The sequence below is a fragment of the Apteryx mantelli genome, chromosome 7, assembly GCF_036417845.1.
Source record: "Apteryx mantelli isolate bAptMan1 chromosome 7, bAptMan1.hap1, whole genome shotgun sequence".
Classification (NCBI taxonomy): Eukaryota; Metazoa; Chordata; class Aves; order Apterygiformes; family Apterygidae; genus Apteryx; species Apteryx mantelli.
Window position 1 is genome coordinate 27331570 of NC_089984.1, and position 144179 is coordinate 27475748.

Genomic DNA, 144179 nt, shown 5'->3' on the forward strand with positions numbered 1-144179 from the left:
TATGGTGGTGATTGGTTTCACCTTCTCTTTGAATCTAGCGACAGATACATAAACTGTCCTAGAGACGTGTCCTCACACTAACCATGCATTAAAAATGTATTTATTCTCATAGGTATTTGTTTAGAAACTAAATTTGGTACCTAGCTTTCTTTATCTTTTCGGATATTCTTTTTTCTAACTAGTACAATAAATATAACACCAGAACCCAACCTGCTACGAAAGTGACATAATTTATTAGAAATTCCCCCCCCCCCCCCCCCCCCCCGCCCCGAAGGCTGCAATTGATGCTGAATTGCTTGGGTGTGATATCTTTCACATATACTCTGTGTTCTTTGCAGTGTAACTGAGCCACTTCTTGAATTGTGTTTATCTGAACACCTTGGCAGAACCTGCTGCCTGTTCCTCTGGAATCATACGCTGGCTTTTATAGTCTGCACTTACACATTTTATGTAATTTCTTTATAGAACTCTTCCTACTTTGAAATCCATCTGAATCAAATATCCTGATAAAATACAGGAAAATGTATGAACAGATTTCCATCTGGCAACATTTATATATGTTAAAATATAGTGAGTAATTTTAACAACAGAAGAACAATACTGTTTCATTGTGCCTTGCCATATCATTTAAATAACATTCCTAGGCAGTTTAAATTTGAAAAGCTGCAGCTGATGCTAATTTTAAATTATTTTGTTTGTTATTTTGATGGATTTTGCTGGTAGAATGAATCCTGGGTTAAACACCATTGATTTCTTTGTGCATTGATATGTGTAGAAGGTCTCTCACCATTTGCATGACACTTTGAGTTGAATAGAAAAATATCAAATTAATACCTAAGCTCCCAATAGGCATACTAATGTATCATTGAATGGCACTTTTCAGTGGAAGATCTCAGCGAAAGGTTGACCCTGTAGGTGTTGAAGACCATCATGAAGTTAGTATAAGAACCAGAATGGTTTTACTTTGTGCTGCATCTGCTTCCCAGGTCCCAAGTTCTCAGTCATTGCAGTTAACTTGGCCAAGTTCAGCAGATTGCAGTCAGAAAATTCCAACTCATCCTTCTAAGAAATCTGCCTCTATCCGACTTCCAAAAGAGTTTTCATTGAAATCTTAATTGAAAGTGTTAAGGATAACCCACATTCCTTTGGGGGTACAGGCACTGATGTACCTCTTGCTTCACCACTTGTCTCTCACTTTCACTTTACTTTTTATAGCCCTTGTAACCTTTACAACAGCCTTCAATATTTCAGTACATCCAGCTACCAAACCCCAGTTACGTTGATTGGCACAGAGAACTAGCATTACTTGGGTACACTGTCTTGTTAGTGACTTAGACCAGAAAAACTTCAGTCACAACAGACTGATTCATAACTGAAGTATTTATTGCTGTGATTCCCTGTTAACTAGAAATTTAACACATTTCATGGAAAGCAGAGTTGCTTCTGTTTTGAAGATGTATTTCTTCCTTTTTAATGTACATGATCAGAGAGAAAGAAGAGAATGGCATTTCTCCCCTGCCCTTCACAAGCTCAGGATCATACAGAATGAAGCAGCAAAGTAACTGTACAAAAGTATTTCTCTGCTACCAGTATGCAAGGTTCACTCAAAAACATGTACCAGGTGTCCGATTCACTGAATTCACAATGATCATAGCTTTAAATTTTTGATATATGTACATAGAACAACTGAGTTAGAACTGGTAAGGGGAAAATAACTGGGCAGGGGAAGAGGACATTGCAAATCCTTGACCTTTCTGCAGGACAGCAGAAGGTCTGGGGTAAACTGGGGTCAATTTTTGTATGAAGGAGGAAAGAACTGGGGGCAGAAACTGAGGTACAGAGTTCTTTGGTCAAGGAACGAAGCAAAAAGCGATGGTTTCCAGGAGCCCAGGAAACTCTGGGAAGCAGGCTTTTTGCTTTTGTGGGTGAGAGGAACTGGACGTGTGTGTTAGCTGGTCAGCACCTAGATGTTATTTGGACTGAAAATCAGCAGTTCTCTTGCCTCCTTTCAGTCAAAGGAAGAGAACAGGGATACAGGTGTAGATGGGATTGGAACTTGACAGAACCCTGAAAAGAAAATTGGAAAAATGAAGTTTTCAGACTGCTAAGAAAAGATGGAATAAATTTGAAAAGGGAAAGGGAGTTCAGAAATAGAGAAATTGGAGAGATTGACAAAGGCAAGGGATGGAGAAGTGGAAGAGCACAAAAGGCAAAAAAAAAAAAAAAGATGAAGGAAGTGATATGGAGACAAGCTGTATGAACAGAGAATATCTCTCAAGGTTTTGGAACTCAAACAGAGATATTACAAGTCTTGTGTCTTTAACCTGCTGTCATGAATAAAAATTTTTATGAGTAGGGATTATTTGGCAGTCAACCCAGGAAATGATAAAATCTCTATAAATAAGAAGTATCTTAAGAGCTGAGATAGATCTACAGTTTTCCTGGATTCTGACTGCAATGTCTGGGCAGATCTGGACAAAGCTGTTTCAAGAGATGTTATGTTTCTGGTGATGCTAATAAGTTTAAAAGGGAAGAACCATCAAGGAAAAATGACAATGACTTATTGTTTCTCATCTGAGTCATCCACCATAAACTCAATTATTTTATAACCTTTTAGTCACTTCTTTTTATTAGTTTGTTTTCTGTTTATCAATTATGTAGTGGTAATATCAGCAAACCTCTCTATCAGCATGGTCCTAAGTGAAATTAAGCCTCAGGTAAAATGATCTTATCAACAAGAAAGAAGGCACAAACATTTGATGACATATAAATCTGGTCCCTATACCAGATTTGGTGGAGAATTTTCTATTTTTACATGCTGAATACAGTCAGAATTTGGTGTGGTTATGTTCATTCTTTCCATTTTTAGTATGAACTAACTTTTTTCTACCACCCTTTTTTCATAGCTTTAACACTTCCAAATCGGTTGCCATAGAGATATTCCAGGAAAGCCTCAATGTGAATATTCTCACAGCCGTTGCCTGTTCGTGGTGCCAGCGTCTCTTGCTGCAGCGTGAATGGATGACAACGTTGAGTTGTTTCAATTTGTTCTCCTCTCTACCAGGCAAAGGCCGAAGCCAGGCTAGCCCTGCTAGTTTATTTCCAAGGAAATATGCGGTGCCTAGTGCACAAACACTGGGACTTCTAAATATAATTAGGTAGAAAGTAAGTAATGAAATGGGATGTGCCAAAAGGCAGGTTTGTAGTACCAGCTGGAATTAGTGGGAATGAGGGTTGTAACTGACTGCTGCTTGTGCTTGTGTTGCATGACAAACAGTGCCATTACAGTATATCTCAAAATTTTTGCTGTTTCTAGGGAATATACTAGGCAATGCTGGGCTCGATATCCATTTATATTCCTACCCAATGGAGAAAACTGCAGTGATAGCTTCTCTTGTGTGTTGCAAGTGTTTCACCCCTAGGCTTTTTTAAAGATCTGCATACAAAGCGTTCAGATGCGTCCATCCATCTGAACAGTATTGAACACAGTATCTGAACCCTGACAGTATTATATTGTATTTCTGACCTTCACATTCTCTCACTTGATCTATAGTTAAATGACATGTTTGCCAGTTTGACGTTGCTGACACCATCTGCCTGCCCGGTGTGATGCTGTTGCACCATGATTCTTTGTGGTCCCGTTGTCTGCCGTGCAAAGCTCTGCTGAATGATGAACATGCTTTGACTGAAGCAACATGGGAAATAAACACACTCTCCAAACTTCATTTACAACAAGGCTTCTCTCTGCAAAAGGCCGCCTTCACTGTCCAGTATAGGTAATTAGATAATCTTGATATACTTAAGAACACTGCTGCTTTATCAGGCAGTATAAAGAATGGCGAGCTACTATTCAGGTGCATACCAAGTATCTCAAGTATAATTTTAGCCAAATTTTTCCCTTGTTTTTGTTTTCCCATGCATATGATACTGCATTACTGGGCTTTGCAAGACACTAAACTGAACAGTAGTGGAAGCAGAAGTCTTCTGTTTTGGTTAACTGGTGAATGTTTCACTTCTCTAGTATCTAGACCATATGAAATTGGAAGGAAATAAGTGTATAAAAATTTTACACTCTGGTATCTTTTTCATATATTTGTTCCATGTTTTTGAACAGGTCTCAAAAGCAGCCCTACCTTAGAAGTCCATGCCTGTTTTCAAAAGTTGAGTGGATGTGTGATGCGAATGAGACTGATAATGTCACCTGCAGGCCTGATAAATTGAAATATAACTGTTTTGATTCAAGTATTTTATGAAAAGCGAGCGGGAATTGTTTATGCAAAACCTTTTTGTCCTCATTTCCTTATCATTTAAAAAAATTAAACAAGAACTTTAACATCAAGAAAAATTTTCCACAATAAATGTCAGGCTGATAAAACCTCAGTGCTGACCTTCAGAACAGTGAGATTTGGCTGCGATTATCCTCGGAGGTCAGAAGTTACAAATCAGATGAAGCAGTAATGGCTTTAGTCCTCTGCAACCTATATGTTCTACACAACATCCCATGCCTCATTTGCCATATCTTTTCTACTATCCTGAGCATCACCTGCTATTCTCTCTGCAATTTCATCCCTCTCCATTACTGCTGGACTGCAGCAGGTAATGAATTTGCTAGTGATGCTCACCCTTTGGTCCACTGTGTCCCGGTTCATAACCAAAGCACTTAATGTCCTGTACATTTGACTAGCAGACATGAGAGCTAAAGCTGCTGGAGCGTATGCCAGCCCTGATGTACCTGTATCAGCAAAATGAAATGGAATGGGCCATAGATTATAACTAATTACAGATTTTTTTTTTTATTGTCACTATAAAATAATTGCAACTTAACTGTGGTCCTGTGGGATCTCATCTTTCCTCTTGCCTGTTGACCTAGGTGGCTGACCTTAGTTTAGTTTTACAGGCACAGAAATGATTTTGTCAGATAGAGTTAACGCTGAATCACAGTGTGTGCTGGAGGTGTTGCGAGCCAGTGTTCCCCCATCATCATACCGGGATGGTGCCATCAGTGTTACTTACCTGGCCAGCCCTGCTTTTGGATTTCTTCTGACAGTTTGCAAAGTGCTTGCATCAGCTTGTAGAGTCATGTTTTTTCCTAGTTTTAAAGAAAGCTCTATAATATGTAAGGGACACAAACCTGCCATATAGTTCTTGAGATTACAACCAGAAAGCAACACAATCACTTGCTCATTAGATTATTTCCTTCCTTCCTGGGGATCTTATTCATATTTTCCACAGAAATCTAGCAAAACTCGATGTATAAATGCAGACCCAAGCAATAGTTAAACGGAGGTGTTGGAAGACTGAGGTGCTGAAAGCTACTTTGGGAAAGGGAGTCAATAGCGCTCCTAGTCTGGAGGGACTAAACTCGGGAAGTCTTGACGCTTCAAATAATTTCTTTCGTTTTCCTTCCAGTTCTCACAGCGGTTGTCCTGCCCTTGGCGCTCTCACCTCTCGCTGCCTCCCTTGCAATGTGTAAAAGCTGCACGTCGCCCCCTCGGCGAGAGCGGGGCAGCGGGGCCAGAAGGGACACGACGCCTTTTGGTGGGCGGGTTCCTCTCTGATCCGTCTCCTTCAGATTTGTTACCCGTATCCCAGGAACGGGGAGAGCATTGATGGGTGCTGGTCAACAGCCTCCCTGCCGTAAAGGTAGCCTGAGGCAGGACACTCGCGTGGCCCGTGGCTATGGATCCTGGAGGGGGGGCAGCCAACCCCGCCGCGCGCTCTGCAAGGCCAGCTTCTGCCCTGCTGCTCACAGAAAGCTGGTGGTGGGGGGAACCCCCTCTGCTTCGTGCCTTTTTGCTTCCCTCTTTCCGAGCTTCTGTCAATTTGCCAGCCCTCACGTTGCAAACTGCCTGTGGGAGGGAGCAGGGGTTGTCCCTCTCCTGAAAGCGGAGAAGCGGCATAAAGATGTTGAGGCTTTATCACAGACAAATGCTAAAGAGAGGAGATGGGGAGAAGCTGCTTTCTTTATTTGCTCACTCCATCAAAAACACTGAGCCTTCATATATATGGCATTTAATCCTCTAACACAGACACCCTGCCTGCAAAACTTAAGTGCTAACAGTAACTAATAAGAATATACTTTAACAATTAGTTTATACTGTTAATTCCGGTTATAGAAATTCTTAAAAGTAATTCTGTGCAACTGCACGTAGAAGAATTCCAAGAGCGTGCATCCTGCAAAAGTAGACACTGTGCTTAAATATAAGCAAGCTCACAAAGAACAAAGTTGAAATGTAGCATTACATACACAATTTCTCAGTGATATTTGATAGTTTTGTACCAGTAGAAGAATTTAAAGGTAAAGAGTGTATTTCATGGATGTTCAGAAAGATAAAGCAGGAGAAAAGCTGACAGGAATAAGGCGCTCTGCTACAGAAGACAGCCGCCTTTAAGGAGACCTATTTGTAAATTTGTTCTTAATAAAAGAACTTGCATTGCAAGCATGACCTTGTTCAGAAACTTAGAAAGCAAAATCAAGCGAGCTTCTTGAATGGAGTTGACCCTTTAAATGTCAGAGCGTGCTCCAAAGCACTTTCAGATTCTTGTGCATCCTTTAATCCACATGTACAGAGTGTCTTCAGATTCTCTCTTGCTCCCAGAAGAGATTAAAATAATATTAGGAACTATTTGTCAAATTACATACAGGAATAATCAGTACCGAGACTCAATTTTTGGTGAGGGGATTTTAGTAGTTTTTGCAGAGTTCCCCAATGTAACGTTAACCATAGGGCTGTTTGCATTTTTTGGATGTTTTAATAAATGTTCTAAATCATTTTTTACTCGTAAAATATACTGCAGATAATTAAGCTGATTATTTTGTTTAGACATCTAAACTGCAAATCCATCATGGATAAAACCACTCATTTTTATAAACCGAGTAAGCAAAGATAAAAGCACTATCAGAAAGGATGCCTTTAGTAAACTGTTTTATTGAAATGACCCCAGAACTATCCAGTTAAAGTTCAGCGAGAAGAACTTGAATCAAATGAATTGGTATTAATTTCCAGGGAGGATGTCTAATCCTTCATGTGCTTTGTTTAACATTGTAGGATCTTCTGGGAGACTTTACTGCTTGCCTTTCTTTGAGGGTACCGACTGAATTTTGAAGACTTCTCAGGAGGCCTGAGCACTTTGCTGGACTGACATGATATGAAGGTGGCAAAATCACATCACTGTTAATGTACGTTTTTTTAAATAAATCTTGAGGAAAACGAATTGGAGGTAACAAGCAGAGAAATGGACTGATGGTAACTGCCTGTTTCATTGTTTCAACAGCATTTCAGGTAAAGATCTCCCTGCGCTTTCTTCCCTCCTTCTGAAACTTGATGGTGACATAGTCAGTGCTGTTGCGTTCCTGGCTCTACTATAATGAGGAAAAAGGCGTTACAGTTGGTTAGAGCCGGTGAGCTACCCTGTGCCTTTTCGGTCAGTGCTGTGATGAAATAGGAACAGCAGAGGACTTACTGAACATAGAAAGGCCTTTTATGTTGAACAGCTTTTAATCTAGTCCAGCTGGTTTTATACAGTGTCTAAACAGTAAGCCTTTCTTCTAAAAAGGTGTAGTACAATGAAGTTGAAATTCTGTTCTGCATGTTACGAAACTAACATTTTAAAATAGACCTCTTGATTTGAGGAAAGAGCAGTGAACTGAGAGACGGGCTCATATATTCAGCGCTTGTATAATAATTACAAGTTATTCTCATCAGTGAGCTCATTCTTTTCTGGAACAGAGTAAAGATGGTGCTGACCCAGTGTACATACTGGATGTTTCTTTTCTGCTTCTACAGGAACATTTATTGAATACTATTTTAATGATATTTCATTTCACTATGCTGTGTTTGTTTCTTACAGAAATTAGCAAATGCAGTTTCAAATAATTCACTTCAGCAGCCAATCTCCTATTAACGATGCCTACCTGTAGTTACAGTCCAGAGCAAAATCCAGCTAGAACAAGAGAGTAGTCAGCCAACCCTGCTTTAATTTATTTTTTTCTAGATATTTGTTCTATGTATTTGTTACTGAAATTTGATAAGTAATCAAAAACAAATTTCAAAGCAAGACAATCTGCAGCTGCAAGTATCTGTTGTCACAGATTTACTTCATGAACTAGTTTCTAACATGGGTTGCAATGGGATGGGCCCCGTTTAATGCTGATGATGCATGTAAAATGTGTATACGGGATGCTAGGACTTAGTCAAAAGGAGCCAAAGCAGGATAATGCCATGTTGTAGCAGACCATGGGGGGGAGTACGTAACAACAACATCAAACTGTTACAACTCAGGAATAGAGAAACTGAAAGCAGGAGTTTGACACAAGACACCTGAACATGGATAATCTCTTTAACTCTTGTTGACAATGAAAATTGATTTCCTAAAAGAAGACTTTCAGATTTGTAGACTCGCAACAATCAAGCCACCCACAGATATAAGATAAAAAAGCAAAAGCTTTACCTAACCAGAACTATTAAAATTAGTTTTCAAAAATGGAATGGTGGATTTTGGTCACTTGGAAAGGAGTTTGGTAATTTCTTTGTTTATTTGACTGGATGCTCAATTCATTAACTTTATAAATGGGAATATTTACACATACAGAATTACTGTTTTCTTTCTTTTGCCCTAGATAGCTGTGATGTATTTGTTTCTAAAATGATGTTGTTTACTAAGAGAGCTTTTGTTGTTAGCAGCGTAGCTGAGATAGGCATCTAGCCCGCAGTACGCTTTTGTGCGGGAGACATTCACAGCTGCCAGAGAGCTGTCAGTTCATTGCCTTGGCTGGAGATCTGTGGATAAAAACCACTACAGATTGAAGCCAAGATATAGTATAGGGGCTTTTCTTGTTTGTTTTCTAACTGGCACTTGGTATCAAGAGGGCTTAAATGCTAGTTTAGTGTTACTTTATCTTGGCAAACTTTGTGTGGAAGACAACAGTAGAGTAATGGTTGCATAATGCTTTATTTGGTATTAACATCTCTGTACAACATGCTTTCTAAAGAGAATTTTGTTTCGTCTTTTATTTGAGAAATTTCATGTTCTTCCTAAATGCTATTCAGAAAACTTACTCAAGTAGAAATTACTGAAGTTAGACAGAATTGTGGCTTTTTAAACATTCCCCAGTTAATCAGTGTTAGAAATAGGAACAGCATGTAGAAGAGCCTCACTCTGTTGCAGTCTGCAACAGTCTCTCACTGTACCTTGGTAAGTAAAAGATCATGGTAACTCTGAAAAATGTTTTCAATATCTGCTCTTTATTAAGACCAGCATATGAAAAGAAGAGAGAGAGTGAAAATACTCATTTTCACCTTTTTGATTCATCTTCTGGGGCTGATATTCCCTGTATGCTTGTATCTTTTTATAAATAGAAATTATATTATGATATGCTAAATTCTGGCCTGAATACACTTTATGGTGAATCAGATGCATTGTTTTTGTTGAAGGTACCAATTCAGGAGTTAATATTGGTTCAATTTAAAACAAAGTCTTAAATTAAGGCTTTACTTGAAGACAATATACAGCCATTGATTGTAAACCTGATGCAATCTCTCTCTGCATCTGGATTGATTAGACAGTGATTTCTGAGTCAGAGAACTGGGAATAAGTGATATCTGAACACAGACTTTCCATGTACGAACACAGACTTTCCATGTACATTTTCATGTTTCAGCAACTTAAGTTTAAAGAAGTGTGTCAACAGTATGTTGGAACCAATACCTTAATCTCTATCAAACCATCTCTGAAAATAGCCAAGAGCTTAAAAGAAATTTCTGTAGTGACCAATGAGCCAAAGACAATTGTTGCATTTCATGATCCATTCATGGGAAGCTAAATCATATTAAGTGGTGAAGTCACTAGAAGATATTTAACTGGATTTGTGCCTATGACACTCAAAGATCCTAAATGTCCTGAGAATTAATCTCCTAAAGAATCCAAATAACTCACTATCTTGTTAGGGAAAATTGTGATGGAGCTATTTTTCATTAAAAGTGCTATTCATTAAAATGCCTAAGCTTTGCAAAATTGGATCAGTTTTGCTGATGTGTTTTTTTAAGAATGAAAGGAACAAAAAAAATTCAACTTTACATAAGATCACACTTCTGTATGTTTTCTATTTTCCTTTAAAAATTACTTTGCTTTGAGTTATTTATGTTATCTAATATACCACAAAATTAGAATTACGAAGTCAAAAAGGAAGAACTCACCAAAGCACAGTTCTTCCTGAGTTTACTTCCTGAGGAAGCTTTCAGAATGTGGGGATTTCACAAAATTGGTTTTCTCTCACTGCCCATTTGAAAATAGAACTTAGGTTCCTGAAACACTGAGGATTTTTTGAAAGGATTACTTTTTCTTGCCAGTGAGTTTACCTTTTGTAGAAACATAGTGTTCTCAGTCAAGGGCATTAATTTACACTACTTTTTCAAATGAACCTTTCATGAAGTTGCTGTTCCCTCCCTTTCCCATCAAAAATAGAAATAGAAATTTAGGAATTCACAGATTTTTAAGTTTGCCAGTAATTTATAGTGATTATAGAGTGTGACCTTCTGCATAACAGAAGGTATGATTTCTGAGAAGAAAATCCTGCTTTGTGTCCTTTAACTGCGATTGGACTAAAGCATACAGTTTGTTAAAATATCCACTTTTGATAAAAAGAAGTGTCAGTGTTTGAAAACTTGCTGCAATCCACCTGCACAGAAACCACCGTCTGTTCTGGTGAGACCTTGTTTTTTTTTCATGACGGCTACAAGTAACATCAGATCAGTCTAAACCTTCATGGCTCAAATCCAAATGTGATATTCTGCCACCTGATCCCATCGGCAGCGTGGTTAGCCCAGCAGTTTGGTTAGTGATTGGGTCAGTCTTCTCCTTAACCCAAAACAGATTAGTGCGTATAACCAAGACATAGTTAAGAGCTTGAAAAATGAATACAGGCTGTGTGCTGGTGTGACCACAAAACCAATCCAGGTGGCTCCTGCAGAGTCAGGTCTGACTCCAGTCTGCCAGACACTGTTAACCCAAAGACAGCTGTTACCTCCTCATACCCAACACATCTATTTAAATAAATAAATCTGTATTTGCAAAAATGTAAGCACAAGAATTATTTAGCCCTAAACCCCTTGGCAATGCGGATCAATGACTGCAGCAGCCCTGACACCTTCTCCCTCCTCTCTGTAAGCCCGCAGTTGCTCGCCCAGTGCTGTTTTGGTTAGACAAATGTGCCTGTTTTGAAATTTGTGGAAGAGGGAGAACATTAACTACTTCTCAGGCACATTCAGCATGAATTAGTATGAAAAGTGATATATCAGCATTCGGGTTTATTCACTTTAATTATAGTTCACAGACACCAAGACTGTTTTAGCAAGGCCCAAAAGTTTTTAATGTATCTATTCAACTGGATACCTGCGCAATGTGGCTGCCTGGGTAAGGGATGTAGAAGAAATTTGCCATGAGTCGTTACTGGTACAATCATTACTGAAAAATAAACAGCAAAATAATGGTGTCAGTTTTAAACTTAGCACAACCCAGTAGCTCTCATGTATTAATGAGACCATACCCATAAAAGACGTGCTGAGAGCTGGGATGGCAGGAGCGCTGTGACAGCCTGCGGCCAGCGTGCAGGAGCCGGACACTTTGGATCCAGGGGCTGCGTTGCAGTAGCTGCAATGCCGAGAGGACGGATTCTCGGGAAAGAAAGGAGAAGGACAGGTCTTCAGTCACTGCTGTAACGAGAAAATAGTCTCAAATATTAACAAGATAAGAAATCGTGGGCAATTACTCTTTTAATGTATTGTGGAATTCTTTCTTGCCTGCACCAGAGAGGAACGAGGAGGCTGTTTAGCCTTTTTAATGAACAAGTCATAAAGCAACTGGCTCTACCATCGTAGTAATTTAAGTGTTTTTCAGGTGATTCTTCTAACCTTAGATAGTTCAGAGCAAAGTTTTTCAAGTTTTCCTCAGTGGTTTAGAGGCAGGTGTGGTGGTTTGTTGCCTTTGGCTCAGGCATTTAACAGTGAGGCTCAGCTGTAAGTTTTCAGAGCAGTACAAACGTACAGTAGTGGGCTGCTCTGTGGATGACAAGGCCATAAACTGGCTGTAACTGTCTCTGATATACTTACACACATACTATATATTTAGAGTGGTTTAATTTTAGGAGTTTAATTTTAATAATGCTATATTATCCTAATCATTTCTACACAATGAATCTGCTAAATAGCTGTGCCAAGCCATGTAAAATAACCTTGCTACCTGAAGAAGTACTGCCAAATCACTTTTTCTTTCCTTGCTAGTCCTTTAAAACGAACACCCATCCTCATTTTCTGGCCCTCCTATTCACCCTGTTGCCTTGCGCTGCCTTCTGCTCCCGCGGGTGTTTGTGCCATAGTGCCCTCGAGCTTTGCGTCTCCCCACAAAGGTGGTGGTGGTGGGGGGGGGGTTGTGTTGTGCTTTGGTTTTGACCAGGGACTATTCAAGACAATATAAGATAAATGGTTGTTAAAGAGTAAGTACTACATCTCACCGTTTGAACTGTAGCTTTAATACTTCAAAATAATTCTGAAGTTTATATGGAAGTAATAGATAAGAAATTATATAGATATACACATATAGGCATACATAATTTGCAATTAAATGCAAATATTCTAAAGATATTTTTGCTACCATTCAACTTTTATTTGACAATGCCTACTGGAGAACAACTATTTAGTATGTTTTGTTAATGGTCTGTTTTAGACATTTGCCCTTGATATGTGCCTACAGCCTCATCACCATCAAATCCTTCCTACTCAGAAACCTTTCTCCTAGCTAGAACAATCTTTTTCTACTCACTTTAGCAAAGCGAAGAATATTCCTTCCCATAACATTCTCTCCCTCATATGTGAACTATTTTATTCCCTCTCAGAAACAACCTCTTACTCGCTGATTAAGGCACCTCCTTTAATTTCTTTTATCAGTATTCCTCAAGGAATATTTATGTGCAGTTGCCTTTCAGGATACTGTGTGCAACCAGCACTGTAAAGGCTACTGCAGAGTTGAGGGTCTGAACATTTTCTTGCAATTCTCTGAGCTGATACCTATGACCCCCCGCCCCGCTTCCCCCGCCTGAGTGTTCAACACCTGCACAGTGAGGTGGAGAGGACTGAGAAGACATTTCAACTCTCATAAGCCACATGGCAATGAAAAAAATAACCAGGAAGCCATCAAGCCTGCCCAAAGGGAAGATATAAACAAAATGTAATTATTTGTGGCAGAGAATTTCTGCCTTTACCGATATGTGCAAGTATGCAGAGATCCTCCCTTGGAAGGTTATGCAATATGACACATTTTGTACCTTATTAGACTCCTGCATAATGGACTGATTGACCAAATGTTCTGTAGACACAAAATCATATTGTTTTAGTAAATTATAATTTTATCGATGCTAAGTGAATGGTTCAGTGATGACATTTATATACACAACTTATAAGCACCTTGACTAAGGAATTATGCTTTCTCTAGTTCCCTACTATTCAAGTCTCTTTCTCCTCAGACCTGTTCTTAACACAATTTTAATATGCATTCACTCACAGCTGTCAAAGCTGCTGTCTTTGAATGTTGTTAGGCCCGTGACTTCCTCCCTCTCTGAACCTCGTTGTGCCACGGCTTTGCAGGTTACTTTGAGACATTCAAGTAATCTGTGCAAAGACAGCATGGACTGATGGGTAGTAAGAGATTATAAGAGGGAAAAAGTATTATTTTCCTCAATGCATCATGCAAATAATTCAGTAGCCCGGCCTAACTACCAATATTACAGGAGGTTTTCCCGAAATCCTCCTACTTGATTTGGTTGCATTGGACAGTGAAAGCTGGGTGAGAGTTTGATATCACTTCTATTGTGCTTGTATCAAGCCTGTAGAAGAGCAACCTGGAATAGCCAGAAATGAGCCTATTTGGTTTAGAAAATATGTATGTAGTAATATTGTAAATAATTGTTCTTGGGCCTATATGATAGGTGTTGAGTCTAATGGCACTTACTCTCCATAACCATTAATAGTCACAGGATTTAGGCCTTTAACTACCTTGGCATGGTTTTTACATCTTTGTAATTCCACATTTTTTAACACAGTTAAACAACAGAGGCTAAATTTGTCTGTATATTGTGCTTATATTCATGACAGTTTGAGTTCCCATGTATTGTAAGCTTTGTAATAATTTGCCAGCAGCATAGGAAAATTATGGTATTGAGTTAGGTGTCTATAAAAACATCCTGAAAACCACATTGTACAAGGTGACTAAATCAAAATACCTTTAAATTATGTGTCAAGTATTTTTAGTAAAATTTCGAGTCAACTATTGTAACAGAACAGCATTCACAAAGAGTTTTACCAGTTTTTTATCCTTCCTGCTATCATGCTTCATGATATATAGTAATAATTAGTTTAACCATAGGAATAGGAAACCATAAGACTATAGGGGGCCATAACGGGAGAAAGAAGTTGAAGCCTGCTGCTAAGTTCTTCAGTAGAGTGATCTTCTGATTTGTCTCTTAACCATTGAATCAAAAGCTCCTTTTGTAGTTATGTGATAGTACATTGAGCCTGACTTTTTGCATGGCACAAAATTAGCTTTCATTTCTTAAAAATGAATCCTCTCCCCAACAATAAACACAGGAAACAGGAACTCATAATGCAAAATAGTAATAATAAAGTACTTCCTCTCTTAGATGGAATTATACTGTTTCTTTGAATAGTAAAAAAATTTGTCAAAACCGTCAAAACTTGTGATGGGATTTCCTAATAACTAGGTGTGCATCATCGAATAATGGCAAGAGATTCACATCCTTTATTTAAGGAGTCAGAAAGATGAATCACAAGGTTATGATCTCAAAAACATCTAGGGAGAGTGTGGTTTTCTAATAAAGATCAGTTGACATATGTTCACAGCTAAATAAGTATGCCAGCCCGCATCAGGCCAGGGCTTATAGGGGCTATTTGCAACTTTGAATTGACATAGTGATACTCACTTTTCTGTAAGATGAAGCCATGGAGCAAGTTTGAGATAGTCTGGAAAAGGAATTTCCGATGGCTTCAAAAGGTAAATTTTTAAGCAGTTGAAAAAAGTTAGTTTTCACTGTAGTGAGAAGCAGAGCTATCAGATGCACATTGCAAAACAAAAAATGTAAAAAACATCAAAAGAAAACTTTTGTAACGTTATAAGCGGTTGCCAAATTGTAGGTGAGGTTAGCATGAAACAGAAAGAATGCTTTTGTGAAAACTGTGACAGAAGTGGCTTTGGATTAAAAAAATCCAGCTGGATAAAGCAAACTCTTTCCTGCTATGAGTTAATCACTCAGCTAGGTTACTTCTGCTGTAATTAGTTCTGTATTAATGAAACTCAGCACCTCAATAAATCAAAGAGGTGAGACTTCTGTACTATTCCACTGGGCTTTCTGCCTTCCTTCAGCTCATATTCACAGAATTAAAAAGGCATCTAATTGATTTTTTTCCTTCACCTGCAAAATTCACAACATGTCACTCAGATGAACATCTGTTTTGTTTTCTCCCTAGAGATAGCAGAAAGATGTGTAATCCTCATCAGCAATTCTTGTGGCTTCTCTGACGCTGCCTCTGACTTTCTTCTGCAGCCTATTTCAGTGGGGTGCGCAGGACGAGCTTGTCAGAGCTCGCTGTAGTGTTAACCATTACCCGCCGCTTTTGCTTGCTAGCTAGAAAGAGAGATAAACTTTATTATCCTTATGTGACGTGAATAAACTTGCAAGGGGAACAAAGGGGAGATACTGCATGGTATTATTCATAAGTTTTTCTTCCCTTTGCAGCAACATTGTCTATCGCACTTACTTATTTACTGATCTCTTTTATATCACCTGGTCTGATTATATCCTTAGTTTAATGATATGGGAGCTGTAGGCCAAATAAGCATTGGTATACCACAGAAAATTCAGTATACAGCTGAAAGCATTTTATGAAACATGAACTAGTCTTTTCCAATTTTTCATTATTTTTGTTAAAGTGCATTTATCTTTATTAAAGGCATCACATTTTACTATCTGTAAGTACAGAAGGCATAAACCTCACAGATACTGCAGTCTGCATATTTTGTAAGGTAAATTGTTCCAGAACTGCATTATTTACAGTGTTACTGCAAGATGCACCTGTTGTACCAACTAGTAACTGTTCTACCAACCAGTTCAAAGGAGATACACAGTCAATATAACTGCTATACTAGAGCGAACAAAGCTGGCAGGGTATGAATTTTTATATAACGGTGTGTTTATTTCTAGCATTACCTTTTTATGTAAGAAGTTTCAGAAATGGCCACAGGAGTGCTGTTTGGTTGTCGTCACTGAGATAAATGATCTTTCCAGCTGGTTAAGTGTAGCCCATGCAACACCGTTTGCGTAGCCTCTCATCTCTGAAGCTTTGTTGCATCTTCGTAGATTAACAGACGCGTCCTTAATTCGAGCAGTGAGATGAGTGCGAGAATCTAAATAAGCAGTGCTCGCTCTCCAGAGACATTTACCTTTGCAAACTCTCTTGGGAAGAGATGCAGAACTGTCAAAGGACCTGCCTGGCGCTGCGCGTTGATGGGATTATGCAGATATGCCTCCATCTGCGGCTCGGGAGGCTGCAGTGTTAAAAAAAAGCAACTGATGCTCCAGTGCAACCATCAAAGACTAGTCCAGTAACGAGCACGGCAAGAAGCGGCGGTGCCGTTAGCAGAGTAACCACACGGTGCAATCGCAAGCCTTGTAGGTAGAGCAGCGGGACTGAAGGTGGAGGGAAAACAACCGCTTCCAGGGAATACAGGCATATTGACACGGGTAGACAGTAGCTCCCACCGGGTTTTGTCACTGGTTGCTTTTCCCCATTTTGTAAGTGGGGACCCTATGATTCAGCACTGCCCTGTTAATCTTTCCTAGTTTCCTTGGAAGGGGCTTAGAAGAACAGACACTTTCTGTAGTAGCCTGTGCATAGCATCAGCTGAAGGAGCTCTTGGTATGATTTCTCCATGGGCAGGTGCAGAGTTTCTGAGAGATGTTGCTAAATTTATTCTTCTCATTCAGGTTTTCATTTCCATTTAAAACAAGAAAAGATAATGAGCAACTACTCCCATCATATACATACAGCAGAAATGTTACGCATTTGATGACAGCAGCTACAAGATTTCATCTTCTTTCTAAGCCTGCTTTATCTTACATGCCAAATACCACGATAAAGCCAAGTAAGTGCATTCAAAGCATGCTATCAATTCATCAGTTTCTCAAAGTTCTTGGTCATCTGGGTATTTTATGGAGTTTATCATTTCTTGGTCATCTGGGTATTTTATGGAGTTTATCTTTTCTAATGTGAGCAACTCAAGCATGTATACTTCAAAGCTGCCTGCTGAAAATATTCTTGTGAGTAATTCAAGGAATATAAACACTGAAGGGTGTGAGGGAGAATCGATTTTTAAATGTATCTGAACATTTCCAGAATATACTTTGCAATGTTTCCTTATTTTTAATATTAATACTTTTATTCTAAAATGTTGGAATCAAATGCAACAGCATGATGTTCTGTTTCTTTATTTTGAAGGCCAGTCAGATTGATTTACCATGCTAATTTTGTAAGAATTTATATTAAAAAATGGGGGGAAAAAAGAGAGGGAGGGGAACTGAAGAAATGGATTCATGCAATATATGTTCAAAAAGGTTTGTTGATGCAGGTAGCAGCATCCAGAAATTCCAGACATTGAACCCTTTTGTTCAGTGGAATTGTGAGATTTTGCTGCAACTTGTTGATTGCTTATTAACGATGATAATAACCTCAACTAATGAACAATCTTCCCACATAATGCTGAATTAGAGACAAACTCAAGGCTCTAATGAGTTTGTATAGCTCCCTGGTGACAAGTGAAGCAGATGAGTGAAGTAAAACAAACAAAAAAATGAAAACAAAGCCTGTACTTGTTTTTAAGAGATAAAGGTTAACAAAAAAAGGCCTCTTAAATGTTTTGTGTTTTGGTGTACGTACATCTTCAAGTTTGTTCATTGGGTAGTACAAGGTGGTGCAAATATAGAGAAGTTCAATGTAATAAATCATTTTAAAATATAATTGGATTCCACAAAGTTTTTAGTTTCATATTATTTTTAAACATTGAGAGATCGGTAGAATAGTTATCAACAGCAAATGGGATGCTTAGCAGCAATGAAGGCCACAATTCAAACAAAAAAGAAGCCACAGCAGTATCTGGAGAAAAATAAATATCAGGAGAATTTTAAAGTGTCCATAACAATGTTCACTGAAAAATGCTGAATTCTTATCAAAGACTTTAAATCAAAAAAAGCTAAGAAAAATAAATCTTTATGTAACAATACTGCATGAGGCACTGTTAAGCCTGTATTAAATCTAAAAAGAAAGAGGAGTACAAACAATCACTTCTCTGCTCTTTATTGACGGTGCTTAAGAGGTGCTTTTTCTGAAGGCTACTGTACCGCAACTATGTATTAAATCATCTGTCATCATTCTTCACAAGAAAGCTATATAAAATGAGCAAGTAACATGTTATAAAATATTTAAAATGTAGCTCATGTGAAAGCAGAGCACTAAAAGAATATCTGAAAATAACCGAGGAGGTGCCCTGACGGCTTTTTGCTAGCGCTGAGATTGAGGAGCCGAACGGTGCTTTCCAGCAGCTGCGCGTTCCTGCGCTTCGCCTCCCGGGAAGCCCCCTCGGAGCCGGATGGGTCCCCGCTCGCTGGCTGCGTGCCTTGCTGCTGTCGGCGCAGGCATCGCAAGCGAGGGAAGACGGGCACCTGCACGCCCACCCGCGTTCACCCACGTCTTCATCCGCGCCCGGGACTGCCCGCAGCGCTGCTGCGCAGCAGTGACGCCAAAACGAGGAGGCTTGCTCGAGGTTCCCCCCGGGGCCTTTGCAAAGGCTGTTGCCCCCCGGCGCGGCGACCCGCTCGGTGCCCCGCAAGCCTGGGCGCCGGCGGTCGGAAGGGCCGCCGTGGTTTCGGGCCGCCAGCCGGGCGCGGTGAGGAGCGCGACGCCGCACGTGGAGCCGTGACTCAGGGAGCGGGACGCTCTTCCTCCGCCACAAGCAACAGAGGCGCTTTCCTCCGCCGTGTTTGCGCGCTCCCGCCTGCACGTGCTGCTTTCAGTGCTACCGCCGAAGACGTGGTGGTGCGGTGTTGCAGGAGAGCAGGCTGTTCGTTCTGTCGGGATAGGGAAATCCAGCTAATTTGAGAAGATACGTTTAATAAAACTGGGTCGTTGGCAGAGACCTTTTCATGACATTATCCTGTTTATTAGGCAAAGCAAATCTCTCTGCGTTAGGTTCAAAGACGGAAACGGATTTCCAAAGGAGCTGGGTGCCTACCTTGCTTAGATGATTTTGAAAATCCCACTAGGCCTGTGTTTGCATCTTTTTGGCACCTAAATGCACTTGAAAATCTGGCTCAAGAGTTATTAGAATAACACAAAGGAATAATAACTTATGTTTTTCATGCCAGAAGGGTTTTATTGGCACCGAGCATCTTGGTGTTACACTGGGGGAAATTATATTTGCATGTTTGAGAGCACTGAATAAATTATAACATAAAATAAGACTTTGTTTAACGTACGTAAAGAATCTGTTCTCAAATACATTATTCCTTGTCAGGCTTGAGATAAGTAAAGTGTCCTACCAAGCCTAGGAAGGCGGTAAGCAGGGAGATGGCCGGTGTTCAATGGTTGATTAGCAGTCTGGAAAACAGATACGGAGCAACCACAGCAGATTGCTCAGTCTTCATGCCAGACCTATCATTATTAATTTTTTTTCTTCCTTGCTGCTATTCTTTTGCTTAAGCCTCTTAAAGTCTGCTTGTCCTTTTTCCAGTTCCTATGAAAATATCTCATATAACTTAATAGCCTTGAAATGATTTATTTTGATAAATTTAATGTTACAAATTGGAGAGAGGAATGGATATTTTGGCTCCTAGGTAAGCCTGAGGGAATGGAGGAAATGAATCGAGTTTAGTGTATGTACTGAACTATGTATATATTTTTTTTCATGGCCTCAGGAAGACCCCAGAGCTGAAAGCTCTATATTAATTTTTGATGGTTAGCTTCTATTCTGATGAGAACTATTTCTTTATACCTCTGAGAATAGAATTGAAGAAACAAGAGCTATAGGGCTTGGAAAAATGTCAGTAATACTTTTATGATTTAATTTTAAACTTCTGGCCATACTGGAGAAAACAGTTCTTGAATCATTTTTCCATAACTCATGTATTATATACATCCATAATGAAATGACTGAAAAGAAAATTGATTAGACAGGATTTTCCAGCTTGTTTCATCTCCCAAACATGAGCACTGAGAAGTGCAAGATATAACATTTTTGAGCCATTCTGAAGAACTGACAAACTCCAAATTTGCTACTATACAAAAAGAATTTAAAAATCCAGATCGTTGGGGAGCGGGGGATATTCACCACCAAACTATAGTTTTTGTGCTAAAATAGACGCATGTGCTATAGGCCTGGTTGTTTGCACTCAGTCTGCGCGGATGGAAATAGAGTGATACGGAATTGGCCCAGCATAATGAAGTCTGTTTGCAATAAGTTTTGGTGAAGTTCTCTGATGAATAATATGCCATTCTCTGGGACAGTATGGTGGCTGTGTAGCATCCATAATCTCCTCTGCAGTTGTTTGGAGGTCACTGGGTGCTTAAAAACAGGAATGTGGTTACCTTTTCTCAGCTGTGTGCGCCATGGATAACTCGGTGCATTCCAGGGCAAGGAGTGCAAAGCATTTCATGTTGGCAAGGCATGCTGAAGGTGTATTTAAGCTAGTCTCTAATGCTTTCTCTGTGTCCTCCATTGTCTTAATATCAAAATAGCAGGGGATTTGTTTTATTGTAAAACTAATTTCAAATGTTTATTCTTTCTTTGCCTTTTTTTTTTAAAAATACCCTCTTTTAATCAACATTTTATTAAATAAGTCAGAACCATGTGAAAAATTGTGAAATACTACATAAAGGAAAACAAGCCTTCAGAATTAATTGCACAGAAGTAACAAGTGCACAGAGTGGTCTAAAACAGAGTTGTATGTGGTTACTTAAATATGTTCTAAGACACGATTCCTAGGTAACAATAGGAAGAATAATTTTCTTCAATTTTTTTTATCTACTGAAAATTAATATGCCCTGCAATATACTGAGATCTGAAAACAGAAGCTGATGGACCTATGCCATCAAACCTGCTGAAGACCTGGCTTGATATGCTGAGCTAATTTTGCTATGTTCAGTGTTATTTGGAAAAGGCTTTATAGGCAATGGCTGTTTTAAGGAAGTAAAACATATTTGCACCTGTCTGGAGTAGTTCTGTGCAAGGGGTGCTATGTGCAAGGAGTGCTAGCTGGTAGAAAGCAAGTGATGTTTCTGCTCATGTAGCATCTGGTTTTGATTTCAGAAGAGAGACAGAGGAAAATGACTTCAATGGGTGGTGACATTAAATACAGCTGTTGCCTGGCAGAAAGCATGTGAGCTCCCTTTTACCCAAGTTAAAGTACTTCTACCTTGCATCATGGATAGGATCAGAGCTCCAGCTGTGTTCTCCCAGAGGAAGAGGCAGAAAGGATTGCATTCCCCAAACCCTCCCTGCAGCTATGAAATCAAGTTCAATAAATTTGTCATTTTTATTATGCAGAGGAAGATGGGGATGACCAGAAGGACATTTCTGATGGAGCTGGCAAGAAGGAAAGGTTTCAGAGTAGAAAGTGAGCTAAGGTAGGAAAACCCTTGTATACGTAGAAATAAAATATAGTCATAATGCTTGAAACATTCTAACTTAACAAATACAATCATACAAGTGATTGCAGTGGAAGTTTTTGTGTCTTTGGTGTTTATGCTTTGCTCTTCCAACTATATTGATGTTTCAGGATTTCAGCATGTGTTCTTAAAGTGCGGCTCATCCCTGTTATCTTCTGGGAAGAAAACGGAGATCAGGCATAACACAGACATTAGCAAAAATGCTAATTTTTTACCTTTGAAATCTATATTTCTAATTTATCTTAGTCTGTCAATTTTAATGTGTTTGCACTTCTCAGTGTGCTACTTCTCACATGGAAAATCAAGCAAATGTAAGGTCTGAACCTGCAAATGTTTCTCACAGAATTTGTTTCTGTGCGTTTGTGTAGTCTCACTGGCATCAATGAATCATGTCGTTAGCCGATGTAAATCAGTCATTGTTTATTTCCCCATTGAAGTCGGGTTGGAATTGATCTAAATTTAATGGCCAATTCCTGAAACGAAAAAATTAAATATACTGGCATGGAAAATGTGATGGGCTGACAGGGATATGTTTCTCTACAACATTTATGGCATTCTAATAGTCTTTCTTTGAATTATACAATTCGGTGAGTTTCAAAGTAGTGACTTTTTAAATAAAGAATTACTGTCATACTTTGCTCATACAGAAAAGCACTGCACAAAAGGCCAAGGAATGAAATACCACAGATGTTGCATTTCAGGATGAAGGTGTACTCCAGCTGCAGATTTATTTGGTGGTGCTTGGGTAACATCAACACGGTTTGAAGCAGGGCTTCCTCCAATTAGTGCTCTTCATGAGTGCAAGTTATATCATTGTATAGTGTTCAATAGGTTTTCTGAAAAGTTGGAAGAAACCCAAATATTGATCACTTCTCTATATCTGTATGCATATATATATCACTGGGTCTTCCTTGTAAATGCTCATTTTCCACAGATTTTTCAATCCCATCAACTTTGAAAGGCTGAGGAAGGAAGAAGAAAGTTCATAGGTAGAAATAATTTGTATATCAAGATTCAAGTAGGTATTGTATAGAAGTAGGCAATTAGAGTCTAATACAAAACTAATTGAATTCTTAGAAAAAAATGGATGGGGCTGTGCTGAATCCTACATTAACAGTCCATTAAGGAGTGAGTGTAGGGTTCATCTGGGCTGCTTTGACAGAGGCATTTATTGCTGCTATTTCAGGCTTTCTATAAGTTGTATGCAAGCCAGACAGGTGTATGTTTAATTTCAGCTCAGCTGCTACTGGATAAAACAGAACTATTTAACTGTTAATTTTTGTTTTTGAGAATGCCAGAGGAAACGCTAAATTTGTTACATTCTGTGCCAAGAAAAAGGCACAGCTGTACAGGTACCAGAGGAAACTGGTGCACAGCAACTAAACTGCTGCTGCGAGCATAGCGATGGCAAAGTTCCCAGATCTGCAGCTTGGTACAAATACATTAAATATGAATAATTTATATAAAGTAAAATAAACCACAGGAAGCAGAAGTTCTATGTGTCTAACTGAATTTTTTTTTTAGTCAAGTGAAGATGTGACAGTTTAATTAAAGTAGAACCTAGCAGGGTTAAATAATAATAAAAATAATAATATTTCATGGAGACTGACCTAACCTAGGTTTGTCATGTTTTAGATTATAACAAAATGGCCATTTTTTTCAATGGTCTCTCTCTACAAGTTGAACACTATAAAAAGACTGTGGTATACTGTGACATTTTTCTTATTTCTAAAATATAGCACATTCAATGCATTTTTTTCAACTTTCCAAGATATAGTAAATTGAATGCTTTGGAGGGCTATGTTACAACAGTTTTCTAGGGGATGACCCTACAGCATTTGCTTTTGTAATTAGGCGATTTAATGAAATCACTGACTGTAGGTGTGAATCAGGGCCACAGGGATAGGTCCAGGGGGTTTGCTGGTCTCCTAGAATGCAGTTTGCTTTGAAAGGTTGTGCATGATCCGTCTCCTCCAACAGTTAGCACAGGTTTTCTTAAAGTCCATATTAGCCAGACATCTTCACCAGTGGTGCCCTGCCTTCTAGCTGGCCGCTTCACGTTGTCTGGTGTTAGGGAAGGGCTGCAAAGCGACCTGTGCTGTCCATCAGGATCAGACAGTGCTGTTGCCACTGCGGGCTGGTGGGAGGATGCGGTGGCTTGGAAATGGGTGCTGTTGCCATCAGGACAATTCATGTTCAAAATCTGGGCTGTATTTCTATTAAAAACAAGGTAAAATAATCACACTGGATGTATGTGTGTTTTCCCCAGTAAGTTTAGGAATATGGTGGCTGATCTCAGTTAATTTTGACATAGATTTCAGGGATATTGAGGTCCTACACGTTGAAAATCAGCATGAAAATCAGCAGTTAGGTAAAGATGGAAATGCAGCAGACACAGGTAAAGGAGAACCGGGTAGGCGTGTGAGAACAACTTTGCACTTTATTATGTTCTAGAGACTCCACATGGGTGAGAGCCGTGCTCCAAATGCTGGAGTACCATCAGCTGGAGGTTGCTTCTGCTTAGATCCCAAAGCCCATCAACCATGAAACACAGTTCCTTAGCAAATCTGTTTGGGGGTCAACTTGTTCTACTGTCTGTTTAAACGGGATCCTTAGTTTCCCCCTTAATTAGTTATCGGTTTTGTGGGTGACTCTACAACACTGACAGGGGAGACACGCTAGGAAGTTCGCACTTAAAATTTCCTACTGTGTTGGTAGTTTTCTGAACTTCCTGAGGAATATCAACAGGACAGGAAATTTACAGACCATGCCAAGCACATACATAGTTTCTTGAAACATAAACCTTGTCCCTGTCTATTCTTTACCTGGAGAAGATGCAAAACAGTAATTCTTTATAAAAATGAAGTATCAGGTGATTCTTTCCCATGTTATTCTAATATATCAAACTGACTTTAGTATAGTAACTGTTGTGCTGCCATATTTTTAAGCAATGTACACGTAACTACCATATAATCTATTGAACAATAACTCAAACTAATCTGTAAATTTTGTGTCAACTAAACTAGGATATCAGTTTTCTAAGACTGGTTCTTAATAGCAAGGAAGAGGTTTTTAGAAGGAGTGCATAATTCATAAGATTTAGATCACGAACATTTGCCAATGCCATATATAAAGAGCTTAATATAAGCACAGAAGATCTAAATTTACAAAAAATATTAGCTGTAGAGCTTTAGAGGATTATTGTTAACAGACTTGCTGACACTGTAAAGCTTTCATTCATTGATCAGGAATTTTGAGGGGGGAGGGAGTCTGTCAGGTACCATGAAACAGCCTCTTCGTTCTGCTACTGCTTGTACAAGCTAAATATTTTCAAGGCTGCAAAAAGATGTGTAATAGCATAGTGTCCTACAGAAGTTAAGTAATGCCGAAAGAAAGAAAATGCTGCACTTACAGATGGTGTCAGGCTAAATTTTTTTCTTAAAGTAGATTCGCTGAATGGAAGAGCTATATTGTGATATGAAAACGCAACCTGCTTCCCACATCCTTACATACGACACGTACTACAATTTTCAGGAAGTGAATGGTATTTAAATATGGTAATAGCAGCTATATAGTTGTCTACAGTTGGGTTCAGACAAAAAGAAAGCTTATTTTTGTGTATTTCCTGACAGTGACTCTGTCACTCACATTGTGGCAGAGAACAATTCCTACCCGGAGGTGCTGGACTGGCTGCGAGGGCAGGCGGTGGGGGACAGCTCCAGGTTTGAACTACTGGATATTTCCTGGTTCACAGCCTGCATGGAAGCTGGGAGACCAGTTGATTCAGAAATGAAATATCGACTGATGGTAAGTCAGATACTTCAATGTGCATGCAATGTCATTCAAAATGAATGACTGTGATTTTTTTTTCTACCCCCCCAAATATATACATATTTATATATAATTATGTTGTGAATCAGTTTTTGATTTAAGCACATTTTTCTGAAGCTTACATTAGTAATTCACACAGTTTTAATAAATTAAGAAGGATACCTTCCAAACCTTTTCTAATAGGCTATGTTGGTGTCTGCCAATATAAGTCATCATGCTGATGCAAGTTACAAACTGCATAATATCTGTCGTTTATGCAAGATTGGTGCCATTAAAGGGAAAAGATCCCTCAATGAAATATTTGCTTTTGTTGTGGTATTTGTGGTATTTCCACAAATGCTTAAATGCCATGGTAAATATACCACTGAGAGGGATGCGTTTTAGTTAAGCTCCTGGCAGAACACTTTGTCTCTTCAAAACAATACAAAAATGTTAAAATCTTCGCTGTTCAGAGCGACCAGCTGACTAGTTGGCCCTTGAAGAACCTGTGAAGCGCAGGCCGCTGCAGTCTGGGGCCAGACACTTACAAACTTGGCACCAGCAAGCAGGACGGCGGAAAGAACTGAAGGTTATTATCGTTTTGCGCTGTCTCACAGCAGGCTGGTTATTCCGTGCACAGGGTTTGACCTCCAAGCCATGGATGCCCTCTGGTCTACATCTGACAAAATTGTGCACTAGTTTCTCAGGTTGGAGTATTGTAGTGAAACGGTGGTATGCAATGCACCCAGTGCAGACAGGTGTATTTACAGGGTGTAAATAACGACTGTGCGGTGGTGATACCTGCACGCGCTGGGCACGGTGTGTCTACAGCGTGTCCCTCTGGGCCAGGAAATAGATCCCAGGCTGCGGTGGGATTAATGTGTTTCCCTGGGCTGTGTGCGCCCGAGTCTCACCATGGTGGATGTAACGTGGCCTGGTGAAGACGTTGATTCGTATGTCAGGAGAATTGCAGGTCTGATCTAAAGCCCTCCGCAGCGACGTGCAGGGCTCCTCCTGGCCTCGGGGGCCTGGACCAGGCTCTGGGTGAACGATGCTGCCGCTGCCAAACGGGATCTGGGAAACCCGTGAACACCGGGACCGCAGCAGGATTTGCGCTGTATATCTCCCTGTTAGGTAGAGCATGCCTGAAAATTAAACAGCAATGTCGCACTGTTTTCTTCCTCTTCTTCATCACCTGGATTTTTAGAATATGAAGACTGATTCAGCAATAAAAGCTATTGCTTCTGATTCATTTTTCAGTCATCTTTCATTGCCAGAAACTGTTTTCCCAGATTTTACACACAAAAATTGCTGTTTAATAACAATTTAAAAAGCAATGAATACACCAGATGGAGCTGTCGCTCCCAGACTCAGCATAATTCTGTGACAGAATGTGTGTTTATATTTGCAGTACTTCCAGGGAAATATTTCTGCAGTATTTTTGCAATATTTCCAGTGAACCTGCTGAAAGAAGAATATGCTAAAGAAATGAAAGCAAAAGAGAAATAAAACTAAAAACCTTGTGACTGCTATATTATATAATCTTATAGACAAACAGGTCATAAAAATATAAATCCTGTGATTGCAAAAAATTTCTCTAAACAAGAAACAAATCCCAAACAGGTGTGGAAATCTATAAACCCCGATAAACTATGCTGCTTTGCACCAGGATTAGAAAGTGAACCAAATCACCCATTATGCAACTTCCACTTAATTTCAGCAGTGCTGAAAAACCTGTGGCTTCAGATGTCTCAGAAAGTATCTTTTCTTAGACCGATTTTTCTTTTCAAAGCAAGAAATACCTTTGTCTCTCTCCAAAATGTCTCCAACTATGCTGAAGCTTACTTTTTCTTTTTTTTTCTTTTTTTTTCCATCAGTGAGAAGGCCCCTGAAAATTGAACTGCCTTAGTTTTCTTTTATATATAAAAAGTAGGTCTTTTTGGAATAATGCTAGAGCAGAAATTTCTGAAAAAAGCTAGCAGCACTGTCATGGGATCATTACTATACTTCAAGGCTGGCTCTGTAAGCAAGAGCTTCTATATTTGTTGAGGCATAGAGACTTCATGCTAACAATTGTAGAGCACAGCACGCAAGCCAGCGATAGCAGTACTGTTAACTTTAAAACTTATAGTTAAGACTAGTCTTAATTACATAGTGGTCTCCAAGTAATAAACATTTTTGTAATGCAAACAAGGAAGGAAGTAAAAGGATTCTAGAAATTCAGCAAATTTAAAATAGTTTTATTATTGCTATGTCGTCAGGATTTTTTTTTGCCTGGAGAAATGAGGAAGGACTGGAATAAAGGGTAACTTTCCTTTTAAGTATTGGGCCAGACTTGTAAATAAGGTGAATTAATTGGCGTTTCACTGAAGACAAATTTGGTCCGTTACGTCAGTTTTGTGAAATGAAAGTGAATTAACAAAACTTGAACTCAGGCTATATCATAAAGGTTTGGGGGTAAAAAGAAAGGATGGCAGTGGGTGAATGTCGTGTGTGAAATCCCATCTACAGTGGGTTAGTGACAAAATTCCCGTTAATTTCAATAGCGACAAGATTTCATCTTTCAGGTCTCACAGTAGTCTGGAAGCTTGTGCTTCCTTCAGGACATTTGTTTTAGTGCGTTGCTGAAAAGAAATGTCCTTCACAGTGCAAAACAAGGGGAATAAGTCAGAGTTACAGACCATTAGGTAATATACTAATTAAAACTGTCGTTAAAGTACAGAACGCTCTGCAAGATGCTCTGATGTTAAAATGATTTATATAGTATAAAAGGTTGGGTGAGCAGGCCTAAGCTGGTCTGAATTCTTAGAGATTCATTCAGCAACAGTTGACTTTTATAGTTAATAGCCATCACTTAACTCCATAGGCTACGCAGGGGTGGTGGCCAAACAGCAGCTTTAAAGGGAAATCCAAATATTTCTCTGCTTTGCAAACGCCTTTGTCCCGCTGACACCTCCGGGCAGAGAAGCACCTGCGCTGCCGCCAGCAGGTGGGTTTTCGGGGGACGCAGGCGTCGCACGAATGTGCACGCGAATGCCGGGGCCCCCCGCGCGTCGGCCGGCCCGGCCGCCTCCTGGCTGGGGGAGAAAGAGGCAGCGGGGAAGCTTGCGGAGGGGTGGGACGAGGGGCGAGGGGCCGGAGGCGGGTTGGCCTCCTCGCCAGCCTTGCGAGCCTTCCTTTCCGCGCTGGGAGAAGGAAATCCCCCTCCTCCTGAGCCCCTGCGGCAGCATGCGACAGGCAGCTCGTATTTAACATTTTCCTGAGTGTCTCACTCTATTGCCTCATGAAAGAGGGAGGCTTTAACTAATGGAAGAAATCTTTCATACAGACAGTTAGAGTTCCCCAGAAAATAAAATGAAACTTATAATCTAGCCATCCTCTGTTCATAAAACGCTGGCTATCAGCAGACTTTATTATTTGATCAATGCTGTCTGGACTTTACAAAGCTGCTGGCTGTTGAATAATGTGGCCTGACACCGTCCCTAGTATCTACCTCGGCGCCTCATTCACTGCTGCTGCGCTCGCCCTTTCTGCCTTGTTTCCCTGTGCCGTTATGCTGCTTTGTTTGTGTAGTCAAAGAAATATTTTGACAAAGAGCAAAGCAGGCGCTTACAGGATTGATTCTGCACCTGAGCACCTCTCCTGTAAAAACTGGTGTTAATGATGCAGGCTGCTTCTCCTGCTTATGCCGTGCTGAAAATGTCATTGCAAGGGAACGCGAGTGACAGTCGCTGCTCGGCACGTTGTTCCTGCAGCACAAAAGCAGGGTAAAAATGCTACCAATAGGGAAAGAAGAAAATGGGCCAATAAGAGAAGTATTAAATTGAACACTTCAGAGACTAGAACTTTGTCACATTCATACAATACCATTCATACAATACCAAATAGAGCCATTTTGCAGGTTTTCTGTAGCAACTCTACAGAATTAAGGCATGGGTTTTATCAGAAGCAAGCAAGCAGCCTGCACTTTTGGATATTTTCATGCCAGTCCCTGTGTAGTTTGCCATAATTTGGTTTTAATGCAATGGAGATGTCTGCAAAAGAGGGATTTAAATGCTTACATTTTGCTCATGTTTGTAGTTGTTTCCTCCCAATACTATAAATTGTTCTGAGGTTGTGCGAGTTTTGCAGGATTGCTTGTATTACACTAATTGCCACTGGACAGAACTTTGTTTTGTCCCATAATCTGTACAAATTATATTCTCCCATCTGCTCTTCCCACCAAAAAGCAATATAAATTCTGCTCTTGTGTTTCACTGATGATAGGAAAAGATCATTTCTGTAGTTCTCATGCAGACACTGTAATATTCCCTACAAATCAGACTGTAGCAATTAGAGTTGCAATACATTTTTGCTATTGATTTCTAGCCCAATTTTGTTCTGTTATTTGTATAACCAAGTCCTGCTAATTAAAAGCATAACCATGTGGATGCTGAATGAGGAAAAATGCTCAAATAATTTTGCTAAGGTGAAATGGGATGTTTATGCGCCAGTCTATCACCCTCCTAAGTATGTTGAGTTTCTGCATTAATTTTGCTCTCATTAGGCTGATGCCAGATAATGCTATGCATGGGGCTTTTGTTCCTGGATAGCGTGTCTATGTTCTAATGAAGATAATAGCTTATTGTGTATTCTGTTCAGTAACACTGTGTTTGTTCACAGTCTTCTCAGCTGGCACTATCATTGCAAGCAGTATATTAGCTATAATCAATCATAGTTTATATGATTTAAAATCAATTTTAAAGTATAATACATGAATGTGTGCAAGAGTGGATGAGTAGTGCTGTTGATCCTGACTGAAACCTATTTTGGTTATTCCCAAGAGTGGATTTAGGCATAAAATAACTTCCTTCCTTTTAGCATATACTATGCAAACTGCCATATAATTCTCTGCTCTTTCAGCTGTGTAAGCAAATGCCTTTATTTTTTTGTGAATACTATCATGTAACTATTCTGAATCAAATACAAAGGCAATTTAGTATGAAATTATATGTGATATGTGTATGCATCTGTCTCTCTCTCACACACACACACTCTTACAGGTTTGCCTAGCATAGTTGCTATCTTTATGCCTGCATTTATTTTGAGAAAGGGGCCATTATTCCGTTGTTGGGATGAAAATTTTCTCAGCATATCTGTGTGATTTTTTTGTTGAACCATTTGCCTGTGGCTTTTGGATAGTGCAATGTAATATGTTTTTGACAGATTTGCCAAATGTTTTCAGGCAAAGTGATAAATGGGAAAAAATACACAGAAATGCTGAGAACACTGTGGGTGTTTCCAAAGTATTTCAGATTTGGGCACTTTCAATGAAAGCAAAGGAATTAAAGGGCTGGATGTATAAGGCAGTAGAAAAGCTGGTGCCAGCTCCTCTGTTCCCAGTTGCTCACTGGTCAGGACACTGACATGTTGAGGACTCGTGGACTCGGGACTCCCTTCTGCTCTGGGGGATACGAATCGACATATCCCACCTTTTAGGAGATTCCCTCCTCACTAGGCTGGAGAGACTCCTGGGCTCGGAGGTTGCCCTCAGACTTTCTTGTCAGACTGGTGCCTTTTGCATGGAACAAAATGAGAAGAAAAGAGAGCGATCACATATGTGGCCTGGTGCTTAGGACGCTCTCATTTAAGATTAGGCACCTAGCTCCTTTTCCTTGCTCCAGTGAACATTTAAAAGTAATGTGTGAAGTGGATCATCATCTACAAAAGGAACTGAGTGAGAGACGACATCGTCAGGTGAGCACAGGTGGCTGGATGAAAGGATTTTATGACTGTTTGTGATGTTCCCTTTGCTTCATAATGACCCCGAAATAGAACATTTGCTTTTGGCTGAATCAATTCAATCAAGGCCAAAAATGTTTTCTTTTGTTTTGCCTAGAAGACAAGAGAGGAAAAGTTTATTTTAGAATCATATAAACATTTTTTCTCCAGCACTAAATTCAGCTACAGATGAAAAAGTCAGTTATGGGAGCACCACTATTTTTTTTTTTCCATCTAACATCCCTGATTTTCTGTTGAATCAGCTAGTGTTTTCTGGTTAAAAAAAAAAACAAAAAAACCCTGTCTGTGTTCTTTCAACTTTATCCACTTTTACGGCTTTATAGTTTTGGAGTCCTACTGTAATAGCAACAAAAGCAATATTTTCCATTTAAAGCCCCCCTGTTTTTAAATAACAATGCCACTGAAATCTTTCTGCAATAACTTTCTGCACAAAATGAATAATCCTGGTAGTCACCAGATAAACCAATTTTGTCAGTGGAGCTAATAGGAAATCAATTGATTTTCCTAGGAAGATAGTAAGGGCATTATTATTCTCTTATTACATTTAAAGGAACATATTTTGGGCTCAAGGAATGTATTTTTGGTATTTTAAACTACTTAATAGATGCAACACCATTTTACCTCCTCCCCCTCCCCCTCCCCCCCCTTTTTTTTTGCTAGGAACAGCAAGATCAGTTTCCTGCTTTGGATACATCTGAATCAGAAGTACCATCATTTACTGCAAGCAAAGTATCTCAATATTCATGTCAAAGGAAGACAACTTTAAATAACTTCAACAAGAAATTCACGGTAATATGTATTCCATCCATGAAATAAAAGCTAGAACAAATAAAATAATACAGTACTTGGGTCAATGCTATCCATGGAACCCTCAGAAAATTAATGGGTTAAACATTCAGCACAATGATAGGAATCAAAAAAAATTAAAATCTGCCATATTTAAAATAAAACTGAGTGTAAACTTAATTGCATCTTTTATGTATTGCTGCTGAAAGCTTAACACTGTATCTTTAAATATGCTAATAGCTTGCAAGCACATGATTTTTTTGCAAACAAATGATTGAATAACATTCTGAAAATGTCTTTTGGCCTTTCATTAGAGTCTTATTTGACAAGATTAAGGTAATAATAAGCAAAAGTTTGGTATTGTTCAGTCGAAGACACTTTACAATTGCTGTGCTCTCCGTTCTTTTCCCCAGGTGTCCAGTTCTTCAAAATGAGGGCTGTAAGCTTTGTATTTTCACATTTGCTTAATTATAAAGACAGATTGTGTGATCAGTGTAATCACTTTAACATGATGAAAACCCCCTTAAACTGTCCAATTAAATAGGTATCTCAGAAACTGTCATATATCCTATTTAAAGCTCTTAACAATACAGACTTCAGTGGACATGAAAAGCCTGAGTCAACTAGTCTAAATTCCACTTAAGTTCTTGTGCCTTACGTCTCCTCTTGGCTGGCTCTGGACAGTCGGCAACAACAGGTCAATAGGAAACATTTGACACAGGCGCTCTAATGTAATTTAGTCTGAATCAGTCTGGCCTAGATACATTCATACATTTTCAACTATAATATGAAACAACTCTGCATCTTCGTGAAGATTTATTATTTATTTGGTTATCACTTATTATTTTATTAACTTTTACTTTTGGGGGGTGTGTGCCTATAAATAATTACAAATCTTACAGATAAATATTATTTGTGAGATCCATATACAAAGAAAATGCTGTTCAGAGTAACAATAGATACCAGTATTTTGGAAATAAAAAATATTTACAAGAATGTAAATATTAAAAACACTGGAAGTTCAGAATTAAAGCTAAACCTGACAGAAATTTCAAAATGCTTTGGTCTGGAAATGCCCAGTTAAAAGTTAAGCACCCTGGGTCGTGCCTTGAAGTAATGCTCTGAAATAATCATCGGTTATGATGAATATATAATAGTGTTTATGGAACTCAAGTAGACAAAACTGGCCATTTAGAAGTTTTCCCTTCGTTACATAATCGCAGCATAGACAATTAAATTTAACCGACAATTTTGTTCTTCACAGCCAAAGCTTGTAGCTGGGTAGGACTTGAGCAATGTATTACTGCTGAAATTGGATGGTGGCTAGAGGGCTGGAGCACGTGACTGATGAGGGGCACCTGAGAAACTGGCCTTGTTTAGTGTAGAGAGGAGATGGCTTCATGGGGACCTAATAGCAGCCTCCTTGTTCCTGCCAGGAGGCTCCTGGGCAGATGGAGCCAGGCTCTTTGCTGAGGTGCAGGACAGGAGAACAAGAGCCAGGGGTCATAAACTGAAACAGGGAAGGCTCCAAAGGGGGAGAAAGAAAAATTTTCACTATGAGAATAATAAAGCTTTGGAGCAGGTTGTCCAGAGAGGCAGTGCAGTCTCCATCCTTACAGGTTTTCAAAACGTGATGGGACAAAACCTTCTTTTGAACCTGCTTTGAGCATGAGGTTGGGCCTCCTGAGCTCCCTTCCCTCCTGAATGTTTCCATCACTCTAAAAACTGCTGCTTTCAAAATAGCTCCCGTGTCCCACTTTCTTCTAGAGGAGCAAAGCTTCATACTATGTTTTCATTTAGCCTCTTGAAAATAGTCATTGTTTTTCATGATTCATAAAATTCAGGTTGCCATAAAGGAAGATGTCAGACCCAATGCAATATGACCCAAAGATTCTGGAAAATACTGGCCTTCGTGAAGAGGTTTGAAATAAGTATCTTAGTTTTACATTTGCTGAAAACAGTGAAATATGGTAGTCATTTTGAAAGTAAAAAGGGAAAAGCAAAGGGAAAAGCAAAAAGTAAGTGTAATGGAAAATGACAAAAATACAATAACTACTCTTAGAAGGCATGATTTTTAATTATTAATAAGATACTGAGCACAGAAAGATCCAAAATAAGGGATAGTCCTTTTTAATGATACATTTTAAATATAATTTTAACTTATTAAATAATTTATCTCTTTACTTGTAAATTTTCACAGTATTTTTCTATTTTCAAAGAGGGAGTACTATAATTTTGGGGAATATATAGCTTGTCTTCAAGTTGTTGAGTTCCTGAATTTAGTCCAAGATTCGATTCAAACTTTATTGTAAAACTATGATAGCAGCAACATATTATTTATTGAGTGGTTTCTCAGTTGTACCTGCTTTTCATAGAGAGGCAGTCCCTAAATTATTTCCAGGTTTTTCATTGCAGCAGCCTTAATGTCAGACTACAACTTGTACTTGATAAATTAGCTGAAAACATTAGAAGGAATATAGTTCAATGACTGAAGTACTGGGGCTGTGTTCAGTTATCCTATATATCAAACATTTCTAAATCTGTGCAGAAGTTAGGTTTAGGAGTGACAAAGGTGGCCGTTTTTCATCCTCCTACTTTGAGAGAAACTGTTCTGAGCTCATGTTGTATTTTACTTCTGGAGGTGGTACTGCACAAATTGATAATGCTTATGAGTCTATCCAGCATCTGTATCTTGAAACTTATAATGTAACTCCTTAGGGCTGTTCTTTTTCCTCACAACCAAAACTTGCAATGACTGATAACAATAAGCTGAAGGCTTAGGTGTTTATGGACTGCAAGTGTTGACCCATTTCCTGGAGGTCTGCCAGTCAGTCTGCCTAATGTCACACGGGCTTGATTTTCAGTTTTGCTGTTGTTTTGTGGGTCTTGTATTAAACCTGTAATTCACGTTCTTGAATAAAAGTGTTCCAACATATTTTTCAGTGCTTAGCACTTAACAAATGCAATGAAGCGTTGGTATAATTTGGTTGTGCATGCTGTGGGCAGCCAACCGTTAAATGATAGATTTTCCCTGGCTCAATGCCATACATCCCGAAAATTAGGTCTAAACCATCTTGAATAATGGGCTGATGATAGTATTTTGTTCTAACAACTTTATTCTATGAGACAGAGTTATTCTCTTTTCTTACAAACGTTTTATTTTCTTTGGTTAGCTTGAAAATACTGAGTTTTGATCTTGCCTTTTACAGGGGCACAGAGCTTTTATTTGCTTTTGTATTCTTGGATGAACTCAGGGGTCCTTGCTTTTGCTAATGGACCTTGATGCCTTGATACCCTAGATCAAATTCTTCCCTTGAATGAGTAGAAGTTGTATTTGAGAAGGAGTAGCAGTTATGTTTGACATCTTTTAGTCTGTCCATAATAGCATGAAAACAGTCACTAATATGGCAGTGATGTGAGTATAATGAGGCTTTGAATCTCCTGCTTTCTAGAAAGAGACACTGTTGGAGACTTGATTATCTGGAGCTCAGATAACTGTAATTAGTCATCAGTTTTCATCTTAAGTCCTGTTCTGTATATATTTTACAACTGAAAGACCATTTATTAAAACCAAAGGGCAGGGAGATTTGATGAGAGATCGTGAGAACAATGTGGAGGAGGTCTAATATATGCTAGATGCAATTTCTATGCTTGGCTGTCCCATGTTCCCTTTATGGGGAAGACTTGGGAAATGACTTACAGATAGGTGCAGCAGATCAGCTTTACATCATGGAAGAAGCTACAGAAAGGTTGGCAAAGACAGTTCAGATGTGAAGTTTTCATGCCTATGTTCAATATGATGCAAATTCTAAAAAAATCATTTTTTGCGGGCCACTGAGTAGTAGCAGGGCCTGTTGTTTGTATAGAGAATAAACTTAGTATGTCCGGTCACATGCCAAGGAAGAAATAATGGCATTGTGTGGCAGCTTACAGAGGAGAAATACAACCCCTTCAGACCTGTGGGGCCTTCTGCAATCTTTGGGACACGCTGCAGGTGACCCTTTTGTGTAATGGCAACTGTTCAAATGACTAAAGATGCAAAGCAAAAGGCCAAATCATTGCACCAGAGGCTGTACTTTAACATGTTTCCTTTATGTTTGTCTTAAACATTAATGTTATGATAGAATATAATATTGCAATATTGTTCTCTGACTCATTTGGAAATAGTTAGCCATCCTCCCCCTCTCCCATCAAAAATAGACACTTGGGGGCTGCATTGGGTTTTCATGTGGTAAAATAAATGGAGTCATTCTGCTTCGCCCAAGAGGGATTGCTGGATCTGAATATTAATACCAGACTGCAATAAAATTCAGAAAGACATTCTTGTTTGAGAAGAATACAATTTAATTCTTACAGAAGAAACTAATTAAGTTGGTGGCAAATGGTTCTTTGATTCTGAGGCTTACTGCTAATGCTACTGACTTACTCTGCCTTGGCTGTTACTCGAGGTAATGAGAATGTGAATGTTTAGCCTGGGAAAGATGACTGGTTTTCTTCCCAATCTCTTAGTGAAAAAAATAGTTTGCTTTTTATTTTCTCTTCTTTTTGTACCTAGAGAAATACTTATCAGTTCTGCGAGTGGCTCTAGCATTTATTATTCTTCCATTTTAAAACCAGACCCTCAGGAGTCCCTCATTTTTAATTTTATAATGAACTTGAAGGCTCTATAGGTAGAAAACCACTCACTGAATACATGTTCTAAATAATGTGTACTGTGTCTTACTGACATGGCTTATTTGAGTAAAATTCTCCAGAGCGTACATCAAAATGGCAATGTGAAGTGTATATCTATCCAGAATGAACTGGCAGCTTGGTCTGAGGAGAAAATATGTCTTCTCATTTTTAAGACAATTAACAGGATGTCCCCGAAACACAGGGAGAGTATAATACATTTGCACCTTTCAGCAACTCAAATTCTCACATACACATCAAATCTATGCTGTTTCCTTTGAGCATATTAATACATGTAATATCTTTTTAACATTTTATATTTCTCATTTCCCTGTCTGTTTTAATCTGCTCAGGGTCAGTGTTACAGAATTGACTCTGTCTGCATTGCTGTCCTCTGCCAGTGAATCTTCTCTCACAGTTGTCGTCTGGCTTATCTTTCATGTTATGTGGAAAAATATGGAAACTCCTTGAGAATACTATTCTTTTCTGTTATAAGAAACTAACCTGTTGCTGTTATTTAATATGAGGAGCAGTTGGAGTTAACAGATATTTATCTCTGGAAAATATGTGTATATAAGAGCCTTGAGATTGCACACATCATACTGTTACTGTTATTCTTGTTCTCTCAGCTCCTCTGTTTCTCTATCTGACTTAAGGTGACATGATAAAGTCTTTGGAGTTGGGCAAGGATTGGGCTTTTCCCTTCAGTTCAGATCTGAAAAATCATAAAAAAATTACTTCAGATTGAATCAAAATGGATCATTTTTTTCACTTGGAAACCTCTTCAGTAAATACTACAAGTTGACTCAACATGTTTAATTATCCTTGAAATAAATACTTGAAAGTATATATATATTTTTCTCTGTGTGTGCATTTGTATGTGTGTGTATATATATATTTATGTAAATATATACTATATATATAAAAAGGTGTATACATGCACGATGTCTCTTCTCATTGACTCGTGAAATTACTTAGGATTTACACTGGGGAAAGTGAGAAGAAAATTAAGCCTGTTCTATTTCAATGGATTGTTCATTCTAAATCTCTTTAAAATCCCTTTGGTCAGTTTTGAATGGACGCTGAACATTGGCAACAGCAATATTATGAGAACTAACCCCCCCCCCCCAGATGTACATCTTACCAAATAAACTTCAAGTGGAAAAAATGAGAGAAAAAGCAATTTAACTCAAATTGCTGTTCTTAGTGTAATAGTCCTTCATAGTCCTTCAACCAAGTATCATGTGGTTTGGTTTCTTTCTCTCTTTCTTTCCTTTTTTTTTTTCTTGTTTAGCACACTTCAATATTTAGCTTTTTGGCTGATTAAGTCCACCTTTACAATGACATGATATTGTTGTTTTTTTATTTGTGTTGCAGTAGCATTTGAAGGCCCGAGTAAGACAGAGGCCTTTTTTATAAGAGATGCTGTACAAACACATCGTAAAAGACAATTCATGCCCTGGAGAGCTCAAAGCCCTAAATGGCGGCAGAGGAAAAATAGCAGGGGAGATGACGACAGGGAGAGCTGAAGCAACTCCCCAAGGTCACACAGCAGAAAAACAGCAGACATGGGCATGGAGCTGAGACAAGTGTCCTGTCCATGCAGACATAATTCTTCTTATTGTGACACCTTCCTTTGCAAAATAGTACAAGTTTAAAATATTTTCTTAATAACACAGTATTAGCAATGTCTGTCCTTGCAGAGTTTTAAACTGAGGTTATTAAAGACTATTTTGCAAGTAGCAATGCAATTTTCTTGATAATCTTATTCAAATCATATTCTTCTTGAATCAGATTCTTATCGAATCACAGGCTGGAAGCGTTAGCTCCTTTTGCTCTTCTGACTGTGAGCAGTCTCGTGCTCTCGGATATTCATGTTGCAAGTCATGGGGTCAGTTCTTCAGCAGGCATAAACTGGCATAGCACTTTCGATTGTTTTTTTTTCAAGAATCATTCTCATTATGTATTAGTTGAGGATCTTGCCCTCTGTGTTGATTTCAGTATTGTGATTTTCAGCAGTTAAAATCTTCTAATATTTTAATGTGCATTTTTACACATGGAAAATGCTTACTAGTGGTTTTGCTTTGTTGATGATATTTAACTTCGTAAGCCTTCACTACAAATATTAAATGAGCTTTGAAATTTCTGACAGTAATTCCATCCTATTCCCTATTTTTAACATAGTTCAGTAAAATCTTTGTTTACCTTTGTGTCTAAGAAGCTGGGATCTGGAAGCCCATTTCACCCCAGAATTTTTCCATAGCCCAGGTCTCACCAAAGCGCGTTCCACAGTTTTGGGCACAGTTAGAAAATTTGCAATCAAAACATTTCAAAAAGTGAAGAGCTGAAATGTAGCCCAGCTATCTTTTACATTTAATTAGAGCATCCTCTGGAGAATACTCTGGAGATTATGAAAATCCCACATGTGCTGGAGAACTCTAGAAATTTAGTTTCCTGTTAAATTATTATCTTTTAAACAGGCAATCTGAGTATTGATCTCATTGCTAAAGATGGTAAGAAGTTTAATGTAATAAATACCAAGGTTTAGACTAAAAGAGAGGTCAGCAGCTTTCCTTCTTATAACATCATAAATAGATTTCACCAGAGATCTAATAGACTGTAGGCTTTTTCTGAGTTAATATGGGAGGTTCATGTGCTTTTCCCCTCTGGAATATTATCCAATATGGACTATAATATTGAATAGATAGTAACTCCACTTGGAGATTAGTTGCTTTCTTTTTTTAAAGCAGAAAGACTTTATCAAAAAGAATGTCAAAAGCAGTTTTATGTAAAGAGACAGATCTGTAATTAATTGCAGCATTTGCAGGCACTGTTTTCTACAGGGAATAATGCATATTCAATACTAGTTTAATTGTTTATTTAAAGTAGCTTAATGAGCCCTGCAGAGGCAGGAAAACACTGAATAATGCAAACTAGAATGATAAAAATGCTTTGATAATATTTTCTCATTGACTGTCAACAGCCTCTGAGTAAAATGCTACATATGATCATCTTTTTCAATAATGGTGGTGACACAGCTTTTCTGAAAACCGTCCACCTGCTAGCAAAAAAGGGACTAACACCTCTCTAAAATAGCAATGGTACTGGTATATACAGACAAATTTGTCATGATGGCCGATTCTGCTGTCTAGAATACATCTATTTAAATGCCCATGTGAGAGGCCTCCTATTGGGAGTGAGAAGAAATCTCCCTAAATTTTTTCAGCTTCCTTATCCAAACGATGATGACTTTGCTGGTCTATGTCATTACTACATACTGCTGAGCAGGTACTTACAAGAACTGTTTTCTATGTGTCTGTCTGTATAGGTTATTTTAACAAGAAGGCAGCACTTGTACCTTTTTGTTTCCAACCTCTGATTAATTCTGCTAGTGTTAACCAGCAATAAGTGAGAAACTTCTCGCCAAACACTTCTTTCTTTGAGTATTCATTTGCATGGATTATAAAGGGGGAGACAGAGAGGAAAAGTAATCCTAATTTTGTGAGGGAACTCCAAACCTCACTTGAAACAAGAAGTGGCACCTCTTATTTAGTTAAAAAAAAAAAAATTCTTTGAAGCTGTAACGAACATAAAGAGGAAGAACTTGGCAGAACAACCTTTGCAGCTCATCCGCCCTGGACTCCTTGGGCACTGTGTCCATCCAGGAAAGAGGGCTGCCATGGTCCCAGACCCGCTGCCAGGACAACACTGAATCAGGGCAGTCCTTAAACCGCTTGAAGCAAAGGCTAGCTAAGGAGCTCACAGTAAAATTTTGTACTTCATTTAAAAAAACAAACAAAAAAAGTAGAGGAAACATCTGGCTCCCATCGCCTCGCTTGTAAAACGCCTTTGCCCATTGGCTTTGCAGTCGGTGCACGCTGGGTTTGTTCTTCCAGAAGGAAGCTGGGATAAATCCATGTTGCTCATGATCTCAAATTGGGCGTTAGTTTTCTTTCTAAATGGGAATTACAATGTACACCTGACTTAAACCAAAAAGATGTGTAGTTAGGTACAACATAAATGAATCCGTCAAGCAAGTAAAGACCTTAAATGTTTAAAAAAAAAAGGGGGTGGAGGGGGGAGTAATACTTGAATGAATCCACCAATTAGCTACTGCGAGAGCTTTAAAGACAGTGGTAAGGAGGCTAAGGTTTTTTATACTATTTTTATAACTTGTTTTCTTTCAAAGGAGCATTCTCTCCCCCCACGCTTTGAATTCTTATACCCAGGGGTTAGCTGGATGTAAATAGTGATAGAAACTTCCACATCAAGCATCTTGCTAAACAGCTCTCTATCTCAAGAGGTCTTTCATTAAATGTTCTGAAAACAGAACGGCACAGCACTTACGAATCTGGCATAAGCTGATAAATAAATATGCAGCTAAGAGTAGGATTTCTCTAGTGAGATGGACTACAGGTGACTGATCCTTAGAGAGAGCAAGGAGCGAGGCTGTGCTGGGGATGTAGAGCAAACCCAATTCTCTGTGGTAAGCCCGAATCAATTAGTGTTATAAGAAACTTACCCTTGAAAACAACAGAAGAAACAATGACAGATTCAAGATGGAACTGGTTCTAGACCTATTTTAGCTCTATGCTGAAGACCACAGGAAAGCAAGCAAAATATTAACCCCACTTCAGTCTATAAAAAATACAGAACTACAGATTTTAATGCTGCAACAATAATAATTAGTATTAACTTTATCCTATAATTTTGATTTTATTTTTTTTCTTAATAATAAAATTAACTATGCATTTTTGCCAGGGTGGTTACTTAATCACTTAATGACTTCATTATTTCTTTGAAAATGCTAGTTATTGATACTTTGAGTTTATTCAGAATGCAGAACTCTGTCCATTTCTGGGAAGTCTATGAGAACTGATCCAGCCGAACAGACCTGAATGTCTGAGCTAATCTTTGAAGATAAACTTTTGTTTGGGATCCTGTTTTTTTCCTAGAGAAGGAAAAAAAGAAAGCACAATTTCAACAGTTTCAGTCTGGATCAGATCATCTTCTATACTAATGGCTGAAAAACAGATTTCAGACAGATGTGCTGATAAATTGTACATACAAGGTTTTGCAAGTTAACTAGATCTTAACTGTAAGTACAGGAAAAACTAGAGAACAGCAAGCGAACCTCCCTAACCCAGAACACAGAGCAAACCATCAGCTTCAATATTCTCTTAGCAAAGTCTACAGGTGTGAAGAGAAAGATGCAAAACTCTTCAACATGGCACCATAGAGAAAAAGAGAAAATGAAGTGTTTTTGATCACATAAGGTGCCTCTAAAGGGATTCTGTCAAGCCAATTAAGCTTGCATGTTTTTGTTTTGTTAAAATGAAAGTTTTGCAAATCCTAGGGTCAGTAGAGATAACATTTTCTTCAAGATTTTGATTAAAACCTTCATTTTGCTTTAACGAGACAATAATGTTTATGATCTGAACAACACAACATCCCAGATGGTCTATTTTTCCAGAACTGACCAAAATGAATGGAATTTAATATGTAAATAATCTACATTCTATGTGAAAGGCATATTTAATTTTTAAAAATCTTTCTGTGCTTTAATAATTTAAAGGATTGATGCTCAAATAAGATTTTTTTTGTGTGTGTAAATCAGACTATTTCACCAATGCAGTGTGACAGAAGCTGTTCTCAATTCTGTGGGTGTAAGAAAGGAATGATTCACTGGATTTGCAGTCATGTCAGTTAGTGGGATTGGAACTGAGTCCAGTTCATCTGGAAATATTAAGTATATAGCATTTAGGATGTGCGAGGGCTGTTGGTTTTCATTTGGCTTTACCTTCCAACACATAACACATTAATGCAATGATAAAAATCAAAGCAAAATCTAGAGTTGTTTTTCTTTAAACTATTTAATCGTACATTTAACTACAAATGATACAAAATCTCAACCCTAAATACAAAGAGCAATCCCATAAATACCGAGGGCAGGAAAAAGCTGTTTAATCTTATTCTCTCCTACTATGAGTTGACATCACTGTTCTGATAAGTTGCTTTCTATGTCTCTGATACCTGTATTATTCCCGCTCTAATCTAATGAATGGCCAGATAGTGCCTCTAACCCTGCGTGCAGGGTAAAGTATAGGTAGGTTAAAGTAAAGGGAACCAAGTCCAGTGGAAGGAGGGATATGATAATATGGGTAGAAAGTTACTACCAGACGTACAGGGTGTTACTTCTCCTTATTCCTAAAAGACTTTCTGAACAGCCACGTGGATTAAAGCTCAGGGAAGTGTCACCAGCAGGCAGATGCATGCCACTTCTTCAGTGTTTCTAATGGCCTGTGGGTCAAAGAAGAAACAGCAGCAAGCTGGAAGACAGGCAGGATAAGCAACAGCTGATAAATACAGCAAGACCCACTAAACGCGACACCTGGCACTTTCAAGGCTGAGATCCCTTAGCTGCTCTTGAGAGACTGCCGGAACAGTGAGAAATTGGAAGAAAGCACTTACCTTTGCAGATGTAGTAAATTTTGAGGTTTTGTGTAAGGTTTTATTTCACTCAGTAAAATTTCTGGCTGCTAATCAGCAGCAAGTCTTCAAAAGTTCCTATCTTACTATTTTAGAGGTTATTCATATACTTTTTGCAGCATTTGTTTTCTCTCAAAAAGAAGTATTCTACACAAGGGAAGACAAAACCCCCCTTCTTCTTTTCAGCACTGTGGGATATATTCCCTGCATTTCATTTCTTAAAATTGTTGCTATTGAGATATATATATATACTATGGGAAGGAGTGGGGCACAAGAGCTGCATAAATGACATGGATAGTAAAAAAAACAACAACAAAAAATCATATTGGCAATCTCCAAGCAGTTTTGTGTGCAATATCTTCAATAAACCTAGCCATGGATAGATGAAGAACCATAAAATAAAATGTTTTTCTCATTGTATGGATCGTACAACTGGAAAGTGAGGGAAAGAGAGTCTGTTCCTTAAACTACTAAATAGAAACACGGCTACAAGTTCAGAAAGAAGGCGGTGGTTTCCAGTGTTGGCACAGACTCCTTTTTGGTTTTGTCTGAAAATGAAGATGTCACATACTGACCTGCTGCATTAATTACATTTGGGTGTAACTCACGGAGTAACGTAAAATCACAGAGATACTTCATATCGTGAGGCTCAGAGGGTTTCCTTAGCTTTTCAGAAGTGCTGAAAACATCTCTGTATGTGAAGCTGTTTATTAGATCTTCACAGAAGATGTAAAGTCTATCTCCTAAAAGATTTTAAACTTTGGCTTTATTGTAAATTAGAATCTTTTACCACTTTTGTCTCTAAAGTGAAATTTTAATGAAACCTGGAAAATTTTAAGCGATTAGATAATAATGCTGTTTTTTTCTTTTCTGGCAAGCTCTAGTTTTTCACCCCAGTATAAAGAGGTTATCTGTGAACTAGTACACAAACAGTAACTTTTCTAAGGAGTATGCTGAACACTTTAAGCGCTGATTAACCTTTTTTATTTTCCCCTCATAGGATGCCTTTGAAATAATGGCTGAAAACTATGAGTTCAAAGAAAATGAAATGTTCTGCCTGGAATTTCTGAGAGCAGCTTCTGTGCTGAAATGTCTTCCATTTCCGGTGGTCAGAATGAAAGATATACAGGGGTTGCCCTGCATGGGAGACCAAGTCAGAGACATCGTTGAGGTAGCGTAACTCTGAATTCTATGCCAATTGAGTCTTTTACAAATTTACTTTTAGAGGTCACAGGAAACATTGATATTTATGTCTGTTTACACAACCTGATGTATCTTTTGCAATAAATTTTATCCTTATTACTAAGAACACAATGATTTCTGGAAACCTTCTGTAATAACATAAATATCTGTGCTTTCCTTAAATCTGTACAGAAAAATAGCTGTCACAGAAAGGCCCCTTATGAATAAAGGTAATTTATGAATAAATACAAATAAGTAATGTGGTGTGATCTGTGTGTGTCATTTTAATAGGTTCACTCTAATTTGGATGTGAAGGTTAACTGTTAATAGTTTTGCTCATGTGACTTATTCTGCCCTTGGCAACATCATTTTTCTCAGTTGAATGCTTTATTGCAAATACTGTTTTTGCAAAACTAGTAAATATTTTAGTACTTTAATGTTAAATCCTACCTTGCCATGAGGTATAACAGGCCCTTTTATCTAGGTGATGGACAAACTTTACATTCTTATTGGAGCTTTGAATATCCCCTGCATTTTTCTTCTCTTTAATTCTTGGCCTTTTCAGGACCCCATGTCTTAGTTACTGTTATTCCAGTAGGCAGCTGATGGAGCATCTTAGCTGTCTGGAGAGGTCATTGCTGAGTGCTGTGATTCACTCCAGCTCCTCTTCTGCCTCAATCCACCAGTTAAGAAAGCAGCCTCTGAAGTGCTCTGTGTACCTGCTACCTGGGGACTGCAAATTCAATTACGGTGCCTCAGACAACAGGATGGAGTTTTTTGTTTCTTTATCAGAAAGACTAAAGGGAGCATAACTCAACAAAAATATGTCTGCTCTTAAAGTGCTCCTATTTTTTAAGAGAGGTAAACTCAAATAATGAAATTTAATTTTCAGGGCAACTCATTGATAGCTTAATTATTTTCCAGTTGTCAATTTGTGAGTAAATAAATACTGCAAAATATATTTCATGGTCCCAGTTTTTACTTCATCCTTGAGTAAATGGGAGTTCTGTCTGAAAAAGGATTGCAGAATTTGGTCCTAATGGAATAAAACAACATGCTTGTTAAGGGTGCTCTCCATGTTTGTACAGGTTGATAAGAGTTTCAATTAGATTATTTTATTACAGCTTTCTGTAATCTTGATTTTAAAAAGTAACATGTTTTTCTTTGTTTAGGAGATTATTGAAGAAGGAGAGAGTTCTAGAGCTAAAGATGTGTTAAATGATGAACGATACAAATCATTTAAGGTAAATCTTTTTAGGTGTGCTACTGCTGCTTAAAACTGCATATAATTCCCCATTTAGTGGATCTTAGGCATAACCTTCAATTTTATTATAAAGGAACATCATATATGAAATCTAAAGAAAGAGAAAGACTTGAATGAAGAGAGAGACTGTGGTAGAGTAAGAAATAACTCTGAAATCAGTTACCTTTTTTTAATAAGTGTGATGCATATACAATGACTGTTAAGCTCAAACTAAACAACCTCTTTTTCCTGAAAACTAATGTAAAGCACTACGTCTTCCTTGCTGTAAGTTTAACCCAATGTATTTTTCTCAGTTGGTTATCATTATTACGCTACACCTTCTTATTCTGATGACTCAGATCTATTTTAATTCTGTTGTACCTGAGGAAAAAGGAGGAAGACTGGGGACATTTCTTTGTTGTTAGGCATATTATAGATTCAGAAGCATATTCATGCTTCTGCATAGTTACAGGGAGTCTAGAACACATAGGAACTGCAGTTCCTATTTATTAAATATTTGTGAATTCTCTGCTGGAAAATATATTTTCAATTTTATCTGCATTTTTAGCCTCTGAAAATATTCTGTTTGTGTCTTCAGAAAAATTTAAAATCTGAAAGATTTAAAGATTTTAAATCTGAAAGAGTAAAACAAATTGGATTGTTTAATTGTCCTCTATATTATTTGCTTCTACTTCAGCTATTCAAGGGCTCTTCCATTCTCTCTGACTCATAATAGAGGTATGAAAGGACATTCAGTGATAGTTGTTGAGCCCATAACATTGGCAAGATTCAAAAAAAGAAGTGCAGATTCATATATATAGCAAGATTCAGGAACCAGACTTAGAATTAATGGTAATGAAGGTTGAGGAACAATCATAAAATGTTATGCTTTAGGGTTTAAGAAAATCTCTTGGAGATTAGAATAAAACCTGTTGGGAATGGATTATTTCAAATATGCTTTATGCCACCTTTGACATGTCAAATTACAACAAACCTATGTGGCTCTTCTGTTAGCTGAGCGCAGCTCTCAACATTTCGGCTAAACTGGCTGTAGCCAGTTTTTCCAATGATTTTGCACAGGTATCTGGGAAAGCCAAGAAAAAGCCCATAATATAGTCACACAGAATTACTGAATTCCTGAATTGTACTGTTTAATATGGTTCTGGTGACTGTTGCGAATCACTCATCATGACTTAAAAGATCACCACTGGTCCCAAGATCACAGTTATCAAACCACCAAAATAAATTATACAGTTTATGTTTTAGATGTAGGGTATGTGAATGGCATGGTCAGTTCTCTTCCATATGGAGGTAGATGCTACAGAGAAGGAGTTCATACCGTTCACTTGCACCAGCTGAAGCCCAGCAATGCTTGAATATGCAATCGAGGAAATGGGCTATCTGTTCCACAGAACACTCTCAGCAGTGTCTCTAAATTGATGTCTCTAAATCTACTGAGTAATAATGGATCTTAGTATGGGAAGAAGAAAAAGGGGTTTTTTTTATCCTAGAAATTCAGATAGTGGCATAGAATCCATTTTCTTTAGTCCTCTACACATTGCACAATATCAATAAAGTTTCTTGGAATAGTTCTGAACCAAGTAATAGACTCTTTTGAAAATGCAGCACTAGCAAACATTAAAAGATAACAATCTAAATGATTAAAAAATCACATTTTTTCAAAACTTCCATGTCTCAGACAAAGAGTAGGTAATTTCGTGCATTATATATAAAATGTTGGATAATTCCTATTTAATATTATCCAAGATTTTCATCCTTCAGTTTTCTTTATCATAATTATTTTCAAGGAATTAATCTCATTAGAAAAACACAAGATAAAGCTAACAAGTTTGGAGTTTAAAGTTTGTAGATTCAATGCAAAAGGACAGTTATTTGTGTCATACATAGCTATTCATTGAATTCAGTAATAGAACAATGAAACTGTTGAGAGCTTCAGTATTGACAAAGTAAAGACAGAATGTGCTTTTGGATGAGCATGAAGGTTTTCTCTCCTGCTTTCATATCACTATTTATCTGAGATATTGATCCAATGAATAATGCTTACATCCGTGACATTTTTGCTTTACATCCTTTTTTGGGGAAGAAGTTAATGTACAAAATGACTTTGTAATGAATGGAATATAACCGTAGCAAAACTTCAGAGAGTGGTTATTTTTGGGTGATTTTTTTTTTTCTAGTGGGCAAAATAGTGAATTCTGTATTACAAATGAGACTGATTGGAATTTAGTTTGGCTCACATAAGGACTGGCAGATTGTAAGACTGTGCTTATAATACGGAAGCAAGCAAAAATTACCCCTCTATTTGTACTTGGAGTTGAATCCCATTTTGGAAAACAATATTCGATATGCCTTCCAAACATTTATGTTTTATAAGATGCAGTACAAATTAGTACTACATGATTAGATGCCTTTATGTACTTATCATCTGTATCCATGCACCACTGAGGCCCATTGCCCTCAACGTAGAATATAAAGAGCTGCAGTGTTGCCGCTCATCCCATCTCTTGGGAGTGCAGTGGCACCAACATCAGATTTACAAGTGAAAGCTGGTAGTGCATAAAATAAAAAATCATGATGTCAGTCAAAATTAGTAGATTGTATTGAGACATTTCTTAGACTTTGATGTCGGTGTGAGGTGACCCATCTGCATAACATAACATTATTGTTTGTGTCTCTTAATTACTTTGTGCAGTAAAAACAAAGACTACTATTCTTATTTCAAATGTTTGTTGAAATTGCATGATTAGCTTCATCATACAAAGATGCTGGGTATACTGTATTATTGCCTATGTGTCACTCTAATGAGAACTGTCCATGTATAAAGACTACTGTCTGCTGGAGGTCACTGTGCAAAGAGAGGAAGTTGTATCTGTATGTCTGTATTACAGTATTATTTATCTTCAACAGATGGTGAATTCTGCCCAATATTTTCATTGTTAAACCTGTTTGTTACCTACTTATTGGTAACTCTTTTAGAAAAACTGAAATGTATGTTCTTTCATTGAACTTAGCAATTTACTTCAGTCTTTGGAGTGGGAGTGAAGACATCTGAGAAATGGTACAGAATGGGTTTACGGACTCTGGAAGAGGTAAAAGCTGAGAAGACCCTGAAGCTATCAAAAATGCAGAGAGTAGGTAAGATCCCATTAAAAGTCCCATTAAAAACTCGTCATCTCTGTGCTCTAAGAACTTGAAAACAGAATTGGCATAGAGACAAAGTTCATTTATACATCCTTTATCTTGCTGCGGTATGTTTTGAATACTAAATTATGTTAAAAAATAATATTTGGGGTATCAGGAACCTCACTTTAAAAATGTCACTCCAAAAATACAGATATGCAATTTTTATTGCTTACGTAGATGCCCAATGAAATCTGCTCTCATACACAAATCTATTAATAGGACATAATTACACAGGTTGTGGAAAAACTCCAAAGCTAGGACAGGCCAGAACTATTTTTCAGAGGAGACTTGTCTCCTTTAAGACAGCCCTACTCTAGAGATGAATCAAGATTTGTAATAAAATATGGACACTTGTAGGATAACACCATAATCCTAGCATATCTTAACTCATTGTCATTGGCAATGAGTATGAAACATCGTCAAATGAATAATGTTGCTTCACTTTTCTGTGCCATTTCCTTAAATAAAGGAACCCATTTAAACAAAGGAATCCGTCACATCAAAAGAAGAGATTCTATAGTGTGGTATTAGAATCATATAACTTTATTTTTTGCGTCCGTGTGTTTTACACCTCCTTAGAATCCTTTGGATTAGTTTAACTACATTCATGCTCATTTTTCCTTTTTCCTTTACAAATCATATCCAAATGGGTTGAAGCCCAGCAAGACTGGGCTCTTTTAATACCAGGCAGACATAAAAATAGGTGGGATACTTTGCATACCCAGTAATCCTCTGAGCCCTGTACTTGGGTAGAATCCTGTCATTTCACGAAGAGTGTCTTTCAAAGCTGTATACCCAGAAATGCCACTGATGAGAACTGGTAGGCAAGCTAGAGTGATTTATAAATAGCCAGGTTCTCAAAAAGTGGAAACAGGTAATACTATTACTCTGACTGATATGCTATTATAAATTATAGCTGCTCTGGAAGGCTAGATGTTGTGCATGTGTTCCACAGATGAAAAGTCCTGACCTTTGGATCAGTTTGAGCTGGCCTTTCTGAAGAGCTGGATCTTGGTGGGACCTATAGTAGAACTAGGTCATTCCTCTGTTTGGCTCATACAATATTTATGACAAAGATGAGGCAAAGAAGAGTTAGGTCTATAGCAAGGTAAAAAGATGGTGTTTGCTTCAGTCAGAAAGGGAGAGCTAGGACTGATTAGGACAACAGGCTGGACTGCTGGTGCTCTCTGAGGGAGATGGGTAGGATCTGCTGTGTGGGGGGTTCTGTGGTGCTCTCATGGGCCACATGAGTGAAGCATAAGTATGGTTTATGGGGGGCTTAAGGGGACACTGCGATCCTCTACATATGGAGTGACTTGGCTTCTTGGTGGCTCCTTATTTCACACCTGGCTTACATAATGCAATGTAGATTGTCATAATTTCACAGTGGTCACTCTTTTACCTTTGATGTTTAGGGCTTCTCTACTATGAAGACCTTGTTAGCTGTGTATCTAAGGCAGAAGCAGATGCAGTAGGCTTGATTGTCAAGAATACTGTGCGTACGTTTCTACCAGATGCTTTAATTACCTTAACTGGTGGTTTCAGAAGGTAAGTGAAAACTAATGAGGTCGCTTGACATTTTTATTCATACAAACCCCAATGATTTTTGCTTCTTGCAGAAATCAAAGAAACTCAGTGGGAAAATATCAAAGTTTATTTTTAATAGTTTCTTTAAATGGGAGAGCAATCCTAGGGCCACATGATTCTTCTATGACATCCCCAGGTTACTTTTCTGTCCGGTTATTTTTCCTAAAGCTTTCAGCCTTGCTCTGTAAAACCAAAACCAAAACTATAGCTCAGAACATACATGATTAATACTTCCAGCACTCACTTAAGAGTTTTCCTGAAGCCACAAAGCAAAGTATTAAGACTGGGAATAGTCTTCAGGAGTATTGGGTTCCCTGCTATGTATTCAGTCCACTGTTATGTCACTACTTATACATGTCATGCTCAATAAAACAAAGCAGGCTAACATCTTAGTTAACACCTTAAGTGTGCTGCTTAATTTGTTTCTTTGTGAAACTTTGGCTATATTTTGTTATAAAAAAAGACTTTCAAGAATAGTTAAAGTATTCTCGTAGGACTCAGAAAATGCAGTTCTGTCAATCTCTTTCTTATGCAACTCAAACAGTATGGGAGGGAAAGAGAGAAGAATGAAACATTAATAATTAGCATCTCAGTCGTGTGATTTAATATTGTGTACTTGGATAGGATTTCATAGACTTGCTCCCATGCCATTGGTAGTAAAATTAGGACCTTATACGATTTGTAATTGCAACTGTAATTGCACAGTGCTTGTGATGAATGTATTTCATCCCCTTTGTGCCACCTGGTATTTATTTGTAATTATTCTTTTTATGTCCCATAATTACTGCAAAGATTTTTGCAGCCACCATCTACATATTTTCTACAAATATGTGAGGTCAACAAGAAGCATAAGGCTCAAATATGAACCCTGAGCAGAGATACAGGAACATGATGGGATTTTATATTTGGGAACCTCAAGTGTCGTCATGCTGCCCCTCCCGGTTCAAGGGGAATGGGATGCCAATCTGTTCATACGGATGCAAATCAGCCAGGGACCTTGTGTTTTTAGTAGCTTGGATATAACTGATTAACACATGCCTGGGGAGGTCAGAGAGTTGCAGGGACATAACTGTCATCCCACTCAAAACTCCCAGTTTCTTCTGATACAATGTGTATGTGAGGCTTGTTGGCAGCATAGTTGTCTGCAATGTGTGAATGTCAGAGGTTCAAATGTAAGCCTGTTGTGTTGCTTATTTATTTCAGGGAAACATGGTAGTTAGCCTTTCTTTTTTTATATTAAGAGTAAGCCTTTGTGTTTCTAAATGGTTGTGGCAAACCAGAAGTGAAAGTACTTAAGTATTTAATGATGACTTTGGTGAGTAATCCTGTATATTAATTACATGCCTTTAAAATACACAGAGAATATATTAAAAGCTCAAAATATACTCAATATACTCAACATACTCAAAATCTCAGTTGAAATTTTACCAGCCCATGGAAAAGAAATGCTGCAGTGTAGGATTTGTAGAAAATTTGATTTTTAAGTGGATTGAAGTAACTTTGTTAAGCACACATATTTTAATTACTGAATTACAATAGGGGGTTTGTAAGACTGTGTCTGTTCTTTTTTTACCTGTATCATATAGTTGCATTGTTCGAATAGCTGTAGTATGACCTATGTGTAATCTCACTAGCTCACAGTTTTCAGTTAGCAAATCATTGCTTCTTTCTTTCATTCTCTATTGTGTGAATATCTTAATAAAGAAGTAGGCAAATTTTATTCATCAAGCATCATGACTGGCATCCCCAAACACTACACTTTGGACATGGCTAACATAACAGAAGAATAAGCTCATGATTATTCTGAATAATATATTCACTCCCCAGGACCCTGATTTGCCTTGTTTTTCATATTTGTTTTGTAACTTTGGAAAAAAGAAGCAGTGATTGCCTTCCTCCAGGTTTGACCAGAGTGTTGAAAATCAAGAGTCTCATTTTGATTTGGCTGATAGATATGCCTGGAGGCTGTGTTAAGGCCCGGCTTGCTTTATTTCGAGGAAGCAGGGTTTCAGGATTAAGCCACTAGTTGTTTTTTATTTGCAGATTATGTAACATTGGAGATTATTACTTGTGTGTTTCCAAGTCACAGTGGTAGAAGTAGAAAAAAAGACCACAGACAGGAAGGAAAAATCAAATTACTCCTTTGGATCTATGTAGTTTATCCAAATTGCAGGACTTTCAAGTTTTTCCAGTAAGGCATGAAAATTGGAAGATGTGCTTCTGTGATGCCTATTGAGAATGTACCAAGACCTATCTCTCTGACCAGTTACAGCTAATTTCTTTCTTCTTCCACTCTAACACCTTTTAGTCACAGCTCAGCCCCAAAATTCCCTCTTTTACCTCTTCTCAAGGGTCATATTACCAGACTTCATTATCTGCTACTTCCTTGGTGCCTTTTCTTTCTGCTCCTTTCATCTTTCTGCTACTCTTCACAAAACAATACCTTGTGAAACATCTTTATTCAGAAGTACTTTCCATGCCTCTTTGCTTGGAAGTGGTGATAATGCTATATTTGGTTGAAGGCTACTCTTTTCAGCTATCTGAATCCATAAGGGAACATAACAACTTTTTACAAGTACCTGAAATAAAGGGTTGTGATGGCAACCCTTCACAGCTCCCAGTTTTCATGAGCCTTAATTAACCCTGTAACAACCCTCTAATTTGAAATCATTCAGGAGCAGAAAAAAAACGAATAAACTGATGAAGTCTGGATGAGTTTATCCTTTGTTAGTCTCCAACAGAAACACTTGTGCAAGTATCTGTAAAACATGTTCCTTGAGGGTTTGAGTTGGTATAGTCTGTTATGACAGATTGGGAGAAGTTTTTTTTTTTATATATATCTTTTTCTGACACTTATCTGGGTCATTGTGAAACAGAAATTACAATGCTGAAATGCAAGGAAATACAGAAGTGGAACAACTGTACTTATGAAATAAATCACTCTGCTACCCACACTGTCCATGGGAATGCATTTTATTGCCTCTCTTGTGAGGCCTAGCAGCTCCAGTGTGGAGAAGGATGTACTGAAGGTGCTGATAATGCACTGTCGAGCACCCTATGGACAGTGTTATCAGAAAGACTTGAATCTGTCATGCAGTCTGTTTGATTCAGGAACTGTCATGGCACTGTTTTCAGTGGTCAGCCTCTCTTATATCGTATTGCTGAGGTTTAAGACTATTTTCTTCATAAAGTTAATGGGACAAATCCTGAGGGGTAAGGAATAGCATCTCTTAGTACAGGTTACAAAAGCTGTTGAGGGTGAAGTTTCCCTTCCAGCACTGAGTTAAAGTAGGTCCTTGGATGGGGGAAAAATAAGCTTTATCTTAACATGAGACAAACCCAGTACCAATCAGGAGTAGTCTCAAGTGACTCCAGTGAGGGAGTGTAGCATTATGACTCTCAAATGAGAGCTAAATTGAGGGCCTGATTGTTTCTTCTAGTTATTAAAAATCTCATCCTATGAAGAGAATTAAGAGCTTTTCAGTGGTAATAGCATTATCTTGTATATATTACTGTGTTTTGTATAAAATATGACTCCTATTAGCAGTAATGCTAATGCTGCTAATAGTTAATGCTTTTATTAGTAATTTTACCTTTATTACAGGATTGTTAGTAACGAGAAGCACACAGAGAACTTCATACTAGGTTTCCTGGAGGTGAAAACTCCCATAGCCTCTCCCTTAACTCCACGTCAGGACGTGGCTCCACAGTGACTTCAAGCAAAGGTTGTCGTGGGCAGAATCATTATCACCGCACTCTGCAGCATCCTGGATTTTTGCTAACTTGATTTAGCTGCTGATATTTGATTTTACTACCAGAGGTGGTCTAGATTGAAGGCTTCCTAAGAGCAAAAATGCTTGGAGAAAATTCCCAGAAAAAAAATTTTTAAGTGAAAAGGTCATATCAAATATAGTTTGTGGCTTCAGTCTCTAGACTAATGATTCATATCCCGATACACAAAAAATCTATTTTGACAGGAGAAGTAGAAGAAATAAGATCTGTTATATAAAATTATCCTGCTCATTTATTGTAGCTGCAGTATGGCTTTCTGTTAACCTTTCTGTGTGCTTTGTCCATATGAATTCCCTATGACTTAAAAGTTAAATTTGAGTTTTCATGTATTCCATGTAGCATGCTCAAATAGTTGTGGTTAGATCTGCAGTGGCAGGATGTTTGTACGTATTTTGTAGGATATTCAGTTCTGAAGACTGTTCTGAAGAAAATAAAATAGCCATCGAATGTATTTTGCTCATAAAACTTTTATAAGCGCAGACTACAGGCTGCATAGTCAGGGGCTATGGCAAATTAAAAAAATAAAGGAGTCTGTGAACAGTAGAAGAAACCACTATTTCAAGACTTTTCAGCCTTCTCTAAAGTCAAGTTCTGAACTTGACTTGATCTGTGGGTTTTTCTTCTATGTTTATTTTTAACAATCTGGCAGCTGAGTTAAGTAAGTACTTTTTGTGTTGAGCAATTCAGTTATAGTGTCATTCTTAATGGATGACATCTGAACATTACTAGTCTCCATTCTGTATCTATATCCTTTACATCCAGGAACCGTTCAGAATAGCCACGCTACTGGAAGACCTTTGTGGACTCCAGTGGCTAACAGTATCTACCTGCTCACTCTTAATTAGAATAGAGAATGAAATCTATGTGTAAATTGTTCTCAGCTTTGATATAAATAACTCTACACCTGTGCTAAAGCTCCATAGCACCCAACAAAAATCAGTCCACAACTGGAAGACAGTAGATTTCCTGCATGCAGAGCTATCAGGAAGATTTGCTATTTTAGCCAGCAGATGTCCCTGTTAACCTCAGCCAACCTCTGTAAAAGGTGTGCACCAACAGCAAAGAATATTTTAATTTATTTTGTTTCATTGTGATATATTTAGTGACTGTGTCATTGTGTAAAAATCATTGAGCTTTTGCTTCTAAAACTCTCCAGAAATATTTCTGGACCTTTTTTTTTTTAATCCTGATATTTCAAAGTACTGCTGTGACATGAGTACATACTGCCTAGTGATACTCTATTAATTTATTTTTGTTCCCAAATATCCTATCATTATTATTATTTCAGTTCTGAATTTCCTAAATATGATTTGCTCATATAAACTTTTATCAACTTCTACTGGTGTTTGCCTTTAGATAAAGTACATTAAGGAGACATTCTGTTTTAGAAAAGTTTTTATATTGCAGTCTCTACCAAGATGTTCAAGTGCCACTGACAATGCATCAAGCAGAATAACTAGTGTTTATCATGTATTATTTGTCTGATGGGAGGTCCTCAGTCCCGGATTAGTCTTCAGGGAAGTTTTGTCTCAGATTCTCTTATTACTGAATTCTGTTCTAACAAGAGTCTGTGGATCACTATCTCCTCCCTTGAATTTTATGTCACCACACGGAAATCAGGATTTGAGGCCCTGTAGCATCTGAAGATGAGACTTGTCCGTGGCAAGGCAGTAAAGAGAGCAAAGGACAGGGTCAGTGTGTTCATCAGACAGCACCGCTAGGGGAATGTGCTTCTGTATCGTGCAATGCAAAAGTTTCCTTCCTCAGTGCAATGAAGTTTCATATGAGCTAAAGGAATGCATAAAGGAATGGCATGGCACAGGACTCCGGTGTTATTGTGTGTTTCAAGAGAATAGTTTAGATATTCCTTCTGTTCTTCACAGAAAAAAAGGAAAATGTAATAGCTGGGACAAAGAAAAACTTCCAGAAATTGTCTTACAGGCTCACACACTGAAGAATAACTGGTGTTATTGTGGGACTCTAGTTTCCAAAATGGGACGTCTGTAAGGCTTCTGGAATCACAGTTATCTCACAGTATCGACACAGGCTCATAAATGAAAGAATATGAGATAGAATATATGAAAGATACCACACTTCCCAAGCTCTTGAAATATACTCAGGACCTTATGGTCTGTTTAACAGAGCTAGTCATGTGGCCTCTAAGTGAATTCCTTGGTAAGTCCTGATAAAAAGCTTCATTTGACCTTGTCATATTGGGATAATCCTAATAAAAGTATTCCTTGGCAGGAGACAGAGGGTTTACAGTGAGTCTAGAACACTTGACATGACTCCAAATCTCTGGTAAGTCTTCCTACACAAATTATTTGCTTTCTGCTCAGATCTAGGATTCAAATACTACAGATCTAGGATTCAAATAGTATAATTAATTCAGCAAAACTTGTTTTTGTTAAGTTTTTAGACAAGCTCACTATCAGAAGTTTCTTATTCTATTCACACCTTGGCATAATAGTATATTTTGGAATTTACACTGTTCCTTAGGTACAGTTATTTCTTTGCCTTTTTACTCCAAAATATTAACTGCAATAAGAGAATATGTAACCAGTACCCAGATGCTCAAGTCCGAATAATTTCTGCTAACTTGCTTCTACTGCTGTTACAGGAAGTACATTTTATCTGCTCTTATTTGATTTTTTCAGGGAGAAAACTGCTATAAGGGAGCTGTGAGGCAAGCTGCACACTGAACATTTGAGCTGATATGGTAGTTTGCACACTCTAATTTAAGCAGATCCCAGAAGAATCTGGCAGTTCTGCTGGCCACAGAGTGAAGAGACAGTTTGGATATTGTTTATGAGTACAGGTTTGCCTCTGATAAGCGATAGCCCGTCCAGCTACAGCCTGGACGATGCTTCCAACCCAGAGGTCTTCTGACCTGGTCTGTTGTGAAGCAGTAAAACACCTTCCCCTCACAGAAATCCCTAAGATTAGAAGTGTTTGAGCTTGTGCTGCCGGGATGCTCTGAATACAAATATTCTGTGGCAGGAGGTTAGAGGCACTACAGCTGAGCTACAACAGAGGTCATCACTAGTTTCTGCTTCAAATTTTCCATAACCATTACAAAATAACTTAGGGAAGGAGAAAATAGTTTTCATCCAACTTAATGGCTAGCTAAGTCCATTTAGAAGATAATCTATTGGACTAATTCAGACACTTCCTTTGGTCATTAGTATTTTGATTATTTTTCTCGCTCATTTCATCTCCTATTAGCCATGAGGAACCACGAGGTGGAAGCTGATGGAAAAGGTACGTGGGAGTCATGGACTAAAAGAACTCCATATGAATCCATGAGACAGCTGAGATCTCAGCAAAGCATATTCCCTGAAAGCCTTTCAGAAACTATCTTGTTCCAGGATTTTTAATATGCCTTACTCTGTATGTCCTTAATATGAAAGGAATCAAAATCCCCAAACCTTTACCACTTTCACAGGCTTATCAGCTCATAAGAAGGATGACGGATGACATCCAACTATAAATCTCTCTTCTCTCTAAAGCCGTTTCAAGTGCTAGGTCCAGAGTAGAGATGGCAATGCCACTGATTTCTGTGAAGCCAGAAATTTTACACCATATATATAGAGCCAGAAACTCCCCGGAGCAGCCTTATGGTTTTTATGATAACCTTTACCTCCTAGAGTGGATTTGGCATAACCTTAACAACATTTGTTGTTTTCTGTTTGTTATCGCCATGGCTGATGAATCTGAGCAAGTCAGCTAGAGCAATAAAAGCAGTATGTATACAGCAACATACGAAACTGCATATTATATTATTCTAGGATCTTTACTGTATAGACTTCTGTACTATCATACTAGCATTTAAAATTATATATAATATGCAATTGAAAAAATAAGAATGTAAGACAAAACAGGGAAGAAATACGTTTCCTTGTCAGGCAGTGAATCTGAAATTTTGGTTATTTACTGATACATGAACAGATTTATTACTATTCTAATTCTAGACAAAGTGTTTTATACGAAATTTACAATTGGCTAAAATCTTTCAAATTACTCCTTTGAAAATGCTCTGTTATTTTCAGTATTTGCTGTTATATGTAAAATATGAGAAATACTGGCAGTAGTATTTTCAAATCGCGAAGGCAAACTTGTAGAGGCAAAGCAGCATATGACAAGTACACTAAGAGGAGTAAAATAAGGTATTGTTTTTAAAATAGTTTATATCTTTAGAGTTCACATAAAATAGTGTGCTGTCTACTTGACATCCAAAGCTGATATTCAATGTTAAAATGAAATCCAGTGTGCAATTAATATAAAAATTCTAGCGTTTATAGTGAAGATGCCACTAGTTTTAATATAATAATAGGACTAAAATTCACAGGACTCTACCTGTTTTTGAGGACTCCAACTATTTTTGATCACAAATAGCAAGTAGGTTGCTTTTTCCTATGAGAAGCTATTTTAAAATAGTTTATGAAAGAAAGTTTCCAGTTGAGCTTAGGTTTTTAAGTTAACTACACAGATCAAATTGGCCATTATCAGAGGCAGAAATGCCCTGTTACAGAGAATTCTGCTGATAGTTGCGGTAAGATACAGTAGTTTAAAATCAGCAATAATAAAAGAAAAGTGAGTTGGAATATGAGAGAGCTTGATTGTGAGCAGATAATTAGTATATGCAAGTGTATGCGTTTGTACAGTAATAGTACACTTACATACACAAAGCTGTATATATACAAAAAAAAGAGCAGAATGACAGATAACCATAGTATTCAAAGAATTTTTCTGCTTTTTTCATATTTGCCCTTTAAGGTCACTTTCAATCATTTTTGATACATAAGGGTGAGCCATTTGACAATTCAGGGTTTCTGAATTATAAGAAAATATTTTTAGAATGCTTGCCACTGCATGAAACCAAAATGTTAATGGCCTCACTAAGTCAAATTAAATTTTAATGGCCATGGTTTAATTTTTCTTTTAGCCTGTTCTCATCCTTTAAATAGCATTAAATGTGATTCAGTTGTCTTCTAATATCACAGCTGATCTGAATAGCCTTTTCAATTAGCCTTTTAGATGAAGCAAATCTGATACATTTTAAATAAATAAAGATCTCTTCTTATGGCTAAATGCTGATATTCACAGATCATTTAGTCCATTTATTGAGATGCAATGTCAAAAGAACAACAGTTTCTTTGTGTAGTGTTGGTGAAATATGTGTAGAGATGAGACAGAAAAAAATCATAGTTTCTTTGCTTTGTAAATGAATGCAATTTAAGAAAAAGGAACTCCAATAGATCTATTTAAGATATATTATTAAGAAATTAAGAATTTTTTTTTGCCAAGAAATTGTGTAACTTTAAAACATTTTAGGAAGTGGTAAGTGGGAAAAGTAGTGAGCTAACAATGTGGAGTTCCCGCCTAAGTTTATTTGGACATCTTGCAAATAATCTAATCTCAAAACAGTATATGGATGTCCTGTGTTCTTTAAATCTGTTCATTCTGTATTAATGTTATATTATTTAATTTAGTTTTTTCATAGATAATTTTGGTGTTTACAACATAATATGCCTATTACTTATACAAAAAGTAACTGAAATTTTTAAAAAGCTACTATGGTCCACTCAGAAGCGTCTTTAATGTTTCCGTAATTCTGTTTGATGTTTGTTCTCCTTTTTGGACAACAGGTTCTCAATATCTTCCCTATATAATGGGGACTACTTACTGTGATAAAAACCTTCACATTGTATGGGGGCAGAAGTGGGGAAGGATCCTTCTGGGCTGAATGCTCAACATGAGATATGACAAAAGCAATCTCAGGTGTCTGCTATGTAGAAGAGCTGGGAGGAGGAGGATGTGCTACCTAGATGTACCACTTCCAGTTGCTTTGGTCATCAAAGCACAAGGGAGTGGCATTGTCATTAGCTAGAGAAAAGATTTCAGTACTGACTTCAGTTTTGCCATTTGAGTAGCTTTCAGGAGTGTCGGATTATAAGCATGCCCACAAGTAATGTGCTCTCTCCTGGTGTGAAGTCCTAGCTCTGAAACAGGCACCAGCTGATCCTGACGGTCGGCTCATTAGAGTCACCCAAGCAGAAAGCAGCCGTGACAGCTGTGGCTACGAGTTCCAGCACTCCCAGTTCAAACTCCAGCTGCTCGTGCAGTGGTGCTCTTTAAGATAATAGATTATTAGAATTCAAAAACATTGAGACAAAATTTGCGTTATTTAGACTACTTTTTGTAAAGTTATAGAAAAGGGGTTATAATGCAGCTGTTTATAATCCTAATATGTCAGTGAAACAATATACTCGGCAACCTATATTCTACTGACCCTTCCCTTTCTTATGCAGTTAGATATAGGAATTTTAGTGATTTTTATTATGCTAGCTTTACTCAGAACTATTCATTCAGTGTTTTAGAACAGTTAACATATGCAATACTGGTATTAACATTCTGAAAATGTAACATATAAATGACTAAGCTCTGGGCTACCTTACACTGGAAACACTTCTCTGTTTTCTTGGAAGGGGAAATCCTTTGCCTTTCCTTGAAAAGGAATCTCCGAAATAGTCAATTTTCAAAATGCATAAAGCACATGTATTAAGTTAGCTTAAAAAAGGTTTGTTGCATGGGACATAGGCACAGTGCTAATACACTTTGTGCAGGAAAGCGTTTCATCCAAAAAATCAAATCTCTTCTATACTAGGTTGAAGTCCAACGGACCTAGGGATTATTAGGAAATACAGTCTGGGGGAATGGGGGGCTGTGTGACACAGAGCATGCCAGTTGTACTAAGATTGACTTACCAGTATAATTTTATAAAGTGGAAAATCTGCATCCTACAGTAAGGGTGAACTATTGCTCTTTGAATGTTTTAGTAATTTGGGAGTACATTAGTATGATGTGTCATGAGGGAATAAAAGCTGTTCTGATTAAAAGGAAATTGTACAGGTAATTGGTACCTTATATTAACATGTAAGGAGAAGTATTCACACTGAATAAGCTTCGTTTTCAAAATCTGTAGAGAGAATGGCAAGCAACTCTTTACAAGAATATCTCAGGCAAGATCAATAATAATAACCTTAGAACTCTTCTGTAGCAGTTGAATTATGTGTGTTGCAGGTAATTTGAAGGGCATAAAACAGTGTTCATCTACAGTTGTTTGCAGACTGATTCTTCTTCATGCTACTGATATCTGATATATTATTTAATGGTAGGAATATGCTAAACGGAGAATATGAATATCCTCCTCTAATTTTTAGTACATTTTGGATTTTATCACTTACATCCTTCACTAGGTGTGAGGAAGTCTAAAATCAGCAAAGATTTGATTAACTCTTTTTGAAAATTTACTTTGGTGGCTTTTCATTGATGACTTTTTTCTGAGATACTGGGGGACAGTAGATTAGTATTTAGGAAGAGGTTAGATGACAGGGGATGCTGGCAATGTGAAAATTGCAAGCAAAAATAAATCAGTGGTGTTATAAAACAGCTCATATACAGAAACTGAGATAGATATAAATGTATAATCTACTTTATTCACTATGGCTAGTTGGAAAATATCTGTGAAAATATTTATAAGAATTGTCTGTTTTCTGAGAATTTTTTTCAATTTTTTCATTGAAAAACTGGACTGAAATGTGATTTTCTTCCTTGGTAGATGCTATAATTCAAGTGATTTGTACTCCCTTTGTGAAATGAGCTCTTCAGCCAGAATTTCTCTTTCATGAAAAGCCTCAACTATAGAAGTCTCATTCTATTTTGTCTCCTTTCACCTCAAGAAAAGAGTATGTATATTGTGGAAGGTGTAGTCAGAGGCACAGAAACCTCTGAGAGGTGTTGCAATGGATTTTCAAGATCCCTGAAATATTTTGATTCAGGTTTTGTCCAAGAAATTGAAATGACAACTTGAATTAAACAGCTCTTCCTCATTTACATTGACCACTACATGCAAATCCTTCTGCTTTCCTACATTTAGTAGAGTTGCTCAGGAAAATGTTCATTGTTAGTAATAAATTCAGTGATTAGAGAGTGAGAGAGAATAATCTGTCAGCTATAATTATCACTAAGAGTTTGTAGTAAAATCAAGCACCAGCAAATATTCTCCAGTCACTAGTGATTTTTCATGGTTGCGTTTTTTGGTATTCTACGTGGATATTCCTGGGAGGCATCAGATTTTCAAGTACTGCTTTGAACACCATCAATAATCCAGGTGTCTCTTATAAACATTTAGCATGAAGGCAGCTAATATCATGCATTGATTTTGAAATGCTCAGCCACTGAGTTTTAAGACTCAGGCCAGGAAGCTTGGTAAAGTGGATATTTAAAAGACGCTACCTGAAACTGTTTAAAGTATTTGCTGTAAATGTGTGCTAAGGGTTTAATGGACTCTCTCACAATAAATAGCTGTAGAATAAAATATATTCATGACGGCACATAAAACTGGTAAGTAAAAATCTTTTTCTAAAAGTTATAGAGCATTAGGTACAAGTATTAACATAGTGGAATACATAGAGAGAAAGATGAAGTAACAAGATAAAAAGAAGAATAGAAGGGAGATTTGAGATCAGGTGACAAGATAAAAGAAAAACATAAAGAAGAGCAGGTCAAATAAAGAAGTTACATGGCCTCGAATAGATGGGATACTTGGTTTGTTAGATCATTTTCTTGTTGCTTAGATTTTTTTCTATAAAATAGTTTCATTGGAGTACACCTGCTAAAAACAGGATGCTTTACAAACCCAGCAACTCAAGGTGGGAATGGAATAAAAAGAGACAGATAGTGACCAAAAACGTGTTTAGAACAATTGAATTTTTCCCTTCTCTTTCAAAGAGCTGCACATGGTGCTTGGAGAAAATACAGTGCACACTTAAAAATCCTTAATGAGCTCATCCTTGCACCAAAAAAAGGGTGAGGGAGAAGGCTCTGTCTGACCTCATTATTATCTCTGAGCTTTGCCTTCTCACTTAGCTCGGGAAGGTCAAAGTGCAAGCAAGAGTTAAAAGTTGTATTTCCTCATGTGAACATATATTTGAAGAAACAGTAAGCTTCCTTTGAGACTTGTCATTTGTCTTGTAGAATATCCTTTCCTGACTTCTATGGCTATGAAGTGGCTTTGTTGGGCACTGATTTCTGTTCAGCAGGTTCCTCTGTGACTGTTTTCTTCCTTTATGACAGTCCCTAGATTCCTCTCTATATGCATCTACAAGGACGTGGGTTACTGCTTAGGTGGGAAAGTAAAAGTTGCCACAGCATTTTCGGTGTTCCCATACCCAAGTGCAACATGGAGTCTTTGAGGAAGTCTGGCATGTCATTCAAATGCTGAACACATTTTTTTCCTTCTTTGGCTTCATTAAAGGTGTGCTTAGTGCACGGGTTATGCCTCAGTGTTCCTGTGCAAATGTGTCAGCAGCTGTAAAGATCCCTTTGAATTTTGTCTCCTCTCTGTTCTAGGGGTATGGATCTTTGTAACACTGAGAGAGCTGCAAAAGAAATCGGTACTTTTGTCTAAGGCAAATCTGGTCAAAAATCTGTCAGCGCTCCTAAACTAAGTTTCCAGCAGTAGGGTCAGTTGTAGCATTGACGGGCCAAGGTTAGTGTCTAGTTCTGATTAAGAGATACAATTAATACATCAAGAAAGAACAGTGTTAATGACTCCTAAGCAGCTTTCAGTCAGACGTGTCTAGAAGTACCAGAAAACAAGCATCTATTTCTTTCTTTGGTTCAGACAGTTGCACTTAAGCATCTCTTTCATGTATAAGCTCTGTTGTCTGTCCTTAAGCAATTCAGGAGAGAAACAGAAATAATTCATTACACTTTGTTTGTAGTTCTAATCAAATGTGAGTTGCTTGGTCTGAAAGCCTTTTGATGCCTGAAATGTTTTCAGGGATATTTCTTACTATTCATGTAGCAAGATAATTTTGTTTGTTAGTCCTAAGTGTTTCAGGGCATCTACTCCAGAAATGAGGTTGTTTTGAGCGTTTTACTATTAGTGAGCAGTTATTTAACTTAATAATATTCTTCTATGAGTTACTGTTTGCAAAAGACATTTTGCAGGCCCCGATACCAGACAGTTCACTGGGATTACTTAGGCGAAGAAACTGATCTCAGAGTTTGCAGGATCAAACACCAAACTGGTTGTTGTTTAGAGTCAGAAGACTAAACCACAATTCTAATTATAATATTTATTACATTGCATTGCTTTTGCCATTCCTAGAAAGTTGGCTTGAAAACAAGATATTAATAGCAGAGTTTACTCGTTGCTGCTATTTACTCTAGCAGAAGTCAACATTTATCATAGGCTAGCTAGTTGCTGTAAGTATGGTTGACAGCACAAGCAAAGAATAAGGTTTTCCTGGCAGATAATCATGAGGAAAGTTGCAAGCACCAGTGACCTTGTATTGTGCTTAGAGCAACCGCAGTTTGGTTGAGGGTATGTGTTGCAGATCCCCGTGAGCCAGAGTAGCCATAACATTTTAATTGTGTGACATAATCATACTAGTGATGTGGGGAGATGATAATGAGGAGGTAGCTGCTGCCTGAATTTTGTTTTATTAGGATGTGATTCAGAAAGGACAATTTTTATATGTCAGATAACATGGGGGGAAAAAAATCATGTAGGAAACTCCCGAAGTAAAAGATAGAGCTAGAATTCATCCTTATAGTTGCTTTTAATGCTTGGGGATGGCAGAATTTATCATGGATTATTGCTGTTCTGTGGGAGAGTTGGAGCAAAACATTTCAAGCAATTTTTTTAAAGAAGCGAAAACCAGCACTAAATAGAGAACAGCAAAGCCTGATAGGATAGACTCAGTTATAACCATCAGCTATCATAGGTGTCTCATGATATGCCAAGGGACTAACCTGGAGAAAACCTCCAAACCACTGAAACCTTATGGATTACCTCTTTTCACGTGCAAGTTTGTAAACTCATATTAGTTCATAAGCACTAGTTGCACCTAGTTTTTGCTTTAGTAATAATATCCTCATTAAACACTGCTGCTCATGAAATGTCTCATGTTTGATATTATAGTATGCATTCGTATTACTGTTAGTAGCACTACATCCAGACTTAGTAAATGTAGATCATACCTCCACCACTCAAATATCATAAATGAAACATGAAAAAACTATTGCTATATTCTAGCTAAAAGACCTGATGTCAGTGGGAGTCTTGATATTGATTTCAGCTGAATCATGACCAAATAGATGGGTGTTCTCATCTGAATGTTTGAGAATTTGCACAGGCAAGAAATGGTGACCCAGGAGAGGTATCTTCACCTTTCACCTAAAAAATATATATATATATGTAACTACAATGAGAGTGTGAAGAAGCCCTTAAAATACTCTCAGAATTTTGGGGAAATTATTTGAACTCACATGACAATGCAGGTTGAAAAAGTCAGATTGTATTCGGAAAGAAGTCAGATTAAGAATTTAGTATTCAGAGCAATGGCACAGCTGGCTCTGAGAGATACTCCGAAAATGCATGGGAAGAACTCTGCAATATCTGGATCAGGAAAAAGGGCGCTGAAAGAACATTCAAAAGTATTGTTCTCAAACAGAATATCTTTTTGCCATGCTTTGGGATTAGGAAGTTGTTTAATAATAACCCCAGAACTTTTCAGTTCAGGATTAAATCAACTAAGTCTGCTTGATGAGCTCCTTAGACTGATGGAGGGACATGTCTGGAAGCAGAGCAAGGGAATTTTGTAAAGGAGGGTGAAAAGATTTCAGCAAAGCCAATCTGCTAGTGGACCTCTATGGAGAGATTTACTTAGGGTGGAAGGTAGATTTAATGACAAGCCTGTCTACACTTAAAAGGGTTCTCTGGTATGCTTATACTCATAGTGTACACTGGCAGCCTTTCTCTGTGGAGACGCACTATCCCTTTGCCAGTATAGTTTAAATGATTTTCTCGAATGGAATAACCTATATTGGCCCAAAAGGTGCTGTATAACTATTTCAGCTCCACAGAACTGCTGACTTGTAGTGTGATAGTTTTCACACAACACAGCTGTCTTGGTAAAACAATGATGTAGACCAAATTGACAAGTTTTGCATTTAAGTTTATATTTGAAAACTGACTGCAAAAATGACATATTCATTCTGTCTCAGTAATTTTGAAGTAAAATATACTCACTTTAATAGTAAATACTATTTTCTGTGCAGCAGTCTAGTTTTCTAAATGTATCCCATAGTTTAAGAGTAAACTGTTCTTCTCTTGGACAAAATTGGTAGATTATGCAGTCCAAATTAGGTCTCGGAAAGGGAGCAATCTCATTTTCTTCAGGTTATGCCTTCTGAGAAATTCCCAGTGATCTTACTTGCAGTAGGGATATGCAAGTATAGTTATGGAAAATGTGAGCCCAATCCTGATAATGCTTAACAGTTCCCTGTAAAAATTCAAGCAAGTGAGCAACGTCATTGAAGCTAAAGGGATTGTACACACGCTTGGAGTTTAACCTGTGCATAATTTTTTTCAGACGCGCTTAAGTAAAACTTTAAATTCTCAAGGCTAGCCTCAAACTCACCAGCCTGCAGCTATATGCGAGCAACCATACAACTGTTTAAATTCTAAATTAGCAGATACCGTATTCTATTAGATGGAATAGATGAACAAAATGTCTTAAAGTAATTACAACTAAAGTAGAATTATACACAGGAACTCCATTTTGCCACAAAATGCCGGAAAGGTCAACTTCATAACTCAGCGTCTCATGTCTTCGTGACTGACCCACATGCCTCAACAACTGTCTGCTCCCCTCAGCTGCTACACCGTCAGCTCAAACACAAGCCTCACTCCTATTTTATGTTAGAAGTTGGGATTTTTTTTTTCTTGTTCCCTTTTTTTGGCAAATGTGAGTAATCTATTTCTCAGTTCAAGGAATTTTAATAGAAAAACTGTCATGTATACATAACTTCCAGTACAGCTGAGCAAGAAGCAAATAAAAACCTTTCTTTTTATGGTAGGTTGATTCTACATACTGTCCCATCACTGCCAAATAAGTGAAACCCAGGCCAAGTGTCTAATATCATTCAGACATTCTGAAAATGTGTGTGTTTCCTTCCTTGCATGAACATTGATAGTGTCTTTTAAATCGTTTAAAGAGAATGTTTTGACTTTTGAAAATGCCAGAGTAGACATGCATGGAAGAGAACATTTTGATGGAAGTTTCTGTGGTAAATACGACAAAGGAATAATCCATTTGCAACTCTCAAAGGAGTTAATGGAAATTAAAATGGGCTGGGATTAAATGCACATTTTAACTCTGCCACCAGAAAGCTTCAGCACAGCAAATGTTGTTGCTATTAAGCTATTTGTTAATTTTATTATAGTGTCAGTATAGAAAAATATCTTTTCCTTTCTTCTTTCAAAATAAAATATCATCTCCTAAGTATTAGTTTATATATATTAATGAGATTCTGAGTAAGTAGAATAGAAATATAATTCCAAACCAAACAATTCTCTTTTGGACAATAAAAATCTAAACTAGTAAATGGAAACTGCCCTAGTTGCAAAATCTTTTTTCCAGTGGTTAAAAAATATAAGTGCAATGAATAGCTTCATAAAAGCATTTTTTGAAATATACAGCTTTTGTAATTAATAATGCAGACTGTTGTCTACTTATTTCAGTAAATAATTTGAATGCAGCTGACCTTTCTGTTTTCCCTGCTGCATTATTAATGATGCTGAAGAGATCACTGGGTTATTGTTTTAGCAAATATATCCTGCTTAGCTGAGGTTCAGTTTTACCACTAATGCTGTTTAAAATGTGTCACCTGAGTAGATTATGTACAAACTGAGAAAGAAGCAATAAACTGGACAGTTTTCTGACTGCACAAACTCAGAATGCCAATGTATTTCTACAGTTCAGTTCCAGCTTCAGACATTTGGAGTAAAAGTATTATCTGTAGCAAGCTCTTAATTATCAACATCTAAATACGGCATGATGACAAACTTCGCTTGTTGGCAGAACACCAGCAGAAAGTGAAGCAGGACCTCAATTTGCCTTGGTTCAAAGTGATCTATATATAATGGCTAATCCAGATCTGGAAAGATCCATATCCCTCCCTCTTTGCAGGAGCCTGTCCTGAGAAGTGCTGATCACCAGCCACCTCCAAAGAAATCAGGCAGTATAAATGTTCATCCCAGACCATTAGAGGTTCTCCTGGAGGAAGACCAGATCAAATCCTGAAAACCATAACCCTCTCTTTTCATTATCTCATATGAATTTCTTGTGGGAGAGAGGTTATCTTCTTTTCTTTTTACAAATTTCATCATAATCTCTGAGATATCTGGCATTTTTGAGTGCACTGATCTCTCTTTGTTGCATTCTTTAGAAGCAGAGGCTGTTGAATCTCCTTGGCTCTCACTTTGAATAATTCTCATGTCTTTGTTAGGCCTTTGAATTAGGGACTAGGGATTTCAAGATGTCTGAGTAGGTTTAGTTTGAGATTATTGTTCTTATAATTAATAAAAATATGTACCTTTTCTCCAGTTAAGGCTGATTCTCCAATACTTACTAAATATTGGAATGTGTTCTTTTTTCCCTGCAGATTTCAGAATGTTTAAAATTTTATAATTGTTGGTAACCAAATATACTGTACCAGTATCATACAGAGTGTTTTTTAAGAGTGAGAAAGTTTACTGCATGTTAGCATATATAATATGCTGACAGCAGAGTTTGCACATGCAAAACTAGATAGATGTTTTAAGACTAAAGTATCATCTTCATACTCTTATATTTCAGCTGAGTACATGAGATCCCAAAGCCACATCAATACTCATTGGAGGGTATTTCTTTTTCAAACAGCATTGAAGGGATTTGGCTTCAGCATTGACTGGCACTCAGCAAAATTTATGTATGCAGGAAGTTTCTATGATGTCATTTGAAATGCTTGATTGCAATGGAGTGTAATTTAAAGGATTTGCCAAGACAGCAAAAGAAAAACTTCAGCAATGTATTTTATGACTTTAAATAAAACTGTGACAGATTGGAATAGTACATTTCATAAGCTTTAAAAGCTTGAAATTATATGGACAGCTTCCAGGTACAGTTGCATTATCTACATGAAATTGAGACAGCCCTCCCAGTGATTCAAAGCTCACGCATAGTTTTGTTTTGGATGGTAGAACAGTGGGTTTACTTGAAACATAGAATTTTGAGAGTCTAGAGCTGTTAGCAGTAAAAAGTGTTATTATGCCCCAGCCGAAGCAGGATAAATCTTCAACATTAGGGTATAATTGATGACAGCTATGTTTATGTGCCTGAAAGCTAGAAGACAATAATGCCATGTAGGCAATGCAGCTATGATAATACACATAGGTAGCCATACTTTCTAATTAAGAGGTGGTTGTCTAAATTCTTGTATGGCCATCATCTTACTTTCTCTCAGTAGAAACCCAGTTGGTAAAGGACTAGTTTTATAAACAATTTTAAAGTTGTCTAATAAAATTAATTGAAATTTATTTTTAGTAGCTGTTTTCATAGAAAAATTAACTTTCAATAAACTTAATAAATTTCAGATTTTATATTCCTTTACTAAATCAACCTGGTCAGTCAGTAGTTTCCTTTGCTAAGGAAACTTCCTTCATTACTTATGTGTATTGATGATCTATCTATATACACACACACACATATATACATCATACATATATACAAATGGAAAATTAATTTTGCCTTTGGTAACAGCATTTGATTACAAAATACAGTTTAGAGCTACAATTCATAAAAAGGTATATTGAATGAAGTAGCTGAGGAAAGAAGATTCCTAATTTAACTTTCTGTATTCTAACAGCTCTGAAGTTAAGGCAGAAGGGAGTTAATTTCAACATGTGAGGAAATATATGGTCCTCCTCAAGATAATGCATAGAAAAAATAAGTCAATAAGACTGTATGTGTGTGTTTGTGGAATACTTTTCTGTTTTCTGGTCAATTTTTCTCTGATCAGGTCTTCAAATCTTGACTTTTGTTAAATTTTTCAGAAAGCTCCACAACATAATATTGTTCTTATATATCCATATATGAAAGAATCCTCATATGGATTTATTTTAACCTGAATATGCTATGAAATAAGCATTTGGCCAGGAGTCCAAGGAAGCCAATACATAAATCAACGACTTGGCATTCATTCCTTTCAGAAGATAGGGAAATAAATCTTTTCAAGGTTTTGCATTATGATATTTTCAAACTGTTAAATAATTTTTAATGCAGATAATATGATGGAGCTTTACAAGATTAGTGGATAATTTATTTTTAATTTAGCTATGCTGCCAGTCATTTAAATTCTTCAGTGAATAACCATTTCCTGATTTCTCTTTTCTTCTCATTGTATGAAAGAAACATCAAATATCTGCTAAAGCAAAACTTGAAAAAAGACATCAGCATGACATGAAGAGGAGTACCCAGGTGTCCTGTTCTCTGAGAAATGGTGTCTAGGCTTCATTTGGGTCATAAAAGTAAAAGACAGACATACAGTCAAGCATAGCATGCTATACACTTGGTCTTTGAAAGAGCATTTAATGAGATACTAGGTGAATGGCATGCATTACTATACATTTTTGAAGGGATGCAGTCACTGAGGGTGAAATTAGCTTTTAAGTAAGATTTAGGTGGTATTGCACAGGTCTCGCACTGGTTCTCCACACTTCAGTGATTTATGCCCTCAGAGCGTAATTCACATAAATATTCAGAGATGTGATCCCTTCTGCTGCAGCAGGTGACACTTTTATCCTGACTTGATAAAAGAAAGATAATCTTTCAAATAGGATATTACTTTGTATTCTATTGGGTGCTTTCCTAAAATTCTCCTTGGATAGCAGCTACTGATGCTCCGTAGTGCTGCTATCCCGCTGAATAAATCAGAATGCAAAAGTGCTTGTTTTGTATATCCACTACTGAAGCTATATTCCCATAAGCTCCATATGCTGTATAAGTAAAGTTCCTGCTCCTAAAGGGAAAGGGATTTTTCTATTGCTATTTCAGCACAGAGTTGGATTAACTTCAAAAATAAAATAAATAGCTTCCACAGCTACAGAAAACGAGTTCTGCTTTTGATGAATTAGAATTAGTGTTCCACTGTGCAACAAAAGTAGGATTTTAATGAAGTCTCCACCTTCAAGCACCTCTCTAGAGAAGACACCTGTGAATCTTAGCCAAATACTTATGTAGCTCAGCTGAGTTTCTGTTGAATAACTTGCCTGGGTAAAGAAGCTGCTATATACTATCTTTGGCAACTCAAACCTTGGTAGAATACAAGCCTAATTTATGGCTGCCCGGGAGAACACTGGCTCAGTTTTACTTTGTTTTCATTTCATAGACCATCTAATCTAAAGCTATTTTATTCTTAAATCAGTGGAAGAAGTAATTCTGCAGACAAATCTACAACAGCATGGTTTTTCATCCACAAATTGCCTCAAATGAGTCAGAGTATCTCTCATAACTGTATGTTATCTTTTCAGTTAAATATATCATGAAGTCAATTTTAATTTTAATTGTCCTTGCTGGTGGCAGAATTTATTTCAGTTAATTTAATTTGATTATTGCCATTTCAGACATTAATCAGCATCTTATTAAACCATTGCACAAATATTAATTATGCCAAAAAAAAGCCCCATGATGTACAGTTAGGAAAGAATAAGAGAGCCAGAAATTCCAGAATTTCCCTTGATATGGAATATAAAACTTTACTCAGTTTGCATTTAGATTTCCAGAAATACTAAACTCAGATATTTTTCATTGACTGTCCCATGCTTGTACAAATCATGTCCAGTAGGATAACTGAAATGCCAGATGCTAAAAGCAGAGTCTGGTTTGAAATGTTTGCACAAATAACTCTCCCCGCTCACCAGCACTTCTCATCTCAACAGGCATTTTATACAGCATCACCATCTATCCCATATTAGAAGGAAAAGTAAGTGAACTGTGACACTCACTGTGAACCTGTCCATCAAAGGCAGCTAGGATCTAACTCCCCAAAACAAAGCATGAGAGCAGAAATTAGACAAGGAAGCCAGATACTGTCATACCCTTCCTCTTCCACAGAGCCCTGATCAGATGCTCCAGTATTGTTTTCCTCATTACTTCAGGAACTTTATTCCTGAAAAGCAGCGAACTGTATGTGGGGAGTGTATTGGGATTCATCCACTTATGGTAAAATAACAAATGACTCCTGCCCTAGGTAATCAGAATGTCAGGTGGATACGTTCCTTCACAGTTATTCATTTTTAATATCCTTGGGCTCAATTATGATCTTGGATCATAATGGATAACTGTAATTATCCATTGCATTGAATTAGCTGTCAGTCTGTACAGCTCTGTCTTCCTATTTACCATCCTAATCCTGCAAAGGAAGGCTTCGCTGAGTTATAGTTCTGGAATTAGCTCAATTTATGATTCCGGGAATTACAAAACTTGAAAAGTTTACTATATCTTTGCCATAATAAATAGTATAAATGAGGCCTTCTGACTATACAATTTGATGAATTATAAAACAAAATCTTGCCTCTGAGTCTCTATCACTCAAACTATAAAGTCCTACAGTTTTCGATAAAGCACGAAGAGAAAAGGTGTCCTCATCAATGTTGTGTCTTTGTCATGTTTAGGATGGAGGTATAAAGATCATGAGATCTTTATAGAGAGCAGGTGAAGTTAGTGGTAGTTTCATATCTTCAAGTGCCCCTAGTTTATTCTAGCTGACACTCCCTCTTTCACGATCTCTGTGTTGATGAAGGAAACAGAAAGTGAGCAGTGTAAGTCAGACTTGAGAACAGTTACCTTCTGCATTCTGCTATCTCTGTTTTCTCTGTGTCAGTGTTTTTTGGACAGTTAACTTTGAGCCGCTTTTGCAGTTCAGCACGCCTTTATTTTCTCACCACTTACTCTGTATGTATGTGAACCAACATTGGATTGACACTGTTGAATCTAAATGTCGTTTTGGAAATGGGGAGCTGACTTGAACATTAAGGACAACTGCCGAGCTAAAGCTGAAAGTGATTTGAAGAAAAGCTTGTGTGATATCTGGGGTTTAGCTGGTAACTTATGATAGCGATGGACTGGTATAGTATTTATGCTGCCTCTTAGGCTGTTAGTATTCTTTACAGTATTGATCAGATTATATAGTTGAGAGGTTTTGAGGAAATGACCTCAAATAAATGTTTTAGTATTTTATTGTAATTTGGAGGACTCTTTTTGTCACTTACAAGATAATTTTCCAAGTTCTGTTTTTATATACATTACCCAGTTCTCATTGTTGTAAATGCTGAGAAACATTCTTATTCCTTTCATTCGACAGAATCCCTCAGCATATCATCTCCGTCACAGAAACCCTTTACAGATCTGGTTCTGTTGATTTCTTTGGAAAGTGCCTTGTTCCTTGCTGTCAGTAAGGAGTACTGTACCTTGCTGTCCCTAGGAAATGAGAGTGTGCTTTTGAGTCACTAAAGCCACCTACTCTAGGTCCTGTTTTCAGACCTGAAAAAAATCATAGAAGAAAGTGTGCTGAAATAATTAATTTCTGCTTATATTCTGAATCCAGTAAATTCACTCAGGCAAAATTTTCTGGCAGTTTCACTTATTGGTCTGCTTTGCATTTGTGTTCTTTTAAACTGCTAGTAACTTTTACCTGAATATGAAACCTTAGCATAGTTATTCAAGAAATTTTAGGGAATTTGTAGTATTACAACCAACAGGAATTCGTGGATGAAATCTCTGATCACCTTGCAGTTGATGGGTTTTTTTTCTTCTGGATGTTAAACAGTCCAGGATTTTACCTTTTATGTGAAAGCTCTAGCACTGTTATATGCCAGTACTTCCAGTTTAAACATCTTTCCTCTTTGGAGTTTATCAAAAACTGTAGGACTTTATAGTTTGAGTGATAGTAACTCAGAATTATTTTCGTATCTGGATATAAGAAATTGTTCATCTTTAGTTCAAGGTCTCACCAAGGGCTGCTTATTAAGCAAATCCACAAGCATGCCAATTACCTGGAACTTAGGACAAAATTTTATATCCCTCTTCCTCTGAGAAGCACATAATGGTGGGAGACAGGTAGTAGAAGCATCTTAATCAGGACTGCAGATATTCAGGCCAGAATTCCCATGCTATTTCTGTTTGGCCCAACTAGGCTCATGTCAAATAACAGTTTTACATTGGGAGCTAGATCAGATCCAGACAGAGCATACCTCCCTAGAGTAAAAATGTGGCATCAGTAGGGTATCAGAATAGTCGGAAAGAAATCTTAGAACTATATATGTGTTTGTGTGCACGTTTGATTATAGGTGTAGTTATGTTTGACTATGTATGTACACTGAGGCTACTAGAATTTTCCTTCAGGAACATGCATTTTATAGTACCTATAAATTATTTGTTTGCTGTATCTAAAAAGAATGATCGTCCTGCTTATCTAAGCTTTCTCTCTGCTGTTTAAAAAAAAAGTTCATTGTGCTGTATCTCAATTTGTCCATTCCTTCAGCTATGTGTAATGTTCTGCAACATTTAATCCCTTTTCCATTGCCACACAATCATCACTTTAGCAATTGCATTTGGTCTTCCTAGATGTTTATGCATACGGCTCATCTATATTCAAGGCAATATTCAAATGGCCTCACATGTTTTCAGATCACTTGGGGATGTCTGTCTAGAAGCTGTCCTCCCTGCATTACCCAAAAGAAGAATGCTTGGAAGATGGCACTTAATTTAACTTATAACGAATTCCTGTATTTCTTTCCACAAATAAAGGACTTGTCATTTTTTTTTACATTGGCTTTTGGCATTTTAGCTAGTGTCCAGCTTGATCTACAAACAACTTTCATCTGGATTCCGTTTAATCTAAGCTCTTAGGAAGGGAGGGAGAATTATATCCTGTGATATTTTGTTCACACTCTCCATATGCTATCTAAATCCCTGCTCCATGTAGTTCTGGTCTGGGATTCTTTAACTGGTTATCCTAGCTTTCTGTATCAAAATGTGATTAAATAATAAAATAGTGGAGAAAGGGAGAGTTTAAAAATCTTACCATTTTACGGTGAATATTGGTTGCATAGCAATTCCTGATAGCCTGATTTTTTTCGCTGTCTTTCCTGATAGCAATCATTCTCTAACAGCTATTCCACAGCTGAGGCTTATTTTTTGCTTACTCAGTGTAAAGGCTGCAAATGATATGAGTTAAACACCCATTAACATTTTTAATACCATTTGAATCTGCTAAATCTGGATATTAATATTAGTGTAAATGTACTGTTTTAGTAAATACAGTCCAGTTTCATCAAACAGATTAACTCAGAACATTAGCCAATATCCAATCTTTAAGAGTTCGTATGCCTTCCTCCACAATCAATATTTTCCCACAGTTTTAGCAAGAGTAAAATGTTCAATCAAAAAGCAAGAAGCCTGAAATGTCTGTGCAAAATCTGTTTGTATTCTCCAGTATTTGTCCTCACTTTAGTATGTTATATTTTGTGGCAGTCAAATGAATGAGTATATCATTTGAAGATTCATGGTCTGTTATGTAATTAATTATATGTAATTAATTTGCTTCATTCCATGAACCTTAGATGAGCTTGTTTCTTTATTATTTTATGTAATTCATCAGATATTAAAAATAAGCAACTGCTAGTTGTTGTTAGTCCTCCAGGATTTTACCTATGTGCTTGACTTAGAAGGCTGAGAGGAGATCTTATCAATGTGTACAAGTATCTGAAGGGAGGGTGTCGAGAGGATGGGACCAGACTCTTTTCAGTGGTGCCCAGCGACAGGACGCGAGGCAACGGGCACAAACTGAAACACAGACACTTTCATCTCAACATGAGGAAAAACTTTTTCACTGTGAGGGTGACAGAGCACTGGAACAGGTTGCCCCGAGAGGTGGTGGAGTCTCCTTCTCTGGAGATATTCAAAACGCGCCTGGATGCAATCCTGTGCAATGTGCTCTAGGTGACCCTGCTTGAGCAGGGGGGTTGGACTAGATGATCTCCAGAGGTCCCTTCCAACCTCAGCGATTCTGTGATTCTGTGATTCTGTGACTTCATGCATGTGACTAGTTTCTTTGGTATCAGTGGAAGTGTTCTCATGTGTAAAGTTCAGTAGATGTGTGTAAGCATGAAGGACTTGGCCCGCCTGAACCTCATTCAACACTTAATAAACAGAGACTTGGCTATGATGTGACTGTTCCAAAATGAACATTTTTTAAAATGGAAGTTTTCCATCTGTTTTTCTGAGAAACAGAAACAAAAGTTGGTTGTCTTCTCTTTAGTCCAAGCTCTGAGAATGCAAGCCAGTGGGTCAAAGTTATTTCTGATGATCTTTCTGAGCAGTTTTTGGAAAACCTTTCTTTTCTTTTAAATATTAAGTGCTTTCTTCCGCAGCAAGAGTGTTCAAGTACTCTCAAAAGATGCTTTTGAGAGCTGATTACATTACGGACTATGGCAGGTATTCCAGCTGCCATGGAAAGTCTGATACTAAATTGGATTCCTGGTAAAAAATTCTAGCCAACAGAGCAAGGTTCAATTTGCATGTCTAATCGGAAGTTAGACAAATCACTTGTTATTTAGCAGACAAGGATAGAGCTGAGATGAATCATTCAACTGTCTTCACACACAAGTAAAGTCAGTCTTGCTTGAGAAGGACTTGTAAAAACTGTAATAATCCCCCTTTGTGTAACATGTGAGCTTCTGAAAACATCTAAAATGTAGCCTGAAAGGAAAAAAAACCACCGTGCTCCATTACCAAATAACCTAAATAAACCAAAGACCTATCTAATACAGTATTCAAGGTTTTAAAGCCAGAAAGGATTGTTATGATCATCTAATACTGGGTAGATCCATTACATTAATCACATAAGTGTTTTGAAGGATTGCATTGAAGACTTTTCTCCAAGGCTAGAAGAAGATTTATGCTACTCATTCTGGTTTATTCCACAGCATTGCAACAGTTTAATTGTCAAACAAGAGAAAAATTTTATGTCTACCAGAATATTTCTGGCTTCTAGGAACATGAAAACTAAGAGGTACATTTTGAAGAGTTGTCGGGGAGAAAGAACAAGAGAGTGTACCTAAGAAGAAAAATCTAACACTACAGAGACAACAAAATTAAGCTAGGAAAGAATTCCAGGGCAACAAAAAAGCACCCAGATCTGACTATTCCTCTTCATCATTGCCCAGTCTCTGAATTCCAAGGAGACAGACAGGATGAGACTGTCACAGCAGTACAGCATAAAATATTTCAAAAATAAGTGATTATTCAGGAAAGTATTGTGAAAAAAAGGGAGGAATCATATTCTAGGCCAAAATCGTAAAGACTTAAAAGAAAAGTGGAGACAGAGGATGTCAGTAAGGAAAAAGTGTAGTATTGCAAAGTTAGCTGGAAAATACAGGGCTGTGTGAAAATACTGAGTGAGTAATGACAGACCTGGATACTATCAGAGCATAGCTGAAGAAGGGGGCTGCCCTTGGAGAAGGGCCCTCACAACTGAAGGGAGCTGACTGAGATGGTGCTGGTGGACAAATCTGAGACTCAGACTGCAATGATTCAAAGAAACTTCTTTTCCTTGGTTTGCAGGCAGAGCCCAACACACTTTGGCAACACTGAGAACTGAGCAATATTTCTATGCACAATGCAATATCAATAGTAAAGGTAATCAGTGTTATGACAGATCTATCCAAAAGTATTGCGCTGTCTGTGATTTTACTTTGATGTTTATATTTTCTTGCCATATGCCTGGGCATGAGATGCAGTTATTCTTATAATCATAGGCTGTTGCTGTTCATTTTGCATTTCACATGCTTCAAGGGGCTAGAAGGTTAAAGAAAGCTTACAGTTTTACCTAATGCAAGCACACACATGGAAATACAGTATCTTCTTCCATATCCACTTGAACTCTGTATAAGCACAAAGATTGCTAAATAGTTTTCAGGCTTTTAACGCATAACTCACCTCTGCAAAAAAGGTAGTTCAAGCTACTCCATTACTGAATCTTTGTAAGTGGTAGAGAAATGTCACTCCATCTTTCCTCAACTAAATTCAATTTATCAGAACGGGTGTTGCTATGCATTAGTCATTAAAGCAAATCCTGAGGCTTCAAAATATACTTGGCATGGCACAATATCTAATTTTGCATATGTTGCCCTTATAAGGTAATCAGTGTGATTTCCTTTACAGTCTTTTGATCCATATATTTAAGTCTCAGTCATAATGATAGTGATGTTTAATGACTTAGAATCTAGATTTTATATTAAAACAATAAAAGTGAAAAAGAAAACTCCAACAACTTTAGAGTTAATTAATTGACTACTCAGAGACACTTATCAGCTTTACACAAGTTCAATCTGCCAAGAATTCAACACAGTTAATTAGCAATGTTCTGTCTTTTATAGTCTTCAGGCCTGAATAGATTATTAGGACAAAACCTAAGCTGCAAATTCAGTTCTGCAAGGTGCTGGTTTTCTTTTAGCTCCAGCTCAACAAGCACTTCAGATTAGATTTAAAGGAAAGTAAAAGAAGATGTAAATGGATCTGAACAGCAAATCCAAAATTTGAATCCATGCCCCTCCTGTTCTTAGCCTCAGAAGCCTAAACTCCCTGGTCATGTCCCTGATTGCACCGCACCTAGGGGCACACAGGCTTTTGCTTCTTTACAGCCCAACACTTCCTGGCACAAGCAGATCATTTCCCAGATCCCGTTTGTGCCCAGCTGGAATCTGGACACTCGACTGAGTGTCACTGTCATCTCCTAGAAGGCCTAGAAAATAGACAAGCTCTGAGCTAGTTTCATACGCGTTAAGAGGGCGTATATAATTCTTTTCCTAAAATGTCATTGCAGCTGTTTCTATTTTTACAATAGTATTCAACTTTTATATAAAAGCCTTGTGATTAGCAGACTTGAGCAGTGGCATGCCAGAATCACATCCCTACATCTCCCACCATCCATTTGCATGCTAGTATCACTACCCTGGGTGGATTCATGCCACCCTGCAGTATAAAATGCAAGATTTGTAGAGCTGGGAAGAAAGGGTGTGATGCAGTGTATACAGTTAGTTTTTGATTTTCCAATAAACTGCTGATCTGCATATAGTTAAACATATGCTGAAGTAATTCCTGAACTGGAGACAGAGCGCCTTGGCACTGTCAGATCCGATGTGTCCTTCCTGTGAGTTTCTGAATATCCATGGTTGTATGCTTTTATATACATATGATATATATATATATACACAAATATATATACACACACAGACATATACACACATATACACACATATATGTGTGTGTGCGTGTGTGTAGCAATATATATATGTATGTTCTGTGAAGAAAAACCCTACCCTGATGAAATAAATGGCCACATTCCCATTAACTTCAACAGAATGAGTATTCAAACCAACATGGGCACTTTCATCTATCTTTTTGCATGATTTGCAAGCTGTGAGAGCTATATATTATATAGCTTTTGAGTTTACTAGATTATTTTCCTCATTTGAGAGAGGCAATAAATTTATCTAGAAATTATTTGGTAAGTAGTGCTAGTGGAAATTGGACTAAATGTTCCAGTAACCTCCTAACAAATTCAGACAATTCAATCCAGTGAGAATTAGCTCAAAGAGAAGTTGAAACATAACTCTGATGATAAGTATAATTTTATTTTTTGTGCTTTTATATCAGATCCAAGCACTCTAACTTCACATATAAACAGCATTTCAGTAAATACTCTCTCTCAGGAAACAGACAGCCAGTGAAAATCCCTGGATTTCATGAGATTTTATGGTAGGACTGAGGCAGGAGGTTGTTGATAGGGTTAATTTAAATGTGCATGTGTTGAGTACTGGAGTAAGAATCGGGAATCGACTCCTGATTCCATCAACTTCCAAGTTCTTCCTCTGCTTAATTTTTTTATAATTTTAGACAAGTTTCCTTATGCCATCTTCTGCATCTCTTAGGTAGGAATAGTAAATTCCTTCCCTTTGAAAAAATATTTTGAGACTTGTAAGTAAAAAGTGCTATGCAAGGGCTTTGCATTATTATGGTAATTTAAAAGATAATGAATGTCATCTTACAAAATAAGTTAAAAAGTGTTATGTGGAATGCCAAATGTTTTTTAACTTCTTAAGTTTGAATTGCTATTCAGATTCTAAGCCTAGACTGTTGCTTTGTTTGAAACTTCTTTTGAAATCATTTCCACCTGTTTAAGCAGTTTTGACTTTGCTGCAGACATGGCACAATAGTTGCATTATACTAAGTTAGACTGCTTGTCAAATGTAAAACCTTGGTTTTCATTTCCTTATATCTTGCTGCTAACTCTCTTCCACTATCCATCAGTTAGATGATTTTCTATCACACAACTGGCAGTTGACATATCTGCCAGTCAGATCTTTTCGTACAAATTTCCAGGTTTGAGAAATCAGATTCACTATTATAAGAGAATGAAATATTTCATTAAATCCAAAAAAATGCAAATCCTTTGTTTGGGACAATTCCAATTTTAACTTCTTGTTTAACAATTCCCAAGTTCTCTGAAGACTGGACACAGTTTTGAACTGAAACACACCTGAGCTATAACACCACATACCCTCGTAACCATCACAAGGGTAGCTGTGCTGTGTCCTGTGTGACTTATATAGCATGACTGCTAGTGTGCTGAGAGGACAATGCACGTGCCCTGTATGGGGATATGAGGGTTTCTGTGAAAGATTTGCAGGGCGATTAGACTTTTCCCACCAACACAGAAGAAGGATTTGAAGATGTGCTACACCCAGGTGCTGCTACTCCAGATCTTAGATGTTTACTCCAGGTGCTGCATACCACATGCACAAAGTTTGGGCAGGGAGCATTGGATCTGCTGCAGAAATATCTCCTCTACTCCTTTCCCCTCAGGCTGCCCAGACATAGGCTGGCCTCATTACAGCCAAGGAAGAGATGTGTATGCAGTCCCTGTGGCAGTACTTAGACCAAAATGAAAACCTTGTATGGGTTCTGCAAACCTCACATGAGTTGCACACTAAGATAAATACTTATATGGCCTCAAACATTTTATAATTCAAAAGAGTAACATTCCAGATAGCTTGCTTTTGCCCATTTATTCTAATGATAGCTATATCTTAATCTGATTTAGGTTTAACACATTTGGTAAGTGAATGAAAGGCAAGCTGAATGCTTAGATTTAAATGAACAAAAACAAGAGGTTATGACATCATTTTTCTTTAAGAACGTTTACAATTAAATTTTGTGCATAGGGGTTTAATTGTGAAATCCTTAGTGAGTGTAATAAACAAGCTCTAGTCACATTAAGGCTGAACTGTTCTCAAAAACCTTCAAGTTCAATCTCTGCAAAAAAACACATTTTAAAAGAAAAGAAATGTAAAATATTCAGACATTTTATGTCTGCCATAAAAAGGAATAATAAAATAGTCCATAATCACACTTTTGTTCATTAAAATGTTCATCAAAAGCTAAAGAATAATGTTTAAGCCTGCATAGTTAGACTGGCAAGTTTATCTGCAATGGATTCATAATATGTACTACGGTATTTTGATTATGATTTTTTTTCCAGAAATGACTGAAACTTCTTTTCTGGGACTTAAGGGGAAGAAAGAGAGAGATTTAACATCACCAAATGGATCTGCACTATTTAGCTGAATAACAGAGAAAATGCATCAAAAACTTTAAATTATTGCTTAACAAAGAACACTGAAAGACCTGATAAAAGAAATAGATTCCATTTTGATTATGTTTCAAGAAACATTGCTATCACTTTATCCTGCAAACTCTTTTTATAATGCAGCAAAAAATATGCTCTTTGAAAGTAGTGTAAAATTCATCAGGAACTTAACTCTTTTAGTCTTCTTGTTATTTATTACTTGCAGGGGTAAGAAGATTGGACATGATATAGATTTTTTGATCACCAATCCGGGACCAAGAGAAGACGATGATCTTCTGCATAAAGTTGTTGACTTATGGAAAAAGCAGGTATGAAGTAAATAATATTTGGCTAAAGAAGACATATTCTAACAGCACTGAATTAAGCCTGTGTAGTGTTGAAAGGATGCCAACTCCTTTTCACAGACGATGTTAAGATTTTGAAGTCAGATATTTTTCCATTTAGTTATCAAGCATGATGATCCAGGTGCATCCTCCAGCTCTGAATGCTGACATTGAAGGTTATATCAGGGGAAGAGTAACCCTATGCACACTCTGTTATGTTTTCCCCCAAGAATCATCTTCTGGTCAGAAGCAGGAAATCAAGATAGATGGATTTCTGGGTGACCCACTATAGCTGTTATTATACTTTGAAACAAAACAATATTTGTTTAAATTCCCCTTGAGATGGGTTTAGAGTTTCCCTGTTCTCTAGGGAACTGCAGCTCTAAGAGTAGTGGATTTCTGTGAACTCACATGGTGAGGTGAACAAGTCCAAAAGCTTGGGTACCAAAAATTTGGAATTCTGGCTTCTTTTCAGACCATAGATTACAATGGTTCCTGGTTTCCATTGGAATATTGTCAAAATTGACACAGTCCTCCATAACGTCTGGATTTTGATGAATGCACACATTTCAGAGGAATATTTCATTTAAGTTTTTTTCTGTTCAGCTTTCTTCAGTTCCAACCAGCTTTAAAGTTGGAAGATTCTAAATTATAACAGGTGCAGGTACCTGAAAATATTCCTAAGTCAGAAAGACAGTATGTTGGGATTAACAAGCCTTTCTTTCTTTTTCTACCTTTTTAGTCAGCTAAGATATCTTTCAACATTTAGAACCTGTACTGTTCAAAGGAACTGACTACATTTCAACATGTAAAAGGGCAGCTCTCTGTCTGAGGTGAATCATCAAATGTCCCACTGCCAAGCACAATCAGCTTTCAATTGAGATAGCCTGGAGCGAATGCTGTTTGAATTGGTTCTTGAACTATGTAATTAATGTGTAATGGGTTAACATGCAGAAGATATTAAAAAAATCCAAACAGACAAAAGCTTATCTGACTATATGACGAAGTGATCTGTTTTAGATGTGGTCAAAACCTTTTCTATTGACTTTAATGGAGAGGCATCAAACTTGCTCTTTCCCGGTAAAATACTACCCTAGCTGCATTTCTCTTTCTCCAGGTGACTTTCAGTCTTTAAAATGTTAAAAGATTATTACTAATTTCCCAGATTTATGTGACTTTCATCCTAATTCTGTACAGTAAGTGTATGTATTGAAGTAGATTGCTAGCAGATACAGTTTATCAAAAAGCAGTGAAGCTGTGGCTATTAATGAGTGCTGAGGAGCTTTTTTATTTTTATTTTTTATTATATTATGTAAAGCTTTTTTCTCAGTGATTCTGCTCACTTCACTCTGAGCAAAGCTGCCTTTCTTCTTGGAAGCCATCCTTTTGCCTTCTAAAGCAGACTCAAACCTCTGGGAAGCCATGTGCAGGTCCTCCAAAAATCCTGTTTATTATCACACTGCAGAAAGGAAAAGTGCCGACAGGTTGAGAGCAAGAGCCTGCCCCTGAGTGCAGCCTTTCATTCCGTCTCCCATTCCATCACACTCCACTTACATTAATGTGAGAACAATGCCTGTGATCTGAGAAGCCTGGCAACTGCTGAAGCTTTGCAGGTCACTCCGCGTTGCTTTCATTAAATGGAATTGAAAGGAAAGAAATAGAAAATAAATTGCTCTTACTGATTTTTTTAAGGATGAATTTTGGCTAAAGCGAGTGCAGAGAGAGTGAGGGAGGTCAAGGGTGGCCAAGGGTCTGATGAAAAGATTAGGATTCCTCTAGAGAACCCAGAATGAAGAAAATGTCTAAAGGGGAGATACACAATGGCAGTAGGAACCAAACCTAAACAAGATGGGGATTGTTTAAGCTGATGGACAAAGATTTTTCTGTGTTCTGTGTTTCCTCTGGAATCTTTATGGCTAATAATACTACTTATATGGCCTCTCAACTGTGACAGTTGTCATATACTGGCTTTTACCGTCACTGCTAAAAAATAGCTGCCAGCAAAACCAAAATGCAAAAACAAAGACAGGAATTATACTCCCCTTGCCTTCTTATTACCTTTGATTTCTAAGAGGAAAAAAGGAAAAAACCCCAAACCTAAAGCACTTTCATACTTTTTGACAGTACACCTGTCGGCTGCTTCACAGCTTTCCACTTTTGTGCTACTGCTTCAAAGCCCAGATTCATCAAAGAATGTCGCTGAGGTCATGATGTTCACTTCCTTTCAGCAGCTCTTAGTGAAGGATTCTGCAATGTTTAACTTGTAAACCATGAAAAAAAACCCTAATTTAAATAGTTTAAAAGGGCCTTTTTCTTAGCTGAAAAGTTTACTGTAACAAGATCCTTCCACCGAAAGTTGTTGAAAACTAAGTGGTTAAATCAACACCATCAAACTCTTTGATGCAGCACCATCAGAGATAAATGGGCTGAGGAACAGAGAACACAGAGTCTCCACTGAGCTTCAAAGTGGAATGGAAAATGGAAACGCTGCAATGCAGTACACAGGTTATAGTTTTAATGGTTCCAAGAAGCTTAATAAAGAAAGAAATTACGTCCTCTGTGGGTTAGAGTTTGCAAGTCTGTGTGCTAACAGGCTGAGCCATCTGTGTCAATGCAGCCTCATGCAAACACTCTGTAAAGAGATCTTTATTCTTTGCTAAAAACCTATATAGCTATATTTAGCACTGTTCACTTGTTACATATATACCATCAACAGAGGAAGAGATATGATTACTGTTGGCATTTCAGCACTCTTAATTTTTTTCCTTTGCATTTGTGCAAGTATAATGTTGCATTAGCCCATATTGCCATTCCATTTTTCTTTTGTCTTTTAAGAAAATGAAGAATAGGGAGACCTGCTTGTGCTTACTCATTTTAGTATCTAAATGGTCCAGTTTAGATTCTGTCATTCATCCTTGCTGAGGTGCATGGATCAGGAAGGGGAAGGGTTGATGTCCCATTAAGGTGGATGGTAAGGAGCAAGTAACAGGACTGACTTTTCCATTGCTGGAAACAGTTTTTTGTAAAGAGGGTTCAAAGGACAGCAGCACATTCATTATCCAGTGACAGCTGGAGTTTAGCAGTAACAAAACCTGTTTCTAAGACAAGATAGAGAAACAGTTATGAGGCTGGAACAAAGAGCTTATTTCTCTCAGATGAATGCCTTGCCCATAAGACTGTGGAGTTGTGTTCACATATATTTTCTCTCCTTTTGACTCAATGAATTCCGAATTCTTTATTGCATTTTGGCCCAGCTTCAGCAGGAGCTGAGGACATCCTTACTTAAAATAGACTATTGCTTTGTGGTTAGGGCAATAAAGTGTGAAGTGAGAGAAGTCGGCCTAAATCCCCTTAAGCAGAGGAGGGGGCTGAGTCTGAGTGTCTTGTCTCCAGGGTGTTGCATAAAGCAGGGAGAAGCGTTCCACTTCCTGCAGTGTTTTCAGTGAAGCTCCTGACAGTGGTGGCATTTCATATGAAGTCTAATCTTGCTGGTGTGTATTATACATCCATATGTGGGTGTGTATGCATATGTCCCTATCTATCTATCTGTCTGTCTTGCCCACCTGTGCAAATGCTTGTGGCATGGAGAGGGGGAAACATCTTCATTCCTGGACTCCAGTGCTGGGTTGTGCATTCCTGTCAAAAGCAGGTTTTTCAGGACATGATCAGAATTAGACCATTCTGACACGTGGGGAACTTCAAGACGAAAAACTGTCATCAAAGGAAGCAAGACACCTGCACAGTTAGGCAGCAGCTGTGAAGTTTTGTATTACTGATTAAGCCTGGGACGCCATTAGCTAATGATTCCTCGCTCTAGCAGGCCTAACTGCTCCCAGGCATCAGTTTCTCGAGCTGCTCCACTTTATAAAATTCCATTTGTCTTACCTAGCTAGGGATTTTTTTGGATTGAAATCTTGAACTAACATACCTACATCCTATTTTGGATTAATCAGAGCTATTTCACTAAAAAAAAAAATAGATTCACTTCTGTATGCCACCTTAGAAGAAAATTAAGAACAGCATATATACATTTCAGAAGAACATACTGCAATACATTTTGAAGTAGTATAACATGGTCTTACTTAGCTTTAAGAGAATTAATCCAGCCACCAATACTTAGGAATAATGACTACTGGTATCATTACACATGGGATAGGATTTAATTTAATTAAATATATTAAAAAGTGCTAATGACCTTATTTGGAATGATTCTTCAGCTACTGATTACATACCTCTCTAAAACTTCACCACTCTTTTCCAGTTTGATCGTAAATTTACTTCAATATCAACGCCACTGATGTACAAACATTCAATCTATTTAAATACAAGTGCAGAACCATTTTAAAAGGGGCAGATTGTTGTGGTTATTAACATACTTGCCCTACAAAAATACATTTGGTTTTGATGGTATTGTAAATCTGAGAAGTGATAATGCCCACGTTTTAAAACTTGATTTTTTTAAGGTCTACAACGACTTACAATGTGTAGCTCAAAATGATACTTGCAAAGAGCTACAGATTCACTGATAAAGAGTAATATGAAGGCCTCTGTTTCGCAGCTAGCAGTAGCCAAAGCTTTGCGTAGTCTTCAGAGCCGACTACCACTTCAAGCAATCTTTTTTTTCCAAAATGCACAGAAGTGCCATTTCACTGTTATTTTAAGGATGAGGGTGATGTCCAGTGCCTAATCAAATTAGGTTAATCAGAAACATTATCCCAATAGATATGACCTAGACTTTGTTTCCTATTTAAAGGTGGTTCCTATTCAAATTTGAATCAGATTTCAACTGCTTATTGAAGTCAGCAATCATGTAATTGTTGCCAGATTGCATTTTTTTAAGGTTGAAGTCGATTTTTACAGTAGGGTACAACCTCTTATATTCTTCCTATTATATAAATTCCTATATAAATTGCCTAGCCACTTAACTATGGAAATGCAATAAAGCATAACCTAGAGATATACAGTCCTAAAATATCCTTCTAGTCACACTTGCTAACCACTGCCATCTGCAAATACTTAAAATGTATTCAAGTAGAAGACATGGTCTAGTCAGCAAGGAAAAACAGAATTCTGGAGAAAGGAAAACTGCTTCATAATTGCCTCGTGTTAAACCTCAGGGGCACCAAGGAATGTTCCCTTGATATTTCTAAACATGAAAATAGGCAGCCAAAAAACAAAAAAACCGAAAAAAACAAATAGAGAAGTGCTCTATCTTCTGTGGTTTAACAGACAGAAGCTGTACTCTTCAGGCAGCTGGCAGCTCTCAAACAGAGGATTAATGGAATTCTCTACAGGAAAAACAATACAAGGCACTAAAAATCACACCAAATTTAGAACTTGGAAAAAAGTTTGAAAGTTTAGGAAATAAATTTACTCTGACAAAGGTGTGGTATCCAGGATGACTTCAGGTAAAGAGAATTTATTCATTTTTATTTTGGGCAACATGGTAATGTCTCGCATGTCAAACTTGCTCAGTTTTTATCTACTGCTATATATTCCTGTAAAGAGAAGCAAGCTGGAAGAAATGAGTCTGAAACCTAAGTAAAGCTGATACAGAAGAAATCATCCATAAGATAATAGCAGAGCTAAGTGTCAGAATGAAAATAAAGATGAAACAGAGGATACAGTGTATTACTGAAAGTTAAAAATGAAAGGCTCTTAAAAGGGTGAGCCTGAGCATTTCATATTAATGCCATTATATCTATTGCAGACACAGGTGATACATAATCATAGCTTCTCAAAACCTTATGTGTTAAAATTCCAAGAATAGGGTGTTGGTGGCCATGTGCTGCTGTCCTCGGATCTCACTGAAAGATCCCTCACTAAGGAGTTTTAAATACTTCTTAGGTGCTTGTCTATGAAGAGAGAAATCACCACAGTGTCCTCACCAAGACTGAGGAGATTTCAATTTCATTTGAAAAGACAAAGAGAATTCAAGTATTGATATAAACTGTGGTAAACGTGTAAAACTGGTGATCGTTGTCTGAGCACACTACTTGCAAACAGAATACAGCTACTGGAAATGTAGGTACTTGGAAAGACAAAAAGACCAGTTTACCAAAACTTAAAGAAGCTGTTAGAGTTCTGCCTAGAGAAATATATTTTAAAATAGATTTGTTTGGGGTATGTGCTACGTAATGCCCCAAATCTCAAAAAGGAAAAAGAAGAAAAAGATGTGAAAGCATTGATGAAGCATCTAAAAGATATTCACAGAGAATGGGAAGAATGTCAGTGCTTCAATTCATCAATTAATAGTCAATGACCAACACGATTAAGAGCATTTTTAGCATTAAAAGCAACAGAAATAACCTGAGGGCAGGCATGGTTTCATCAGTAGAAGTGAAATTATAAGCAGTTACACATTAACATTCAATAGCTATTTTGTCTCTATATTTGGAAATAGCAAGCACCAATCCCTTGTGATGTTGGGGGGAAATCAATAAAAAAATACTATCTATTTTAAAGATGAATGTGATAGAGCATCTGCTAAAATTAAGCATTTCCAGATCAGCAGACCTAGAAACTAGTAACCCAAGAGAAGGAGCTAAGTAAGGAGTTTTGTTGTATTAGTTTAAAATAAATCATCAAAATCAAGAAAAAGTCCATAGAAGTGAAGGAGTACCAATGCAAGTCAAATAGTTATCATTAGTAGGGCTGGCCCAGTGACCCATAAAACAGCCTATGACTGACGTCCAGTAAAATAATAGGATGGTTAATTTGGAACTATCATCAACAAAAAACTGGAAGCCAGAAACGTAATACTACTTATCAGTGTCACTTCATGGAAATCATAACTTGTTAAATGTTCCTGTTACACTTTTTTGTCAGAATTATACCTCAGACTGATAAAAGTAATTTTATTTGCTGTAAAGTATTCTCTAAAGTACAGTATATGATACATTACCACATAAAATTAGCACACTTGCACTATATAAATTAAATAATCACAATAACATATTTCAAAATTTGGTGCTTAATGGGGAGACAACCTTCCAAAAATCAGCTAATTGCCCCCTGTATTCAGAAGAGGTCTGACTTGGAGACCATCATAGCTAACCATCAACAACATCAAAGAAAACCACTTCTATGTATTTTCACTTCAATATAGCAAATTAAAAAAAAACAAAACTAATATGATCCTTTATCATATATTAAGGGATATAAAAGTCAGGAAGCATTCTTGACCATACATTTTATGATGAGACTAGTATACGAATTGCTAATCTAGTGAAAGGAGGATGTGTAAATATTTGAGGAACTTCAAAGGAGAGACTTTGGAGCACTTCAGAATTGATCCAAGGACCTAAAACAATCCTTACAATGGAAATTTTAAGAAACTCAGTCTATTCATCTCATCACAGAGAAATTTGAGAGGTGGGTTTGATCAATGTGTAGGTTTAAAGAAATGTAAAAGATATGAAAAGACATCTGACAGCTGCAGGCTTGTCGGTCTTGAAGATTAAGACAAAACTAACAAGCTCTTCTAGCTGGAGGATGAAGTTAGTAAGTTCCGCTTAGTAATAAGATGTAGTTTTCCTTCTAATAATAATAATAAAATGCTTGATAGCCTGTGAAGGAGGTGGTTAATACATAGTTGTTGCTAGTCTTTATGATAAAGTTAAATTTATTTTGCAAAGCCAAATCTTGGAGATCTCTACTTTCTGTTTAATCAGGAGCTCAGAGGAGGCAGTCACTGTGGTCTCCTATATTTTATGAATTTATAAAAGCTAAAGTAAGGTTGAGAGTACCAGGACTTAGCACCTGAGTATTTTCATCTTGTGGAACCGCTCTCAAAATATGCAGTCTTTTTGCCAGCTGAGCCCTCCTGCTAGAGATGGCTTCAGTGATACTGAGCATCCTTATATTACTATATATCAAGTTCTATTTCTATTCTGAAGACCCAAGGATGACTGAAGGAAGCAGTGTGATAGACAGTATCTGCTTTATTTCTTTGTTTATTGTGTATGCAATGTTTTGTTCTTTAAAAGGGTTGTGCTGGGCAGCAGACACAAGGAGGCTGCTCCTTGTCTTGTCCCTTGTCGTTGCTGTGCTTTGAGTGGGCAGAAGTCTTCTGGCAGGTGGGGAGAAACTGTGCTTTACCTGAGGGCAACTGAACATGCTCAGGTGTAAGAAGCTTTGGGAGAAAAGGGCAAGTCTGAGATGCCCAGAAAGCCAGTAACCTTGGAAATTGCTTAGAAGTGCAAAGTACAGGCATACAGACAGGCCTGAGGAATGACAGAAAGGTCATTTGCTAGGAACCTATATGGGATAGTGCAGAGTTTATTGCAGGAACCCAGGAACCATGGAAAGGTTGCTGGATACAGAGCAAGGCTGGCGGAAGGCATTGCCCCTTTCCACCCAGACCTCCCTACACTGCTGTATTGGAAGGAATGAAATTACAAACCTCCACTAATTCTATTTTGTTTCACTGTGAATTTTCTTTATTATAAAAAGAAAATAAAATTTATTTTAAAAATGTTAATAAAATCTGGCTCTTGCAGTTCAACAGCTTTTTGGTATGCTCACTTCAAACAGACAGTGTGGGCAAGGCCATTGCAACGCTCTGGTGAGTCCAGGCCTTGTCACAAGGAAATCTCACGCAATGGACACTGTCTGAATGCTCTACTTGGAAGCTGTCAGCAAGACTATGCTCTGGACTAATCTATTTTTCTAGATGTCTGCCGCGTGGGAAAGAATCAGTCCCTACTCAGAAATTTCTGTTGACTGTTGACATCCACAACAAAAGGCTTAAAGGGAAAGATGGGGGAGAAGAGCTGCAAATATCGTCCTCTGAGTACAGAGCAAGGCATTGCCACTCTCAGATGACTACCACTGCAGATTTCCCTCTCAGGATCTGCTGATATTTTTCCAAAGGCTGCAGCTGTTTCATGTCTGAACTGAGCCCAGATTTAGCCCTGCTGTGCAGTTCTGTGTTTACTGAAACTGTACTTTACATAAATTTTTAAGACAACTGTCTAGAAACTCTGAAATTACAATAAAACCAGTCCAGTCACTCAATGTGAGCAATGTTTTCTCTTTAGGGCTTACTCCTATATTGTGATATCATTGAATCAACATTTGTAAAAGACCAGCTACCAAGCAGAAAAGTTGATGCCATGGATAATTTTCAGAAATGTTTTGCCATTTTAAAGTTGTATCAGCCAAGAGTAGACAACAGGAGTTACAACGCATCAAAAGAATTTGATATGGCAGAAGTCAAAGACTGGAAGGCAATTCGTGTGGATCTGGTCATATGCCCCTTTGAGCAATATGCATATGCTCTGCTAGGCTGGACAGGCTCCAGGGTAAGTAACCACAAGAGCCTATTTTTCCTTAGCACTGCTAGCCTATTTCCGCTCTTGCAGGACTGTTCATGGAACTTTTAAAAATGTTCCTTCTCTCCACATATCACATTTTGTACTGTCATCACCCCGAGATCAGAGCTTAGACTTGCTGAACTCATCAGTGACATTTCTGTATTGTGTCTAAAAGAGTTTGTTTTCCTTGAAGCTTTGCATGTAGCTACATAGAGTTATAAGCTAGATTTTCAGTCTGCCAAGTTGTTTTTTTACATCATCCCAGTGTTAACACGCAACTTAAATGGTATTGAGTAGAGGGGTGTTTTGGAAGGGTGAAAGAATTATCACAATGATATTATGAGAATTAAACATTTCATGAAGAAATGTTATGAATTATAATTCAATTTGTTTCATAGGAAATTGAAAACAGAACTTGAAAATTTTCTTTTTGCATTAATGAAAATATTTTGTTTCAGTTTTATTTTACTTGAATATTGTGTTTATTCATTAGCTTTGAAGTAAAATAAAACATTTTGATTGGTAATCTAATAGGTAAAGAAAATGTTAAATGATAGCTACTCTGGTATTAGATATTATTGTTTGTGGGTAATTGCTATTTTTGTGGGTGTAATATAAAATTTTTGTGGGCATATTTCCAAAGTAAAAAGTTCTAGGTAAATGTAAACTCAGAACTCAAATGATTAATATTTTTCCAGATAATTATTTTTTAAACTATTCTACATGCTTGCCCTCTGATGTTAATTTTTTTTTAGGGAATGATTACATGGTGTAACAGAGTGATCCTTAAAATTATCTGAGCTCACTTTGAATGAGCTCTTTGATGTGCTAGAAGCAGTACAGGTGCATTAGTGCTCTATTCTACTTAGGTTAATTAGAAGCAGGATGTTTTAGACAAGGCAGAATGCTGCAATTGATGTGTTTTCCTGCTGTGCTGATGAGTTACTTCAGTCAATTTTCTGTTTTGAGATAATAAAATGTATTTATTTGGACCTTGGAATAAGTACTGCAGACTTTAGGGTCCTTTTTATCCTGGAAGTGTTTGGCTACTTAAAAGCTTGCCTCTCCTCTCAGCTCTGCAAGGGGATGCCCCACTTTGTGAGGCCTTTTGGTTAAGTGGGTAAGGACTTCATCTTTCTCTGCTTCGCTCAGCTGCTACCCTCTGAGATGATTCACCTGCAGACTGTGGGTGCCCATAACAGGCCTTACGTAAGTCAGGCTTACTTTCTCTTGTAAGAGCCAGCTGTTCTCAGGCTAGTTATAAATGACGGACTATTGCCTATCAAAACCTTGCCCTTTTGGATTATCCATATGTTCAGACTATAGTCTTTTAAAGAGCTAAGTTTTTCCATGTATTCATTTGTCATGTGATTTGGTGTTGGAATTCTTACATGAAGGATAACCATTTGGGCTTGTTGGACTTGCTCATATTTGTTACCCCTTTTACAGCAATTTGGACGTGATTTGCGGAGGTTTGCCAATCATGAGAAGAAGATGATATTGGATAATCATGCCTTATATGATAAGAGAAAGGTACTGTTTGTTCTTTTAAATAAAACTATCATGTTTTTATTTCTGTGTATACATTTTCAGTTTATTTTTGATATCCAGATATATAGTATATTTTGTCTTGAATATCTATTTGTTACATGGTAAAACAGTCCCATCTTCACAAAATCTAATTTCATTGACTAAGCCTGATTCAATCTGAATAAATAAGTCTGGAAATCTTCTTTGTCATTGCTGAGGAATTTTCTGAAGTAAGTGTGTGTTGGACAGTGGTGTTTGGAGAGAACTGGGAAACCATCACAAAAATCAGAATGCATCATCTACAGGCATTTGTAAGAAGTATTTTACTCTTCTGTTCTAGAATGAAATGTCCTTTCTGTTGCACAGGCACAATTTCAGGTGGGATTGTGCTGATATTTCAAAGAAAAAAGGGATCTTGACTGGTACTGACTCAACTAAAAGGCCTGAGGAAATTTCTTTTGGGTAAGATACTAAGTGGACATCAGGGATCATGCTGCTCTTAAAGCCTTGGATTAGGAAGTCGGTCTACATGAAATTCTGTTTAGCCAGGCTTACTAGTCATGGTCAAGCAGTAGTAATTCTGGTTTAAATGCTTTTGGCTGCAGGTACACTGATCTCTGCATTTATCTGGCTTAATGTCTATATTTATATTAGGCTGGTTTAATAAGAAGCAAAATCAATACTGAAAATGTTTATTGATGTCATTATAGAGAAAGGTAAAAGTACCAAGTCAAGATTTTACATTAATCTTTCCTATAGGCTCTTTATAGAATGGGGACTGCTTTTAGCATCTCTATTTACATGCAGCATTTTCTCATTGTTTGCGAGAATCAGCAGTGATCTAATCCCTCACGCTACTTCAGCTGTCTCCATATGGGCTTGTCAGGCTTAGATGCTATAGAAACCTCAGTCCACATAGAAACATGGGGAAATGATCAGACTAATGATTCATTTAGTCAAATGTCCTGTCTCCAGCAATTGTCAATACCAGATGCTTCCAAAAAAAAAAAAAAAAAAAGTTAAATCCCACAGTAGATAGACATGTAATTAAATGTCTAAGGGAGAAGCTTCTCCGTGTCCTCAGGTATGATATCACTGCCTTCCTTTCTTTCGAAAGGACGTCCGTATTTTGTATGTTTTCAATATAAATATAAATTCTGCCTCAACATAACATAGCAGAGCTTATTATCTGCAGGTTATTTTGTGCTCTGTTAAACAGTTCTTTGTGTGTAACAGATTTCTACATTAGTGAAAAACAAAGAAGTTAAGAAATCCTGAATTATTTTTGTGTGCAAAAAAACTTGCATGTATACATCATGACATTTGCTTTTTTCACACGGAACCCTGATACATTCAATGATGCAAAAGGGGCACTGTTCATTCACGAGCAGCATCAATCAGTATTTCTTTTCTTTATTGTGCTTAGACTCTATATCTCGCCTACCATTCAAATACTTCTGGGAAAGGAAGTGTGAGTTTCCATGTGGCTTTCCACTGGCGCTAAACTGGATGTTTCACAGCTAAATGATGAGTTTATCTTCACAGTACCCTCTGGGAAGAAATGAGCTCTTTTCATTCCAAATCTTCAAATAAAGAATTGAGGTAGAAAAAGATTTAAGGGCCAAAGCATCCGTTGATTTGGAGGTCCCCCCCTGTCTTGCACTGACTTGCTTGAATTTTTTCCTACTGGATATCTGTCTCAGGACTCTAAGGAATATGTAGAATTTTATATATGTGTGGCATGTTTCCCAAAGCCATCAGCTGTAGCTGTAACTGAATCATCCAGAGCTGAGCAGAACTGAATCTCCATGTCTGAGTCTCAAGTTGCATTGTCTCACTGCACTGTCCAACAGTAAAAAAACCAGACCTAACGGCTGGCAGTGGGAAGTCAGATTTACAAAGTTTTCCTTAATATCATGCAGGAACGCTCTGGCAAGGGCAAGGAAAAACATCCAAGCCTTTAGAGCAAATTCAGAGCAAATTATGAGAGAGCTTTCTCTCCCATAAAGTCCTTAAACTGGGACTTCCATATGTCAAATGAACTACATGAATGGATCAAATGTCCATTTTAGATGGACTCTTTCTGTTTGCTTTGCTTCCTCCCCCTGGAAATAACAGAAATAATAGCTAAGTCTCTGTTTTCTTATTCTCCCAGACATGGTCATTTTTTTTCCTGCTCCAAAACACAGACATATTACAGATTTCCAAAGAAGTCATCAAAATCTTTTGACATAGCAGAATACTGTTTTTGTCCTTGTTGCTTTCCTCAGAAATTCTCAGAACTTATCTTAGCTTACATTTTCCACAAAGAGAAAAAAATCCTGCCTGAGGTAGATACCCAATATGCAGAATTTCAGACCAGGCAGCACTGAAGTCTTAATCTGCTAAAAACAGTGTCTTCTATCAAGAAGTGTCATTCTAAAAAAAAGGCAGGGAGACCATCTCCATTGTCAGTATTCTTCTACTATTATGGTCTAATGTGTTAAATTCAAAGGAAGTTTTTCTTATTTTTAACCTTGCAATTTCACATGAAGCTACTCATAAAGGGCATTTTGAACAAAAAGCCTTCCACACTGCCACCCAGTGTGTAATAGTCTGGAGTGTGCATGCTACAGCCGTGGTGTCTGTAATTGTGACAACTGAGATGATAACCCATGGTGGAGGAGGAGAAATTTGCAGTAAATTATGTGGCCTGGATGCACGGTTGCCAAGACTGATTCATTTTTTAAGGTCATCAGGTTAGCAAGTCAAAGGTAAGCTTCAAATCGATGATGAAAAAATAATTAATAACTTGAGTGCTCTTTCAGGGAGCACATGCTCAAATCAAGAAATAGTCTTTTTTATTTAGTTATGAAGACTAGAGAATATTTCCTTCTGTAGTTCTAGTGCTTTTATTTCAAAAACATTTGACTGGGATAAGCACTCAAAAGTGTGGATGTTTTATTTGTACCTTTTTTATCTAATTTAGGCCAGAACATGAACGTATGTGTTTCATATAGACACTTTTTCCTGTGATAAGAGATCTTTCCCTGATGGGAAAAGCCGAAAGTAATCAGAAAGTTGTGCAGGCTGCTCAAGATCCCGCAACACAGCCCTAAATTAAGGTTAATTAGAGACCACAGGTGAAAATTGAATCACATCATCTTTTGCATGTTACACTCCTGTTCGCAGAAGAGAGGTTATCTGATGGCACTGGTTCTGTCCAGACAGACTGACTTTCATACACGACTCTGTAACAGTCAATGGAATACAGCTGAAGAACTGGGCCAGATCCTTTCTGCTTCTTTCTTCTTATTTTTATTACATTAATAATTACGTTATTACAGAGCGTGTGTGCATGTAATGCAAAAGGGATAGAAAGGTCAGGGAGAGTCAGGTTAATTAATTTATTTATTTTAACACTTGCCCGTGATCATTTAAAATTCTGCAAGCTGGTATAAGAAGTTAATAAACCATTCTAAAGCAAATATACTTTTTTTTTTTTTGATAGAATGTAACAGTGCCTAGAAGAGAGTGAGAGTGAGATTTTCTAGTTCATTTTTGTTATAAAAGACAACAGTTTCCTGGTTTACTCTACATTCTAATATAACTTTGTATATTTTATTCTTCTTCTATATTAATATTTATCAGCCCTTTGGCACTGGAGCTTCCACTGTGGCCCACTGCCTGAAAAGTGATGCGTGTCAGAGCATCCCAGACTCCAATATTGAAGGGATTGCATCAGGAGAGAACCCTGGATACTTCAACGTATTTCCAAAGGGACTCTGACAGGAATAGGGAACATTAACACAGCAGTTAGGAATCAATTACATAGCTTTGCAGAGAGGAAAAAAAGGAACAGATATTTCCTCCAGGGACTCGTTACAAAGTTATGCTGTGAAATTATTCCTCAGTCTTGAATTTTTTTTTTTTCCTTGTGTGCATCACTTTCATATATCTATAGCTTTTGGAAGATAGTACAACTATTGAACTAATAAGATTTTTTTTCAATTCTGTTATCAAAAAGACATTTCATAAATCTACATTTGGTATGAAAATTGCCACAATGGAAATTGAAAATTTACCACCAATTAACTGGCAGCTCTCCTTTTCATAAAAAGATTATTGGCAGTTCAAATCTGAGTCTCTGTAGAGCTGCATCCTAAAGTTATGGAAATCAGCATATTTCAGTTGACTTGTATGTACCAACTAGAAGTATAAAACTGCTGTGATATACATCACCTGGAGTTTAAACCTTACGATGATTCCCACACTTGGAGAAGGAAGGAGTTCATTGATCAGCCATCAGGAAGAAAAAGAAATTGTATGTTCCCAGTGTCTTACAATAGTATTATTGCTGTTGCATTGGTGACAAATGGCATGATATATTTATGAACCTTGAACCTATAAAATTCTCAATGTAAATTTTTCCTGTTTTATGAATGAATCCTATACTACCTAAAATAGGTCAATTTTTTTATTTTTCTGTGTAAATCATAGATCAGGTTAGCTGAACAATAGGGTCTTAGCAAAATTCAGATGTTTAGGATGAAAACCACGGCATCTTTAGTTGCTATGATATCCCTCCATGTCATTCATATCTAAACCCACTAAAAAGAATTTTTGGTTACTACATGCATTGTGTCTAGACTTAATCAGAACCTTATAAGAGTATGCACTGATCTCCGTTATGCATTTATGTAATGTGGTCATCATTTCAGTGTCTGAACTGTAGTTTTCAATGTGTGTGTGTATGTATGTATAGTTTGCCACAAACTGAGATTTGGAGGGCATTTTCTTTGCAATGAACAAAAAAAAAATTTTGATATACTAGGCCAGTCATTAGTGAGTTCTGACAGCATCCTGACAGTTTTTTAGCTGGGTGAAATGGAGAGAGAACCTATTGGATTTAATTTAGGAAGATATAGCTCTAAGTCCCGTTTTCCTTTATTTCTAAACACTTGTCTCTAAGCTGAATAACTGTCATCTGCTCTTGCATCAGAGGGTAATAAATGTATGGTTTAATTTCGCTTTAATATTTGCTTATTTTTCAAAGTGATTTTTAGACTGGCTGGTGAATCCCAGGCTTTCTATCCTGAAAGGAGCAGCTGTTCATGAAGTGCAGGTGCTTCTCTACTTTTACAGTATCAGCAAGCTAGAATAAGAGTCAGGGACTGTAAAATTTGTGGGTTGCTTCTTCATGGTGGTGTTGGCTAGAGCATCCTTGCCACACAGCATGGCACCAAGAACAGTATCTGCAGCTGGCTTTGTAAAATTGGATTTTTGCACTCTTCATCAAAATACTGGGATTGTGCAGGATTCTTAAATGTGGCATTGGAATTACTGGTCTTCCATAAGATGGCTCTGAGACTGAAGTATGTGCTTTTTTTGAATAAAGAATAATTATTAAGGAAAAAAGTCATTCTTCAGAATATGAAATGCTACTGCCATGTCTGCTTACAAACTTAGCATCATCTTTAACTTTGAAGTTTGCTCCACCATATACATAACATGTTGCATTAAATGCCTGTCCCTTCTACACTATCTTGACTTTATCTCTGTGATTAGTCTCACCCAACCCCCCTTTTCTTCTTAATTTGACTCTTTGTCATTCAGTTTTGCAGACTCCAAATGTGCCCTGTGTTGCCACCTACTTTTTCATATGTGCTGTCAATACCACTGCAAATTCCACAGCATGACTGTAGAGTTGTCAACACCTTAGAGGTGTAAAAGGTCAGGTCATAAAGCTGTTTTCTTTGCCCCAAAGGATCTGTCTGGCCTTGTGAGTTAGCAAGAGAGCTGCTGTAGCTCTGGAAGACATAACTTGGCAAAATTAAAATTAAACAGTTCTAAATATAGCTGAGTCAGATTCCAGACTGTAAGTATTAAATTGAAATTCAAGCCCCCCAAAAGATTTCCTCATCAAGAAAAGATTTTTTTTTTTAAGCTGATTTTGTTTTAACTTCTGGTACTCCAAAAAAACCTGACACATTTTCTTTTTTTATTTTTTGATAATATGCCTGTCATTGGTATCTGATGTGTTTATGCTGATGACTGTGAAGACAGTTGTCCTACAAGCTTCCATTCCTGTGTGAGAAAAAGCTTATATGAACACATTGAAAATAGTGTCGGGTTTTATCAGTTTGAATCTTCAGGGCTGTGCACTGTCCAAGCTCTGAACTTGGAAATGTCATAAAAATGCACAGCCAAACCACTCTGAAATTTATGTGTAAAACTTTGCACATACTGCTGGTATTTTTGGCTCAAGAGAGAAAACATTCAAGAATAGCTCTTAATATGTGGGGAAGGCATTCATATGCAGACTGGAAATAATGTCTGGATATGATCTACCTTATTTGTGCCTTTTCTTACTCTTCAGTAAACCCACTCTTGGCCAGTACATATGCCTTTTCTCAGATCAGTCTGTAACAGTACGCTGTGTCAGGCTGGTAGACTGCCATGATTATAGTTAGTCAAAAGATCACGTATCTGTTTCAGACATGTGACATTGGAGGGCATATTCGAACAATTTTCAGGTTTTCGTGTTCCCTGTAGGTTTTCTGATCCACCTTTTAAGCCTGAGTTGGCTCTCAAAAAAAGCATGAGAGGAAAAAGCATTTTGACAGATGGTGACAACTGTGTGCACTAAAGAGAGCATAAATTGTTGTAATATGGCCTGAGGCGGTAGGATGGTCCAGAGGTTTGAGTGTTAGCCTACAGCTTGGGTCCCAGATACAGCCAAATTTCCTCTCTAGTTTTAACAGAACCACTTAACCTTCCCTGATCTCACTTCTCAACAGAAAATCTAATTCCCACAATGCAGATGTTCAGTAAGGATAAGTCATTAACCACTGTGGCAAAAATTAGTTCAGTCTAATGAAGGTTTTTGATCATTCAGCGTTTTGCCTTTCCCTCTAAGTAAAAAGAGCAATTGTTTAACGAAGAATTTTGATCATTCAAAATTTGCTTTTTCTTTCCTGATCATAGAGAAAGTCAAAATGTTGACATTTTCTGTAAAGTGAAATGCTTTTTGAATATCAGCTTTGGAAACAATCCACACATCAGACTGTTCCAAACCCCTGAAGATCAGACAGCTCTTGGGGCTGCAAGCTCTAAGGCGGTCAGCTTGGCTGGCTGCTCCAGGATCATGGAGCCAATAAGCTCAGGGGAGCAAGGCTCTGATATAATTAAAATGACTTATTTGAACTCAGGATCCCAGTAGCCTGTCAGGCAGGTTGTTGAGAAGATGGGCAAGCCAGCAGGAGCCCAAATAGACTTGCATTTTTAAAAGCGCCTGGTAAGTTTGATTCTACTGGAATCCTTTTTCTTTTCTCCTTCTTCGTCTTCTTTTTTTTTTTTTTTTTTTGCCTTTTTGCAGGGCAATGTTTTGATAATTGAATCATTTTTAAGGAACACTCAAGTTTGAGTAGGAAAATTCCAAAAAACCCACAAAATTGATGAGAGTTTTGCTGAACAGTTCTGTTCATGAAGCACTGGGACATTGTTTGTGGGACTATACACATCTTAAGTAGAAAGATTGTTCCCTAGAATTGTCTTCTCTCTAGAAATCCTAAGAAGTTGCAATCCAATTGTTCCTCAGCCAGCAGAAACCGTATTTTCTGATTTTGTATAGCAATGAGCATGAGGAACAAATAATGCCCCAAACTTCATGAGTACAGAAGATGCTTTTGAAAGATCTCCTATGCTGTGCAAACCCCCAAACTCTACCACTTTCACCCTTGATAAACTTGATTTTTATGAAATGCAGGATTTCTCAACTATTTTAACTACTACTTCATAGTTAACCTCCCTTGCCTAAACTGGTTGAAAACTAGTATCATTACCAAAGGCTTCAGAATCCATTATCAGAAAGTAAGCTGCTTTTTGGCTGTTCTAGATTTTACTGGAAACTATTGCTTGTAGCTACAGAAGAGAAGGATGTTTAAGACTTCTCCTCTGTACTTTGCACATTCACCCAGTGGCACCTGTGGTGGGATTCTTTATTGCTCTTTCCTTTTATTCAAGGTGTATTTAGTGTTCTGGACACCACTTGCTGTTCAGCAGTTTCTCAGAGCCAAAAAGCCTGGCAGAAGTCTGCTGCATTCAGTTTCTGAGATGTCTTATGAAATGGAAAAGGGTTACAAGTCTCTGCATAAAATAGTTTCGCCTGGTGGTGCCAGAAGTTCTTAACGATATATTTCCTCAAATCATTATCTTTTGAGAACACCAGGGACCATGTGGAAGTCGGGATGAATGAGAGGTGGGGTAAGAGGAAGGATGGGATAGAAGAAATAAGATGCTGCAGGTACTTCTCTATCCCTGTTTTGTGGAGGAAGAATTTTAGGGATGAAGTGTGGAACAACTCCCCAGATGGATGATGGCCTTGTAGAAAGTATCTCTTTCCTTCAGCTTGATAACCACTATGCAGCTGAGATCCTCCGGCTGATTATAGGAGTTGAGGATTGGGTTTATCTTGTAGTATTTAGACTTTCATCTTGTATAAATCCATATATTTTCCCAATGATGTTTCAAAAAATCACTTTTTACTGCAATTATTACTTTTGGCAGTTCAAGACAGTGAAATAAAATGATGTAAATAATTAGTATTGCTTTTCTGTAAAAGAGCAGCTGGCGTTCCTAGTGTATAATAAATTGATTAAATTATTAGCATATGAATGTTCTTATACCAGCGTTGTAGGTTGTTGGGCTTTTGTAAGGATAAGGTTACAAGCTCAGAGTTATTTTGAAAAGTCATTGGAGTAGAAAGCAGTTATTAGTCCTATGTCCTATGAAAATTTAAGATGTGAAATAGCTGCTGTAATGTTTTCTATTGTTAAAGAAATATTGGAAAAAATGTGACACTCTGTGCAGAAGATTGTATATGATTGATGACAGTTTTGCATTTAAAAACCTTTGTGTGAATTTGAATGGCATTAAATGCTTTTTTGTTGCTCAATAGCTAGAGAGGTGGTTTACATAACTAGTCTGAATAGCAAATTCAAAAGATGCCCTGAAAACTTCTTAATGGGAACCAGCTTTGCAAAATATTAATTGCCCTACAGTTGCAATGAAAACAGTAAAACCCTACCCTGACAACCATTTTTAAGAGAATACTTACTTTTCTTCAGGAAACTGGTATAAATATGAAAGGCAAATGTTTTGCTGGGATTTCTTAGTACCACACTGTGAAGATGACATGCATGCAATAATCACCATCAGGATTGCACAGATCACTTGCCTTCAGAAAGGATTCCTGCTTAAGAAAATTCTTTAGCTCTTGAAGCAGGGCTTGCCCTGTCTTTCTTTGCATATATCTGTAAAGCCAAATGAAGGTGTGATTGCAGCCTAGGTAAACATTTCCATGTTGACTTTAAGCTAACTAGCTCAAATAAAATGAGAATTTAGCATAGACTAAAAACTGGAGAATATATCAAGGTCCCCAGACGACTTTTACTGGCACTGAATTTGTTACTACTGTTTTTGCTGGCTTTCTGTACTGCCCAGCTAATCTTACTCTTTGTGATAGAATAAAACTAGTTTAGGAAGAGTGTTTTCATCCTAAGATCTCAATTTGAATTTGTTGTGTAAATGCATCCTTTATCCTAATCTGCTTGTAGGGGTTTAAAGGTTACAGTAGCCACAAATATGCAACCAGTATAATCCATCTACACAAAAGGTGTCCAAAGCAAGACAAAAGATAACATAGCTCTACTAGAATAAATTCTAAAAGAATGTAAAGAACACAAGTAACCAATGTTTTGCCAGAAAGCATTTAAAGAAACAGATTATTTCCTTATTCCTTCAAGTAATCTCTCTGTAATGAGACCTGCAAGAGAGAGAGGCTGGAAGAGCTATGATCTGATAAATTCTCTGTCCTTTTCTCCTTTTTTTTTTTTTTTTCCAAAACAGTCCTTGTGTGCTGGTGCCTGGAGGCATCTTGTGCAACTGAGCACTGCACAGATGTGGTCTCAAGTTCTACTGCCACGCATCGCCCTGGTCTGCAGGGCTGGGGAGGGCTTGTCTCTTGCAGAGCGAGTTAACAAAAGCAGAACTTGGGTACAGCTACAAAGCAAGAACTATGTGCTGCTTTCCTTATCATTAAGTTAGTGTGTAGAATCAGAAGCTACTGCAAAAATAGAGAAGTTATGCTCCAGTACTCAAACAGCTCAAACAGTGGAAAATTTAATATAAATGCAGTCAGTGTTTTTCTGCAACATTCTCTGGTGCCTTACGTCTCAAGCTTTTTTAAAAAAAAAAAAACCCAAACTTGAAAACTAAGTGCTTGAAAAGACCTGGTAAACCATTGAGGAAATCAGCCTGTTATTTCAGTTCTTCATATATGGCTCTTGTGAGTCATCTTTCTCATTCAGAAGTTCCAGTAAATCACTGTTATTGTTTTAAGAAATTAACACAGAGAAATACTTTCAATAGGGGCACATGTTGAAATTCAATCTCTGTAAGAGAAGAGCCCATACCTATCGATCTAAAATTGATGCAGGTTCCTAGTAATAAACAAGTATGGTTGAAGAGCAAAGGTACTTTTGGCTAGGCCAAGTGAAGTAGTGCATTGGCCCACATTATTGACTACAGGCACTGTTCTGCTTTTGCAAAGAGATTCAGGTCAAAAGCAGCATTGACGAGTGGGTTTCAGAATCTCATTTTCTGCAGGCAACCAATGTGACAGAAATTTCTTAAAAGCACTTCCAGTCAATTTTTAGAGGAAAGGAGACTTTAAACAAACCTGCACGGGGCTCTGGGCTACTACAGCTAAACTATTTGTTTCTTGTACTGGTTTGTTAAACTGAATCCCCATGCTGCAACCACCCTTTCAGGGAACAAATTTCAGAGACTGTAATATGTGAGGATAACAAGTTTTCAAAAGAAGCGGTTATCTGCTCTGTGACTCTAAATGATCCGAAGATTTTTTTCAGACACTGCAGAAGCAGCCTACCAGTCATTCAGCTGTTGTGCTTTTGACAATGCTATCAAATCAATGACCAATTTGATTCTAGCTGGCTTGTTAAACTTTCTGCAGGATAAAACAGGCAACATGGATAAATAGCAGTATTAGGCTAGAGAAATGTGATGCTACATAATAAAAATATTCTAAAGCTAGTGGAGAAATTCAGGCTGTCAATAGGAAACCAAACAGGAGATGCTATCATGTGGAGTTACAAAAACTGGTGAACAGAAAGGACCATGTACTGCTGAGCTCTGCATCAAAGATTCTCTTAGTCTGGGAAACCTTCAAAGAAAGAAGGAGCCAGAGGTAAAATCAGGAGTGGTCGGGTTGTAAGCAGCAAGTATCACAGGGGATTATCCCCTTTTATCTGATGAGGAGGGAGATAGGCACTCTCAAAGGCAGAATGCTTTTGTAAATGGAAGTAAATGATGATCATAGCAAACTGAAGAGCTGATAAAATACACTCTACATGTCACAACTTCTGATGAAATAAGCTTGAGACAAACCCACGAGGCATCCAGCGATGTGGATCGGTGTGAGAGTGTATAATGCACAAAATCAGAAGGAGATTCTTCAGTCCTAACCCCTTCTAAGGAAAAGTCAGAACACAGCTGTCCTCTTCGAATGACAGGCTGTGAGTCCTGGCAACCAGGGATCTGCTTGTGGGGAGGCGAGTGCACTACAGCAGAGCAGAATAGACTGTGTGTAGACGCTGTCAACACAAAACCAAATCAAGTAGGCAGCTACAGTGACTAGGGAGTAAGAATGGAAAATCATGAGGAAAAAACCCTCACTTTTCAGAATAAAAGGGAGCCAATCAGTTGTAGTCAAGTATAAGTCATATGACAAGAATGGGATGAAACAAAAGCAAAAGTACTGGCAGTGAAGGCCATGACCAAGACTCACTAACACAATTTTAGAAAAGTCTCTGATGTAGTGGAGTCAGAAGAAAGGAGTATGAGTAGCAAGGCATCAACAAAATGTGGTCAAGGACAACAAAATGTGGTACAGTCTGGTAACAGTCTAGACTAGATAAATTAAATAACTTTAGGGATTAATAAGCTCTAATGACAGTGACTGTGTTGGTGGGAAAAGTTATATCTGTAGGTTGGACTGGTTAGTACATTCACATGCAAAATTAAAAACAATAGTAAAAATAGTTAAAAGGAAAGCTACAGCTGCACAGGACTTGGGACAGTACAGGATAGAAGCAGCCCTGAGGAAGCCAGACAGGCTGCAGATGGCTGGATTGTCACCTGCACTTCCTCCTTCTTTGTAAACAGGTCCCTTAACAAAAAGCCAGTTTTGTTTTCCAAGCATTCTGTCTCTACCCAATATGTGACATCTCAAAAACGTACATCACTGGGGAGAAGAGCTGGCTATGACTATGCCTTCATTTTATTACATAAAGACATGTGGTATTCATATGTGTGTTTAGCTGTGTGTTCAATAGCTATAGTCTCAAAATTAGTTTTTTTGTGTCATCTGACAATGTTTATTCTGCAGTCTTTCACTGAAAGAAGATACCTGCAGAAATTTTCTTTGCAGAGTTAAGGAGACATTTTTTTTTTAAGATTCTTTAAAAACTGAATGTTATAGTCTTATTTTGGCAGATGCTGCTCTAAAATTATGAAGTTATAACAGTGAGACAGTCAGCCTTGAACATCTTGATGAATTAAACATGCTGCAGCTGCAGAGTTTGCTTTAGATGGCTGCAATAATGACTGGATTAAAACTAAAGTAAACATAAAGATCCAAAGTTTATAATATTGATTTCCAATGTGATCAGAGCTGTTCACATAATCATTACTACAACTAAGCACTGAGTCACTGCAAACAGATGCACATACTTTCATTTTCTTTCCAATTCTTTTATCTCTCAGCAAAGTGGCAATTGCATTTGGGATTTGAGGGATTTGTTCTTTTTGCACCTGGTCTGTTTTTAATAATTAAGAATTAAAATAATCTACTTTTTACCCTTGATAAATAAAAAATGATTATGCATTTTCTTCCAAAGTGTGCTTCTCCCCAGTGTTCTCTTAGCAGTTTAAATGTCTCACAAATCACATACAATAGGTCATTTTTACAAAGCCTGTATGTAATTCATGTATCTATTTATCTAAATTTAATCCCTTTGTAATAGCAAGTTGTACACCTAACACAAAGATAAATATACCTAATTGCTGTTTCCTTTGCATGGTGTGTTCAGTGAAGCCTGGACTGTTAGTGAAAAGAGAGAGCTCTCAAAATGTGTAAATATGTGCAGATCCAAAATATTTTGACTATTTTAGTTTCTAGGGCAGTACAGAGCAAATCATTTTCAAGTTTTTCATTTCACCTGTGCTCAGGAATGTTATTGAATGTGGGACAGGTAATGTAGCCTCAGATTTCCTGTTAAAAGTGAAGAGAAGAAACCAATTAAGAAGAAGCTGGGTAAAGAGGAAGCTGGAAAAGGTAGGAGTGAAGGGCCAGAGGGAGAAATGGGATATGGAGTGGGAGTGAGAATGAAAGTTTGGGATGGATGTACAGATCTGATGAGGAAGTGTAGAGCTTAGGAGTGGCTGCACAAAGCGATGAGGAATGAGTCTCCTCCGCATATGGGGAGAAAGGGTATATGTGATTCGCAGTTGCAGTGCAGAGAAGAAGCTGGGTTCCTTCAACAGAGAGTGAGTCGAAAAGGGGCAGGTAAAAGAATGACTGGGCAGACATATGAGTGGAAGTTTGGTAGACTAAAAAAATTAATAAATTCATCAGGCTAATGCTCTAAGCTGGAAGCAAGGACTGGGTAAACTTTTGATTACCCCAAATAACTGAGCAAACTGAGTTTATCTCGGTTTACTCTGGATATGGCCTGGTAGAGCCCGAAGTTACATGAGAAATCTGAGGGGAGAGACCAAGGCTAGACTCAACAGATAAGCAGGGAAGAGATGGAGCTCTCTCCCAGGTTGGTCCCACATTAGTCTGCAGCCCAAGATTCCCATCAGTGCTGTCATGAAATAATTATGAGCCCTGTGACACAGTGTATTTCCTGCCTAGTGAAAAAAGACTAAATATGTTACAAGAATTGAAGGAAGCAGGATTCCTTTCGAGAACAAGAACTCTGTGTCTCAATGCATATACATTAGAAAACTGAATTAAGGTTAAAATGCAAACAACCACATTTTGGGATGTCTTAAATTGCAGGTCTTTGGCTTTGCAATCTTCCTAATGTTCTTTCAAAATAGTTTGTTTATAATAACCCTATATAAATTACACTCAACACAGAATCACAGAATGGTTCAGGTTGGAAGGGACCTCTGGAGATCATCAACTGTGCTTAGTAAAATCTGGGGTGCTGTGCATTTTTCTTGTTTCAGTCATTCGTATGAAGCTTTATAAAGACAAATATAATGAGCCAGCTAAACAGTATTTGACAAAGTAAAGCTACTGTAAATATCATAGTCTTCAAGCAAAACAGAAATACAGCGAACCTGGAAAAGCAAGTAGTCCATGTTAATCATTTCAATGGCTTTGTGACAGGATACAGATTGTCAGAGGACTATAGGGGGCAAAAAATACAGTATTCCTATTATTTGCAAGGAAGCTCTGTTCTTTGTGTACACCAATTTGTTATTTAATATGTTAAAACTTAGCCTGGCTATCAGATAGGAAGTTCCAAGTTCCTCTTGCCTTTGTGTGCCCAAAACTGAAAATATGTTCTCCTATTCTGAATGGTAATATATTATTGTCTTTATTTATTGTGGAATATTTTTAATTGTTAAAATCATAATGGGAGATGGATACATAGCTATTTAGCATCTTGCAACAAAGCAACAATGCATCTGTCATTTTAAACAGAGAATAGTTCTATTTTGTGTTTACAAATTAATTTTAGCAAAAGAAAAAAGTGTTTCTTCAGTTAAGTTAAAAGTTAATATTAATGTTATTTAATATTTTATTTCTCAAAGTACCAAATTGTCAGCTTTTTAGTACTGGTCTTTCTGTTTCTCCTTCATCAAAGCAGCTTGGAATAAGTACTTTGATTGTATATAGGAAGGCGAAGTAGATTACTTTAAGCCTGAAGATGTTTTGTTAGGATAGCTGCCTAGGATATCCTAATATGAGCCTGATTAATCTATTTTACTCAGTGAATCGACTTGTGGTTGTTCAGAAATTTAATATGTCTAAATCCATAAGTTATTTCTAATCTACAGTTACAGAATAGTTACAGAGTGAAACATTCAACTATGGCATTTTTGATTAAAAGCACAGGACATGTCCAGTCATAAAATGAAATAAGAATTTATGATTCTGGCTTCTATTACACTCAAAATTTATTCATGCCCAGAATTATTAGAATAAATTCTACTGCACTATTTTGCATCAATATCATTACATGTGATTTTGCCTGGGGGTATTGAGTCAATGGGTAATGCTTGTAATACTGTTTTTCAATCATGGTTTGTTATAATGTCATTTTTTCCCTCTGATTTATTTGTCATCTTATTTGTAGCTGGATCAGGAACTGATTAAAGCAGGAATGGTAATGTGAATATTACTACAGAAAATACCAGTTAAACATGAAATTTACATTTGGAGCATAATAAAATGTCAGAGGCACTTCAGATTATTTGCTGCTGCAAGTCGTTATGATATCAGCAAAGAGAAAGAGCACAGCGTGTACACAGGGCTGTAGAATATTACTATTGAACTTGATGAAATACTTCACATTGCTAGCACAATTAGTACTTCAGGATTTATGGTCTATAATTATCATGAAATTGTTTGTTCTGTTGATAGTCTCATTCATAAACAGAGCACAAATATTTAGCAAAATGTCTAATAACAAGCAAAGCAAAAATCGCCAACACCCAGTCTCAAAACAAAACCTCTCCAAAAACCAACAAGAAAAGATTGGAAAAAGGAAGGAAGGAGAAACACCTGACGGTTGTTAGTTGTATTGCTTAGGGAAGTAATGGAAGATGCTCAGATATTACAGTAATCAACAAAATGCAAAAAATGTGTTGATCATAATGAAGATAAATATTATTCAGAGTAAAAGATATTAATATGTAATTATTGAATAATTCCTTAGGGCTTGATTCTGTCTCCTTTTCTCATCAAGCAGTACCTTATTCTGAGAATATTGTCTCACTGACTACTGATGGAATAAGATGTTGTCTCTCAGGCTGGCTAGTAGTATGAATATCGGACCAGTGAGAAGTTTGATTTTTTCCATGTTACTTTCTGACAAAGTTCATACCACAAAACATGGTCACTGAATACAGTGATTTCAAACCCCTTATGCAATGACAGAATTGTACACATTTTTCTCTGGAAATTGCTTTACTTTTGTTTTTTTTCTTTTCTTGCTGTTGCCCTCCGTAACTGGAAAATCATTTAACTAGCTGTGAAAGTTACTGATTACAGTGATCCTTGTTACCATTCTGTCTACCTTAATGAGTCAGCTAATGATTTCAGAGAAGTAGCCACCATTTTATGGATTGCTGGTACACTGTATTCCCATACTTCCATTGTCAATTGAAGGAACTCAACCTCATATTGCTCAGTGTCTTGCAGGAATGTATGGATCTGCTGAAACTCTTTCTCTACAGTTGCTTTACCTAATTCTGGGGCTGTAACTGGAGCAAAACTGTAAAGGTATTTGCTAAACTGAAGCTCTGAGCAAATTTATGTTTTCCAGCAAAGAAGTACAACTTTTTCTCTTGTGCGGTTAACAGTAGTATATAGAAAAGGAAGAGAAAACAGCTGGCTATCTGAACACTGTTTGCAAAGTACCTTCATTTCAGGTAATATCTGTCAGTAAAGTGGGAGCGGAGCTGGTGGTGTAGCTGAATACAGGCTGCATAGCAGAGCACGATGGACTTGCATGGCAGAGGGACATGCTCATGCAGGGGCATCACCCTTTCATGCAAGTGCTTGAGCAGGCTCACAGCAATCTGCTGAAAGAAAATAGACTCATAGACACTGTGGGCAAACAGCCACATCTCCAAATTCTGCCACTGAAGTCAAGAATTTTTTGAATGTTGATGGCAGGATTGGGCTCCTGTTAGTTATTTTTGTAAAAATTTGTATATAGTACCATAAGAATTTTTTTTGGCATATAAAATAAAATCACAGTTCCTGTCCTGGTTAGGGTGATACTCAGTGATTCAAATTATACATGGTAGGGTGTAGAAAACAGCATGGAGCTGGATATTCAGGGAAGGTTTGAGAGAAATATGCTCGAGAGAGGCTAGCTTTCACTTACTTACTTACTTACTTATGTATTATAGATCATACTAATCAAGTAATGTTGCTCACCTTTAAGCTAGGAAATTCAAATTCAGATGCAAGCACAAGGTAACAACCTGAACAAAATGCTTCTTTTCTTTGAAATCTGTTCCTTCTCATGCTGTAGAGAATTTTTATGTATTTTCTCATAGATTTCTTTAAACCGTGTGGATAATACCTTTCAGGGCTGCTGGCTGGCCCGGTTAGCAACGCGCAAGCTTCGTCTGCAAGCAACTACTGCTGCAATGAGCAGGGAGCAATCGCTTTTGATAATAGGGAAGGTGCAGTGCATAGGGAATCTCTTTTTTCTAGTAAACTATTTTTGAACAGAAAGTGATTGAAATACTGTAAATTTGCACCATCCTTCCTCACTTTTCCCCCAGCAGCTATTTTTGCTGAGTCACTTGGCAGGTCACCATCTGCACCCTGCTCTCGCAAACCCGTTCTTGCAGAAATCCATTAAGATGAAACAAAAATCGGTTACCTTTTTTTTATTCAATCTGTTTCAGGACTTTATTAAGATTTGAAAAGGTTCAGCTAGATATCGTTTCTCCCCCATCTTCTCTTTCTATTAATTTCTGTTCTAGGCACCCTTTCATTCTTGCTTTTTGGCTGGTGGTTGGAGTAAATTTGTTATGTTGTCTTGATACGGTACCAAAAGCTACCCTGGACAGGCAGGTAGGATTAAAGTTGTCAGCAAGCTGGCAATGCTCTAGCAGTCTTCAGTGTTTGCATTCTCAACTTCAGTGGTTTTTGTTAGGACAGTGATTTATTCCACATAAGGACTGTGCTTCAGTTCAAACAGCACCACTGCTTTTACACGAGAATTGTAGGTAGTGACACAATCATTTACAGCTATTTATATTTTTTCATAGGATTCAGATGTTATTTGAGCAAATAGCATCAGAGGAAAAGGGACTGTGAACAACTCCACAGCTTTGCACTTTCAATGTAATAAACCTATGTCAGTATGCTCTGTAAGCTGTAGGTCTCTGACGGTATGAGTGCACTGCTCCACTGAATGCACCGGCCTTTCATATCTAGAGATGTGGTTTCACATCTTGGAAGATACTGCAAGCAATGTGAGTAGCATCATCTCTGCATTAGTCCTAACTAGTTATTAAAAAAGTCTTTAACTGACTGCCCCGCACTGGGCACTTCACTGAAGTGACAGATGTGTAAGATGCATTGAAGATGCATTGTCGTGTCTTTAAGTGTGGTTTATTAAGCAAGTGTTGTTGTTACCAGCTTTCGTCTAGAATTGACTTTACCCACAAAACTGATTTTTAAAATGGACTGTGTCCAAGCACAACGGACAGTTAAGTTCCAGGTTTTCAAATGACACTGTCCTCTTTTGTTCCTTTGTTTATTTGTCATTGTCATGCCTACAGCCACTGTGATAATTCCAGACATGTACAGTGCTGGGGGTTTAGTCTGCTTGGTATTTATCATTCAGTATACTGAAAATATTACAAATTATCATGCTGCCACTTATATCTCCATTTTAATAATTTAAAAATGAGAAGCAGATAGTAAGGTAATTAAGCTAATGTAGATAGATGTCACATGCCACACTCCACATAAAAAATAGGGAGAGCAGACCAAATTTAAATGAGAAAATCACTAACTATCCTATGTAAGAATTTGCCATTTTAAAGTATGCAACATTATTGGGATACAAAGGAAAGGTTAGAGTAAATGTATATGTTAATGGCATTCCCCAAAACTTGTCCAGAGGCCAAGCCTTATCAAACACTGCCTTTCTAATTTGTTAAGAAAATATTGTTGGCAATGCTCTGTCTGTGTTTCTCCCACTCCCATTTTATTTGATGAAACAGTATGTCAGAAGGAGTCCAGAGGGACCTTAATGATTATGGCCTTCAGGGTCTTTTGCAAAAGAAGGAGGTTTGCCTCCTCCACGATGTCATAGGTTTCCAAAGGATAATGAAATCCACTGGGGTATGACTGCATTCTTCCTGAATTACTGCTGTACAGCAACAAAGAAGTTTGCACTATGAAAAGGGTATGAAAAATGGAAGGAAATTCTTTGGTCTTTGAAAGGGCTTGATTTTGCTATGTTTTATTCAAGAATGAACTCTCAAATAATATACATATATGTATATGTGTGTGTGTGTGTGTGTGTGTGTGTATATATATATATATATATATATATGTATGTATGTGTGTGTGTATAAAAAAAAAGTAGAGTTAGGCCAGCAATGATATAGGAAACTTCATAGCTAGAGCTGGCTTCTTGGCTAATACAAAGGTTGACAAGGATTTAAATAAAGAATTGAATCACTGAAATTTCCACCACGTCTCACCTTCAAAATTGAGGAGTGCACACATAATACTGCACATACTTTGTACATACCAACTTGAAGGAGTTTGCTTTCTAGCAGACACTGGTTCAGAAGCACTAAATCCACTTTCATCAGTGATATTGTCTACGTGGTCCTCCTGGCTATTATTTTGGGGTACCTGCTTCCAAAGGCTAACTTCCTAAGTTCATCTTGAGATTGGGAAAAATAGGTAATAAAATGCCACAGCAACAGGCTGAGAGTTATTTATACTAGTAGCCAGTTATAATAGATTACTCAGTTTGGTATTTTGCAATATGCTATTATTACCAAGCTATTTGGTAATAATAGTAGGATATCAGTCTATGTGGACTCTGATTAAATGTGTGCCTTTCCAGAAGGATGAGTTAATACTGAGGAAGAGCATGAGTAGGCCTGGTTTCAGGAGCGCAGACAAAACTGGCAGAGCAGTTGCTGGCAGAGCCAGTGGATTCAACAGCTTCTGCGTCTCCTGAGCGAGCGAGCTCAGCAGAGCGTCCGCTTGGTCGGTGCGGTGTCGGGAGGTTGCTGTCATTGCAGCATTTTTCCTTCCCGAGCAAGCAGTGGAAAGGAAGATGGATGGCCACAACAGAGGCAAGTGTGGGCTGAGTGTGCAAGCTGTACAATTTCATTTTAACAGCTTAAAGAATTTATCTAGGTTCAGTGAAAGTGAAAGTACAGGTTGTTCAATAAACTAGAACAGTGCATATCTTGTGGCCTAAATTTTCATAGACTAGCAGGATCCTTTGTGTTTCATGTGAAAATCAAGAATTTCTACACAGAAATTTTCAGTAATCTCAGATTTTTGGGAATATCTTTTCCTCTATGTCTTTATAGGACAAATTGCTAACCACACTTCAAGGGAGTACTAAGTGTTTCCTGTCTTGATATGTAGGTTTAATCTATGTAGGTTAGAGAGATGCTCTCAAAATAGAAGAAGGGAAGAGGTTCAGGGTATTCCTCAGAGCTTTCAACTTTTTATATTATTTAAATGATATCTATACAAAATCAGTAAAATCAGTATTTGGCCCTCAAAAGAAAGATGCCCTGTTGGCCTGTCCTGATCTATATGTCTAAAAGTAGAAATCTACTTTATTGATTAATAGTTTTGTTTAGCTGGTTTCACTGTATTAAAATGTGCAATGAAACCAAATGACAATAAAAGCAGTACAACAGCTGTTTGAACTCTGGCAGTGCTAGTTAGGAAATCTTCACTTAGTGCCAGCTATGTGTCTTTACTCTCTGGTTCTTTTTTTATCAAAAATATTATTGATCATTAATGCCAAAATGAAAAATAAGAGGAAGCAGTTCACATAAGAAAACATTTGGATGGCAACTATTCTACATTAAGTGTAGTCATGTTTACAGCCACAAATATAATATTTACATCCATTGAAATAACAGAATTCATTAATGGGATAAGAGCAGAGTGATACCAGCTGCTCCAGAGTATTTTTTTTGTAAGTTTGATTGATGTTGATTGGGCATGTCTTGGCTCTGTTGAATATCAGTAAGAAGCTGCAAAAATTTCACAACTGGGCAGGCTGTTCATTATTTACTTCTTCTCCTGAGCAAAAAGGAAAAAGAAGAGAAAAAGGAAGAAAGAATGGTACTGAAAGCAATAATCAAATTTGCATCACTGTATAAGCTCTGCACAGACTGACAAAGAGGCAAAATAATAAGTTATGATTAACATTAATAACACTTACATTACTAAAGCGGTTGGCAGATATCAACTAGAGATTCATTTAGAAACATGGCTTGTAGCTACTGAGAATGGTATTCAGCATCAGCTACTCTGTATTAGAAATTTTCCCTGTCAGGCAAATGAAAAGAGTTTTGCTTGCAGAAAAATATAAAGTGACAGAACAAAAAATATGGGATGTAATTTAGAGTCCCAGAGATATGAAGTGCTTCTATTAAACAGTATCTATAACATATGTCCACAGGTGTAAGATCTTTTCCTGTTTTACTTTTTTGCAATGGTTTATGTATGGATTGCCCTCCCTTGTTCACAGTAATAGCTAAAAAAAATAACTAAAATCCAAGTCCTGTCCTCCCAGGACGTGCTATATGGAAGAAGTATGTCTGGTAATTCTACTTGAAGGGCAGTGTTCAATCTTTTCTTTTTTTTTTCTTTTTTTTTTTATTCTGTTCAGTTCTTTTCTTCTACCATTTTTTTAGTCCTTTCTATATGAAGAAGGATTGATTTTTCCCCAGCAAGTCTTTTCTGTAGGTACTTTTTATTCTAAAAATTGCCATTAAACTTCCTAGAAAAAAGAACATAATCTGTTTATGCTTTAAAAGCAATTTTTACTATTACAGGCAAAATTTTGAACCAGAATTTCATTATGGCTATATGATTATTTTCAGCTTTTCATGCTCCAGCAATAATATTTATATGCTGAGAACTTCATGCAGGAGGATAAAATATCTTAAAAAGAAAGGAGCCTGCTTTTACTCTACAGGTGTCAAAGCAAAAAGCCACATGATGTTTGTCCTGATTTGTTTAAAAAAAAATCCATGAAACAATGAATCAAATTTTTCCCTCAAAGTTCTGATATGGCATGTTTGCATATGGAAATTATCTTATACAGGCAGAGTTCATTATGGAAAAGTGGAAACAACTTCATATACCTTGTTAAGCACTTTTACTATGCACGCTAGTGAAAAATGTGTAATCCACATGGTGTGTATCACTGCTTGAAATCAATGCCTTTATTTATAGTAGGTCTTAATGCAATGCCACTGACCACAGTGTGAAAGATTTTATTTCAGTGGGGTTTTTTTGGGCGATGAGTGGAGTACAATTGATACACAACAGCTCTAAATCCCTATTATTTCACTATATAGCAATAATTTTCTAAGAAAGAGCAAAGACTTAGTATCTTAGGATGGATTCAAGAGGATATCAGCCAGAACCGCTCTTAAATACTTATTTATCTGGATGGGAACTTGGAAAGAGCAGAATTGGTACCTCGTATTGTATCCTCCCAAGCTCAATGCAGCTTCAAAGTCTTCTAGCTAAATTCACTCAGGAGCATCTGACCTCTACCATTCAATTTTGCTTTCTAGTCTTCTAGCCCTTCTAGCACAGTTAAACTGGCTTTCATTCTGCTTTGTGGCACTGAAAAATGGCTGTTAGGAAAGCTGCCAGCTTGACTACCCTGGCTACTGGAATAATCAGCATCAATGAAAGATGGGCCTTTACAGCAGAGTTGAATGTAGACCTTAATTTTAAATACCCCTACAGTGAAGTGGAAACAGGTTTCTGATTTGGTTGAACCCCTGATAAAGTTTGAATTCAGCTGGCTGAGAGTGATGTTTCACTTTGGGAGTTCAATTCCTCATTATGCCTGGGCAAAACTGCAGGTCCTGACAGGACTGAGATATGGAAACCATGGGGCTGATGGAGAATATCAATAAGCCAGTGGGTCCAAAATGGTGAGGCAGATTTCACTCATGATGCCCAAGCATATTTCAAGGGCAGAATGAGGCTGTCCTGGGGTCAGTGGTTTTGCTTAATCTTTTTGGCTCATCGTTCTTTTCTGCTTTCCTTCCATTGTGGCAGCAGTTTAGACAGCACTATGTGGCTTTCACACTCCCTGATGCCCTGTAACTTGGCCAAGCTGCATCCCCAAGTCCTTCCTACCAGTGTCAATACTCTTCTCTGGTGACTAAATAAGGGGTTTGACAGGGAATTTGAAAGGAGAAAGAGAGAAGAAGCAGCAACCAGAAGCAGGGTCTGTCTGCTCCAGTAATCTGCTATCTCCCCTGCCCACTGCTTACCAAGACCCTTGAGTTATGGAGGCGCAGTGGGAGTAAGAGACAGGGAAGCACCATCCAGGTCAGAGAGTGAAGGATGGCAAGGAGGAGAGCACAGAGAGGAGAAAGAAGAAAACATTGATAATTTTCAGTGCCAGAAGTTGTTCCACCATACCATGGGCTTGCTCTGACCTAGTTCTGGACCCCTCTTGCTGTCCGCTCCCAGGGGTATGCAGGACAGCATAGCCCTCCTGGAGGCAGTGCTCGGCAGCCACGAAAGCAGAGGTGGCAGCATAGATGTGCCCTAGACTGCACAGGAGTCAGAGATTCTCCAGACTCGGGAGTTCATCAGTGGGTAATTCTCCAGTCAGCTTCTCCTCTCTCACAGGAGAAAGTAAATCTAGAAGATTATGAAACCTAACCCTGAAGTTTTGGTGATCCTAGAGTTTGAGATTGTTCAGAACTAGACACCAGTTGAGACTTATCTTCAAACAATTCAGGAGTTGCTGAAATTTTAGTATCATTATTCAACAGAAATGATTTCTTTCTTCCCTCCAAACTCCTCCAAATAGTGAGGTTCATCCTATTTTAATGTTCATCTATCCTAGCAGCTTTTTTAATTGATGTTGTAATTCAGCGATGAAGGGAATGCACATGTACTTTTCTATATCAGTCTTCTTAGTGAAGGTAGGGCTTCTGTGTGGTTCCTGTGCAAGAATGCTATACTGTGTTATAAGAAGCCCAGCTATGAAGAAGTAAAACTGAGTTTTACTATAAAACATTTATTAGGGGTATGTATGTAAAAACCCAACTGTAGTTGCTGTTTCCTCGTTTGCTGTCGGTAGTCACGGAAATAAACCATCCTCTGCTACCAGATGTCGGTAGTCACGGAAATAAACCATCCTCTGCTACCAGATGTCGGAGTGGGGGGACAGACCCGGAGTAACGATGAGTCTCAATATGAGTATGGTCGTTCTCCCTTTATTAGAGCTTACACAGAGTATATATAGACAAGCAATAAGCATGCACTAGCAATAGCTGTATGATTGGTTTACAGTCTGTTCACGCACCTAAGGCGAATACACGATTGGTGCAAAGTTGCTGTTCCCGTGGAGGGGCTTGTCGGCCCCCTCCTTTACTTGTTTACCACTACTTGCCTTCCCCTTCTGTAATGGTCTAGGAATGCTCAAGGACAGTTCACATAGCTGTGGGATCCTCCCTTCATCATGAAGGCAGGATTGCTCACTTCTAAGAGATCATGCCCTCTCTCGCTTAACCATTCTCCCACAGTTTGCAGCTTGCTTTTGTGGATTTTGTCTTTTCAGATGAACCTTTTATATTAGAAATTTGGAAAGCTTTGCCGCTTTTAATGTTTAGTTATGCACACCTAGTGTAACCGTGGAATCATCTTGAATGCATCTATAGAGAACATTACTACAGTAATTTATATAACACTGATGACCTTATTAAGAAAGTCAAACTTTTTACCCTCATGGCAGGGAAATGTAGGTTTTATTTTAGTTCTTATGCACAGAGAATTGAAAAAGTAAATAAAAATAAAGAGCTGTAAGCTGGTCATTAGTAGTGAAAGGATCAGCAGTATTAGAACTATTTTCTGACTTGCTTTCACACTTCAAGGTCATCCTTGAGCATAGTGATGAAAAGAATGTATTCTGTTGAGGATAGCATGGGTAGAACTGCCAAAAATTAACCCCTGTTTTAAACAGCAAAAACATCAATTGAAATTTTCTTCTAACACCCTTACTGACTTCTTTTTTTTTCTTTTTTTTTTTAATTCTTTCACAGAGGATCTTTCTCAAAGCTGGAAGTGAGGAAGAAATCTTTGCACATCTTGGCTTGGATTATGTCGAACCATGGGAAAGGAATGCATAAAAACAAATTGCCAGTGTACATTCATCAGCAGATGGCAATGATCTTTGTGCCTATCTCTCAGTCTGCATTAGAAATATATGCTACACGTATCTCTATGGAAGCTAAAAAAATTTTTAAGTATATTAGGTACAAGTCACTATACATGCTGATGTTCCTAGAAAAGAAGAGCTTAAATTCTTCAGAATCCTCTTCATTTTTTTCAGTTTAAGTCTCTGAAGTTTCTACACTGGCGTCATAAACTGGGGTAGAACTTGAAGATTTTTTTCAGGGATAACTTGAAACTGGTGAGATTTTTTTGCTTGTGATAGGAATTTAAAATTACTGTAAATAATACTTGCTTGTTAAAATACTGTTAGTTATGACAATACTTAAATAATACAAGATATTTGGAATAAAATTCAGAAAATTACTGAAATACATGCTTAGCTTTAACTGAATTTCTTAAGTATTTTGCTGAATCCATATATAAAAATGCTACTGCATATACAGCTTAAAGATCTAGGAAGTAATTATTCTGGCGTTCTCAGCAAAATGAGGCTTCAGCTGTAATATTTGTCTAGATTGAGGCACCATGCTACAAAAACTGTAAACAAGTTGGAGAGAATTCTGAGAGAGTTAGAAAACATCTGAAGGGATTTTGGAAAGGAAAAGTGGAATAACTTAGTAGCAACTGTGGGGAAAATTTTTTATAAACTTGGGGTACTAATTTGGACCAAAGAAGATTCAGATTGTGATTGTCTTTGATCAAGGATTTGAATCATGACCTATATCAAAACAACTGCTTTAACTGAGGCTGCTCTGTGATCAATGCTTTTAATGGTCTGTGCTCAAATTAGATAACTGGAAATTTAGTTATTTATTAATAGCTAAACGTGCATTGGAATGGGAAGCTTAACTGAGATATTTGGCTGTTCTAGAATAGTATTTCCTCTTTTGATCAGAAATTAATCTTGGATGTGAGACACTTTTTCTGATGAGAGTACTCCAATGAGATATTTTGGTTTCAGAAAATTTCCAAGTAGCTCTTGTGACAGAAATGATAATAACCAATTTGTAATACCTTTATCCTTTAATGAACAAGGGCATTTATTGTTTTACACATAGTTATTTACTGACCATTCATTTGTCATTTGTAGAATAAAGGTGATTGGGAATACCATGACTGGTCAATTAATTTTATTTCTCAAGTGACTGACCTTTTTCCCCTGTTAAGGCTGAATTCACATCTCCGCCTGATAGGGGGAGAATGGCAGAATGACAAGGCCATGCACAGCAATTATTACTGACAGTAATGGCTTCCCATATTCAAATAATGGCAATTTTCACCTGAAGGGTTCTCATATGTATAAGATATGCCAAGGTTTAGAAATGTAGTGCTTAACTGCAGGATGACATTAAATGACATTAATAACATTAAATAAATGACATTAAATAGGAAGTTCTGAGAAGCTGTTCCCCCAAAGTACTATTGTGTTGTTAGTACAGTAAATAATATAGTACAAGTATTAACAAATTTCCAGTGTACATTTTTACATACAACCCCTCCTTTCTGGTTATTAAAATAGGTAGTAGCTGTATTTCTGTGAAACGAGTACATTATCATGGATTTTGGACTCAGAACTATAAAAACCCTCTGAACATATCAGTGCATATCAAATTCTATATATTCAGTGCCTAAATTTTGTAGGATACAGCTTATGCATCCTGCATTCTATCTCCTCTACTCTATTCATTAAAATATTCCCATTCAGTTTAGTGGAGTTATTCATCTGAGTAAAGTGTTACAGGATCAGGCCCAAAAATGACTGTGGAAAAATGAAGGCTATTTCCAAACAAAGGATCAGTTTTTGAAGTAAGGATCTTGCACTGTTCAATACACACAGCCATCTGGCTCACGGGTAGTAGGGAGATTTCCAAAGCTTTAGAAAAAAAGCTGAAATGAAAGCTAAACAAGAATGGCTCTACAATGCTTACAGCAAGAAATTCAGGCTATGCTATGAATCCATGCTATAATTTGTGGTAGTCCTAATTTTATGGTTTATTTTATTTTATTTTATATGCAATTCAAATTCTAGAAATTAGGCATAATATGATGTTGTTAGTAGAAAAATAGGCAAGACTGTTTTTACAAATATAGTTACATGAAAATTTTGAAATCAAGGAAAAGTATGATTTTTTTTTTTTACTGGTCCTATTCAACTGAGGAATGGATATTTAAAAGGACTGAATTGTAAACCATTCTAAAACCTAAACCAGGGAAGTAGAAAAATGTGATAATAGCATGGAATTTTATTCTTGCCTGTGCCAATAAACTCATCCTTTTTAAGTACAGCTTTGCTAACTGAGCTGAAAATATAACACTACTTTCTAAATTGCTCTAACTAGAAAGCACTGGCATTGCTTCCTGCTTTATCATGCTGATACACGAAGCACCGTCTCTATGTTTTGCATCAAAATGCTGACACTTAAGCAGCAATGTGATTTTTCAGTCCTAATGCAAGAGAACAAAAGCTATGGTACTTTATCTAAAAACACTTCTTACTTGGCCAAAATTTATCAGAAATTATACATTCCAATTGTGCTGTTTCTGCATACTTCATACCACAAAAGAACTATTAAACATTCTGATTTCCTTATAAAGAAATGTTTGAAATGTGTAACTTGCATCTTGCCTGCCTATGCAGTACTTATAACTGTGCAACCCATGAGGGAGAAGATACTAAATGCAAGTTCTGTCAGTTCCTTCAAGATTGGAAAAAAACAACATATCAGTTTATTCTTTTCTTTCCTTTCCTTCCTTTTTTCTGAACTTTCTTTAGAATATATTTTACAGAGAATGAAAAACTGAATTACTAACTGGATCATGAATGACCAAAAATTATGGTTATTATTAAGCAAGGATTTAGACAGGAGGTCAGATTAAATGATCAGGATGGTCTGATTCTGAAGATGGTAACTTCTGTTATGATCACCTTTCCTGTAGAAGCTACTATCCCACATGCCATTGTACGCAGGATCACCTCTGATAGCACTAGCCAGACTCACTGTAAGGGCAGAGTTGGGAAGCACAGGGGATGTTACTGGCAACAGCTGTACATGGGAGTAAGGAAAATTTTATGATTCAAGAAGAAAATGTATGTACATTTTTCACTAGAGAAGAAACATAAGTTAATAAGAAAATTCAAAAAGCATAAATTTTACAGTTTTTAGTAAACAAATTCTGAATGATAACATGATGCTTCTTGCAACAATTAAATCCAATCCTACGGTGCTGTACAGTCTCAGCTCTGTAATGATTTCAGTGGTAGTAGTAGTAGTAGTAGTAGTAGTAGTGTTAGGCAACTGGGACTATAATTAGAAAAGATAGAAGTCATATAGGAGAAACAGGATGGGACAGGGTAAAGAAAATAAAACCTGTATCAATTGTACATATCCTGATCCATAAAAGTACTGAAATCTCCTTACAGCGTGGTGGAACTGTTGGAATCGATGGTAATAATGCTTCTGCACTCAGGAAGCAGAGGTGAGGCCTGGGGGACTGCAAAAGGGCAAACCCTTGTAGAAGGAGCAGACTGATGTTTGTGAAGGGAGGAGGGAAAGAGAGAATTTCAGATCAGTACACTTAATACCTATTAAATTGCTAGAATGATTAATAGACTTTATTTTTTAAGTACCTAGAGGAAAATAAAATGATAAATTATGGGTAACATGGGTTCATCAGAAACAAATCAGACCAAACTAATACAGTTCTAAAGTTCCTGGAGGTTAATTTTTAAAATGTCTGTCCCTCCTCCCCTGCTTCTATGCCAAGGCAATTTGGCAAGCAGTAACAAGAGAAGGATCATTGGTTTTATAAGCATCTACATACTAACTCTCTAAAAATTGATCAGTGACTTCACATGTAGAAAAAACAGACATAAAAGTTAAAATAAGAAGAAAACCACCAAATTTCTTTCATTATCTGCAGTAATTTGTGATTGTCAAATACCCCAAATCATGTTTTCCAGTGACAAATATGGTATAATATGCATTGTATGGGCAACGTGATATACCCACAAAAAACCCAAACCCAAATGTGAAATCACACTATTTCCAAACTCTTTTCTACAAATTCTTTAAAGCAAAAGCAATGAGTATTTACATTGGTGGGTAATAATGTAGTTAATATCATCAGCAAACCTAGGTGGTATAACATGCTATGGGAAGAGCTTTTTGTGTCTACACAGCTCCACAGAATTGCGAATCCAGGCAATCTAAATATTGATGCGGCTGGCATTATAAACTCAAATCCGCCCAAACTTTCTGACACTGAGGTTGTAAATTATTGGAAACCTGAGAACTGCTGCTATTTTACTTCAGAATTAAACAAACAAACAAAAACAACAAACCCAAAGATCTGCAAACCTTATAGTCCAAATGAAATGTGGTTTTTACAGTTCATGGCCAGAATTGTTTGGATTTCTCATGTGAGGCCATCTTATTCCTTAGTGTGAAACAGGGTATGTCACCTGTTAAACAGCTATTTCTATGATACAGTTTCCTGCAGCAATTGCAGTTAAAAGAATCAGGTCCTGGGGCTAAAAGGTTAATCGAAGAAGTGAAAAGTCGCATAAACAAATGAAGACAGGGAGCTCTGAAAACCTCCCACAGAGGTAAGCTTCTGCTTGAATGGCTGTCAATCTAGCTAAGAGACAGTGCCAGTAGTTCTGCCTTTAAGGGCCCAATAGGGGTCATATCCATAAAAAGTGTTATATGTATGCATCATGCACATGGCTGAATCAGAGCTTAAGAGCTCTCCACTTCTAAATTCAGCTAATTAGCTGTGTGTGTGTGTGTGTGTGCGCGCACGTGCGCATGTGCATGCACTTGAAGCTTTTTTTTTTTTTTTAATGTGTTATTTTACTAAGAGGACCAAGCAATCTTTACTCCTGCTGTGTAGGTATGCTAAGTGCCTTTATTTTAATCAGGATGCACCAGATGTAACTTGTTTTAGCTGATGATGTTTCCTTAGAAAAACAGAAGACCAGTTCATAGCCACTGTTAGAATTCCACTTTTAAGATCTAATTTACTTAGGATGAATTGTCTCATATCCATTTACAGCTTCTTTTCCATATGTTGTGATATTCTGCATTAGCTCTGTCAAATTCTAACTCTGGATTGGGTCTATTTATTTTTAACTGAAAGTTTCAATCTTTGACTTTGGAAATTAAGTGCCTTCAGGTGGCCCATATCGCTGAAGATATGAGAAGAATGCCTTCCTGGGCAGATATGGGCACATTACACTGGATGCAATTTGATTCAGAAACATATTAATTAACAGATAGTCTCTTTGGATGCAAAAATGCATACAGGATTAAGTTGGAGTCGTTCTAATGACACTAGAGTGTATGTCTATCCTGGTATTTAGATGAATCTTTATGTCGTCTTCACTGACTCCAACCTCTTTCTGCATCATACCTTGTAGCTCTCATCAAAGTTGCTTATTCCCTAGACATTCTCCACAGTGTGACATTAAGTCTATACCATCTAAATGAGAATGCTTCTACTGACTGGTCTGTAAACTACCTGTTGAGGCTGCAAATTGAGAAAGGAGTGCACAGGAATAAGGAATGACTGCTTTTGGTGGACTTCTCTGCACTAGTCCTGAAGCACACGAGTTGGTGTCAAATGTGGCGGCAGAATGCAACTGAAGGTAACTGGAGAATGGGTTGACCCAGAATTTCAACAGACCTCCACGGTTCACTTGAACTAGTGTTAAGAAAGAAGCTGAAGGATTTACAGTGCAGTTACTCCACATGCTTATATTCAGATGACCCTAAGTATTACCCTGACTCTTAGCGTGAACATTGCCTGGTGGACAGGTCTGAATGCAACATGGAGCTCCTTTAGCAGTCTCTGCTCCTTCCCTACTCCGTCTGCCAAGGAGGAGACATCTCAGCCATCTCGAGCTTCCAGACAGACTGTGGAAGATAATGCAGTGCTACCTAGCTCTATTTCTAAAATGTCTTCAACTCCCACATGAAGAAATGCAGTTTCATAATTCAGTCCTTGCTGGCCTGGAGAAAATTGTTCACTCGCTGATTTTCCTACTTGGCAATTGCTGTGTGCCCTGTGGCTGTGCAATGGTTAACAGTAATAGTAAAAACGATTATAATTCTTAAATTTAAGGTAACAAAAAGGACAAAGTATGTCTTCCTAGCTCAAGCTCAAGGGAGTTTTCTAATCATTCAAAATACAGATCAATTTATAGCACTTTCTGGCCTAAGGCATTGTGCTAAAGCCTAATGTTCTCTGTTCCGGTATCACCTCACACAATGTCAAATCGTAACTAGAACAGGGTTCCCCCCAACCAATCCTGTTCAAACCTCATTCAAATCCTTGATTTAAAAATACATTTAAAAGCTTCTTCAATCAATGTGTATTACAGGCAATCCATAAAACCTAACACAATTTTTTAAACTAATGTCTCCAAACAAATAGTACTCTCTAATACCACTGTCTAAGACAGACAAGCGCTAAGGGTTGTTTTGCGGTGGCTCCTGAACTACATATCCCAGAATCCCAGGGGCCACGGCCAAGGGCTGGAGCACCTGGTTTGGCCGGGGCACCGCTGCTGCTGCTGGTCATTGACCATGAGGAGGGCGATCGTGTGCTGGGTAAGTACCGAGGCTCTAGTTTGCTGCGCTGCAGTAAGCAGGCGCCCTTATCTGCAAAGCAGGCTGCCTTTTTTTTATTGTTTCAGGCATTAGACTCTAGTTCCTCTGTCACTGTACGGCAAAAAACACTGCTCCATGTTATATTGCTTTTTGTCTCCAGAGTCGGTGCCCTAGTTCAGAGGGGATTCCAGAAATGACTAAGCTTCAAGATGCCTTTGTCATTAATGTTTAAGTTGTAAGGGAAAAACATTAATATGAAACCAGCTCAGAAGCATTTCTGTTAAATAAGCAAAGACTTTCTACAGGAGTAATGTCATTTCATGTATTTTTTGGTATATGTGCATACACTATATCCAAACTGTCCTAAGTTTTCTGTCTGCTTCAATGTGTTTTTCTCTCCAGGAGGCTATTCGTTAACAACTAATAGAAAATAGCAAGGAAGGTCATTTTGAATGAATACATGACTTGTCTGCCAGGAGGTTGGTGGACTATATTCCAGAAATTGGTTAGTTGCAACATCTTAAAAAAGGGGTGGAGGGGTGGAGAGGAGGAATAACTTACCTTACCCCAGCACTTTGAAGAGAAAAATAGTAACCTTTGTATATTTTTAACCACCAAAACCAAGATGGTTTGGAATTGTCTTCACAGCTGGGCAGAGAGAGTGAGGAGTTTGTAGTTTCAAAAATGAACTTGCCAAGGTTATGTAATGTGCGACTAGGTAGGAGTGATTCTGCAGCTGGAAATTATTACTCATGATACAAGTCTGAAATTTTTTGGTAGCCTGTGTGGATGGGTTGAAAGACCATATGGTCATGCGACATCCAAGTCTGTACTCTATGAATCCCCCAGTTGAGATCGTCCAATGATCATATGCATCATCCAGGAAATTTTGCTTTTACATTCTTCTGAAAGAGAAAAAATCAAAGAGACAATGTTGAGCAGGATGTGCTAGGGCTTCCAGTGATCCTGAAATCCTTCTGTTCCTGGTTTAAATGATACGTGGTATCAGAGATTCTCCCTTCAGTCTTATTGGTGGGTCAGGTGTTACTCTGCTCCATAGCGTTTAGTGTGATCTTCTTAAAATCATCTGGGCGTTTGCATCTAACAAATCCCAGCTGTTAGAGTAACTTAAGGTATTGGTGATGCCTTTGATCTTTTATCTCTTTGTGGCAAACTATCAATTCTATGCCTTTTGGTCTTTTTGTACCTACCTCCTAAGTGTGTTAAAGGCTGCTAGAAAGTATTTTGTGTGTTGGTGGTATGAGGGTGGGAAGCAGTTGTTCTGGAAACCCTTCAATCTAGTTACATGACTGTAGCTGTTGCAAGGGGCCTGACAAATGATGGATGATATCATTTGAATCTTTCAGGATGCCAGTACCAAAAAAAGGATCCAAATACCACAGATATCAGTATTTAGCTGGACAAGACATCAGGATTACAGGGGGAGTATGGGCATTTCCCTCCCATCCTGCCTTTACACCCTCCCTTGCCCCCAGTTTACCTTTTCTCATTAGGAGGCCAGGGCATGTGTCTGGAGAAATCTGCTGGCAACTACAGCACAAGCGCTCTCCTTCTCCTGCCCTTTGATAAATGGGACTCACAACCCCTTTCACTTTACTTACTTGCCCCGAGGACCCAGAGGTCCCCTTTGGCATCGTATGAATAGAATGCGGGATATCATTGAATATCATTAAGCAAATTTTTGTCAGGTGCAACTAATGAGCCCCTAATGAACTAGATATTTTAAAAATAATGCTGCAAGCTACTCTGGTACATGCCTGTGTACAGGGAAAGACTTTCAAAAGCACCCAAGTGAGAAAGAAAGTGTAGATGAGTGGGCCACTCCACTGCAAATGTTAGCGACAGATGGCTGCTTTGACAATCCTGACTAGATGATAAAGAAGTATATTTTAATGCCTACAAACCACAAATAAACACAAAAAAAGTGCCTCCAAGGAACATTTGGACTGAACCTTATTGATCACACAAAATTATTAGCAAATCGGGAATTACAAGCTCTTAAAAAAAGAAAGGATAAACCTAGAATAAATATTCTACTAACTTGAGGTGGAGGGAGACAGGTATGAGGACTTGTGAGAGCTATTAGTGGTGAACTTAATATTGCAGTGATTCCTGTCCCTGAGAAATTAAAAGAAGAACCCCGATGAGATGTTGCAAGCTCCCCTAAAAGCAAGCACTTCTCATGCCTAATAACGTAGGCACAGACTAAATGCTGCAAAACCAAACTGACTTTGATGTATAGGGTGGGACGAGTTAGCCACAGATAGATGGACAAAAATAGTGAAAATGAGTGATGATGAGCTATTATGAGTTGCAAATTTTAAGATAAGGATGTAATACAGTATTTGTAAAACAATAATTGAGGCCCACTTGAGAGCTCAAGTGAATTACATTGTATTAACAGAGTTCAAGAAAAATAAATGGCATAAAACCTCACAGTATGATAAACAGCTATCTCAATGGGCTAGTTGTGACAAATCACCATTATGGGTAATTATTTACTGGCAGTTAAAGGCAATAGTTGCTTCAGAGGTGTCTAGCTTCCAGATTCTATAAACTTGGTATTTGCTTATAAAACAAGCAAATAACATTGATGGTTAAAGTTATTCTTACTGCAACAGGTGAACTGGATCGGACAGTCTGTGTTGTAAGAAGTTATGTTAAAAGACAGAGGAATTTCATAAGAAAAGAGCACAGAGAATAATTTCTAAAGTAGAGGATATAGGCAGAGGTTTACCGTATGAAAAAGAACAATGTTGCAGATAATTTTTTCCTGTAACAAGCCCTTCCATTCCCCACCAGAACCCCCTCAAACTACTACAGATCCTAAAATCTAAAGAGCTATGAGTTGTTGACAGCTGTTAAGTCTGGAGAGTTTTTGATTGAAATAACAGAGCAAGACAGTTGTAAATTTACTTAAAGAAGACATTGGATCGGTATCAACAGAGAAATGTGTTCAATAATCTCTATGCAAGGCCATGTTAAAAGTGATTCAGACTGGATGAAGAAGAAAATTACATCACCATATTAAATTACCCACCCATGACATCTTTACTTTTTTTTGGAAGCATGTTTTTTCTAAAACTTTTTTCTCCAAATTTCTTACTGGTGGAGGGGGAAAAATGTTCATTTTCCCATTTCATCTTTTCAAGGAAGATCACACAAACAGGCTTACAATGTTGAGTACTAGTTGAATTTCATTGCAAATAGCAGGTTTTCTAAAAACAGACAAAGAAGAGGCAATGTAATTGCAATTCATTATGCTGATATATCAGTCACGAGTTTAGATTATTTGAATACCATCAGGCTCTCCATGGGAACAGAAATTTAAGCCTGAAATCCTCAGCCTTCTATATGTGTGATTCATATTGTTGCTGTTGCATGGATTCCTTATTGTAAAACTCAAAAGTCACGTTTTTATCTTTTGGTCTTCAGACAAAGCTGATCAAGAAAGTACTATCAGGAATTGCAGTGCCACATCTCATCAGTGGTCCCCCCACTTCTGTGTTCTCTGTCTGACCTGGGTTGTTTCACAATTTGTACAAGACTTCCTGAATCCATGCTGCTTCATTACGCACAACACAGTCATTTCTGCGTCAAAACAAACAAATTCACAGTTTTAAGACACCTAACAGCAGCATAGTGTTGGGCAATGATTGATTTATGTGCGCGAGATTTTTTTTTTTCCCACCCAGCACAAACCAGACTCTAGGTTTCTGAATCAGAAGACCTGATTCTGCTCCCATTGTGCTGATTTTAACCTGATGGAAGGCCCTTGTCTTTAAAGCAGGCTGTGCTCATGTATGCAAGGGAAAGAGCTGGTTTATACTCAGAATGGCTATGTGGGATGAAATTGATGGAAGAAAAAAAATCTGACAGTAAGAAATTTGTTTGAATCAAGAAAAATCTGTAATAATATTCAGAAGGTCAGCAAACAGAGCTCAGTTGTATGAAAATATACCTTGGATACTGTAAAAACAGAATACTGCTGAGACCTGCATAGGCTATTCAATATATCCCTTCTCGGAAAGTTACTTACCAGGGTAGTCCAGATACTTCTTAGAGGCCATCTACATTCTAGGATCCCAAACTAATGAAAAAATTAATGTGACTTAAGAATAAAATCAAATATCATACAGAATTTTTATGTTCAAGCAGGACTATCATCATGCCCAGGAGAAGTGAAGTTACTGACATTATCTAGCAGCACATTGCTCAACTTGCAGTTATTTCACTTTATTTATGCGTATGCAGACTGCATGAAGTAAACTGATCAAATTTTCTTTCTAGGAAGTTATTTTTTAGAAATAGGTTGTAGCTTAGAAAATTAGGAAGTCTTATTGTTACAGGCAAACACGACCAATTGGTTTGCATAAAATCTACTTTAATGGAATAATTGAGCAAGTTACAAGTAAGCAAAACAGCGCTGGGCGGCCGGGGGAATCTCCTGCTCCACCAACGGCGCGCGCAATCCCCCCCTCACAGTCTCCTTATATGCAATTCCAGCTCCAGGTATATGTGGCACTTCCTGTAACTTCTGCGGTTGCGCCGGCTGTTGCTAGGGGGTCTTCTTCAGCCCTCTGCATTGTGAGTGGTGACCCTCAGGTCACGCATATATTTTACAACTTTCGAAGTCGTGCTATATTTCACAGTTGTGTGACATCGCCATCACCATATTAGGCTATCTAAACTAACATTGCCGCTTTGCTATCTCAACTCCCTTATCTCAGGCAGGGTACATGCCCCCACCACAGGATGTAGGATGTTCCCACAGATGTTTCCAAGGCTGTTTCTTACTTTGATGTAACCAATTAGCACACATCACAGTCCAGGATGTTTCAAGGCTGTTTCTCAATTTGATGTAACAAATTAGCACATATCACAATCCCCCCTTTTTGTTTTGGTCCCTTCTAATTTGTTCATCAAATCAAGCAACAACCTCCTGTGCCAGGGAGAGCATAGGGTTATGCTTACTCTCATCTTCATTTAGTTGTTCATATTGACTTCTTATCAACAGTAGGTGGGCAGCTTCGAGTCTGCTTTTTGCTAAGTTAATTATTTTATTTACTATACACGGTCCAAAGGTCAACACTAGTACTAGTAAAGCCAATGGGCCCGCGATGGTAGACAATAAGGTTGTTAGCCAGGGAGAATGACTGAACCATGATTCATACCACCCTTGCTGGGCTTCTCTTTCCTTTTTACGTTTTTCAAGGCCTTCTCTCAATTTCACCATAGTATCCCTGACAACTCCTGTATGATCCGCGTAAAAACAACATTCTTCTCCTAGGGCTGCACACAATCCTCCCTGTTGCAAAAATAAGAGGTCCATCCCTCTTCTGTTCTGTAAAACTACTTCTGATAGCGATGTCAACGATTTTTCTAAGGCTGTAATGGATTTTTCTATTCGTTCTAAGTCCTCATCCACTGCTGCTCGTAGGGTGCTAAGGCTCTGCTGCTGCACCACTAAGGAGGAGATTCCAGTTCCCGCTCCTACTGCCCCTAGGCCCAGTAAGGTGGCTATGGTAATTGCGGTGATTGGTTCTCTCTTTACTCAGACCAGATGAGGGGTGTCCCAATGGTCGTACATCACATTTTCTGGGTGGTACAAGATCCTGGGAACTACCTCTATTTGTATACAATATTCTTGGGACTCACCAAGTACCCTTAGGGAGACACAGGGAGTTAGGCCCGTTTTTGAACATATCCACCTAGCTCCTTGGGTGGGAATAATCCATCCAATTTCGGAGGTGTAGGTTTGCAGTGTCACAGACCCACACAGCTTTTTCTTCGATTTTGGTATTTTACCAATACACATTCCCATTCCCGTAACTTGCTCCATGGTCAACCCCTTCTTCTTATCTTCCCATTGACACTGTGAGCCGGGATCATTGCTCACAGTATATGTCATATTTACTCCTATTGCTTCATAAAAAGGGGTCTTATGTCGTAGCATAACCAGCAATGGGTGGTTATACTAGGGGTTGTAGCATTTAATACTTTGTAGGTTGCCTGTACAGTCTTCCACAGAGGATTGTCTACCCCCTCTGTGGCTTTACTTTCTGAGATTACAACAGTATCTTTCGGGGTGGGGTGGCTCATAGGAATACTTGTCAAATTCATTATCGCAGCCGTTGGTTTGATTCTTAATTTTGCTCCTTTAACGGCTAGATTCGGCCCTATTGCTTGAGGAGCAGGTTGCACACTTTCTTTCTTTATGAAAATCAATCCACCCCTATCGGTCCCGGGCTCCCAGTACCGGACTCCCGAGGTCTTTCCCAAAAACCACCCTGGATCTTCAGGACGGGTGATATTTATCATTAAATGTTTACAGTCCGAATGGGAGGACGGACGCGTACCTCCAGAAGAGTCTCGTTTGGGGGGTACAACCATAGGGTTCCCACTGGGTCTGAATAAACTTATCTGATCCTGCGCCGGGTGTCCAATCAGAGGCTATAGTTTCACATCCCCAATAAGCACAATAATAAGAGTTTGGGTAGTTACAGTATCCTCGCCCAGGATTAGAACTAGGGCAAAAGTAAAACCCCTTTAGATTTAAACATGGCTCAATGGGTACCAATTCACACAAGGTAGGTGTGAATGTAGGGTTCCCGGGTACGCTTCGTACTTGGATCACTGTTTGATCTTCCCATCTCATTAATGACCATTTAAAGGGTTGGTGTACATTATGTTCCCCTTGGATTCGTCTTCCTAATAAGCCCAGCACAATCATCTTCCAGAGGAGTAGTGGACCCATGGCTTGGTCAACGGATATTTTACGAACCCTTAATGCCTTGGAGGGGCGGTCCATGATGCCAAGTGTCTCTGGGACTTTGAAGAGTCTGGGTCTTACAATTTTGGGTATTCCTGCTTAGGAGGTGGCTTATCGGCCTCGATCCCCACAAGTTCTATACGTCTCTGCCTCCCCTGCCTACTCTTTTGCTTCAGAGCAGCAGGGTGTACCGTCTTCTCGGCAGCAGCCGTATTCTTCAGGGGAACCTCCTGTATGAGCCTTTTAGATTTTTTTAAAGGCTTCCCAGTTCCCAAGAGTGACACTCAACATACGGCGCGGTCCGCCTATAATTGGTGTTTTCAATTTTAGCCTTATGTGATTTGGGGTGGTTGGCGTGGGTACAACCTTTCTCTGGTTGTACTCCTTTTAACAAAGGCTTCCCACCGTTCTACCGATCTTTTCTTAAGATCTTTTAATGTCCAATAAGTCAATTTTGTCGTAACAAGGGCAGCAAATGCCGTTAGGGAGATACCCGTACTAACAATGAGTCCACTACTTCCCTTTACAAACCCTACATGCATAACACACAAAGGGATAACAAATACTATGTGGGGTTATAACAAATACTATGTTAGGTTTTACAAAAGGTGGTCTCACTTATCGAGGTTTCCAGGTTTCTTCTTAAAGGTTACTTTTAAATGGTCCGGGTTTCCAAAGGCTTCCCACGATGATTCTGAAATCGGTCCTTTAATTCTGCTAGCATGTGTCCATCCTCGCTCTGCGGTACGAATAGCAGTGTCTGTGGTAAGTGAGACAAGAAAAGGTCCCTCCCAGCGGGGAGTCAAGGATGAGTCTTTCCAGGTTTTAATTAAAACCTTGTCTCCAGGGTTAACTCGGTGAATGGCTACATCTAGTGGAGGTCTCTGTGCTATTAGTCCTTTCTTTATCAATTCTTGTCTTCTCTTCATAAGCTCTGTAATATATTTCTGTAATAATCTCTCTTCTACTTTAGGATGTTCTTTTGGTATTTCTAAATCATATGGCATCCCATATAACATTTCAAAAGGGGAGACTCCTGTGTCAGTTCTGGGCTGAGTTCGTATATTCAACAAAGCTAAGGGTAAACACTTGATCCAATTCATCTGGGTTTCCATCATTAGCTTTGTTAACTGTTTTTTTATTTCCCCATTCATCCTTTCTACCTTTCCTGAACTTTGAGAATGCCAGGGAGTGTGATACTCCCACTTGATTCCTAAAGGATCTAATGTTTCTTTAATGACCTTGGATGTAAAATGTGGCCCCCTGTCTGAGTCTATGACCAATACATTCCCATACCGGGGTATGATATTTTCTAACAATATCTTGGTTACCGATTTCGCAGTTGCTCGGGCTACGGGAAAAGCTTCTACAAAGTAAGTTAAATGATCTACTATAACTAATAGGTATTTATACCTGCCCACTTCTGGGAGTTCTGTAAAGTCAACCTGTATTTTCTCAAATGGTCTCCTGGCTATGGATCGTCCCCCTGGGACCTTTTTTCTGAGGTGCTGCTTGTTAACCTTCTGACAGGTCAAACATTCTCCCGCTAGTCTTTTTGCTATGTCATATATTCCAATGCACATATATTTAGTTCCAAACTGGTCTACTAATGCTTGCACTCCCCAGTGAGTCTGTCGGTGGAATTCTTTCATGATTCTCCAAGCTACGCCTTTGGATACAATTTCTCTATCATCGGGCAGCACCCATTTACCTTCTTTTTCTAGGGCTCCTATCTGTTGTAATTTATCTATTTCCTGTTTAGTAAAACTCATCCTGGTATCTAGTTTATCTTGGCCCTCTTTTCCTTCAGACAATAGGTGTAAAGCTGCTTTTTTTGCTTCTTCATCTGCTAGATTATTTCCCCTTATGTGGTAAAATGTGCCTTTTTGATGGCCCCTAACATGTACTACTGCGATTCTCCGAGGTCCCCTCAGAGCTTCTAAAGTTTTTCTGATTAATTTTTCGTGCGCTAAATTCTTCCCTTGTGAATTAATCAGTCCCCTTTCTTCCCACATTTTCCCAAATGTGTGTACTACTCCATAAGCATATTTAGAGTCGGTGTATATAGTCCCTATTTTGCCCTTTAAAATTTCTAAGGCTCTAAAAACTGCATACAATTCACAAGCCTGGGCCGACCAAGTTTTGTGTAGGGGCCCTGATTCTATTAACTCTAGAGACTTTCCATCTACAATAGCATACCCTGATCTGCGTTTCCCTTCAACTACGCGAGAGGATCCGTCCACAAAGAATTTAGTCCCCTCTGGTAACTCTTCTTCTTCTAAATCTTCTCTTATTTTAGTTTGGTATTCTATTAGACGCATGCAATCATGTCTTAATTGACCACTGGGTTCCCCATACAGGAACTGGGCTGGATTCTGCAAGCTTGTAGTCTCAATTTCCAACTTTGGAGAATGGATTAAAATGCCCTTGTATTTTAATAGTCTGGCATTGGTTATCCATTTTTCGGCTTTTTGTTGTAATACTCCTCGTATATTATGAGGGGTATATATTTTTAATTCTCCTCCAAAGGTTATCTTTTTAGCCTCTTCTACTAATAAGGCTGTAGCTACAATGGCTTGTAGGCAAGTGGGCCATCCCCGACTGACGGGGTCTAGCAATTTTGAAAAATACCCTATAGGTTTCTTTTTCCCTGCCCATTCCTGTGTTAGGACTCCAAAGGCTGTTCCTTCCTGTGTATTAATAAACATGTAGAATGGTCTCTTAATATCTGGTAAACTCAAAACAGGTGTATTCACCAAGTCAGCCTTCAATTCTTCGAGGCTTTGATTATCGGTTTGAGTCCATTTTATTAGCCCATCTACTATTAGTTTTTTTATATAAAAATTTTACTTTATTGCTATAATTTTCAATCCATTGTCTGCAATACCCTAATAACTCCAGCAATTGTCGGACCTGTCTTTTGCTCTTCAGGGGTCTTATTGACAGTATACCATTTACCCTTTCAGGGTCCAATTTTTTTGTGCCCTTGCTAAGCCAATGTCCCAAATACTTCACCTCTTCTTCCGTAAATTGCAACTTTGATTTCGATACTTTCAATCCCTTTAAACTTAGGAAATTTAACAACTTAATACTCTCACATCTAACTTCCTCCTGGGTTTTTCCTGCTAAAAGCAAATCATCCACATATTGTGTTAAAGTAATTTGAGGATTAGTTTCGTAAGTACTTAGAACCTGCTCCAGGGCTTGCCCAAACAAATTAGGGGATTCTGTAAACCCTTGTGGTAAAACAGTCCATCGGAGTTGTTGTTTCCTATGGGTATCTGGGTCTTCCCACTCGAAGGCAAAAAAGTCTCTACATTCTTCTTTAAGGGGGCATGCCCAAAATGCATCTTTCAGGTCTATAACCGTATACCATTTAGCCTCAGGTGACAGCTGACTAAGTATGGTATCGGGGTTAGCTACAATTGGGAACCTGGTAATTGTTCTTTTGTTTATTTCTCTTAAACCTTGTACCAATCTATAAGTACCGTCTGGTTTCTTTACGGGCAGTATGGGGGTATTATAGGGAGACATACAAGGCTCCAGTAACCTTTGATTTATTAGCCTCTGGATTACTGGTCGGAGTCCTTGCCTCCCTTCCTGTGACATTGGATATTGCTTGACTCTAACAGGGATTTCTGGATTCCGTATGCTCACTTCAAAAGGAGCAATATCTAGTTTTCCTACTGATTCTGGGGTATACCAAACTTCAGGGTTGATTTTGGCCTCATCTTCAATAGTAAGGGTGCATAATTTTATAACTAATTCTTGATTCTCTACTTCTAAATTGACTCCTAATTCAACCATCATATCTCGGCCCAGTAAATTATATTCAGCTTCGGGAACTAATAAAAAGGATCCAACACTTAATCGAGAGTCTGATTCTATTTCCACATTTTTAATTACTGGGACCTTAAAGGGCTCTCCCTTAGCTCCTATCACTTATAAGTTCTCTGGGGATGGTTTACACCCCCAGGGTACCGTTTGGACAGTAGATCTTTCTGCCCCAGAATCCACAAGGAATTCTACTTCTTGTCGCTGGGGACCTAATTTCAATTTTATCAAGGGCTCGGTTCCTTTATGAGTCCCCAGCAAAGAGAGCCCCTGACCCCCCTAATCTTCTTGGAACATTTGCTCATCCTGCATTCGCTTCCTACAATTCCTCTTCAGATGCCCTTTTTTCTGGCAATAAAAACACTCCACCTGCCTCAAGTCCCTCGTCACAACTTCTCTGGGTTGTCCTTCTTGGTGAGGTGGCTTTCTTTTAGGTCTGTTATACGACCTAGGGGGTTGTGCCTGGATTCCTCTCTGCCCTTCTCGGACTGCTGCCATCAGAATCTTTGCCTGCTGCCGATGGGTTTCCTCTTCCCTCCGCACATGCACTTTCTGAGCTTCCCTCAGCAATTCGTCCAGCCCCCTATCTTGCCAATCATCTAACTTCTCTAGCTTTCTTCTAATATCTGGAAAGGCCTTTGCTACAAACTGTGTTTTCAATAGAGCCTGTCCCACAGGGGTACTGGGGTCTACCTCGGAATAAAGTTGCAGATTTTTTCTAAGTCTCTCGAGCCACTCTGTTGGTGTCTCATCCTTCTTTTGTTGTTCCATGAAGGCCTTATTAATATTTTGCCCCCTGGGAACAGATTCCCTGATTCCCTGAACTATTATGGCTCTCAGATCGGACATATGTGTCCGATGCTCAGCATTCTGATTGTCCCAATCCGGCCGTTGGGTGGGCCATTTAATATCTGCAGCGGGACCTTGTTGGTGTTGTTGATCCCAAATCCGCATCCCAGCCCTACGGATCATTTCCCTTTCTTCCGCTGTAAATAATATGCTTAAGATGGATTGTAATTCCTCCCATGTATAAAGGCTTGGACCTAAAAACTGATCTAATTTCTCAGCCACCCCTAAAGGGTCTTCTAATAAATTCCCCATTTCTTTCTTAAAATCCCGTACGTCCCCTGAACTCAGGGGCATAGACACAAATCCCATCCCCGGCTGCGGTCCTCCCATGGGGAGTTCTCGCAAGGGGTACAGCTGATCAGGTCGCCCACCTCCCCTCGTTTGACTCCTCGTGACCCTTCGGGTTTCTTCTGGGGAACTAGGAGGGTTTAGATCCCAGTCTGGGGTCGTCGGAGAGGGGCTATGAGGAGGGGCTGGTGTTGGGTTTTGAGCCGGAGCTGAGGGAATATAGGGGGGAGGAGAAACGGGAAGTTCCTCCAGTGTTTTGCTTTTCTTCCTCGAACCCTTCTCTTTCAAGGTAAATATCATGGTCCGAGTATCTGGTCTTATCCATAAACTAGCATACTCACTTTCTTCTAAACTAAAGGGCTCCTTTGAATTCACATATATAGTTAGAGCCTGACATATCCAATTTTCAAAAGACCCGTATACTGGCCAATAAAGGTGGTCTCCTCTAATCTGCTTCCCACCCCATACTTGCATACAGTAATGTACCATTTTTTTTCTCGACTTTTGCCTTTTCTGGAGGGCCAATCGTTCCAATACTTAATCATTAATCCTAAAGGGCTATCGGGCGGTATATCTGGTAACTGTACCGTAGAGCCCTCTATGGGATCAGAAGACTTGCTCTTTTTCTGTCCCATCTTCCGGAGCACCCACCCCAGTCACTCTCTTTCTTTCCGCAGGGGACCGCACTCACACCACCCGAGTCTTTAACTGCTAGGACGGTTGTCCCTTCGCAGCGGGCGGCCCAGTCGGCCGACGGGTGCCCCGTTTCGGTCCCCTATTACACAATCACCCTCATGGAGGGTCCGCACTCACTCCGTCCCCTGTTACACAAGGACCCCCTCTCCTGGAGGGTCCGCACTCCCCTGGGGACTTCTCACGTGCTCCGGGTATCCCACCCCAACCGAACGGAACCGCATACATATACTCACTCAGTCCTGAGTCTTCGTTCGGATCTTCGTGCACAAAGTTTACGGGGTACTGCAGTTCTTTTGCTTACTTGTCCTGATTTAGGGTTCGGAAATACAGGTTCTGGTAGGGGAACTACCCACTCAGGGGCCATCCGAAGATGGGATGGGGCGCCTCCCCTGAGTCAGAGTCCCGAAACCAGGGAAGCCTGTATCCGAGTCACAGCACCAAATTGTTACAGGCAAACACGACCAATTGGTTTGCATAAAATCTACTTTAATGGAATAATTGAGCAAGTTACAAGTAAGCAAAACAGCGCTGGGCGGCCGGGGGAATCTCCTGCTCCACCAACGGCGCGCGCAATCCCCCCCTCACAGTCTCCTTATATGCAATTCCAGCTCCAGGTATATGTGGCACTTCCTGTAACTTCTGCGGTTGCGCCGGCTGTTGCTAGGGGGTCTTCTTCAGCCCTCTGCATTGTGAGTGGTGACCCTCAGGTCACGCATATATTTTACAACTTTCGAAGTCGTGCTATATTTCACAGTTGTGTGACATCGCCATCACCATATTAGGCTATCTAAACTAACATTGCCGCTTTGCTATCTCAACTCCCTTATCTCAGGCAGGGTACATGCCCCCACCACAGGATGTAGGATGTTCCCACAGATGTTTCCAAGGCTGTTTCTTACTTTGATGTAACCAATTAGCACACATCACAGTCCAGGATGTTTCAAGGCTGTTTCTCAATTTGATGTAACAAATTAGCACATATCACACTTATAAAAGTAATTCCATCTTGGAAGTTGAATATTTAACAGCCCCAAATGGAATAAGTATGCATACATTAAATAAAGGTAATAATTCTGTTGCCCATTTTTTTTAATTTTTTCTTTTTGATAAATATCACCCTTAGGTGTGCCTCTGTAACTGAGAAAATAATTTGGTTCACTGATTGTATTATCAAACTAAATGATTTTTACAAAGATGCTGTGGCTATTAAAAATGTCTTAGCAAAACACAAAGCTATGTTTATGGAATGCATTTGCATTCATGACTGATAATGCAAATGTGAATTATGTCACAGTGCACTCAATATACCATCTGCTCCAAAAAGAAAACAGCTGTTGGTAAATGTAAACTGCAGAGCTTACGTGGTATGCAATATGTTCAGATACTGTATGGAATAAATAAATTGGATGTTGACAATCTATTGTATAAGAAGCATCCAGCTCCTTTCTTGAGTTGGAAAAAGGAAGAGCTCAGCTGCAAATATTTTTGAGATGGTGGAGGAAATTATTGTGCCATGTCCCATCCAGATGGCTTTTGCTGAAGCCAGTGACTGACAAGCTGCTGTAGTTATCACCTGCAGTTATGAGCCACTTTAACATAGCATGGACATAGATGAATGTGTTCCTCTCTATGGCAGAAGTTTCTGTGCTTGAATTTTCATGACGGTGATGACACTGCAATTTGTGATGTTGTTGAAAATGACTGGAATGGGATGTATTTTCTTGCTTAAAGAGTAAAAATCATGAAACATGAATGTTCATAAGTATGAAAAAGAATGTTTCATCTTTTAATAATGATAAATAGCATCAGTACATCTTCATCTGTATATCTTCAATGTGTTGCACTAATATAAAAAAATTTATAAAGTGTGTGAAAAAATGGGCAGTAGTTTTAGAATACAAAGGGCCATGCCAGCTTGTTGAATTTAATGCTTTTTTCCTTCTAATTTAGAATATCCAGTTTTCAGATTCATTTGTTCAATTGATTTTTAAGCACTTACACAAAAAAGTTCATTCCTTTACAATTGTGTGGGAGAGCTCTGGCAGAGGTGAAAGTCTCAGGGGACATCACTGTTCTGCAGCCATATGTTGCCCTAGAGAAGGTGGCACCAACAGTACTTCAGAAATTTCTTTGACATTCATCCATCCATTCTTTCTCAGCTCATGGAAAGCACAAAGTGGTAAACCTGTTAAATATGCAGAAATGTATATTTAAATGTATATTTAAAAATGCAGAAAACTTAAAAAAAAATCAGGAATTTTGTTTCAGTTTAAACTTTTTTTTTTAAACATTGTGAGGAGGAATTTACTATAATCTGTTGCTAAATAAGTCAAGCTAACTTGATGGTGATGGTTTGCATGTTTTGCTTACTTAAGCATCTAAGACTGCTAATGTTTATTTGCCTGGGAATAAAAGACATTCTGTAATAGGTACAATGCTGGTGTTCCTCCATTGTTGAGTAATCCAGAATATTTGTGAACCCCTGCTCAGAACGGAATATTTGGACTTCTGTAATTTTCCTCTGCAAAAACCCTTTTATGCTTTCAAGCTCAGTCTCCACATAACCTTCAAACAGCTTTTAAGCATTTTACTCCACTGTCCTCCTTGCATGTCACTGTTTTTGGTTTGTTTTTGTTTTTTTCAGCTTTCCAGCATGTTCACATTTATTTTCAGGCCGCCAGTAGCAATGGAAGAATGTTGCAGACAAAATATGTTTAAACTATTTGTTCAAATCAAACTCATGAGTTGACTGTTTGTGGTACTCCTGATACCTGTGGTACTCCTGATTCCATTTATGCATTATCTGAGAGAGCTTTTTATTCTTAAGGATGCCAGTTGAAGCGAGTCTCACAAATCTTTGTGCCATCATGAATTGTTAGTATTAGTCTAACAGCAGATTTAATCACCTGTAACAGAACTGATTGACCAAACACGGGATGAAAAGCCTTTTCTAAAAATACCAAAAAAAAAAAAAAAAAAGCAGCAAATTGTTTTCTTAAAAACCATGTGTTAGATTATTTCCAAATATTGCTAGATTGTAGGAAGTACATCCTATGGATTTTTTTTTCCCCCCACAATAGTAAAAAGGGATCAATGTGTGGACAAAATTATTTGCTACCTATAGTTGCTCAGCTGTACATCCTGGGCTCTGAGGAGAGTCCCTACTTTTAGCTCATTATCTGTGACACAATTATTGTGCCACACATCTTCTCTTAGTGGTTCCAGCTTTAAGTATTATTTTTGAGGCAATTTCCTGGGACTTGGGGTTTATTCTGTATAGTCCCTCCCTTTTAAAAAAACTGGGGCTGAGATATTTATTTCAGGTCTCCTGTGTACAAACAGAGATTAACTGTTAACATAAATGGTTTACAAAATGTCCAAGCAGACACAGGTAGCAGTGTTTTTGATAAACTCAAATTTGTCAGCAAACAGATCAGGAAATATGGCGAGGTTTACAGCTATCTTGCTGGAAGAAATAAAAGCATAGACCAGGATATCAATATCTGGATAACAAGAGTGGTCTATCTTTCTTAGATGAAATAAAGTTAAGTTGATAGAATGGACATGAGCCTTAAATATCAATTGCCAGACTAGAAGTTCTCTTTTCTTTTTCATACCTGGACTGAATGTTAGATATAGGAATGGCTATGCCCTAAAGCGAAAAATAACAGCTAAACAACTGTCAGCCAGTAAGAATAGCCTGCTTTTTTTTTTTGTCAAATTTAGATGCAAAATGTTACAACACATCCAATAGCAGAGATCAGACAAACAGTGTAAGAACAATAAAAATGCCTGAGGGACAGAAGGTGTTGAAGAAAGATATAGCTGAGTATCAGCATCCATTTAGGGATGCACACACACTGCCAAAGAATTTGGCCTCTAAGTGCCAGCATATAGATTAGGAATGGTGCTGGGCCAAGGATGAAATGCTCTGAGGGATGTCAGAGCTGAGCTTATGCTCTGTAAGAAAGAAAAACCCCACAACAGCCCAAGGTCACAAACTGACCACCAGTCTGCAAATTACAGCTAGACAAGACTAATATAGGCACTGTAGGAGAAAGATGGTACTTTAAATCTTATTAGAGTCCTATGGTGCAGTGATGACTGAAGGAACACAAAGAAGTGCATAAGCAGTTGAAAGTATTTTTAAATTTTTTTATGTACGCTCAGTCACATAATTCTGAAATAATTCATAGCAGATCTAAGGAGCTATTTGGATGCAAAGGAGAACTAGTTAAAAGCTTACAAGATAAAGGAGACTTCTTAACGGAACAGTTGTGTCAACAGCAAATAAAAGCAAAATGTCAGTCAACAAAATGTGAAGAGACAAACATTATAAAGGTATAGGAGAGTAATCAGCTATAATTTTTTATAAATGATTACTGCAATATTTCAGCTTGAAAAAAATTAAAACTGTAACTGTAAAAACAATAGTTTTTATATCACTTAATATATGTTGTCTTCTGTAAATCTGGGGGCCTTCTTAAACAGGTGCTTACATTTGGCAGCAGACATGGAAGTGTGTGAGCAGTTGTTGGTGACTGCAGTGGAGATGCAAAATAGAACCCGATCCTTGTGAATTTATAGAGTCTGTTAGAAATCTTGTTTGGCAGCCTTTAAAATAATGGAGAATAGTCTGAGAAAACCGACAGGGCAGTGAAATCTAAGAAGCAAAGGGGATTTGGGGAGTGAGGCAGTAATAGCAGTCACAAGAAGCTGGTCTCTCCTGGGAGAGAGCGCAGGTGCTGGCAGTTGACAGGCCAAGATAAAGGACTGTCTTATATGCCTGACGGCAATGGAAAAAGGACATGGAAAAGCTGAAGGAACATAAGTTTGAAAAATAATGCTTTAGTAATGCCCAAAAAGAGCAAGTTGCTATAAAGCTAAATACATAGGAAAAAGTGTTAAGTAAATGAAAGGCACATAAGGAATCAAAGCCATGGCTGTGATTCTCCAGATCCCACTTCACCAAGTGGGCAGCCTGTCCTTTGCATAGGCATGACAACGGGGGGGTTCTCATCCGTTATAGGATCAGATTTAGGTATGTCCTAGATTGTTATGTCTCTGCTAGTTAAGCTCCTCCTACGTCATCACAAAAATCCTTCTCTTTTCTGAATCTTTTTTAAGATAAAAATGCCACACTGCAGAGTTAAAATAGATCTGAGGCTCATAAAAGCCCTCCATAGCAAATACCAGTTTCAGTGGTTAAAATGGGATCAGAAAAACTAATAAGCATTATGCAATTCTACTTATGGCGAATGATTTTCTGTAGCTTTCATGTTAGTTACATTCTGCAGTTGAAAATGCTGCATTATTTATAACATGTATAAAACTTGATTCTTTAAGGTTTGTGAAGAGCTTTTTTTATTAAAATGATCTGGCAGCATGTTGTGTTTCTTGATGTCACACCAACAGCAAACACTAAAGTCAGGTGTGCTGCTACCTACCTTGTCTTGTATCAAGAGCATATCTAGGATTAATAGTGATTTTTCAGAGGATCGTAGTTTTAAAGGATATTGGATATTTAAAATGTGGAAGATGGCAGGATGATTAGCTTTTATTTGTAAAACTTTTAGAGCTAAGAATGTAACATAAATAATACAGTGTTATTTTCAACTGGTGGAAAAACAGAGCAATAGCAGTTGCAGCAGAATGTCAGCTCCTGTTTATCACCAAGGTATTTTGGAGGAACTGTGTTACTGTGGTGAAAACAATTATATCGCACACAGATTCAAATTGAACACTTGATATACCCAGTAAAAATTACCTTTTTGTGAGTTATTTGACGTTCTAAATATTGGAAATACCGTATGGGTATTTCATTTCTTTAAACATTGCCATTTTCAAAGAAGTATTTAATATGAAATATCTGTTTGGTTTTCTTATTGCTAGAACTCAAAAGATGGCCAGCTTATGGATTAGATGCTGGTTACAGTGCCCCACCTCACCCTGGTATCTTAAAGTCTGCAAAATACCTTCCAGCTCAATATGCACTGATGATCCTAGAGTGGGTCTAATGCAGGGAGGAGAACTGGAAGCTGTGATAGTGATGAGAGGCAGTTACCAGTAAGAGGAGAGAAGCTGCCTGGAAACAGCTGAAGCAAAGGTCTGGAAGGAGGAATGAGAGATTGTAAGGTGTGGGGTAGGTTAAAATAGGAAGCTGAGAGAAATAGAGGTAACATAGCACATTTTGCAATGTTTCTCAATTTCTGTTCCTCTTGTGTATACTAGTCCTAGTAGTGTTGCATTCATCTGCCCCTTAGTGGCTCCCTAAAAATCCATGTGGTCTGATCAGCTAAAAAATGTAGAAGCTTCTGATTTATATCTTTCTACTGATTTACAGCTTCTGGTTCTGTGTTACCAATCTTTGTTCCCCTCTTCAAAGGCTTTGCTACAGTGATGGTTTTGTGTTCCTAATAGTTCTGCAGAGCCAGTTTCTCTGTTAAACTGATTCTGCTGAGGACAATAGAATGATGCTAGTAGAGAATTTGGCCCAAAGAGCAACCTGTGTTACACAGTTTTTGAGTATTTAAAATCCATTGCATTGGCTGCTTCAAAGGAACTTTCTGTCAGTACTGTGTAACAACTGCTGCAGGAACAAAAAGCCAAGGGTCGCCCCCGTGAAAAGTTCCAAATTCACCAATCCTTTTACTGTAAGATTAAGGTATTTGTCCTCTGACACTTTTAATGGGTTAAAATATCAAAGTTATGAGCAAGCGTGAGCTTTTTTTTATCCCCCAGAATTTG

At 38.0% G+C, this 144179-nt stretch overlaps 1 protein-coding gene across 1 annotated transcript; it reads left to right on the top strand.

Moving 5' to 3' along the window:
* Positions 1-21537: 21537 nt before the first annotated feature.
* DNTT (DNA nucleotidylexotransferase) lies at positions 21538-118377 on the top strand. Its single transcript, XM_067299533.1, has 11 exons — positions 21538-21740; positions 25415-25589; positions 32034-32162; positions 44320-44490; positions 45674-45745; positions 48777-48900; positions 50364-50496; positions 82139-82241; positions 91298-91561; positions 93023-93106; positions 118229-118377. The coding sequence occupies exons 1-11, from the start codon at positions 21538-21540 to the stop codon at positions 118313-118315; spliced, it is 1545 nt and encodes a 514-aa protein (XP_067155634.1). The 3' UTR covers positions 118316-118377.
* Positions 118378-144179: the final 25802 nt, after the last annotated feature.

Coding starts and splice junctions, on each gene's coding strand:
- DNTT (XM_067299533.1), top strand. CDS start 21,538: ATGGATAGGATCAGAGCTCCAGCTGTGTTCTCCCAGAGGAAGAGGCAG. Junction 32,163..44,319: donor ACTTCAACAAGAAATTCACG/GTAATATGTATT, acceptor TTCCCCTCATAG/GATGCCTTTGAAATAATGGC. Junction 93,107..118,228: donor CCTTATATGATAAGAGAAAG/GTACTGTTTGTT, acceptor ATTCTTTCACAG/AGGATCTTTCTCAAAGCTGG.